This window comes from Nycticebus coucang, chromosome 9 (assembly GCF_027406575.1).
Source record: "Nycticebus coucang isolate mNycCou1 chromosome 9, mNycCou1.pri, whole genome shotgun sequence".
In the NCBI taxonomy this organism is placed as follows: domain Eukaryota; kingdom Metazoa; phylum Chordata; class Mammalia; order Primates; family Lorisidae; genus Nycticebus; species Nycticebus coucang.
Genome location: NC_069788.1, coordinates 99,042,226 through 99,186,404, shown reverse-complemented (window position 1 = coordinate 99,186,404; position 144,179 = coordinate 99,042,226). Strand labels below are relative to the sequence as shown.

Sequence of the window (144,179 nt, the reverse complement as noted above, 5' to 3'; positions counted from 1 at the left end):
CTTCCTTGCCAAATGCTACATGTTCTCCTCAGTGACTCAGTTGGTGAAGAGCCAGCATAAAGCCCAGGTGGGAGCAGGTGTGCCAGAAAGGCAATACTACCCTCATAGAAACCATAGACGTAAAATCCCAAGAATTCTCTATTAAATTTGGGATGAGTAGAATTGTCTTTTTTTTATTATTCTTAATGTGTTTTAATTTTTTTACTTAATTTTTATTAAATCATAACTGTATGCATTTATGGGGTACAATGTGATGATTTGATATACAATGTGGAATGCTTAAATCAAACCAATTAACATAACCGTCACCTCACTTACTCATTTCTGTGGTGCGACATTTATAATATACTCTTAGTTGTTTTGAAATGTATCCTTGCATTGTGCACATTAGGTGAGATCCCACCAAATACCTCCCTCCCTTCATCCTCCCTCTCTCTCCTCTCTATCTTAATTATCAGCATGCCCATAATCTGATATGTCAATTATAAACATTTACTCCATTTTTGGTGTGTCTCTGACACCGCATTTGACTTTACGTCAGTCACCCAAAGGAAGCATAAGGCATCTGTTTGCGAGTCCTGAATAAACTTTAAAACAAGATCACCCCTAATGAGAATACAGCATGCACCAAATAAACCTTGAGATGTGTAGCGTTATTGTATGAATCACTGGAGGAATACACAGATATTCCAGTCTATGATTTAGACTGGCAAAATGTGATGTCATATGTAAGGACTTAGTTGCCATTGTATCTCCAAGGTCAGCCAGGTACTGTGCACTGGCTTACAACAGGAGAGAACAGTCTGAGGCCAGGACTAGAGCCTGAGAAGAGCCTGGAGGGGCCTGCCCTTCTCATCTCCCTCTAACTTCAGAATGTATGTGGTAGGCACTTTACTAAGGCTTTTACATAGACTAGCCTGTGTGGTCTTCACAAGCACATTACAAGTAGAGTCTAGCTTCATTTTACCCCTGTGATAATTAAGGCATACCTCATCAGAGTTTCCATAGCCAGGAAAATGAACAGCCAAAATGCCATCCTGGGCAGATCTGGCTCCAGAGGCTACAGCTTTGATCCATGTGTCATTCTATTTAGGGGACTGTTCTCCTTTATTCTGTGCTAGCACGGTGTTTGACTCTGGGAAGACAGAGTTCAAGGCTACTGTGCCACTGTGGTAGCCAGTGTTTCCAAAAGTGGTTACAACGGCATCTCTCATCGCACATGGTCTGATACATTGTGGTCTTACCAGACTCCCATCACTGGCTGGGATCACTTTTTTCCCCTTGTATCTGGATGGGCTTTGTATCTGCTCTGACCAAAAGCATTCAGCAGATGTCCTGGGACTTCTAAGATCAAGTCTTAAATATAACTAAGAGCTGCTGCCTGAGCTTCTTAGAGTGCTCACTCATGGGGCAATATGTGCCCCAAGATCCCTGCTGCCATGCTGACAGAAGCCCAGACCACATGGACAGAACAAGTGTAGGTGCTCTGCAGATAGGCCCAGCTGAGCTCATGGCCACCAGCAAGCACCAACTACCAATGGTGGAACAAGTTGCTTCTCCCTCTGGCCCAGTCCAGCATCAAGATGCCTCCAGTCCCAGCTGCCATCTTACCACGTTTAAATGATACACAACAAATATTTTGTGCTTGGCCACACTTCAGTCAGGCTCCTAAACCTTTCCATGAGCCCATCTGTGCACTTTCTCATAAAATCCAGTTTTACCAAACAACCCTGTGAAGTTAACAAGAACCCTACCACCACCTTGATATCTACCTGATCACCCTCAGTATCTAGTTAAGTTCCTCATTCTCTACCCACAGTCCCTCCCCAGGTGATTTATCTTTCTTATCCCTGATGTTTCCTCTTAGTAATTTCCTACCCACTGGCCACCACCTTGCTCTTTGGCTATAAATTCTCATTTTCCCATGCTGTATTCAAGTTGAGCCTAATCTCTCTCCCACCCTGTGAGACCCCACCGCGGTGATCCTATACCTAATACAATGGTCCTGAATAAAACCTTCCTTACCATGCTTTAACAAGTACCATTGAATAATTTTTCTTAATAGAACCCAAGTAAGACTCTTCCAGCAGTTAATCCACCAAATCATGAGAGATAACCACAATGGCTTATTTTAAGACATTGAATTTGGAGTGATTTGTTATAGGGCCATATTTAACTAAAATATCCATCCACAAGAAGCTCTATTGAGAGGTAATCAAGTGGTAATCAAATATAAATTAGAAACACCAGGGAAGTTATGGTCAAAACAAACATGGAAATTCTGGGAGCACAAAGCAATAATAGCCTCAGACTTGGGGATGGGAAAGGCTTCTTAGAAGCACCAACAGCTGAGACAAAGAAAGGCAAAGGAGGAAGGGAAGGTGTTTTGTGGGCAGTGGGAGAGACAGAGAGAGAGAAAGTGTCAGGAAAAGGTAAGGGGAGAAAAAGTATAGGGGAGAAGGAGGGGAAAGGAGAAGCTATTGCAAAGGTGAATAAAGGAGAAGAAACGGCTTAGTCAGGGAGAAGTGAGTAGACTGGCTTGTCTAAAAAAGAAAGAGTTTACTGATGGTGAGCATGTGGAGAGGGTGGTAGTTGGTAAGTGAGAAGGAGGTTAAGTTAAAGCAGGCTTCAGTACTTGAGTGGCATTTTGAGAACTTTAGACTTTATACTGAGGCAAAGGAAAGCTCTTGAAAATTGGCAAAAGTAATAGCTACCTGAGTACATTTGCAGCTTGGGAAGGTTCAGTCTATTTGGAAACAGCACACAATGGCTAACAGGAAAAGGTAGCCACATGGAAGGCGGGAGATTCTGTCAGGAGGTGGTTCCAGAAATAACACAACAGAAAAAGGAGTGAAACTGAAGCTGCAGTTGTCAGGGTGAAGAGGGTGTGACACTGAAACAAACTACGGAGCTAGAACCCACGCTACCTGGAGACGGCTCTGATGGAAGGATAACACGAGAGAGGACACAGTCCGAAACCAGCCCCAGGCTCAGACTTGGGCATTTACCGCCTCGTGCTGCTTCTGCTCATCAAGATAAGAAACAGAGACAAAGGAGCAGAAGTGAGGGGAAAGATAAGGATAAAATTCTGAACATGCTAAGGCTGGTGCGTCTTCATGATATCCACGTAGAGACCAAACAGCTTGATCAACACAATTCTCTGAAGTTCAATAAACAGGTTGTCCCAAACTTACAGAGCTGGGAGTCAGCGATATTCAGGTGACTATTAAATTGTAGGAGTGATTTACAACTGTTAGAGCAAGTATGTGCAGCACCCTCCCCTCAGGAAAAAAAGTGGTAAGGAGTGGTTATAAGAAAAACATAGTAATTCAAGGATTCCAAAGATCTATACTTTTTTTTGACATTTTAAAATATTCAAAATAAGAATGCCTCTTAAAATTAATGGAAGATCGTAGTTTAGTTGACAATGTTTCTTTCTAGTGTTAGAAAAAAAATAAGAGGTTCTTAACAGTCAATGACATTTTCAATTCATAAAATAAGATAGCACATCAAAGCATCCTGGATCTAGTAATTACTGAGGAGAAGATTTACCTTTATTTAAGTAAAAGAAAAATTTTGTGAAAAATATATTAAGAAAATGGTAGTGCAGGTGGTATGCTAGTGGGAAAGAGAAGACTTGACTCAGATGGCAAATGGGAAAACACTGTTCTGAACAGCTTTCATAAGAGCAACAGCAGTAATAGTGACAATTTATTGAAGCTAAAGTGCACTGACAGTAAAGGTGAGCCACTGAGTATTTATGTGTATTAATTTCACCCTCATATTGATCCCATGGCATAAATGCTGTGATGTTCCTCATTTCACAAGTGAGGAAATGCAGGCAGTATGATACAGCCTCAAGTCTTAGACCTACCAAAGAACACAACAGGAGCAGGAATGATGTGATGGAGCCCAAGATTGGAACACCACAACAAAGAAATTTTGGAAAGTCAGTACTAAGTGAAGGTGCGATGGCCTGCAGGAGGAGGCAGGAATTCTCTGAGGGAATGGGAGAATTCCAACACACATCACAATTCATGAATAAACAAGATGCAAATACTCTGGAAAGGAAACTTCAAGAACAAAGCAAGATTCATTTCCAAGACGAGAACGGGGCATAAGGAACAGGACCAAGGTAGACAGCCTGGTATAATATAACAGATGTAACTAACGTCCTTTGGGGAAATGCTTTGAGCATAGTGAAAAAAATAATTGCTTGAGATACCCCATACCCTGTGTCAAAAAGTAGCTTAGGACCTGATTCAAACTTCAACTTCAGATTCAAATTAATCCTGGAAATAAGGGAAAGACTAGCTAATAGAAGAGAATGAAGAAGTCGAAGATGTGATTTTTTTTTTTTCTTGAAATCAGCAAGAAAGATGTTTAGGGATTTCTTGATTATTTGATGTTATCAGTTAGTTGGGTAAGACTCAGTACCAAAGAAAACAACTTTTGCTCTTCCCAAATAATAATGATGAGGAGACAGACTCATCAATAAGTTTCAAATAGCCAGAATATTTGGCCTTCCAAGTTATGGGTCAAAAGTGATGAAGTAATTAAGGATGGAAATTTTGTTTAAAAAAATCTATTCTGATTTAGCCAGAGCTGTCTATAGATTAAAAGCAAAAAATAAAAATATTCATAAGAATACTGTTAGTATTAATAACTAAATATAATATGTGCTTCTGACATGCCACATGCTATACATTTTATATCCACTATCTCAACTCTACTAATAAGATAATGAAGAAGGCCTATTAGTTCATCTCTTATTACCCATAAGGAGACTGAGGGTCACTAATATGATGCAATTTGCTCAAATAGGTATGAGAGAAAGACAACAATCAAACTCAGGTCATTCCTTGACTTGAAGATCATAGTGAAGACCCTTTCACTACATTATTTTTTTCCAGTGAATTTTAAACTCTTAGATGGGAATATATAAAAAGCTATTCAGTTCAAAACGCAATGGTTAAGGAGACTAACCTTCTCAGCAGATTTTTGTTCAAATGAAGAAGGACTTCAGAACTGCTAAGGTTTTGCTATACAGAAACACCAATAAATAACTAAGCCTCCCTTCTTTCAGAATGAGAAACAAACCTATGCGTCAAGGAGTTCCAGTTTTTATGCAACTTAGATGTAAAGAGGGAAGAAAACCCTGGAATCATGAGAATCCGTGGTGATCTGAGTTCAGACTATGAGTTGGACAATGACAAAATCCCGGAAATACTCTGACTCGGATGCAGACAAATGACAGCCCTGGTCCAAATCCTGTCAAATGCCTATTTTTTCGTACAACATGTGAACCAAGAATAATTTTTACAGTTTTAACTATTTAGAATAAAAAACAAACACACACAAAATAGAATACTTCATGGCAGATGGAAATTATATAAAATTCAAAATTCGGTGTCCACAAGAGAAGTTTATTGAAACACTGCTACATTCATTCATTTGCATCTCGCCTAGGACTGAGTTTGCACTACAGCAGAGTAGAACAGTTGTAACAGAAACCACAAAGTCTTACTATCTCACACTTGATAGAAAAAACTTGCTGACTCCTGCTCTGAATGAAAAAGGGAAAAGCATCTCTTTCAAGCCAATCATTCATAAGTCCAGAAAGGTAGACCCTACTAGTAAAGGGAAAAATTCCAGCTTTAAGATTGGTGGGGAAAGTCCCTCTTGTTTCATATCCCTTTCCTCTTTTGTAACCCACATTCTCAATCCTGGTTACACATTATTTTTGGAATCTAGATCATGATGTCCCTCTATTTTGAGTTTGTTTATGCTGTTGCCTGCCTGGAACATTTTCCCCTTCCCTCCCTGTACCAATAGTCATTATTCATTGCTCAATCCTATAAAAAATGTAGAAAAATTGAAATTTATTTTAAAATTTCCTATAACTATAAATCTATAAATATTATGTGATTTTTCTTCTAAACTGAAATGTCATTGCAATTGTTAATTAATAATGTTCAATTTGACCAGATTATGGCATTACAAATTTCATTACAATTATTAAACATAAAAAGGGAAATTATATTGGAGAAGCATCCTTAAACAGATGAACTGAGATTTGGTTGTTTTATTTTTATTTATTTATTTTTTTTGAGACAGAGTCTCACTCTGTCACCCAGGCTAGAGTAGAGTGCCAGGACCTCAGCTGTGCTCAGAGAAACCTCAAACTCCTGTTCTCAGCCTTCCAGATAGGGAGGACTACAAGTCTCACCCACTACCACACCAGGCGAATTTTTCTGTTTTTAGTAGAAACGGGATCTTGCTTTGCTTAAACTGGTCTCAAACTCATATGATCAAGTGATCTGGCCACCTCAACATTCCAGAATGCCAGGAGCAAAGGCCTGAGCCACTGTGTCTGGCTGGCCTAGGATTTTTAAATCTCTCATTTCCCTAAGTTTATATGCCAAGAATGAAAATAACTGTTAATAATTTAAATCTCTCATTTCCCTAGGTTCATGTGCCAAGAATGAATATAAATGAGTAGAATAATAGAGGACTTGGCATCAAGGATTTTCTTCCCATTTTTCACTACTGTCTTTGCTTTTAGAGGTAGTGTTTACTGTAAATAAGTAGTTGGGAATGGAAGAGTGTTAGGATATTCAATTCATAGACCCACATTTTGAGTTTCACACTAAAAATTACTTTATGATCTGGCATCTAAAAATATTTCTTATGATTTGTTAATCTTCCACTATATCAAGTTCCCATTCTTTTTACAAATTTATTTAAGCAAATAAATGGAAACCACCAGACTCTCAAAGGAATGTGTTACACCGTTCTCAGTGATTCATTTTCTTATCATTATTGTTCTGTACCTGAAAAGTTCACACCCCTCTGGGTAGAACCCCAGAGACAAACCTTTCTTTTGTAATTGAAAGAAGAGTTCCCATGAAAGGAAGCTGGCAAAGTTCCATCTCAGGTAGATTAATTTTAGGAACTTGTAAGGATGAAGTTGACTGTCTAGACACTGATGTCAATAGAATTCTTTGGCCTCTCTTACCTACCTTGGAAGTCTATACAAGTCTCCAAGGTACATGTAGCCAAGTGTGAAAATCATTGCTGTAATAGATGTCTTTATATTCATTGCATTGGCAATATTCACTACTGTATCCCGAAACGGATAGTGCAAAATGTGTTCAGTCGTATTCAATACATTAAGCTTGGATGAATTACCGGTCTAATTACATCATAAGATTCTAATTCTCATCAAAACGTGGCACTTTCTTTCCTTGTCATTCAGTAACTTCTAGATTTCAAATTTCTTAGGTTGCAAGGACACAGTTTTTCTCTAACAAAACCCTATAAAGAAATACAAGGCAATGCTTCTAATTTCTTTCTGAGAAAAGGTGAACAAAGAGCTTTGGGCTATGTATGACAATGCACTAACATTACTTTGAAAATGTACGGCTATTGAAAGAACAGATTAATTAACACTCTTGAGCTAGGTTATAGTCACAAGGTAGAGAACTCAGTCAAGATGACTTCTGGCCAAAATAAGAATGTTATGTTACTAATTAGCTTAGCCTATTATTTCTAGGAAGACATTTATTTTGTATATGAAAATAAAGTATATATTAGGGCTACCTAAATTATTAAGAAACTTGATACATTGCAACTAGCTAAAAATAATGATGGAATAATAGAACCACCAGAAGGCTTGCATTTTCCAAAAGAATGTCAATTTATGTTCAGCTTTTTCTCTATAGTTACCTTTTTCTGCATCCAAAAACTAAAGGAGGAATAAATCACAATACAGGAGAGTTTTCTTTGCTATATAGAGCATTTCTCCAGGTACTTTTTCTCCTGCCATGCACACCTTTGTCTATAAAACCAAAGAATAAAATTGATTCCGCTCAATTTCTCCTAAACTTGCTACTGTAGTTTTATAAGATGGGAAAACCAAGGGCAAAACCATCCAGATTTGCTGCCTGTAGTGGGAGAGTTAGCTGAAGTCTCTGGTTCACTTTATCTTTATAGATATATCATAAATTTCGGAACTGGCTTTTCTACATCTTTATTTCTTTATTGGCATCCACAGCTAAAATCTCTGACCTCATTAGATCCCCATTCCTAAAGAAAGCATTGAGCTTCCAGCTTTTCTTTTTTCTCAGTGGCAACTTCTGCCCTGTGGATTCTGGGTTTACATTCCTGTGATGATCAGTAATTCACAGGAAATCTCAAAACATACTGTAGACAAATGGATCTACAATACTAAGATTAATGTATGTAAAGTTGGTCTCATTTCATAGAAAAGTTGGCCAAAGTGTGAGCCTAAGTATAATTTCGAAGTAAATTGATAATAATGTGCAACGTTATCTCCATGTTTAAGTGCAGATCCTAGAACCAGAGTAGGTTGGCCAGGGTTGCAATGCTATTAAAACACAGATCTGGGTATGCTGACTTCAAATTCAGTATCCTTCCTAACATATCACACATCAACAGAATTTTAGCTCTGGAGAAGACCATGCATTGATAGGCAAGCACTTAGAATCAGTCAGTACCCAACGCAAGGCAAGAAATATTTTTCTTCCCTTCTTCAGAAACATCACAATACCCTGAGGCTATAGAGTTAATCAAATATCCATGACTCACTACAAAACATAAATGAATACTTACTATCTGAGCTCCTAAATATAGGGCAATTATTTATATTTGACTCAAGGTGACTATAATTAACAAACTGTCTACACATTTCAAAAATGTTCATCCTTTAGGATCTCCCAAGACCACCATAAAAAAGTCAAAATGAACATGTGTAGATTAATATCTTCTATGTTATATTTATATAAAATCAATTAATAAGTAGCATAATGTCTAAAAGTGACTCGCAAATAACTAAAATTTAAAATAATAAAAGGAATTATATAATCCATCGAGTATCTTCTGCTCACCTCCCAACTTGTATCTCAGTTTTTCTGTAGTTTCCCTGTAGTTTCCAGCATCTCTATTGGTCACTCCAAGGTCAATACTCCAAGATCAGCACTCCAAGGTCAATACAAAAGCAGAAAGTTTTCCAATGGGAAACATAACTTACCTCTGAAATAGCCAAAAATCTAGCTCTGTCTTTTTTACCTCTTAACAAAAAAAATATATAGGACTTTTCCTTCTCTTCACTTCTCTGTCTATCTGATACCTACTTTTTGCCTCACCTCAATGACAAAATTCCTCACAGTTGTTGTCTGTGTCCACTGTCTCCACATCTTACCTTCTGTTCTTGCTTGAAAGGACTCAAGTCTCTGACACACTTTTATGGCACCAAAACTACTGTTACCAAGTTCATGGACTGAATTGTGTTTCTTCCAAATTCACAAGTTGAAGCCCTAATATTCCATGTGACTTTACTTGGAGCTTGGATCTTTAAGGAGATAATTAAGATTAAACAAGGTGATATGACTGGTATCTTCATCAGAAAGAGAGAAACTAGGAATGTTCATGCACAGAGAATAGGCCATGTGAGAACACAAGAAGATGCTGTCTGAAAGCCACAGAGAGAGGCTTCGGGAGAAACAAACCTTGCCAGCAGGTGGATCTCAGATTGTCAGCCTCCTGAACTATGGGGGGGAAAAAATTCTGTTGTTTAAGCCTGCAGGCCTCAACCCTAGAGCCACAGGAGCCAGGTTGCCCAGCAGGAGGTGAGTGGCCAGCTAGCAAAGCTTCATCTGTATTTACAGCCACTCCCCATCCATTGCATCCCTGCCTGAACCCCACCTCCTATCAGATCAGTGACCTTAGATTCTCAGGGGGAGTGTGAGCCCTACTGTAAACTGTGCATGTGAGGAATCTAGGTTGTGTGCTCCTTATGAGAATCTAATGCAGTGATTTTCAACCAGTCTGTCATGACACACTGGTGTTCATTGTGCTGCAAAAAACATTTTTTTAAAGATCATTAATTAAATTATTTTTAAAAGATGTTCAAAATACAGTACATATATTCTTTTTATTTTACTTCTTTTACTTGATCAACAAAATTTAAGTGTGCCTCAGAAACTTAACTATAGGTTCAAGTGTGAGAATAAAAAAGATAAAAAAGGTTGAAAAACACTGATGTAACGCCTGATGATCTGAGGTGGAGCTGAAGTGGTGATGTTAGCACTAGGACCATCTATTTGTAGGAAAACAAGCTTAGGACTCCCACTGATTCTGCATTATGGTGAATAGTATGATTATTTCTGTATATATTACATAGTAATAATAATAGAAATAAAATCTACAATAAATGTAATATGCTAGAAACATCCTGAAATCATCTCTCCCAACCCCCGCCAGGTCCACAGAAAAATCTTCTTCCGTGAAACCAGTCCTTGGTGCCCCAGAAAATTGGAGACAGCTGGTTTAAGCCACCCAGCCATATTACTTTGTATGATAGCCCTAGAATACTAATATAACCTCCTCATTACTAATCCAATGATCATCATTTTCGCTGTCTAAATTTATTTTACCTGTCAGTAGCATTTGACCCAGTTGAATATTCTCTCAAAATATGACTCTTGAGATACCACAGGTATTCAGCCTTTCTTTCATCTTTCTACTCACTCTTTCTCATCTCCTTTTTTCCTCACTCTTTCTCATTTCTCTACTTTAAACATTGGTGCACTTCATTCAGTAAACTCATTTTCCTTTCTAACTATGTCCAGTTCCAGGCGTCCTTTATTTATCACCTGCATGCTGAAGACGACCAAATTTATATTTCCAATATGGAACTCTCCCCTGACCTCCAGACCTCAACACTTGAATGTCAAACACATATCTCAAACTTAATGTATCTCAAACTAATCTGATAATCTATCACTACCTCCAACTAGTTTATACTTCCTAGAGTTTTCTCCACCTCAGTTAATGAAAATTCAATTTTGCTCAAGCCAGAAGAATTATAATTTACTCACAATCTAAATCCTGTCCATCAGCAAATCTGTTTGCTCTGCTATCAAAATATACCATTGAATTTATTTATAAAATGGAGGTAAACTTATTTGGGAGAGACCAAATCACCAATTATTTTCACACACAGTTTAGTTTATTCATCTGCTAAATTTTAATTGTGTCTCTCAAATTTCTTGTGTTAGAAACTTAATTCCCAATAGAGTAGTGTTAGGAATTGGGGCCTAACAGGAGGAAATATGTCTTGAGGACTTAACTCTCAAGATTAGACCAGGAATGAGCCAAAATGCAAGGGCAGTGAGATGCACAATCCTTTAAACTAATCTATCATCACTGTAGCATCACACAAGAAAATGGAATGGTAGCTGAGTGTAGTAGTGGGGACCTGTCAGTCCCCAGGAGGCTGAGGAAAGAAGATTGAGCCCAAGAGTTTGAGTTTGCTGTGAGCTATGAGGCCACGCCTCTCCAACAGGGCAGCAGAGTGAGACTCTGACTCAAAAAAGAAAACAGGTGAGCCAGTAAGAGTTCTCACTTCAGCATTTGATTTTGGAAAGCTGAGGGATTGATCCACTTGGTGGGGAATGATGCAGAGTTGGCAATGAAGGTCCAGATGGACAGCAAAAATAAGGAGCAGTGGAGGCAACATTTCAATAAAGTTAGTTTATAAGGAAACGAAACTGGAGCTAGAAAAGAGCACAGAAACTGAGATAATAAAACAAGGGCTCAAGGAACGGAAGCCTTGCTTCCTAAACATATCATTGTGTCTATAAATCACTATTTTAAGGAAACTTGAATGGAATTTTTTTCCTTGCAAATAAGCTAGACTAACAAAGTCACCAGCTAAGTACACTATGAGGTTATATTTATATTCACTATATGAAAATGTATCTTACTCATGCATTTGAGCAAATGTTTGTTGAAGTCTGTTTGTTTGAGGTTGTCAATGAACAAAATTCTTCAGAATCACAGGTAAAAAATTAAATGTTTAGGCCTATTGAAGAAAACAATGTTATGCTGAATGGCATTTTCTTAAAGCAAGCACATTTAATGAACTACTTGCAAATGATTTAGTTTGTGTAAAAATCTATGGAAACTCAGAACTATGTAGCCATAATTTAAACTGAACTGACAGTAGCTGGTGTAGCAACTTTGTGGCTTTCATTTTGTTCGTAATTTTAAAATATACTAAACTAAAAATGAATCATATCAAGGAAAGATGGAGGGTGATCTTTCCTTAGGGGATAGAAGCCACATTTGATTGGTGATGCTGATTTTGTAGCATCTATTGTGTGAAAGTAACAGAGAAAAATAGACCCCAGAGACATTAATCACACAAAATCTGTCACAAAGGAAGGACACAACTAACAATTTTACCATCAAAATGCAATCAATAATCAGTAGGAAAGGGAATGCTTTACTGTGTGATTCCACTCCTGATAACTAATTAATTAGATGCCAATTGCTAAATACTGGAACCAGGGCAGACAAAGGGTCTATTTTCCCCTATTGCAACAAAGGCATTTATCAATGGACTACATTCATTTCTTCAAAAAAACTTTTTTTGTCAGTTTGAAATTTAAATGAATCATTTTAATGATTCTAAACTCTGATAATTAAAATCTTCACAGCCTTGGATATAAATTTATGAGTTAAAACATTTTTAAATGTAATCAGTAATATTTATCTTCTATATCTTTGAAACAGCACAGTGTGCTGCTTAGAGAATGCTAAACATTTGTTGTTACCTTGAGCTAAGATTTAAATCAATGTTAAACCCAGGGCAAACAGGTTTTATGTAAAGGCCAGATTGGTATGTATTTTTGCGTACATATGGTTTACATTTTCTGTTGAGAGTTAACAAAGGAAGTAAAATATAAAAGAAAAAAAAAGAAATAAAACAGTTGTCCTTGGTCTTCAGATTTCAAATCCATTAAAAAACAGGTTTTAGGGAGGTAGTTGTTTTATCTGAATTGGTTTTCTTTTATTTCTATTCCTATTCCTATCCTAGTTATTAACCAAATTAGAGCTATTACCCAAAGAATAAAGGTCTCAGAATCAAGCCCAGAGGGAATTCAAGGACATTAGCTTTTGTGTATGAATTTGTGCTATTCTCTTTAAAGAAAGCCATTCAGGCTTTCCACAACTTACTTTATTTTTATCAATGTTTTAGAAGGAACAAAAAAAATGATTAATATTGTGTGTCCATGTGGGAGGATGGGGTAGGGTGATTGGGATTTGAGTGGTCTAAAGGTAAAACTAAAAGAAGAATCGGTGGAATTTATATTCAGTGGTTTCTTAGGAATGTTAGACCCAGTGGGATGTTGCATCATCTAGTTAATAGAATTCAAAGCCATACCCTGGTAGATTTGCAAATCAGTTGTCCCTAATAATGCCCAATATTTACCCATACGTGTTCCGTGATTCCCAGTAGGAAGTAACGTGCCCATGCTCCCTGGATTTTAAGCTACATTAAAGCCTCTTCAAGCAAAAATATTAATCATTTCTAACAGATCACAAAGCAGTTCAGTCATCTTGTGGCACAAGTTGTGACATTTTTATCGAGTGTTCACCAGGTGACTGATCTATGCAGCCCACCTCCCATATTCCTGCCCTGGACGAGGCCTGGAATCTACAGACTTGCAATGGAGGCAGATCCAACACACAAGAAATAACAAGGTTGGGGGAAAGGAGGGCAGGGAATAGTATGAGTTGTAATGCTGACTTAAAAAATCAGAAGAAATTCCTTTATTATCATTCCTACAATTCTAAAATAATTCATTTAATTAGTATAGTTCATATCATTACTATGGTAGTAAAAGCCAAGCTCATCCTGGTTATGTTTATGCTACTCATTAGAAAAGATAAAATAATTTTTATTATTTAAATTTGGAAGAGGAAAAGCCTGTTTCCTAATTACTCCGTGCTGACCAGATTTTCTTGATATGCCACCTTCTGTTAATAGCTCCAATATTAGTTTAATTGTAATGATATGGTCATGACTTTGAGGGTAATTAAACTCCACCTTTGAATCTTTCCTTTTTGCTCCATTCTCGGTTTCCAAGAGGCCCGTGTATTACAAAAGGTGCCAATAAAATCTTTTCTATGTTTAAGCAACTATTTGATTAAAAATATCTTTTTCTTCTCGATATAATACATGGTGGCATATTTTAATAGTTTTTTTAAGGTATACCTTTATCATCTTTATGTGTCAAAACAAGGCAGTTTTAAATTATTTTTATGGTGTTTTATGTAAATTTTGCACTTGCATACAGAAACATCATTTGCATTTTAAAATGTATGCAGACAGCATTTAGGTATATTATACAGTTTTTTAATAGACTACTATAGCATTCATACTTCTGATATCAGTAGGCCCTGCAAAATATTGTACAAAATGGCCATTTTTTCAAGATGTTTTTAATACATTTATTCATTTCCACAAAATGTTAAAAGCAGTGTTCTGTGCTAGGAATCAGGAGTCCTAAATCTTACTTTCTGCTAAATTGCTAAGCTATATTGTGACATTGGGCAAATCACATCAAAACCTCCAAGGATTTCCCATTTCCTAGTAATAATAGCAAAAATCACAATAAAAGTTAACATGTACTGAATGTCTATCACACAACAGGTAGAACATGTCTTAATATATTTACTCTTCACTATACTCCAGTGATCTTGGCACCAATATAATCCCCATTCACCAGTGAGGAAAGAACCACAGAGAAACCCAGGGTCACCCGGCTAATAAATGACAGAGACAGGATAGGGACAATCGCACTCCTGAATTCACTCTACTCCCGAATCATAAACTCCCTAACATGCCATTTACTTCTTGCCACCACACGCTTTATCCTTATTCTCCAACAGACTTCTTCAGATATCTTTTGTTCTAAACAAATCATTCATAAACTCTCTTTTCCATTCCCATATATCTTCTCATCTTCACAGGCTATGAGTTTGCACTTAGGTTTGTTTCTGTGGAATGTTCTTTGCTCATCTTCATCTTTCAAAGTCCTACCCAATCCTTAAGAACCAGTATACTGGTGATAAGCAAGGAGAAAATAAAATATTCTTCATAACATAACAAAAACATTAAGCAAACAAAAGCCAACTAAACTAAGAAGAAGATATTTAAGTGAACATTTGAATGAATAGCATAATAAACCATTTATGTGGTGGGGGAAATATGTCATAATGTTATACATCCCAATTGCTCTACAAATTCAAAACAACCACAATACAAATACTAATTAAAGTTTCAGAAAATTAATAAAACTCCTCATAAATTTAATATAGAATAATAATGATCTACAAGTATTTATGCAGGTTTTGAGAAAGGAGAACTAAGGTTGAGTTAGGCAGAATTACCTGACCACATATTAAGATATATTACATATTCATAACAAAATGAAAAAAATATATAGCATAGGGCGGTGCCTGTGGCTCAGTCGGTAAGGTGCCGGCCCCATATACCGAGGGTGGTGGGTTCAAACCCGGCCCCAGCCAAACTGCAACCAAAAAATAGCTGGGTGTTGTGGCTGGCACCTGTAGTCCCAACTACTCGGGAGTCTGAGGCAAGAGAATCGCCTAAGCCCAGGAGTTGGAGGTCGCTCTGAGCTGTGTGAGGCCATGGCACTCTACCGAGGGCCATAAAGTGAGACTCTGTCTCTACAAAAAAAAAAAAAAAAACCGTTAAAAAAAAAATGTATAGCATAGGTAGAGAACAAAAATGTCAGTGAAACAGAATGTATAGTTTATAAATAGATGTATTTAAACCAAGAGAAACTTTATTTTATACCAAAGTATATGGTAAAGATGGTACTTCAAAGCAAAGAGGATAGGATGGATTGTTCTATAGATGGTGTTGGGAAAACAGGCTCCTTCTACAGAGAAAAAATTAAATTGGTTCACTAAACTACACAAAATGCAAAGATAGCCACTATAAAAATTACAAAAAACAACACAAATTAATTCTATTAAGCTAATAAAATAAAATGCTTAGGAATACTTCTGTGACTTATAAAAGAAAATAAAATTGTTTTAAAAAATAAATTTTATCTAATAAAGGATAATATAGACAAAGTTGACATATAGATAACAGACTGGAGATATATACTTTAATTGACTAAAATAAAGACATTATTACATTCTTTAATACAAAATACTTTACATTTTTTGAAAAAGAAAGAAATCTCAATTTTTTTCAACTGCAAAAATATTTCAAAAGCAAATGATAGAAAGAAAAATTCACATATCAAATCTATGGAAAGAGGTGCAAATTCATTAAGTAAATTAAGTAAATTCATATTATAATGATGCTTTTTTATATTCACTAGGATGCAAAGGCTAATTTTTTGTGAGATCTATTGAAGGTGTAAACCAGCAGTTAATCTGGAAAGCCAGTTTTTTAATCACTTGGTGAAATAAACTGAGCACATGCTCTGTGACTCAGGCACCCTGCTCCTGGAGGTCCATAAGGGTCTAGGTATACAAACATTTTTCTTGGCATTGTTTGAGATAAGGAGCTGGGATATCTAGCTAAGAAGATGGATAACAAAATGTCAAGAGTGCACACTATAGGATACTATATGTCAGAAGGAAAAAATACACATATTTCAAAAGCACGACACTTAAGTACCAAAAGAGAGCAGAATAATATTTATAGTGCAATACTATTCTGTCAATTTAACACGCACACATACACACCACCCCAACAGAACTACATTTGAAAAAAAAAATGTTTTTAAAGACATAGCAAACATGTGACAGTAAATGTCTATAGGGTGAAAACTTTGGGAGGGAGGCTGGGCATGAAGGGAGAAAACTAAAGGTAAGTAAAGGAAGAGAGATACTTTGCTTGAACTCACAACAATAATGTGGCACAAATGGAGAAATATGATTATCTAACATTTCTGCACCCAAAGGTTAAGAAAAAAATCCAAAAAAAGTGTGTTTTAAATTCAAATGGATAGGTCTAGAATGTGCATTGAGATACCTCTGAGAGGGTCCTGGGGGTGCTGATGGGTCTCAGAAGGGAGCAGGAAAATGGGGAGGCGCTTTGTCTATTTTATTTACTATTGTTCCAGGTTCTCACCTTCACTCTATTGTGATGATTTTGTCGGAAAAGACGTCCTTACTTGGAAAAGTAGTTAAACTAAGGTATCTTTGAAGTGCATTGAGGAGTCATAGAAAAAATGGCTGTTTTGGCCTCAGAGGAAAGCTCTGCCCAGCCCTAGACAGGCCATATGTCTTTGGGTCAGTTATTAATTTATTTCTGTTTTATAAGCCTGGTTAATAGAAATAATAACACTTAAAGTACAGAGTTGTTACCATGAGCTAATTTATCATTTTATTCTACAAATATTTGTTGAATCTCTTAAACTCCACTATTCTTGGGGCTGGGATACAACAGTGAGCAAAACAAGTTTCAAAAAAAAGTCTAGGCTCTGCGCCTGTAGCTCAGCAGCTAGGGTGCCAGCTACATATACCAGAGCTGGCAGGTTCAAACCCATCCCAGGCCTGCCAAACAACAATGACAACTACAGCAAAAAAAATAGCCAGGTGTTGTGGCGGGCACCTGTAGTCCCAGCTGCTTGGGAGGCTGAGACAAGAGAATAGCTCAAGCCCAAGAATTTGAGGTTACTGTGAGCTGTGACAGCACAGCACTGTGCAGAGGGCAACATAGTGAGACAAAGAAAGAAAGAAAGAAAGAAAGAAAGAAAGAAAGAAAGAAAGAAAGAAAGAAAGAAAGAAAGAAAGAAAGAAAGAAAGAAAGAAAGAAAGAAAGAAAGAAAGAAAGGGAGAGAAAGGTCTAGCCCTTATGGATTATAGCTGAGAGAAGGGACTATAATAAATAAAATAAGTAAAATGTCTAGAGTGGTAGAGGGTGATAAATTTAGGAGAATCAGATAAAGAAGGAAAGAGGGTGGGAAATGGCAGAAGCAGTGCAATTCCATTTTAAATAGAATTGTTGGGAAAACCTATGCTCAGAGTTTTAAATAAAAATCTGGAGAAAATAAGGGAAAAAGCCGGGCAGACAACCAGGAGAAGGGCAATCCATCTTGGTGACCATAAGGCAGAAGCTAGACTGACAACCCTGAGGAGCTGGGCTTCAGTTTGAGTGGTGAGCTGGGAGCCAGGAGAGTGGTGGGATGAGCTCTTGTGAAGAGCAGATGCCCTGAAGGGACCTGAACCTGGTGGCTGTGTTGAGATTGACTTCAGTTGGGCAAGATGGAAGCAAGAAACCAGCCAGCAGGCATGTGGAGGGATCTCAGCAAGAGATGAGGGTGGCTGGCCTGGACTTGTGGAATGAAGCTAGCGAGAGATTCAGATTCCAGATCTGTTTTGAATTCAGATGGAGAGTGTAAAAGAAAGAAAGGTATTCAGATTAATGTATACATAGTTACCTAGTACAACACTTAGAATCTAGAATTTACTTTCTAAGCCAGTTACCTCTATAAATGTTGGTTTATACCGGAACTCTCTGAAAGCGCCCAGTGAGAATGCAGTCCTAAATAATCCAAAATATTTCTTTCAGTCTAATTTAGTTAACCAGAATATGACTCTAAATATCATAATTACTCTTGTATCATTCAAAATGAGAATTATTCAGACATGACCATATAACTCGATTTCACTGGATTAGATGCTTCAGAAATTTACAAAAATACTTATAGTTGGAGCTGTGTCAAGGTAGCCTATAAATTTAAGTATGAAGACAAATGCAAATTATAAGCATAGTCCAAGTATGATTGCCCAGTGCTTAATTTGCAACATCATTGATATGACATCATACCACACAGTTCAAGAACACCTTTCATATACTACAATTTAACTTTAAAATGAAGTCTATGTAGCTGAAGTAAATGACAAAACTTGGGAGAAACAATTATACTCTCACTTATGCAATAAATAGGTTTCTGACATATCACACACAATTTCTCTGTAAATCGGGTAATATTTTCTACCTGTGCTCAGAGATTGTCATTCAGTACACACAGGATGAGCCTTATCAGGAGTCTGCATTTTTGACAGGCATGTTAGGTGATTCTGGTACAGTCTAAAAGACCACCCCTCAAGAAGCACTCCTCTTTGTAGAGGGTTTGATGTTTTTAAAACTTAACGCATTCTTGCAAGAAATGCCATTAAACTTCAAAAAAAAAAAAGTCAGTGAAAATCTTGAGGCAAATATCGCATTTTAATTCCAAGAAAGAGAAAACTGGACTGTAGATAATATTAATTTCTATGTGTAAGAAGTATAGAGACAAGTGGTAAGTGACTACAGTTAATGCCTTCCAGTGAATATGAAAACCAAGACAAGTGCAGAGAACACCTGTGAAGATCCTGTCTTTATACATGGGATGAATGAACAATATAAAAATTGACATAAAAGTAGAACCTAGGGGAAAGGGCCTCTCTCTATGCCAATTCTTTTGCCATTATTTTGTGCTGAGATTAAAATTAAATATCTGTACCTCCGCTGGGGCAAAATCAGATGAAATGAAAAGTGTCTACCCCTGATCGTTAAACCTCAACCTGAACTTTGAAGAGTCAAGTTGAAGGAGTACACATTTTTAAGTCTTTTTTTTCTTTTCAACAGGGATTATTATCTTTCTCTTAATGTCTTTTGACCAGGGTTTCTACATTTGCAGATTAAAGGTACTCAAATGGAGCCTAAATTAAGATTCTTTCTGACTCTAAAATAACATGTCAGGCTAAGCAAAGCCAACTGACAAAGCGTCAATTGCAATTTTAATTAAATATCAAAGGCTCGGAGACAGAAGTTCCCTATATATGCAAATGCTCCCTAACTTAGCTGGTTTTCTTAAAAGCAGGAAGCCTGGAGAGAAATCCTGTTCTCTGATTTTAGTTCAGTATTTGAGAAGTGAGATTCAGGAAGTCCAGATCATTTAGATAAGGTTCAGACAAAGATCCTAACATTTAGATGTGTTTGAACTTTTTAAATTCATCCCCGGCTTCTAAGTCAGAGTTGAATGTTTGTGAATAAAGCTTAGACATTGCTGGTACAGATGGAGTATTTAGACAAACATCAAAGTTGATGGCAAACAGTACCTTTCAGTAATTTTTATAAAAAAATAAAAGTACAAATAGCATCATTATTTTGGCTTGGGGACAGTTAGAAGATTATAAACAACCTTGTTATACAGCCTGGAAAATTAAAGGCAGGGAGTGCCAAAAGTAGCTTATACTAACTGACAACTCATCAGAGATTGGTAAGCAACCAGGCGAAATACAGCACGAATGCAGAAAGACCAGGCTCAGACGCTTATGGATGACAGACGATTCAATGTGGACAAATGAAATGTAATTATGACGTCAATGAGTCTTCACACCACAAGATTATGCTTTGTAAGAAATAAAATGTGAGGTTTTTTTTTTTTTTTTCCTCTGAAAAGATGAAACAAAGTCTCCGGAGACAAATGGCTATGTGTCATTAATGAAAGAGAAACAGAAAGGAAAAGATCAATCAAGGCAGCTAACAAGTCTTAATGGCTCAATTGTGTATTCACTTCACCAAATCGGAACACTTGAGAGAGCACAAAACAAAAGACGACTTTGGAATGACAAAATCCTAGAAATGAATAATCCTAAGAAATGACTTGGAAGGTCCCAGAATCTTTGCAAGGGGAGGATCTGTCCTGCATCCTCTCAGATTTGCCTTTGATAAATGTAAAATCAGAAAATGCCTCATAGTATTTCCCAAATGACAGTATTTTAGAATATGTTGTTTCCTCCCTCCGTCTTTTCTTTTCTTTCCTTTTTTTCCCCCCTTGTCAACTACAACCAACCCTTGAGGGGCAGATAATACCAATAATTCTGAATTCAGTGAATATTTGGTGAGCATGGGACCAAAGCCAGGAAGATTGGAAGATTCATGTGGAATAATGATTTTTGACCTCCAAGCAGTTTTGCTCCTCAAGAGACCTTTTACAATATTTACAGGCATTTTTGATTATCATGACTGATTAAGGTATCACTGGCATCTTGTGAGTAGATGCCCGGGGTGGGAGTGGGAGATGTTAAAACTCTTACAAAATAATGGAGAAAGTTCCCCATGTAAAGAGTCATCCAGCCCAAAATGTCAATAGCACAGAGGCAGAGTGAGACTGGACTAAACCTTTAAGGGTTTCTAGTCTATATACTTGGAGCCAAACAGGTAGAGAAGGGCATTAAGACAATAATGGGAACATATCTGAGGGAGTGATCAGTTTCTTCAGGGATGTGGAGAAGGAGGAATGAAGAGGATTCAGAGGCTCTATCGGGAATCAAAGAGATTACATGAATCTAGTGATACTTTCAATAGAAATAAGGAAAATGATAAGCGGTACCCATGTCATACATTTGTTACTTACAGACCAGAGGAAGCCAACTCAAGGTAGTTTCTGTGGTGGTTTTAAACACTTGCAGCTCATGAACATTTTCTTCAAAAGAAACCTCACCTAGAAATGTAAACAAAACAGATAAAAGTGAAACTGTCTATGTAATGTCTAGCCTACAAACCCCACCCACTCTATTCTTTCTCCCCACTGAGTCACTACTCAAGATAGCTTCTGGAGTTAATTAACTGGTTCATAAAGATAAGGCTATCAAATACTAAGGGAAGCTAGATAGGATGACACAAACATTTCTGCCTTATCAGGGGAAATGCTTCCCTTTTTCTTTTATTTTCTACACTTAGTTCACATTTGTTCTTTATTAATGTTCACTTAAGATTTGGGGAACTTCCAGAATAATTCAGTTTTTCCAATAGACAATTAAGGGGACAGCTTTTTGATTCACATGTGGACCGTAAAGTAAGATTGGCTTTTACCCCCGAATGGCTCAGTGGATGCCGGGGAGTAGATCAGCTGCAGGAATTCAACGTGGGAAAACCCAAGGAGAAGGAAAAATCTGTGGCCAGCAGAGTCAGCAGTCTCTTCTCTCCCTGGCAACAACTCTTGCAGAACCTGAAAGGTCTTGAGAAGATATTTACCCAAGAAGCATTTCTTTCCAGCCCAAGATTGTTAATGGTTTGTCCTGTAAACTCACAATGAACAATAAAGTGCAGGAACACCATATTTTAAAATCATATTTTGTCTTGGAATCAACAGAGAAGTACTACAAGGATCACTGTCTCTTTGACAAGATTCAAAGATAGCTTATGAAATTGGCAGGCACTGGTTCTTTTTTAATTGAAAAGACTGTATCTAGAACAAAAGCAAACTGATAATTTGGAGATGGACAATAATCCATGAATTTTATCTACTATATACAAACCATTATTTTCAACTAAAGTAACCTAAGATTACCCTCCAGTTGCAACCAAACTCTGAAGGTTCACAGCTAGGACACACACACACACACACACACACACACACACACACACACACACACACACACACACACACACACGCTTTAAATAAACAGCCTTTAGCAATTTGGTTTTCTATCTCCACTGCCTAGCAGTGTCCAGCACATGTGGAATAGGTTCTCAAGTACCATTTGCTGATGTAAATTTATTGTTTTCTGAGTGTCTAGAGCCAGGCATCCTCAAACTTTTTATTTTATTTTTATTTATTTTTATTGTTAAATCATAGCTGTGTACATTAGTGCAATCAAGGGGTACAATGTGCTGGTTTCATATACAATCTAAAATATTCTCATCAAACTGTTCAACGTAGCCTTCATAGCATTTTCTTAGTTATTGTATGTAGACATTTGTATTCTGCATTCAGTAAGTTTCACCTGTACCCATTCTAAGATGCACCCTAGATGTGACCACACCAATTACCCTCCCTCCACCCCAACCTCCCCACTCCCTTCTCTTCCCCTTCCTTGGCCCTTTCCCCATATTCTTGTGCTATAGTTGGGATATATCTTTCATGTGAAAGCTATAAATTAGCTTCATAGTAGGGCTGAGTACATTGGATACTTTTTCTTCCATTCTTGAGATACTTTGCTAAGAAGCATATGTTCCAGCTCCATCCATGTAAGTATGAAAGAGGTAAAGTCCCCATCTTTCTTTAAGGCTACATAATATTCCATGGTTTACATGTACCACAATTTGCTAGTCCATTCATGGGTCAATGGGCACTTGGGCTTCTTCCATGACTTAGCAATTATGAATTGGGCTGCAATAAACATTCCGGTACAAATGTCTTTCTTATATTGTGATTTTTGGTCTTCAGGGTATAAATCTGGTAAAGGAATTATAGGATGGAATGGCAGGTCTATTTTTAGATCTCTAAGTATTCTCCAAACATCCTTCCAGAAGGAACGTATTAGTGTGCATTCCCACCAGCAGTGTAGAAGTGTGCCCTTTTCTCTGCATCCACGCCAACATCTCTGGTTTTGGGATTTTGTTATGTGGGCTACTCTTACTGGGGTTAGGTGCAAATCTTAACTATATCTCAAAGTAGTTAAGATTTGCATTTCATTGATGATTAAGGATGATGAGCTTTTTTTCATGTGTCTGTAGATCGTGCATCTGTCTTCTTTAGAGAAGTTTCTCTTCAAGTCCCTTGCCCACCCTGAGATGGGATCACTTGTTCTTTTCTTGCTAATATGCTTGAGTTCTCTGTGGATTCTGGTTATTAAACCTTTATCAAGGTATAAGCTGCAAATATTTTCTCCCATGCTGAGGGCTGTCTGCTTGCTTTACTTACTATTAAAAACTTACTATTAGAAACTTTCTAGTTTGATCAGTTCCTAGTAGTGTATTTTTGATACTGCTTCAATTGCCTGGGGAGTCCTCCTCATAAAATATTCACCCAGGCCGATTCCTTCAAGAGTTTTCCCTGCACTTCAAGTATTTTTATAGTTTTGTGTCTTAAGTTTAAATCTTTAATCCAGTGAGAATCTATCTTATTTAATGCTGAAAGGTGTGGGTCCAGTTTCAGTCTTTTACAGATCGCCAGCCAGTTCACCCAGCACCATTTCTTAAATAGGGAATCTTTTCCCCACTGAATGTTTTTAATTGGCTTGTCAAAGATCAAATAATGGTTAAGTAGCTGGATCCATCTCTTGGTTCTCTATTCAGGTCCAGACATCTACTTCTCTGTTTTTGTGCCAGTACCATGCTGTTTTGATCACTATGGATTTATAGTACAATCTTAGGTCTGGTAGTGTGATTCCACGTGCTTTGTTTTTATTGCTGAGTAATGTTTTGGCTATTCGAGGTTTCTTCTGATTCCATATAAAATGAAGTATTATTTTTTCAAGATCTTTAAAATATAACAATGGAGATTTAATAGGAATTGCATTAAAATTATATAATGCTTTGGGTAGTATACACATTTTAACAATGTTGATTCACCCAGCCATGAGCATGGTATGTTTTACCATTTGTTAACATATTCAGCCATTTCTTTTATTAATGTTTCATAGTTCTCTTTGTAGAGATCTTTCACATCCTTTGTTAGATATACTCCCAAATGTTTCATCTTCTTTGGCACTACTGTGAAAGGAATAGAGTCCTTGACTTTTTTCGGCTTGGTTATTGTTGGTATATATAAAGGCTACAGATTTATGGGTATTGATTTTGTAGCCTGAGACATTGCTGTATTCCTTGATCATTTTTAAAAGTTTTGTAGTAGAATCCCTAGTGTTTTCCAGATATACGATCATATCATCTGCGAAGAGTGAAAGTTTGATCTCTTCTGGCCCTATGTGGATACCCTTGATCACCTTTTCTTCCCTAATTGCAATGCCTAAAACTTCCATTACAATGTTAAAGAGCAATGGAGACAATGGGCAACCTTGCCTGGTTCCTGATTTAAGTGGAAATGATTTCAATGTAACTCCATTCAATTCGATATTGGCTGTGTGTTTGCTGTAGATGGCCTCTATTAGTTTAAGAAATGTCCCTTGTATACCAATTTTCTTAAGTGTTCTGATCATGGACGGATGCTGGATATTATCAAAAGCTTTTTCTGCATCAATTGAGAGAATCATATGGTCTTTACTTTTTAGTTTGTTTACGTGCCAAATTACAATTATATATTTACATATATTAAACCAGCTTGAGAACCTGGGATAAATCCCACTTGGTCATGGTGTAGAATTTTTTTGATGTGTTTTTGGATTCTGTTTGTTAGGATCTTATTGAGTATTTTTGCATCAATATTCATTAGTAATATTCATCTATAATTTTCTTTTCTTATTGGGTCTTTCCCTGGTTTAGGGATCAAGGTGGTGTTTGCTTCGTAGAATGTGTAGGGTAATATTCCTTCTTTTTCTATAAGAAGAAATTTAGTAGTATAGGTACTAGTTCTTCTTTAAAGGTTTGGTAGAATTCTGATGTAAAGACATCTGGTCCTGGTCTTTTTTTTTAGGGAGATATTGTATAGTTGATGCTATTTCAGAACTTGATATAGGCCTGTTCAACATTTCCACTTCGTTCTGGCTAAGTCTTGGCAGGTGGCATACTTCCAGGTATTGGTCGATTTCTTTCAGATTTTCATATTTCTGACAGTAGAGTTTCTTGTAGTATTCATTAAGGATTTTTTGAATTTCTGAGTGGGTATGTTGTTATTTCATCGTTACCATTTCTGATTGATGAAATTAGAGATTTTACTCTATTTTTCCTGGTTAGGTTGGCCAAAGTTTTATCTATTTTACTGATCTTTTCAAAAAACCATCTTTTGGATTTATTGATCTGTTGTATAATTCTTTTGTTTTCAATTTCACTTAATTCTGCTCTGATTTTGGTTATTTCTTTTCTTCTGCTGGGTTTGGGGTTGGAATGTTCTTCTTTCTCCAGTTGCTTGAGATGTCCCATTAGGTTATTAACTTCCCCTCTTTCCGTTTTCTTGAGTAATGCTTGCAGTGCTATAAATTTCTCTCTTAGGACTGCCTTTGCAGTATCCCAGAGGTTCTGATAATTTGTGTTTTCTTTGTTTTTTTGTTCCAAAAATTGGGCGATTTCCTTCTTAATGTCATCTATAACCCATCTATCCTTCAGCATAAGGTTGTTTAGCTTCCATGTTTTTGTATGGGTATGCAGATTCCTGTTGTTTTTGAGTTCAACTTTTATTCCATGATGGTCTGAGAAGATGCAAGGAATAAATTCTATTTTTTTTTAAATTTGCTGAGGTTAGATTTGTGGCCTAGGATGTGGTCGATTTTGGAGTATGTTCCGTGGGCTGATGAGAAGAATGTGTATTCACTTTGCTGGGATGAAATGTTCTGTCGATTTCTGTTATGTCCATGTGTTAAATGGTTAAGTTTAAATCTAAAATTTCTTTGCTTAGCTTCTTTTTGGAGGATCTATCCAGCACTACTAAAGGGGTGTTAAAATCTCCAACTACTATGGAACTGGAGGAAATCACGTTGCTCGTGTGTGTTAGAGTTTCTCTTATAAATTGAGGTGCATTCTGGTTGGGTGCATAAATAATTGAAATCTCATCATATTGAGTATTATCTTTAACAAATATGAAATGTCCGTCCTTATCCTTCCTTATTTTGGTTGGTTTAAAGCCTACTGCATCTGCAAATAGAATTGCAACACCTGCTTTTTTCTGCTTTCCATTTGACTGGAGTATACATGACCCTCCCTTCACATTGAGTCTATATTTGTCTTTTAATGTAAGATGAGATTCTTGTATGCAGCAGATATCTGGCTTGAGTTTTTGCATCCAGTCAGCCAACCTGTGCCTCTTTAGATGACAATTTAAACCATTCACATTAATTGATAATATTGATAAGCCTTTCGAGAGTCCGTTGGACAATTTTAATCTTTTTGCGACTGTGGAAGTTGGAATTTGATCAAAATTTTCTGGGTGAGTTTACTTTTGTGGTGGAGGATTATGCTGGTCTTCATGGAGGATAGGTCTGAGAATATCCTGGAGAGCTGGTTTAGGTATGGCAAATTTCTTCAACATGTGAATGTCATTAAAGTATTTAATTTCTCCGTCATAAATGAAACTCAGTTTAGTTGGGTACAGGATCCTTGGTTGAAAGTTATTTTGTTTTAGGAGATTAAAAGTCGATGACCATCCTCTTCTAGCTTGAAAGGTTTCAGCAGAGAGATCTGCAGTTATTCTAATACTCTTGCCCTTGTAGGTGATGGTTTTCTTTCATCTGGCTACTTTCAGAATTTTCTCTTTCATATTAACTTTAGTGAAATTGATTATGATGTGTCTGGGGGATGTCTTATTCCAGTTGAGTCATGATGGAGTTCTGAAACTGTCTGCTATCTGAATTTCAGAATCTCTTGGCATGTCTGGAAAGTTGTCCTTCATATTCTCATGGAGAAGAGACTCTGTGCCTTGTGAAGCCACTTTGTCACTTTCAGGGATCCCTATAAGATGAATATTGATTTTCTTCAAATTATCCCAGAGCTCTCTGAGAGAGTGATCTGTTTTTGCCCTCCATTTCTCTTCCTCTGAGAGTTTGGGAGTGTTCGAAAGCTTTGTCTTCAATGTCAAAAATCCTTTCTTATGCTTCGTCCATTCTGTTACTGAGGAATTCTACTGTGCTTCTCAGATCTTTGAGGGCTGCAACTTCTTGTCTCAATGTGTCAAAATCTTTGGTCATTTGGTCTTTGAATTCGTTGAATTCTTGAGATATCTTTTGGGTTACTGCTTGGAATTCTAATTTCATCTTATTTGCTATCCAGATTCTGAATTTGATTTCTGACCTCTCAGCTATTTTTTTGTGCATGAGATCTTGTGCTGTGTCTGCCCCATTGATCTTTGGAGGAGTTGATCTACTCTGATTATTCATATTGCCAGAGTTTTTCTGTTGATTTCACATCATCATTGTTTTTCACCATTGCCTCTGGCTGTCCTCAGAGTTGGGGATGTGTTTCTCCAAGATTAGACCCCAGTGGGATCACTCTATTGTTGCTGGATCTTTGTAGGGAGTGACCCTGTGTGGTTCCTCTGGGGCTGGCCCAGCCAGGGAGTTCTGGTTGTGAAAGCAGCTCTGGAGTGTGACACACTCGGATCCAGCAACAGGACGGGGGGTGGTGCACACAGTTCACAGAGTGCCCAAGCCTCCAGTAGTCTCTGGCCAGGTGAAGGGCTCCACACAGTGTGGGAGGGCTCCAGAGGGCATGCAGCTACCAGAGTCCCTGGCCAGATGAGCGGGCCAGTGTGGCAGCAGTGATGGTACAGGAGGAAGAATGTGGGGTTGCCTGGCTCCCACAGTTCCTGGTCAGGGTGTGCAGAGGCCCAGCGGCCGTGGGTTGTGGGTCAGGGATTGCAGCGCAGCTCTTACCGAGGTCCAGGCGGGCGCCAATCACGGTCAGGCGCAGCTGTTACGGAGGTCTGGGTGGTTGCCTATCGCAGTCGCGGGGCAGCTCTTATGGAGGTTCAGGCGGTGCAGCTCCTGTGGAGGTCCAGGCAGGTGCCTATCCTGAACTAGAATATATCCCTTATGCAAGTTAGAAGGGTCCGGAAGTGAGAGGAGGTCCTGGGTTTTGGCACCACAGGTTAGGTCTGTTGGAGTATTCCCTGATTCTCTGGTTCCTCGGCATCAAGAATGAGTGTTGATAACCAAGCTGAGCTGATGACCGAGTAGAACGAAACTCTGCAAAGTGAAAGCAAACAAGGAAGCTTCTCAAAGTGACACAAACTGAAAATACATTCCAAAGACAGAGGAACGGGTTTGTCTTCACCAGCGAAGAAAGCCCAGGAAGGTCCTCAAACTTTTTAAACAGGGGACCGATTCACTGTTCCTCTTACCTTTGGAGGGCTGGATTATAGTTTAAAAAAAAAAAAACTTTGAATAAATTCCTATGCACACAGCACATATTTTATTTTGAAGTAAAAAAAACAAAACAGGAACAAATATAATCACACTGCCTCATGTGGCCCATGGGGCATAGTTTGAGGACCCCTGGTCTAGACCATGAGCAATAGCAACAGCTATCTTACCTCTGAGAGAATTGAACAAGGTGGCTGAGAGACTCTGGTCTTCTTTTCGGAAGCCTTGCAGATATCTGTGAGGGCATAAAATCTATGCTCAGATTGACCCAAAATCCTGGATGCATGCAGACTATGCTATCTGATAGTTTTTAAGCAACGGGGCCAGGGGTTAACAGGAATGCATTTCTATACACACATTGGTATAATTTGCAAAGTTGATACAGATAGGGTCACTTTTTGCTGCATTACAAATTCCAGACTATTGTAAGTCAGGCTAATAAGCATATGTTAAGCATTGAATCTCTGAACATTCTCCAATTGACTTGGCTAGTTATTTGCCCAGATATGACTTTTTTAAATGTTATTTTCTCCCCTAATCAATTTGTCTTGTGTTTTGAATGATCTAAAATGTACTCTATCTACTCTGGCCATGAAATTTTAGAGAGTTACAAACTTGATCATTTACTCTGGATTTGTTTCAGCCAAAGCAATAAGTTTTTTTAACTAATTGTAAAATCACCGTTCTGTGGTTTTAATGAGCCTAGTAAAGAGATATGGTAATTTACCTGCTCTATATAAATACTTAGTCATGAGAAAAGTAAATTACGATTAAGCTATATTATCCCTTATTACTTAGAACAAAGATATATTTGTATAATTTAAGTCAATAAAACAATGTTATATAGGAATCTTTCAAATTTTGGAAAATAACATGTCATATTCTTTACAGTTATTTTTAGATAAAATTATTCTTTATACTTTGAATATGGTCACCTACCCACAGGGGCACTTGAGGTGTAGCCTAGATCGACCCAGCCTCATTCTAATGATGTACATGGTAGAAAGCTTGCGCTTTCTCTTTCCTTTTATGTTTTTAATATGCACCCTATTTTATTAAAGTAAACCGTGTCATTAGAAAGAAAACAAAAACCTTGAGATTATGTTGTTCAACTGTGTCTTTGTTTTTGCATGACAGGATAACTAAAAGGATCTTTTGAAGTTGATGAAAGTATTTTTATAAAGTAGTGAGCCCAAGGACCTGCACTTTGGAACATAAGTGACACCCTGATTTTACTTTCTCAACAATGGAATTTTTTCCTCAGAAAATGTAAATCACTATATGTTTGTAAATATATACATATATGCAAAAATCCATATATGTGTGCATGTATACAGTAAACCACTACATACACACACACACACAGAGGCTTTAAATAAACAGCCTTCGATTCTAAGCCTCCACCTTCTGTTCTGAGCACGCTAAATGAAACCTTATCCACATGCATCTGGACACACTCAGGGATTGTCATGTTGGAATTAAGAACTTGGGCTGGCATTGACTCTGCTGTCATTAGTTTTTGACATTTATATCAGCTGCCTTCCCTTAAAATAGGAGCATTTGGACAGTTCTTAGAGGGGATCTTAAGATCTAAAGCACATGGACATGACTTGATGTATATGAAGAGGAAATGTTTCATTGTTTGGTGGTGGTTTCCATTGCCATGGGTTTCCAGATGCTGAGGATACTGACACCAAGTTTTCAGAGAATAAGGGTTGGTGGAGTGGCAGGGACTAGAGGTATGGGCAAAATCACTGGATGTTGGCTGCTGAAACCAATGGAATATTGAAGTTCCAAGTTATATTTGCCAAGAATTTGAAAGCTGCATCTCCTCCCATTAATGGGCTGCAATGGTCTAAGAGAGAAGTGTGCCAAGAAGGAGGGGCAAAGGATTTCCTTTACTTGTAGCCTATAATATCTCCCAAATGTCTTGCAGAACCCAGTAATTAGGAGTTGCCAGAGCATTTTAACATCATGGTTGGCACATTATGGAGCAAACTGACTGACTCCATGTTTATCTGTGGAATATGAAGGATAGAAGCAAAACTGGAGATGAAGAGAATGGGAAAAACACAGCATGAGTGTATCAGATCATTCAAGTGGCAGCAGTGATATTATCTGAGAACTTGGTAAAATTCCAACCTTGCATAAAAATAAATCAGAGGCAAAACCACTCAAATAGAAAATATAAGGTATGCAACATTTTCAGGACAAAGGCAGATTCCTCACTCATCTTATCTCTTAAGAATGAGATATTGCACCATCTGCTCCCCAAACCACTATTTCATTTCACTCTGGATTTTCTCCTTGGTATCCTCCCTGTGTTTCTCTGAATTTTGGGGTTGGCTCTCTTCCTGTGAGTCACATCCTTTCTTTAAATGTTTCCATATTTCCTTCCCTCCCTCTGCAGCTTATGTGTGACTCTTTGTTAAGCATTTCAAAATATTACACGTTACTGTGTTGTAATACTTTGCATACATCTAACACCTTTTATTTTTAGAACTTGGTGGTGTTCAAATAAATACTATCTTTCCAACTACCAGGCTAAAATAATGATTATTCATTTCCAAGGTGTAACATTATGTCATAATTTTTAAAATGGTAAGATGGCCCACTCATACTCTGATTCTACAGTGCTTAATCTGATTTAGTGGTTTTGTAGGGCCAATCCAAGATATTCTTCAAATTATAATCACTTTTTAATTGTGTCATTGCCTTTTTCTATAATACTCGACATGGTATATTAACATGCTTGCCTTGGAATTGCCTGTTGGTAATTATCTGCTACACATTGACTAAACTAGAATCTTAATCTCTCCATCTTCTTTATGTTTGCCCAGTGAGCAATTTTACCCTATCAGCAGCTTTCTATGTTTTGTAAACTATGAGCTGTCAGCCAATTCCAGTTACCCATTTGGTTTGTAAATAAAGGTTCATTGCAACACTCCCACATTCATTTGTTTACATATTGTCTACAGCAGAGTCTAATGGCAAAAGCACAGATTGGAGCTTATCATTATCCTATTTCGAAACTGTCAATGACTTCCCATTTCCCTCAGTATAAAGCTCATCTTTCTACCTTCAACCTGAAAGCCCTATTACTACCTCTGCCTTCCCTTTCCCCCTTTCCTTTTCACAAGAGATATTTCGGGCAAAGTCTGAACAACTTCAAATAAATTAAGGCAATATTCCATGCTGCCCCCAGGGGACTGACCCCAGAAGACTACGTTCGTTAGCTGTCTCTTCTTCATTCTCCCATGGAACCCTCTGTTTTTGCTAATCTGGCCCTTAACTACTATTGCATTGTAATTTCACTTATTTGTAAGAATTGTTTGCAATAACCTGCTTCAGAACTAGTATTCTTATCACCACGTGTAATAGCACCAAACACAGCACCTGGTGCATAGTAAGATTTCAGACATATTTAACGATATAAGTAATCAAATGTAGATATCATTCCCATTTTAAAAAAGAAAAAAAAATCCATCATATCAAGATGAAATTTAAAGTGTTAAAAGAACAACAGTCGGAAGTGGACAAGACCCAGGAGTGGTGGAAAGAATATGGATTTTTTCCTTTGGCATCAGCTAAATTTGAGTAAGTAAAATAATATAGCTATGAGATATGATGTTGTTATAACTAGACATATCTACTAGATTATGATATGCAAGGACCAGTAAAGAATTCTGTAGCCATATTTGCTCAGTCCTTCATTATAAGAAGGTCAACATTTCCAAATCTGCATTACCTTGTTGTTAATGATTCTAACTTATTCATTGCAATTATTTAGGTATGCCTTTTATTAATTATTATTATTAACAAGAATCACTTAGTTTGAATCTCATTACACATACTTCAAAACATGTAAAAAGCGCCAGTTGGCATGAAAGTAGTCAAAGTTAAAAAGGTAGAAGAAGAGAAATGACGGTCTCTGTTCAGTCTGGAAAACGTTGCTATTATAGGCATAGGAAATGCAGGCTTTATTTTCTATAAACAGATGTTATTTATTGTGACCCACTGTCACCATACCCTGCATCATAACTTGTTTATTAGGTGGTTATAGGTTGTCTCAGATCCAGCTGTCTTATTAGACGAATCTCTAATCCCCTAAGTCATGTGTCTACCTGGAGTAAAATGGCGTCAAAGACAAGAAAAGCAGCCAGGAAATTATATTCAATTTAGTGTCTCTGGACTCCTCCACCCAAACAATTTGAAAATTGGGGCTTAATATACTTTTCATCAACTTAATCATAAATTTTTATTTATGTATTTATTTTTAAGATACAGGGTCTTACTTTGTCATCCAGACTAAAGTACAATAGTGCTATCATAGCTCATTGCAACCTCCAACTCCTGGGCTCAGGCAATCCTCCTGCCTCAGCCTCTTGAGTAGCTGGAGATGACACATGTGTCACTTCATCTAATTTTTAAAAACTTTTCTACAGATGGGATCTCACTTATATGGCCCAGAAAAGTCTTGAACTCCTGGTCTGAAGCGATCCTCCTACCTCAGCCTCCCAAACTGCTGAAATTATAAGCATAAGCCACCATGCCTGGCTCCTAAATTGCAAAATTAATAATATTGAAATGTACATTCATATGTTTACACAGTTATTTATATGGTCTTGATAGCATTAATTCTGTTGAGATCTTTGTTATTATAACTAAGGAACAAAACTACGTTCCGACGAATAGGTGGACTTTAAAATATTTCCAGGAAAGAAAGTATTAATACAATATTAGTTAATAAATAATTAAATGTTTACAAATGAGAGAATTTTAGAGGCTTTGGAAGCTAAGTCTAACCAAAATATAAAGAGGAACCTTATGCGGCCAATTCCTAGTGAATATCAAGTGTACTTTTACCCATTGAGCCCAAGGTGGCCTGGCTTCTTGTCAAAGTAGCCCCTTTCTACATAAAAGGCTTTGCCAATAGAATTTATGAATTGGTCAGAATTAACACTCACCTTTTAATCTTGCCCAAAATATCCACAGGAACGACTATCAGCATTCTTTTTCTGACCATAGCTTTATAGCGTTAGTTTCCAAAGGCATAGAGATATGGAATATTAAGTGATTCACATAAATGACTTGACTTATCCAGAGAAAGGAAAGCTCCCCTACTGTTCTTAATGGCTATGTGATGGGGACAAACCATGTTTGAACTGTTTGAATACATATCCCCTTACTTCTGCCTGTGGGATTCATACTCACCCACGAGGCAGGGTTAACTAATGACTGAAATGAAATCCAGTCATTCAAAGAAATCTCAAAGGCTTCCTGGAGTTAGGTTGGAAAGATGTCACTGAGAGAAAAGCTGTACTTTATGCTTTTGCAATGTTTACAGAACCTGTAACACAATGGAGCATGATTAATGAGGCTCTTCAAACTCTAGCCCAAGTATCGGACTTTGTACTTGTCATGTTTAAAGATCAGCCTTTATCGCCCCCATAACATAAGAAATGTAAACTTGAAGCTAATCCTTTCCTAGAGGAGTTATCTCGACTTTCAGCCTCAAGTAAACTAAGAGGTTAAAGTGGAGATAGTCTCATTTTTTAATAAGAATGACACCTTTGCTTTGGGAAATACTTTTCCTTTAACCATTTACAGGGTGTATTATTTTATCCTCTACTTACAAAACGATATAAGAAAGGCACGTTTGCTAAAAATGATCACCACCTGTGACAATGAGACATCTGTGGCATAAGGAAATTAAGTTACGTTCCTAAATACCCAGCTAGTCCAAAACATATCTGATACCAAAACAGCCTGATTCCATTCCAATGAGACTGCAATATCCTGTTATATTTAAACACATCAACATATTAGCAGAAGAACCTAGCCAATCAGCAAATTTGCTCAGTATCTTCAAATCAAGTTTCTAATCTTTTCATAAAGGCAGAGAGTAGCATAAAAAATTTTAAAAGATGTGATTGATATCCACAAAAAATTATTTTTCATTCTGTTAATTCAAGCAATTGATCTCAAAACCTTCAGAATTGTGTTTCTCTATCCACTCAAAGCTCACACCTCATTAAATGTGCTCACCCTCATCTCTCCTCCATCTGGGGTACTGTTGTGAATGGGTGATGGATGACTAACAGGTTCAGTAGACGAGTCACAATTCTAACCTCCTTCATTCCATCAGCAGTTTCCTGAGGCCTGACAAACAAGATCTTCCTGGCTGTAAAAAGGCCATTAAAGAACATACAAACTGGATTTTACATCTAGTGGGAAAACTTCTGTTCGAGAAAAATGAATATAGAATACCAACCAGGGTCCATTTTCAACTAAAAAGCAACTATGTCAGTAGTCTGGAATCTCCTCATGTGAGGATCATAAATCTGGGCTTTGGATCCTTTTATATCATTGAAGGAGATGTAGATTATTCTTCCTGGACATTTTCATCAGCGACATTCAGAAAATTTATCCAATTTATCCATCCAGCAATTTATCCACGTGTAATAGTTGTGGCATGCTCTTATTCAATTTTCATCTTTTCTCTTTTTCTGTTTCAGTTGATTTGTTTCAGGTAATCCTCCTAACAAAATGACATGTTTATCTGTTCCAGACATTACGGTGGAAACCATGGAGAAACACCTTTGATGGTTTTGCTTATTTATTTTCTGGTTGCTCACAGCTCTGGAGCTGTCATCATTTGAGAAAAGAAAGCCTTGATCTGTGCTCCTTGATGGACAAGATGTTGTCTTTATTTCCCCCCCTTTGACAATTGATACTGTGTCTGAGTTTCATCTTAACTAGTCTGTCTTAGTCTTTCTTTTATTGCCTAAAAATAAAAATTACATTCTCACAAAATATTATTTATATTGCCCTTACCAGAGTCAAAAATAAGGTATTTGATTGATGAATACCTGAAATAATTAAACTGTTTTCTGAATATATTAAAATACTTCATTAGTAAAGATAGGTTTTTATTAATATGCAGCCATGTTATCTTGAGCTGTGGTAAACAAATATACCAGGCTTTGTGAACATAGGAGAATCTTTTGGCAGAGCACAGATCTTAATACAAATACAGAACATTTGTTTCCCCTTTGTGATTGATAGGCCTTTTTAAACATGTTACCTTTTTTTTTTAATATGAGAATAGGATGGAAAGGACATGTCACCTTGTATTTTGTTTATTTTGCTTCTGAATTTTATAGATTACATAGATGACTTTATACAGACTGGAAATCACTTGCTCTTTTAAAGAACTGGGGAGCTACAAGAGAAAATGTTTACACTTGTGTGTTAGTTTACTTTTTCTAATTCTCAGAACATTCTTTATTTACTGCTCTTAAGATAACTCAACTCTTATTTATTGGTGATATAAGAGAACCTAACAAGAATTTTATCAAGATTAAATGATCAAAGGTGTTGACATCTTTGTTAGCTTAAAAAAACAATTTTATTTATAATTTCTGTATCTTATAATTAATTCTTTTCAGCGTATGCTCAATAATTTTTTAAGGAAATGTTTCCAGTTATGCACTCATATTCACAAATCTATTTTAGAACATTGTCCTACAGCATTATGAATCTTCATGAACATTTATTATTCCCTCTTCCCTCCATTCCCTCCTTCCTCCCCAAGATTCTATCTCATGAACATTTATTATTCCTTCTTCCCCTCATTCCCTCTTCCTTCCCAAGACTCTATCCCTCAGCAAACAGTAAACTGATTTCCACCTTCATGGCTTTGCCTTTTCTGTATATTTCTATAAATTACATCATACACCATGTGGTCTTTTCTGAACAGCTTTTTTCCCTGAACACGTTTTTGAGGTTCTTTCATGTCATTTCATATATTTATAATTTATTCCTTTTTATTGCAAAATAGTATTCCATTGCATGAATATGCTATATTTTATCTATCAGATTACCAAATGAAAAATTATCTCATTTCTAATTTTTTTTTAGAGACAGAATCTTATTTTACCATCCGTGGTAGAGTACCATGGTGTAACAGCTCACAGCAATCTCCAGCTCTTGGGCTTAGGTGATTCTTTTGCCTCAGCCTCCTGAGTAGCTGGGACTACAGGCACCCACCACAATGCCTATTTTTTCTTTTTGCAATTTGGCCAGGGCTGGGTTTGAACCTGCCACCCTAGGTATATGGGGCCTGTGTCCTACTCACTGAGCCACTTTTACTATTATGAATAATGCTAAGAAAATTTGTGTGAAAGTGTTTGTGTGGAAATGTTTTTATTTCTCTTGAATAGACACCTAGGAGTGCCATTGCCAGATCATATAGTAAATTTATACACAAATTTTTAAGTAACCATTATGTCAAACTCTTTTTAAAATGGCTTCACTAGTTTGCATTCCTATCTGTAATATCTGAGGGCTTCAATTTCTCAACTTTCTTGTCAAATTTTGCTATTTTTTTTTTATTTTAGGCATTCTAGTGGGTATGAAGGGGTTTCTCATTATGGTTTTGATATACATTTCTCTAATGAATTTTAAAGCCATCTGCTTAAGATGGCCCTCTAAAGAAGATGTGGTGTCTTTAGGGGAATTTGGTATTTCATTCAGAGTTATTTAGAAAGTCTTGGAAGTACTTTTGGTTTTATCCACAATGACAAGAACAAATCTTCTGCTGATGAGAGAATAAAATAATATAGCAGAGCAATGGGCTAAACTCTGGACAGGCTTTTAAAGACCTGGCATTTATTACTGTCTGCCCCTCTGGTTCTGTGACCTTAGCTATGTAGCTTATCGTTAACTCTTTATGGTATGTCATGGTAGGTGTGGGGAACTCTCAGATAAAATAGTTCATTTACTTTAAGGGATAAAAGTTCTACAAATGGAGGTATGTTAATGACAACTGCTTGACACTCTATCAACTCTGATCTATGTTCTTGTATCTGCTGCCCTTAAATATAATCTAACACTACTATGTATTTGCAAACCATTACATGAAAAGACAGGAGACAACCCATTATATAAATGTGAAAATATAGCAAAATCCCCAGAAAGAAAAAATAAATAATTCAAAACCAGAGCAATTCCGTGGTTTGGTATTGTGTTTGGGATTAAATTGACATCACATTAAAACACCAAAGAAAATAGGAAGAACTCTCAAAATCAAGCTCTTAATGACTTCTTCAGAAAAACAGAGTCCATAGGCCATTGTCAACTTACAAAACAGGCTGGTGACTCAGACCAGCTCATCAGCATTTAGGAAGGGGGAGATTTAACTCCTGCCCTGCACTATTAATAAAGAGCAAATATCTAATACTAATAAGCACTCATGTTCATGGAAAATTATTTCCTAACCTGTTTACAAGACATTATACTAATTGAATATTTTCAAATGTTTCTATTAGGCAGAGATGGAGAAACACACTTTTTTTTTTTTTTTTTGTAGAGACAGAGTCTCACGTTATGGCCCTGTGTAGAGTGCCGTGGCCTCACACAGCTCACAGCAACCTCCAACTCCTGGGCTTAAGCGATTCTCTTGCCTCAGCCTCCCGAGCAGCTGGGACTATAGGCGCCCGCCACAACGCCCGGCTATTTTTTGGTTGCAGTTTGGCCGGGGCTGGGTTTGAACCCGCTACCCTCAGTATGTGGGGCCGGTGCCCTACCGACTGAGCCACAGGCGCCGCCCCGAGAAACACACATTTATCTCGGAGAAATGATTTCTCAAAAGTTACTCTCAAGTTTTAGTGTTAATTTTACTTTTCACAAATGTTTTATATGGAAAAAGAGGAAACATGAAATCCAAGTTGTTCCAACTGAGTAAGTAAATGAGACAACTAAATCCTAAAAACTCAAGCACTCAAATAATTCAGGAATAAAATTAAAAAGCAAAATAAAGGAACCACTTGAAAAACTTGACAGTTACCTCTATTAGCTAAGAAAAGGAAGTGTGAAAGAAAACTGGCCAAGCAGTTTATATGAATTCTTTAATGATATAGTGAAAAGGTATACTCAGAATTCTCTGGGCTGAGGAAATTTATTTCTTGGGTAGGTGAAAACTTGGTAACCTAGGGTGGTAGTCAAAGTCATTAAGCAGCTGTATACTTCTGAAGTTCTCAGAAGCTGTGTGGAACAAGGTTACCAGCAAAGCGGATAGTTGCAACACAAGTAAAACTCCATGGAGTGGCTAAGGTTATACAGAGTAAAATATACCTCATGTTAAACTGTGTTCTGCGAGGCACAATAATTATCTGAATAGTGGCAGTTTACCCTTATTTTGAGCTTTGTACTACCACGCTTCACTTGATTTTTATGTAACTACCCTGGACTACAGTCTTGACTTTCCTTTTCTTATTTGATAGAAAGGAGACTGGAAGCTCAAAGTAGGTAAGTGATTTCCCTGATAAGGTAATGGAGACTTGAAGTAAAATATTCCAAGTCCAAGCTCAGAGCTCTTTGTAGTTGCACAAACCTTGAGTGGAGATAATCATTCTTATAATCAAAATCAGTCTTGAAAACTTGTCTCTGCCCCTCCAAAGAATGTAATTTCATTTTTCTAATATTTAAGACATATGGGAGAAAATGCTTATTATCATTTGTAATTCAGAAACTTATATGCACATTTAACTGTGTTTTCTCAGATTAAAAAGTCACTTTCCTCCTCATCCGAACTACAGTTAGAGATAGGTAGGCTCAGTAATATTTTCTACAATGGTAGCATCTATGTTAGAATAAAGCCCTGGGTAGATCTTTTATTTCTTTATATACTTTTTTTAGAAAGGCGTTTCCTTTACTTATTCCTCCCAGCACAGTTGGAGAATGTTTGTATCAAGTTTATGCCAGCTTCCCTTCAAAACAGAGAGCAACCGCTTAACAAATGGCAGGTTTATGTAAGAGGAAATCTCCATGGTTTAACGTGCTTTTGTTTTCTGTCAGTATCTACGTTCTGTTTTTGTTCACGCACAATCATCTTGTAACCTGCACAGAAAGGCAAAGACACCAAGGCTTGGGGAAACGGATATCCAAGCAATTACTTCCACACTGACTTTCCAGTTCTTAGCCCAAAGGGATTGCCATGAGACAAAGGACTCCCATAACTGGGGCTGCTGTGTGCAGAAAGCTAGATATAAAGTAATGCCACAAAGTCCCCTGTAAAATCAGTACATTGTCAAAAGACCCTCATCATCACTTGAATGAAGCCTTCTCTCTAGATCCATTTCAGGGGTACTAAAGTATTTGGCACTTACCTAAGTTGTTGTATTTCCCCAGTGAACACATATTTATTTGTCTGTGTGTCTCCATAAGACTGCGAGTTTTGACAGATTAGGGACTGACTATTCACCAGGGGCCTACACCTGTTTTATATTTTCTACAATGTTTGTTGAATGAAAAGATGAATCATATATTCTAGTGTGGGAAGTTTTGACTACAGAGATGTAGCAGTCGGATTGATAAAGAAGGGGGCATTTCAAAAATGAAAAACACAGTTAAGATTTGCTGAATGTGTAGGTTTATAATGTACAGATTAGTTGAAAATTGGTTTAAAAAATACGTAGCCAGGGAAGATCATTGAGCATTTTAGGAAATAGGGAAAGACTTTCTTAAATTATGTGTAAGAGGAATTTTGTAAGAGATTATTCCTGAGTAGGTGGTGTTTGGGATGTTCACAGTTCCCACTAAATGCTTATTTCACTCCTTTTAAAATCCTAAATTCATGAGTGCTGGGCTGAAATTACTAACTCACGTTCAGAGAACAAAGTATGGATAGGGCAAATAATTGGTTAGTAGAAAAAACGGTAGAGAGTGCTAATGTCATCAATGACATCATGCTGGTACCACAGTCCACCTGATATTATGTGACTAGTAAGGTATTCCTCCTTTGCGATTTTTTTCTTAGGACCCGTAACTACAGTCTAATCATGAGAAAAGCATCAGAAAACCCCAAAGTGATAGACATTTTATGAAATACCTGACTGACCATTAGTTCCTAAAGCTCTCAGACTCACAAAAACACAGGAAAGACTGACGAACTATACCAAACATTGGTTATCCATCGATTAAAGGCAATATGTTATACTACATGGGATCCTGAAACATGAAAAGAGTATTAGTGGAAAAACTGATGAAACATGAATAAAGTCTGGAGTTTAGTTAATAATGAAGTAGCAATGTTGGTTTCTTCCTTTTGATAAATATTCCAAGGTAATGTGAGTTGGTAACAGGTGACAGTGTTTACATCCATGTAATGATACAATTTGCCTTCAAAAGGCTGGGACCCTGTAATGTAATGTTAATATCATCAACAATAACAAGTCAAATTTGTAAAGCACTTCCACATATGCTGACTCATGGTGGGACAATGTCATAAGACTGGTAGAACACAGATTTTTTTTTTTTTTAATGTCCGTTTTACAAATGAAGAAGCAGTGACTCAAAGATGAACTTACCCAGCCTCAAAATTGTCAGTGCTCTGAGGCTGAATCATGGTCTTATGATCCAGACACTGTATCACTTTTACCTTCACCAAGTACTAGTAAGGCCAAAATGAATATGTGTGTGTCTTGTTGGAGCATGATGTAAGAAACATGGGGATGGTTAAATAATTTGGATAACAATAATACTTCAGTTGAAATGAAAACTCTATTGAGAATTGAAGTCTGAAGAGTAAGAATTGGCCCACCTTTTCTTTGAAGCTGGCAAATTAGCTTTTTGTTTCTCTTTGGCCTACCTCTCTACCCTTAGTTAAAATAAAGTAATCTAATTACCACAGTTTTGTAAATTTGCAGATTATTGCAATGTGGGGCCTACATTTCTAAAGCTAGTCATATGGGTCAGAAATTTGTTACAACAATTCTGCTCGCACATTCTGAGTGGTATTTTTCCTTATTTAATTTCCCTTGTCCCAATTACCATAACTGCACCACTAGCCCCTAAAAGGAACACGTATTTACAGTTTAGAAACAGCGATAATTTAAAATATGACGTCTGTACTTCTGCAACCAGAACCCTTTTCAATCTCATTCCTTCTCTAGCAACGTAAATTAGAAAGTAAAACCTGTACAGGGTTGCATTTTACCTCTTTAAAAAAACATGTGTTCTTAAAGATGAAACGATAACGCTGCTGTTTCAGACCAAGGTTTCAAAGGAAGAGCCTCCTGCAAATACTTATATGCACTTACATACGAAAATGGGTGTTTAAAAGCAGGTAGATGAGTATTTGTCCAAAAATGTGATCTTCCTTGTTGACTGTGGAGCCTGAGGAGCTATCCCTGTGCTTTGCTGCCACCTTGGCAATCCAGAAGGATTTACAACGGGGTTCTGCTCACGGAGGGCTGGAAGCGGCGTTCCCGCTGCCTCTGTGGCTGACATAACTCAGAGATGCATTCGAAATGGCTATTACTGATCCCCACTGGCTGGGGTATGCTGCAAAGAGAATTTAGAACGTCTGTCTGGTGGAAGAACACTTTCTCTTTTTTAAATAACTCAGTTTCAGCAAGATCCCCGTGCTATCTTCTGAATGCTTTATAAAGGCTTGAGTATTTCTTTTCTTTTTTTTCTTTAGTCCGAATGGAGACGAAGGATGAAGGAATCGGTCGGTCGAAGATGTCGGTGTGTGGATCTGAGTTTGCGCTGAGCGATGTCTTAGTTCCTTTGGGTGTGACGGTGACAGCAGAGACACTCTGCTGACAGCTTTCTCTTGTGTAAGCTTCCATTCCGGGTCCAGGGAATGACTCGTCTCCAACTGCAGTTAACTTCTTGGGAGTCCAGAGCATTAGTCAAAGCTGTTTGCAAAATGCAAAGATTTGGGCAGCCAAGGCAGAGAGGCTCCTGAATTCTCTCTTACACCACCCTCAAAGGATATGAGAAAATATCGAGGATCCAAATGTAGGCGCTTAAAGCTGACCCGCCACTGCTTTCAATGTTGGGACTTGGATTTTTTTTTTTGTTTTTCTGCATTGTAATTCTTGTTTGTGTTTCTCCCGTTTATTCCTCTCTAAGGCTGACACCCATTCCTCCCCTCCCCATTTCCCACTCACATTCCCACCCAGTATCCGGTGTGGTGTCTTAGTCTTAATTATTTGAATATGTGTCATTAGGCTTACTCGGGCACTTGATGGGTGGGTGGCAGGCAGCTTTTCTTGTGGTTTCATTTACATGTAGCATGGGTGGGTGGGTGCCCTCCACAATTTGTCTCCAACTCTCAAACACTAGTTAAAAAGCTAGCTAGAAAAAGCTATGAGTTCGAAATCTTCAAAGCGCAGCTAGGAAGGAAAATAATAGGAGGGGCGGAGGGTTGAGGAGGAAAGGAATAAAAACCAAATTCACTGGCAACTTCAATAAATCCGGCAACTGAAGGTAAAAAATAGATTCCGAGGGCTGTGTCTGTTCCGGATGAAACAAACGCTAGGGCTCCTTCCCATCCCTGAGTCTGACGCTGGAAGCCCGCCACTGGCGTCCTGCCACGCGAGTGCCCCTAGACAGCAGCACACCCACTGGAAACGCACGTGAACAAAGCGCTCCTCTCGCAGCCGCAGCCTGCGGTTTCCCAGCGGATTCCAGCTTCTCGGCGGAGGGTAGGGCGTACACAGGGTTAAGTTAGTTCCCTCCCTAGTAGGAGGGAGAGGAGGGGGAGGGGAAAAGCTGCATACTCTCTCAAGCTGGGTACTTTGTAGTCAGTTGTACGTTCCAAATCTGTTGCCGTCACTTGCGAGTTTGGTATCATCCATTGTCACCGCCGAGGAACCAGGGCTGGGAGATAACACCAGTGCTCGCAAACTCCGCGCCAAGGCGCCGGGCCGCTCCCGCGGAAGCGTGCTCTGGTCCTCACTCCCAGGGGTCCAGCAGTGGCGAGGCGGCACCTCCACGCCCGCCGCTGTGTTCACCGAGCCCCGGGACCAGGGTGGCAGTTCTCAACGATGGGCAGGAAGGACCTCGACGGCGACCCCTAAAACAATACCATGCCCCGGGAGCCCCGTTCCTGCCGCGCCAGCTTCTTCCCTTTCCACCTCCCCGACCCTGTCGGATTCGGATGAGCCATTGACGAGAAGACACGGCGGTCAGGTAAAGGGGCTGCTGTGCCTGGCGAAGTTTCCGGTAAGCGCCGGAGCTACAGCTGCGCGGGCACCACGGTCTCTTTAGGGGAAGATTGTTTTTATTTTTTTTTTTGAACCAGCGTGGGATGGTCATCAGGGTGGGGTCTTTCTAGGCTTTGTCTTTCACCTAGAAAGAAAATAGGCAGCTTAGCTTTTTCTCTGACTTTAGAGATGCCTGTCTGCAGGTCAAATCCATCTTCTTTGGGAGTTTCGTGACTGAGCTCTGTGTTAAAATGCAAATTTGCTTGCCTACTACAAGCATAATCTTAAATCGGGGGCTTCAGCACCCCTAACTTTGTCAGAGTCCGGTTTCTCACTTCCCTAGAATGAATCTCAACTTCCACGAGTAACGCCCCCCTCCTCATCAGCTGTTAATGTCACCGGAGTTATTATTAAGGTGGTATCTAAAGGCACCAGCTACTTCTCAAGCCGCAGCTAAACAGATGAGGTGGGTAGGAGGGTGCTTATTTTTCAAAACTATGTCTATTTCCAACCTTGTTAGTCCTCCTGGAGCTGGCGGGCACTGATCTAGGGCCAACGCGCCTTCCTAGAGCCCCTGCGAGGGTGGCGAAGACGCTTGGAGTATACAGGGATGAACCTGTATTGCGTTCCCTTATCTGCGTGTTTGGACGCAACCGAGAGGCGGAGAACTCCCCTACCGGCTGAATGCAGGGGCAAGGAGACCACCAGGGTGACTGGAACAGGGCTTTGCCAGATACCTTCAGGTTTTCGCGAGACCTCTAGAACTCCGCGGAAGATCCCTCCGCGGAGCTGACCAGAATGGGGCTCGCCCCGGAGCTTCTAGTGCAGGCGCGGTCACTCCTCATTGGTAATCGAGCCTAAGATCAAGGTTGCTGAGTTGCTGCCCGAACTCTAATCAGGGAGGGGAACCTTAAGGGAGAGTGACTGAGGCAGGCTGGACCCACACTGGACCCCTTGAGAAATTCCTGGAGTTTAGCGGGCTCTGGCCCACTGCAGTTGCAGGTCCAGGCTAAGGCCAGCGCTACTGTAGTCGTTGGCGCTTTGCTCCGGAACCTCCCAGCAAGATGGCACTCATAGTTCCCTCCAATTAGCGCCTCCAGCCGCGCTCTCTCTTCCCCGGGATATAGATTAGTCACACACTGTGTTTGGAGAGAAGATAGGCCATGTGTATCTAAGTCAACGTGTTTTCCCAGCTACCTTTACACAATGTGGTAAGAACAGTGACCAGCGTGCGCTAATCGGCTACTCCTCTGTGCGTAGTGTGGTTGTGTGTGTGTGTGTGTGTGTGTGTGTGTGAGAGAGAGAGAGAGAGAGAGAGCGCGAGCGCGCCAGAGTGCCAGCGTGCGTCCCCGCGAGGGCGTGCGTCTGGGTGGAACCGTGCGTGGCTCGGGAGGCAAACCCGTCGTTTCTCCAAGTGGTCTTAACATTCGTTTGGGCGACGCTCAAACACAAGTCGGCTGTAGACATACAGAGATGCAAAGGAAATAAAAACAATTGAGGAAGTGTGGCCAAGTGACTCAGGTTTTGACTGAGGACCCAAGTGCGGTCGCGCCTGGGGTGCATCCGGAAATCATCCCCAGCGGGTCTCCGTACGGCTCCAGCCCAATTCTTCGGCCCCAAGAGCTGAGGGCATCCATGGGGAGTTAGTCTTGGTCAAGTTTTCAACTCGCTGGTTGCAGGTCGCGGACCCCGGCGGCTGCGTGTCTCAGAGTAGCTCAGCGCTCGGCGCGGGCTCGTTGGCGCGGGCTGGTTCTCCCTCTTCTGTTCAGATTCAGCCTCTCTCCGGACTTGTTAAAACAGGACAGCAACTTACTGAGGCAGGAGGAGCAGCAATGAAAAGGGATGAGAAAACCCGAATATTCCTCCAGCCCCCAGAAAGAGAGGAGCACCTGGTTTTCTGACGTTACTCTTAAACTTCTGCAAAGACATTGCGAAGCAGAAACGTTGACTGTATACAAATTAGGCTTCTTTAGCTGTCAGCCCTGTTTTTAAATCTTTGAGGCTGAATCTCTGCTTGGGCACTGTAATTGATGAGGAAATTAAACAAGACTCTTTTTTAGCAGCAGCCAGGGTGAAGGGAGAAGATAGGGATGTTTAAAACAATCATATTCAACTTTAGATCTCCTCAATTAAAGTTATTTAAGGAAGTCCAGGACGAGGGATCTGGTGATGGAGTGGGGTGTGGGGGGCACATCACCAAGGTTGCCTGCATTTGAAATAACGTCATTTTGGTTGAGAGGCTTGTCATATTGTTACTCTTTAATCTCACGTTTCAATCATTTCTCAATGTCTTAAGTAATAGATTCTTCCCTCCCCCATCTGAAAGTACATTAGGCAGGTATGGGGAAATCGCCTTTCTGGGTTCAGTTGGTGGCATTATCCCTAAAAGATGGAGATAAGGGAGGACATGAGCAGGGTGTAGAGATGGAAGGCGCACTGGGTCAGGATGGCATTCGCGGTGTCAGCCCCGGAGATCTGCAACTCTCCTCAGAGAGGATAGGGTTAAAAGCCCTGTCTGACTTTGCCTCTTGGAAAGCTTTGGGTTGCAGCCGCGCCTCCCATGCATTCTTTAAACCAGAAAAGTGGGAGGGACTCCAGGAGGGAGGGAGAGAAAGAGGGCTCCGGGAGGAGAGCGCGCCAGTGCGCGAGGGACTGAGAGAGAGGAGGAGCGCGGGAGCTGCGGAGGCGATCCCGCGAATTCATTACTGTAAACATCTCCCGAGGGTGTCAGGAGGGGTAGGGGTGGGGGCCGCGGCGCCTACATTAGCCTGGCCGCCTCGGATTGAAGCAGCAGTGTGTCCGGAACAGCCTCCAGACCCGCACCCGGCGGCCGCAGCACTCGGAGCGAGCCCCGCGCCCGCCCCCGCGCAGCGCCGCACGCCGGGTCCGCGCAGTCAGCACACAAGCGTTGGAGCAGCGCCATCCTCGCTCTGCCGCCGACCCCCGGGGTCCTTCATCTCCAAGGAGCCCCGCCGCCGCGGGGCGGCTTTCCGCCACCGTCCCCGCTCGCCCCGCTTCTTTAGGGGTTTGTTAGCTTGGCTGAGCGGAGAGAAGGCGGGGGCCGCGGCGGCCAGAGCCGAGAGAAAGTGGTATGCCGGAGCCCTGGAGGCGGAGGTGGCGGAGGACTGGGGAAAAGGATGCCGCGGTTCCGTGGGGGAAGTAGGCGAGAGCGAGCGAGGAAACCGGGGGCCCCGGGCGTCAGCCGGCTGCGGGGAGGCGCGCACCGCTCTGAGGCTCCGGCCTCCGCACCTCGGAGCCCCGACGCTGCGGGCGACAGGGCTCGGCTCCAGCAGCCACCGCCGTCGCCACCGCCGCCACCCGGAGGACCGAGCAAAACTTTGGATCTAGGGGAGGGCGCGGCGTTGAGAGGGATTACTACCGGGCCTGTAAGGCGACCTCGGGAAGCTTCGCAGGTAACGCGTCCCCAATCCCTCTCTCTCCTCTCCTTACGCCGGGCTCCTGCTACCTCCCTGAGGTGTTCCAGGCGCTCCCGGGGTCTCGGGGAAAGTAACAGCAAGGCGAAGTTCAAGAACCCGGGAATGGGTACCAAAAGCTGGCAGATCAAAGTCATGTTAGCGGGGCAGCTGTGCGGGGAGGCGAATCCCACCGGGAGTGATTGAGAACCCTTAGCCCCAGCTGGTGCCTCGTCTTGTAGTTTTTTGGAAATTTGGAATGTGAGTTCCGGGGCTTTCTTTTAGTATTCTTCAATTCAGGGAAATGATTCATGTGTTTCGCTCACCTCCGCCTTCTCGCTCTCTCACCCTTACCCAGCATATTTTAAAAAAATGATTTGCGCTCAATGTCTGTTCGCCCGCTTCGTTTATGGGGCCCGGGAAAGTAAATTTAGGGAGGAGGGCTGAAAATTGCCAGAGAAAGGGAGAAATTATCCTTCTCCTTTTTGACATCCGTAGAGTCCTTCCCCCATCCCCAACCCATTCACCTTCGGGCGTCATAAAATAGGAACTTTAGAAGTCACATTTTCATCGAGGGGCGAGGGGCGACATGTTAGCTCTTGGTGGTGTGCATTTTCCATGATTATCCGTGTGCGTGTGTGCGCGCGCGCGCGTTTAGTGGTGTTGCAGAGGCCGAATTTTTGTCGTTGTTCTGATGCACCACCCTGGTGCCTGGGAAGTGTGTGGCCGCGTGTGCACTGAGGCGGGGGTAGCGGAGAGAAGACTATCACGTTTCCCGAACAGCAGCCTTGCTTAGGGCAAGAAAAATAGTTGCAGCTTCCTCTTAGAGCAAAAAGATTCCAGCCCCAACTCCCTGACGCCCTCTTTCCCCCAACTGAGTTTTGAGTTTCTAAGCAGCTTAGTGTTTGCTGCTATCTTTATCATGATCATTATTTATTCACCTGGAAACTCATCCTGCCTTCTCTTGTGAATGGAAATCAGCCTCCAAGAGCTTTGATTGATTTTAGTGAAGAGAATCTCTTGTAAAGCTTACGGTAAGCTAATCAAGTGCAAGGCACAAATCCGTGTAAATGCTCATGCCGAGTGCAAGGTGCTGATTAGATTTCTTTACATGCTGCATTTGCTATGCAAAGCCTCTTCTAAATGGGAGCTAGTGCTTCCTACTCAGCTGGGAGGCTCGCTCTTTAATCACGAAGGGTTTCAGAGCGCTTTGGAGCATGTCCACTCGCTCACAGGCTTATTGCAAAAAATTTATTATGTCTAACTTCTCCCAGCCAAATGAAGGCTAGCTTCCATGTCACACTGATACTGTCTGTAGACTTAACTGGCATGACCTTATTAAATCTCCCATCAAAGGATCCACCAAACATTTTGAGGTAAATGGAATTCAGGTTGCATTTATCCGGGGATCTATTTGGTGGTTACAGTGTGAAATTTAAAATTTTAGGTCAGTCCTTGAAGCATTAGAACTGGATTATTACTACATTTTAATCACTGAGCAACACAGGCCGGATATGCGTGATGGGACAGACCACCATATTAGAAGAGAATCAATCTAGATAATATACATACCATGAAAAGTTGCTTCTTTCCCCACAATATTATTGCTCCTGAAAATAGAACTTTTTTTCCTTCCCTCCTCAAAAGCCAGAAGCAGGATAGGATTAAACCATTTAAGAATTTTTAATAATCGTGGATGACAGTGCAACACCATACCATCATGTTGAGTTGCAAGTACCTGTGACTGGAAAAGGTTGGAAGATGAAATTTCAAACATTATTCCATGTCTCTGCCAGTAGGTACAAGGAATTGTAAAAAGAATTGGGCTAGTTGTACTGTAGCAGAACCTATTACATACCGAGCATAGAAGGAATGCTGTTTTTTTTTTTTTTTTTTTTTAATGCCCAGGTCTTAACAGTTCAGTAGTTTCATTGCGATTCTAAAAAATCTAGGGGACGCTTTTAACAGAAGAAAGTAGATTTCCAAATGATACCATGCTGGGCTACCCTGGGGTCCCCAAGGCACTCAGGCTTTTCCTGTATGCTTGGTTTTAGATGATGTGATCATATCCCAGTTTGACTTTGACTGGCTGGATCTAATTTGAACCTTCTCTAATGCCTGTTACATTTATATTCTGGCCTGCTGAAGAGTTTGATTTAGGATTTAGGTATATCTGCTTAAAGCAACCTTACAGTTTCCCAGTTTAAAGCTGAGGTTTCAAGAAAGGCTCAAGTATGTGTAAGTCCAGGAGCCTTGTTCTGCACAGACCCAACGTGAGCATCTGATCTTATTTGACTGTTCAGCTTTGGACTTTACAAGGAAGAATTGCTGCTTCTGTGATCATCAGTATTCGGGGTGGGGGGGTCTCAAGTTAAAAAAAAATAACAAAAAACAGCAAGGGTTCTGTGGGCCTTTGGTTTTGCCCTCTATTCAGAAGATTCAAAAAAAGGTCAAGGTGATATAATGTTTATGTTCAGGTCAGAAGATAATCATGTTTTGATATCTTTATTTTAATTTCAATTCAAGTTCATTTTCACTAGATTACTTTAATAACTTTGTGGTTTCTGCCACAGTGATTCAAATTCAGTCCATTAGTGACCTCTATCTGTGAGAAGTGAATACTCATTGTTTTTCTTCTCCTTAGACTCTGCAGATTATGTTGGGGGAAGGGACCCCACCACCGCTTTCATTCTCTCTGGATATTTCAATTTTTCTAATTTGATTTTTCTGATACAGAGTTCAGCATGGATAATGATATTTAATAACAGTAATAAAAATATTATGAGCCAGTAGAGAAGTTACTAAATGGTTGTTCCATATAGCATTGATAATGTGATCAAAATAAATAAAACACTAGAACTGTCCACTGCCAATGAAAGGACTGTACAGTCAGGTAGTGTATTGTTTTAGAACCCACAGTGCTGCTGAATGTAAGTGAACCTTTATTGCTCCTAAGTGCTTACATAACAAGAGAAACTTGAGACCAGCTCAGAATATATATGTGGTAACTAGACTTCATGGTAGCAGTGTGTATGTCTTTAAATTCAGCTGTGGTTGGACTGTGAACTTATGGCACAGATCAAAGAGTGTGAGAAGAGTGTTTATAAACAGATGGTCCTTTTAAGGAGACATTTAAAATTTGATTCCTAATCCAGGTTTGTCTTCTGAAGGTTTTCTAATAGAAATATCAATTTTAGTTGTTCATTCTAAATGCTAATTGAAGACAAAGTTTACTGAATTTCTTTGGTGAGCAGTTACCATTATCTGACATTTTCCAGATGGTTTTTGATGTAGTGGTATTTGGGGAGATGGAATTTTTAGGAGGTTTTCTTTCTTTTCCCTTGGGCAAGTTTTACGCAAAAGACTTTTTTAAGACTAGGTATTATTATTATTAAAGTTAAACAACCATTATAATACTTCAGGCAACTTTCTTGCCTTTTCTAGCCTCCAAATTTCTTTGCATTTGTGCAGTTGTGTTTTTCTTCTAAAACTACATGTTGAGATTAGAACTGTTTTTTCTTACTCTTTTCAGTAATACACTCCTTTCGATTAAGTAGCTGATTATAAGAGCATACACACATGCACACACACACTGAGAACCATTTTAAGACAGAGATTCTTTTCAAGGCTTTAAACGTGTTCCTTTTTTAAGGGCTATGACACAAATATTGCAATAAAAATATCCTGTATTCTGATGAATACAGAGACTTATTTCAGTTGCATGGAACAGTAAAACACTGTATTAGCAAAATAATCAGTGGTATTTTGAGTACATGTTCAAAATCTGTTAGAACCTTCATGTTTTTTTTTTTCCCCCCTTGGTGAATTTCGCATCTACTGGTCTTTTTGGTTTTCTTTGATTTCTTCTACTGTAGCTCTTTGAAGTGATTCAAAATTAAACAGTAGCTACTTTTTTAGGCAAATTCATCATGTTATGTTCAGGATTCCAGAAGAGTTAATGATGCAGAAAAAGTCCTGTAAAACATCTTTCTAAAAGAAGTCCTTCTCTTGCAGGCTTCCCAGTTACTGGCCTCCTGTACTATTTGCAGTGAATTGGAACTCCATTATTTATTTATTTTTCAAATACCACCTCTAACTTAATTTAATGTGGGATGTGTTTCTGCAGAAGCAGGCAGCTCCATGTGTCCTGAGTCGCCTGAACAAAGCAGTGTCCTTGTTACAGATCTGTAACAAGGGAAGGTCAAAGGAAATATTCTTGTAGAATTTGGAAAGGCAAAAGGCCACATTCATGATTCTCAAACACTGGTCAGTTATTCTGCCAATACTTAATAAGGACATACTTTTTTTCTGGCAGTTTAATAGTTAAAGACCTCAGCCATTTTTTTGAAGCACTCACGGAATAAATCTTTGGCACTGCTAACCATTAGGTGCTTATTAGAACTGAGTATATTTTACCCCACTTTCTTCCCAGGTTGCTTTTAAGGGCATGTGCAAGAAACTTGGAAAAAGGTCTTCTGTTCCCCTCAGTTCACAGGTCATATTGTTATATTTCAGTTCTCTTTTTTAGAGCTTTCAAGGTATGGCTAAAAAGAATCTTCCATCTGAACCCTTTAAGACCCTGAGAGCTTTTGGATTTAAACCTGCTGAAAAATGCTGGGTCTCAAAGTTCACAGATGCTATTAGGCCTCAGAACATTGAAACCACCTTCAGCAGGGAGTAAAAGAACAGTGGTTCCTAAAATCGGTTCACAAATACACTGTCCATTGAAGTCAACAGAGGTCATGTGGCTGAATGGAGAACATTAGACGCATATCAGTCCTGAAATAGGTTCACATGCTGGTGTCACTCTTAGCCCCAGCTGCCTGTGGGTGTCACTTTCATCAGAATCCAGTCTCCGTAATCATTCTCTCTCTCACTTTGCTCTCAAACTTGGACTGAAATACTTAGAAGAAGGAAATAATGCAAGAATTGTAATATTCATCATACATTTTAGATAGAGAAGAACTGAGAGGTTAGTGGAATAGTGGGGATGAATATTGATCACAGAGGTTCCAGGGAGCTTTTTTAAAGATTGACTTTAAAATGCATTTGTAACCACTGTAATTACCCCTGGCCCTTATGTTTTCGGTCCCTCACTTATAGGAGGATTTCATTTATTCTTCACAACTGTTTCTGTGAGTTGGTACAAGAAAGCCCTACCTGTTTAGCTTCTGACTCGGTAAACTGAGTCATAAATCAGAGCTAGTTAAGGCTGCACATTTTATGTTTTATCAAATAGATATAGGATTCTCCCACTACAGATGAGGAGTTTTATTTTAGACGAACCCACCCCAAATGATCAGAGTTGGCTTTTAAAATTAAAATAGTAAAAAATGGTGGAGTCATACAAAGATTTCAATTTGAAATAATGGCATTTCACTCTCTCTAACATTATATTAGATCACAAATTTGCCTTCTCTGAATGAGTATAATTTTATGACGTAGGCATGTGGCACCTTATCTGCAGTGAGGAGTGAGAAATCGAGGAAAGAAAAGAAAACTGCATTCTTGTGTGGGCACACTCCATTCTACATGTGACCTTGTACGAATTACTTAATCTCTTGGAGACTTCATTTCCTCTCTGCAGAGTTCAGCAGAGTTGTTGAGGGGTCAAATAAGATTAATGTGTGTGAAAATACCTTCGTAACAATACGGTGTTATATTCCCGTAAAGAGGCCTTATTCAAATTGGTAACATTTATCATGGCATGAACGTCTTGGGCTAGGGTAGACTAGGTTTTATATAAATAAGGTGGTCACCAAGACAGAGTGCCCTGTCCATTAGGAGTTTTTGTTCTTGTGGGTGCTACTGCCCACCCAATAAATTGTCTGGTGGTCCCTGCCTTGTTCTTTCCATTCATTTAATGATGAGTTATCTCTGTTTCTGTATTTTCTGTTTGGACGCAAGTATCTTTTTAAAGATGAAGAATAATTAGGGTGAGTTGAATTCAGGGGTCAAACGTTCCTTTGGAAATTGAGAATTGAGGATCATTTTTGAAAAAAAAAAAAGTTAGTAATAGGCCTAGGAACCTGAAGTAAGATTGTTTTTCTTTTTGAGGGGTTTATACTTTAGTTGTCCAACTTACCTTTTGCTAAAACACTATCATTAATAAAATATACGATGATTTATTTTTTTGAAGATTTTGGTTTGCAAATAAGGCAGGCTAGTGCAAAGACTTACCTTTTTAGTGGTTGGGCAAACCTCTTTAACCCGTTACTTATGAATAAAAAGACATGATTTATATTTTAAGGTAACATATATTTCTATGTTTGGCCTTATTTTGATGCTGTTAGTGTCACTAAACCCGGTGGAACATTTCTTTACAATTTATTTGCATATTTTATTCAGCTGTAATTTTACAATTGTCAGATCTGAGGTTCTTTTAACTTTGAATATTTCAAGAGTGAGCGTGTTTATTTCACTTTGCTAATTTGATTACATTTAGTTATTTGTAAAGGGTAATTCTTAATTGTTTTATCATTGCTTACTTGACGGCCTCATAAAACACATGCGTATGTGAAGGGTGTATTTATAAAATCTAATCTACGGTTAGATTATGATTCTCGGTCAGAAGAATATTTCTGTCAGTGATTTGAAGTATGAAGTTTGTATCTTAACCATGTTCTTTCCTGTTTCTGATTTGCTGTTTGTCAGAGTTTTGACATTTGCTTTTTTTCCAAGTTGATCAGTATGGTAGTACATTGTAAATAGTTATAGTACTGCATTTTAACATGAAAGATTACTTGTATAGTTTGGCAAAATTAATATGAGTACCTTTTGTTCTGGTAGTTCTGAGAGAGATAATAATAATATTAGAAGAAAGAAAAATGTTTGCTACGACTCAGAAGAGTTCTAATAAAATAAGAAATGATCTCTAGGTGTATGCCTAGGAAGTGAGTTATGTATTTGTATATTTGCAATGCACAAAATCTCAGGTGCTCTGCACAAGGAATACTGTTATACTCTGAAGTCAGGTGGTGCTAATTTAGCCTACATGTTTCTAATATGAAGCAATGAGATGACCAAGCAATTTTTAATTAGAGATTCCCCCCCCCCCAAGTAGGTCTTAGGAAACCTGTAAGTGAAGGAAAGCACAAACTACAATCAGAAAATACATTTTTGTGTCCGTGGCCTGGTCCTTATGAAGGAGATATTTTTGTAGAGGCTGCAGGTATACAACAGATGGTAAAGATGGCTTATTCATTGATTCAGGAGATAATTTTTAGCCGTAACCATGTACGAGGCATGGAGTTAAGACTGGACCCGCGAAAGCTAGGTAAGGCAAGATCCCTCCTCTGGAGGCTACCCAGGCTGGTGAGGAGAGAAGGAGACACAAAACGTAATTGCATTGCAGTTTGATACGTGACTGGAAATGTACGGTCAAGGCTAAGTGTGTCAGGAATGTGCAGTGTTAGTGAAGAGTGCTCTGCATTTGGAGAGAGATAATCTTGGGTTCCAGTGCTGACTTTGCCACTGGTTAATTTTGTAAAGTTGGCCACATTTTCAAATATCTTCTAGTCTTTGTCTCCTCAGATAGCAAATGGGGGAAAATACTTTCTATTCACTAGTTATTTCTCTGAGGATTGAGATGACTGTCTTAAATGTCTAACTGTTCTGGCACATAGTAGGCGCTTAATAAATACTGACTGTCGATCTGCCTGTCTCGGAAACTGTAATGATTCCGTTGTATTACCCTTACTTTCTTTTTTTTTGTAGAGACAGAGTCCTACTTTATCACCCTCGGTAGAGTGCCATGGCATCACACAACTCACAGCAACCTCCAACTCCTGGGCTTAAGCGATTCTCTTGCCTCAGCCTCCCGAGTAGCGAGTAGCGGGACTACAGGCGCCCGCCACAACGCCCAGCTATTTTTTGGTTTGCAGTTCAGCCGGGGCCGGGTTTGAACCCGCCACCCTCGGTATATGGGGCCGGCGCCCTACCGACTGAGCCACAGGCGCCGCCCATTTTTTTTTTTTTTTAAGCACACAACTCATTTATTTTCATCAGGGTGTGAATGAGCATTATCCTCCAAGGATACTTGCATTTTAAAAGAGGAATTTGATAAAACAAATAAGGCTTAGTAAGTGGGAAGCTTGGGAGTTTGGTATCTTCTCCAGCTGGCTGGAAGGACTGGGGCCAGCTTGGCATTTTCTGCAAGACGCTGTGGTATTCTAGCCGGCTGTCCCTGCGCCCTCACTCAAGTACTTTCTACCAATAATTTTGCCATTTCCCTGGAATCCCAAAGGCATTTTGATTGAATATGATCTTCTGAAAAAGAAAATTGTATTATTTGTGCATGTAACAAGCATGAAAAGCACAACCAAAGAAGTTAGTATTTCACACAGGGGCTAAATGAACTACGGCTAGTGGTCTGTAGTATAGGATGATGGTATAGGAGAAAGCCTAGGGAAGGGAAGAGAGGCTAGAAATTAGAACATGTCTCCCGTTTGGGGAATCAGACAGTGATGTCATCTGGGTCCTGCCTAACTTGGACGTTTTTTGTTCATTGAAAGCATAGCCTTTGCGGCAATGGAGAAGTTTGTCCTTATGTGTCCCAACTTCTGGCCATATAGAATTCTACCGATGATCAATGCCTGCAGTTTGCAAGGAGTCCTGGGTCTAGAACGTGATACCAAGCACAGTGAGTTGTGGTTTTTACGTCTCTGCTATTGAACACTTACTTCACGTAAATCATTTCACAGATAACTCTTGACAGAGTCCTGAAAATGTTTTATTGTAGAAGATTAGCACGTAAATTATTGGTATGCTTACATAATGCTTATTCTGTCTTTACAGAATGATTATACCTTGCTTGCATAATGGTACACACTGATGTTAGAGTGATGCTTTGAGAGTGATGCTTTGGGGGTATCAGCTCAGTGTGGAAATACTATTTCAGAAGGTAATTTTCAGTTAGTAAAGGAACTTCTCATTGCTTCTGCTACAGATGCTTCCAAACAAATACAGTGCTCAGGTGTCCTAGTCAGAACATAGGATATTGGAGTTATTTTTCATTTATCATTATAACTGCATATATACATAGTATAATTTCTATATTTTACTCAACAGTTGAGGTTTGTTGTTTTTTTTCTCTCCCTAAATATTTATGAACCCAGAAATTTATTGATGTAAGAAAGTTATATTTAACAAGACGTTAGGCATGTCCCGCAGCCCAGACCTCCATACTGGGTAACATACAAGTTTTTCCTGTTAAGATCACATAATATATAATGTAATATATACACATATAATTAATCAAATTGGAGCAGTTAGAAGCAAGCACTAGAGCTGTTAACATCTTAGTAAGTACCTTCTGAACCAACGTTCAACCCAACATAAAACAATAAAACTTTGTTTTGCTACTTTAGGAAATGTAAGAGAGATTAAAATTCCTTGGGAAATGGTTTAAAAAAGTATTTTGTTATCCAAATAGGTAAAGAACAAGTCCAATAGTGCTGACAGCAATGGAATTTAAAACTCGATTCTAATAAACTCTGAGCCCCCAAGGAATACCAGGCTGTTATCCGTTGGAGTCAGGAGCTTGTGACTGAGGATTTAACAAAGATTGAGTCCTTACTGGGTGCCAGGCACCATGCTATGTTTTGTGGTAGGCATTTGGTATATATTTTTTCAAATAAGACCTCATCCCTGCTCTTAGAGAAGTTTGATGGGTTAGCCTGTAGAGTCACCCTTTTTTGAAACTTGACTCATCTATCTGAATTAACTGGAAGAGCTGGTTAAAAAGACAGCTGGGTTCTAGGCCCTAATCCTTTGTGAATTTCTAAGTGTACTTTTTGTGTGTTTATCACCATGTAGGCAATACTGCTCAGTTTAACCCTGATCTTGGAGGAAAGGATCTTCAGACGGGCCAGACACCAGGGCTGGCCTCCCTCCAGCTAGGCAGTCTCCTGTATCTTCTCCCTACCATCAGTGTGTGCTAAGCCATTGTACTGTTTTTGATGTCCCTGGAGTTAGTTTCCTAAAAATAAAATTATGTCATGTCCTGTAGTGGTCACCCACCTCTTGGATCCTCACCTGGTCTGGGTGAAGCCCATTGAAACTTGTCATGTCAAGCTAGTGGATGATGCCCCATGATCATATCAATGTACACAGCTATGATTTAATAAAAAAAGAAAGAAAGAAAGAAAGTAAATAAATATAAAAAGAAAAAAAAAAAAAGAAACTTGTCATGTCATGTGAGATCCGGGACAGTCTGGATCACAAACCACCGCTCAGACCTCATTCTCCAGCACCCATTTCCTACAGCCTTGTTCCAAATGTGGAAAGGCGCGGCTCCCTTGGTGCTTTGCCTTTCCCGTGTTGTTTACCCTTTACAAGACAGTGTGTCCTGCTCACTCTCCATTTGGCAAAGTCTTTTCCTTTAAGACCCACATAGATGTAACTTTTCCTCCCAATCAAAACTAATCACCTCTCTCTCTGGGTTTCTACAGTGTTTGGTTTGAGTCTTTATTGGTTTCCTGTTTGTGTTGCATTGTAAGATGTTTGTGTTTACATGTCTGTTTAGACCCCAGGAACTTTGGCCCATTCATTCTGCCTCCTTAGTGGTAACAGTGGTGCCCAGAGCATCAGGTTCTACATAAATGGAACTGAGTAAATAAAAGTGTAATTACACTGAGCAATCCCGGAAGATAAAAAGATCTTCATAAGGCAGTGAGAGAGACTGCTTCCTTTTGAAGTACTTTTTCATTCCCATAGATTGGTTGCTCACTGATGGAAAAGTATAACCACTACCTTTCTGCCTTCCTCTAAACTTGTCAAGGCAGAGGACTGCTGGTTAACCCAACCTCATCGGCATCAAGCTCTCTAAACCACACATGAGGCAATTCAGGATAGATCTGTTTAAAGAAGAAATAATTCTGCTTCGTGATATGCCTGTCTTGGTATTGAGCAAAACTGTTGTAAAGGAGATGTTCACACAGATGTGGTTTTCCACAGATGAGAAATTGAACTCATAGCACTTACTTCGTGTATCTGCCTTGGCATAATTAAAGAGAGCAAAGCAAAGAACTTGTGAAACTTCGTGCACTTGTTCTCTATTTTATATTCTGCTCTTTTTAAACAAGTTTGTGTGTTTTTATCCTAGGCACATTATTACCTGATAGAGATCTCTGAGGAGCCAGAGCTTTCCAGAGGGGAGAGAAATATTAACAATATTTCTCAATAACAAGAAATATTAACAATTCCTTAATGACACTATTTTCACAAAACAGGATCCACTGTAGACTTCATGATTTGCATATTGAAAGCAGCAAAGAGCATGGGAAGGTTACAGTACATTCTAAACTTGCATGATTCAATGTGATCATGACGGTTATAGCAGGTGGACTTTCAGTCCTTCACGTTGGCCAAAGGATGATTCTAACAAGACTTTGATAATTCTGTGATGGATTATGAACTGATGGACAGAGAGGATGTGTATGCAAGTGATGTATGTGTGAGCACCCATTAAGCACACTCTAATTTCTCGCTCCCCTTTTTTTAAGCAAAAATTTCAGTGGTTGAACACGTTGAAGAGTATGGATTGTATTTTGATATATCCTTTCCTTGGCCCTTTGTTCCCATTGGGCTATCTATATGCTGATGATACTACTTTCCATGCAAGTAGGGAACATGTGGTGTAACACCTGAGACGATTTTGATAAACCACTAACGCTTTAGATCCAGCTGTTTACACCACCACTCCAGATTTTTAAATACTAATTTATGAGACTATTGAGAAATAATCTCCTTTCCTGAATCTTGAATCACATTGAGTATTTGCAAGGCCATATTCTCTACCAGCCAGGATCAGTAATATGAAAACAACAATAGCAATAATTACATCGATGGTAGATAAGGTTTATTTAGAGTGTTGCTTATGCAGTCGTGTATGTTATCACATTTAAATCTTTGCAGGAATCCTGTAAAGCAGGTTCTGTTATTACAATTGGACATTGCTTACTGATGGGTGTAAGTGATGAGCTGCTAACCCCTACTTTCCCTATTTGAATTTTCTAATGGGTAACTCTAAGAAATCATAATTTCACCTTTACTATTTTTGAATGAAAGAGATTCTCAAGTCTTTAGATATATTTCTGTAACATGGAAATATCGAAGAATGACTAATTTGAAAACAAAGCATAGCAACTTCTAGCACATTTTCAGTACTAAGGGGAGTGTGTGGATAAGTACCTAATGATTTTAGGCTGCCTTTATTGTAGAGAACACTCTTCCATTTCTTCCCCTTTTACCAGCACTGCTAATAAATAGTTAAATGGATTGATTCCAGATTCACCTCTTTTTCCCTGTGGAGATGATAATGGGCAGTGGAATGACCAAAGGGCAGGTAATAGCGTGAAGTATGTAGCCTCTGAGAGAGCCTGGAAATAATGGAGAATTGACTGTGTTAAAAATAGGTCAGATTCACTCCTTTTCTAAATCTATGTAATTGTTCAGGCGGTCGACTTCTATGGGGTTAAAAAAAAAAAAATGACCAGAGATGGACTAGGAAAGACTTGTTCTCCATCGATAATTTGAAAATAAGTCCAGTATGTGCTGGCAAGTCTTCACCTTGTCCAGTTGGGTTTTTAATCGTCCCTCCCTTTCTGTACTTTTGCTGATGTACTTACCTCTGCATATTAAAAAGTTTGTTTTTTTGAATTCTGAGATTGTAATTGAGTCCCTTATTTGTCCAGGACATTTCCATATAATATTATTACTACTGTCTGGCTTAAGTGATTCATTCATTAATTCCTTCCCTTCCTTTCTGTTCTTTCTATTTTCTTTTGTTACCATATCCTTATTATCGTTCCTGAAGGTGACTATATTCCTTCTGACCTGGGTCAGGTGAAGTGGGCTCGTCCAGGGGGTTGTTTATGAAATCAGGTACTGTGTAGGTGTGGGAACATTTTGGTGACTGGCTCCACAACCAGCCAGCCCATTACCACATGAAAGCCCCAGCTGTGTTTGGCTGTCTGGTGAATTCTGCCACATTTCTATCTATGAACGTGCAAATCTAGCTGAATGGGGTAGAATCAAAACATTTGCTCCCTGTAATTAGCAACCAAAAAATGATCAAGCCCTGTATAATAAACCAGAAAAGAAACCTGAACATACCACCATTGACTGGACATGGCTGCCTGGCTCATCTGGACCCCATGTATCAGTAAATGGTGTCCCTCCTCCCAGGCCACTCTGAGCATTGAACTCGATTGGATTTTCTGCCTGACTTCAATGTCAGTATGTCTTAGAATGAGCTAATCATTCTCAATAAAGTCCTACTCATGCTTAATTCACATTTCTTTATTAAACAAGGTATGCTGCCAGGAACGGTACTTCAAGTCATCTTTAATAACTCCCTTTCGGTTATTTTCATCTCTTCCATCACTAGTTTTACATATTTAAAAAAAAATTCTGTCCTTCTTGCCCTTTTTTTTTGTAGAGACAGAGTTTCACTTTATTGCCCTCGGTAGTGTGCCGTGGCCTCACACAGCTCACAGCAACCTCCAACTCCTGGGCTTAGGCAATTCTCCTGCCTCAGCCTCCCAAGTAGCTGGGACTACAGGCGCCCGCCACAACGCCCGGCTATTTTTTTGTTGCAGTTTGGCCGGGGCTGGGTTTGAACCCGCCACCCTCGGCATATGGGGCCGGCGCCCAACTCACTGAGCCACAGGCGCCGCCCCCTTCTTGCCCTTTTACTTCTGCTCTCCTGTGACCATCGTAGGTAAGCCCATGTGTGCCCCTTCGTCTTTCTTTCCCTGACCTATACACCAGCTATATGACTCTTCCCCATTCCTGTGCTGATATCACTCCCCCTCATTTACAGGGTCATGTCTAATCTGAGTCTGACATTCAAGGTCCTTCTTTCTGAAATTTTCTCTGATCTTTCCAAAGAGTTAATTTCCCCCTCTTTTCAGTGAAATTTAGGGTATGCCCTTCATTTTATCTTTACAGTAGTCTCAGTAAGGCATCAAATGTCATCAAACACTTTGTCTTCACCATCTGATGGTGTGCTCAGTTAGGGTAAAGGCCATGTTGCCAAAGGAAGGAGCGTTCAAGAAACTGAGTTGAACTTAGGTGTCTGGCCCCAAGCTACTTTTATAAAACTTTCCTGCAACAGCAGCCTATTGACCCCATGTGTGTTACTTCCCATCAGATTTAAATGTTGAACAAATTGATGTTTACAAAGTTTGCTTAAGTAAGTCTGGTGTATATGAATGTTCCATTTATCTAATAGAAGAAGCTTCCTTTGTTCTCTCCATGGAATGCGTTTTCAAAGCAGTACAGCTTCTTGCTTTGAAAACAGGAAGGTAGAACATTCCAACAGCATCATGAGCCCTCTGTTAGTATTTGTGAAACCTGTACTCTTTCCAGGCCTCTAGGCAAGAACAAATAGAAATAATCAGAGGCATTAGAACTTGATTACGTTGAATTGGATTCTTATAACTGGGGCTTGATAGCTAAAATTAATGGTGTAATAGTTTATACTGAAAAAGATACTTGTAATATTGCAAAACCATGGTCTCCAGCTTGCTGGAATCTTTGAAGACATCTGGATGTTTTGAAAAATACGATAATCACATGCTTCTTTTTATCTCCATAACTGTATTCTTTTTAAAAGGGAGCTGTATAAATGTAGGGTGAGGGGTAGAGGGAAGGCATGGAGTTTGGATTCAGATAGACTGGATTTGAATCTCTGTTCTGCCTGAAGCAGCTGGGATGACTTCAGCATCTTTCTTCATCTTTGTACGTACTTCCTCAATTTTTGACCAGAGAAAAATCAATGCTCAGAGGATCACTGTGATGAACACATCATGTGATGTCTGCCACAGCTCCAGGACTGGTGTACGTTTAGCTCCCTTCCCCTTTGCCCTCCAACTTGAAATAAGACAAATGCTGTGGCTTATAGATTGCTTTTTTTTTTTTTTTGTCTGTGTAGATAAGGCTGTTCTATGAGATCATGTTACCATTTCCCCAAAGGATCTCTCTCTGGAGCAATAGTACATCTTGCCAAATTTCTTTATAACAATATTTCTAGGGTCCAGAATAGGATAAGATGACCTAGATGTAGTCACAGTTCTCTCACAGGGAACTCATTGCTGAAGAACTCTTAAAAAGTACATCTCTTCCTGGAAAAAAAAAGAACTCCTTCCAGCAGTTGCATTACCTCAGAAACAGTGGGTATGATGGATTATTAGAAAGGGATTACCCAAAGCAAGAGCTCTTTTAAACACCCCCCAGTAGAGGTGGTTGGCTTATCAACAGGCAAAAAATGAATTTTTCTACTAAATTTCAGCTTGTCACTGTAAATGAGAAAATAGCAACATTCACAATGTATTCTGTGGGGATGGTGCTGCCAGTGTCTCCGCTAGGTGGAATTCTCAAGTAAGAGCTTCTAAGACTGAACATTTACTCTTACAGAACTCTGGGGAATGTCTGTTAGGAAACAGGTAAATAACAAAATGAGAGCCGTTGCAGACAGGGAAGCGAAAAAGGCAAATCAAGTAAATAACTTTTCTGTAGACAACATTATGGAAAATATTGTGTGAATTTCATTTAGCATGAATGTCTGATGTAGTTATAATCAGATAATGAATATTTTTTCTTTTTCTGAATAATAATATTATTCAAAGCTGTGAAGGTGTTTTTCATATCAAAATCCTATAGTCCTGTAGAATTTTGTAGACTTCTTTTCTGGAGCTTGGATAGTAGTTAGTGTTGTTTTAGCCTTTACTTAGATTTTGGTGTAAAGGCTTGTCCACCATCTGGAAACTCAATGTTAAAAGTTAAAGGATAGATTTTTTTCTTCTATAACAAATGAATATTAGAGCTTATACTTGATGGTATTTTTCTTTGCATGGGTGGATTTAATCTCCTGTATAATACGCTTGGAAAACTGGAAAGGGTTTCATGGGGGAAATTGTAGCATTTCCTTCATTAAAGATTCTTAAAATAAAAATAACTGATCAGAAGGTTTAGCTTAAATTTAGTCTTCTTATGACAGGTGTGCAAGTAAGTTGGCCTGTCATGACCCCTTCCATTCTATGAGTCTGTATTAGTAAATCATTAATGGAGATTCCATGAAAATATCTAACAAATAGATTTCTGAAAAAAATTATATTCAGATTATACTTTATCCTTAAATGACAGAAAGACTTGTAGATAATGCAATCTAGTGAGAAATCCCTAATTTCATTTAACTGGTATAGTTTAGATATGATTCTGACTTCACCTTTTCAGCAGAACTCCTAAAGAAGATGAAGGGGTTTAAACTTCAAATCTCATTTCCTTTTCTATTTGGAATTAAAGCACATTGCTGATGGAGGATTAGTACTTGGTATCTATACAAGGTGGTAAACAGAACCTTTTGAGCATAATTATAGTACTATAAGGAATAGGATTGTCTGGGACAGATTAGCAAATGAGGGTGGGGTGGGGGAGTAACTTGAAAAAGGCATAGGCATTGCTCCTGGCAGAAATAACCCTCTAGTATCTTATTTTCCGTGTATAGTAGTTCTTACCCTTCTCTAAGGGACATTTAATGAAAATTCTTAAAAATATGAAATACTGGGTGGTGCCTGTGGCTCAAAGGAGTAGGGCGCCAGCCCCATATACCAGAGGTGGTGGGTTCAAACCCAGCCCCAGCCAAAAACTGCAAAAAAAAAAAAAAAATATATATATATATATATATATAATATATACATATATGAAATACTTGTTATCTTTGTGTCACTGCAGATTTCTGTCTTTAAAGCTCTATTGTCACCTGCATTTGTTGTTTTCAGTCGATGGAGGTGTGAGAAGTGGTATCTGTGGCCCCTGGCACATCCAAACATGGCTCTAGGCAGGTGGGACCTCTGAGCACAACAGAGCTGATCAGCACCAGGATTAAGTGGGCCTCACTTTGAATCCCGGTTCTACCACTCTCTGACTGTGAAATCTTGGGCAAATTAAGATTTTATCGAAGACTCTTCTCTGAAATTAACATATTAATACATGGTAGAGTTCTTATAAGATTAAATGAAATCAGCTATGCAAAATATTATGCATAGTAGGATCGTAGGATATTACTGTTGGCATTTTATGTGTTTGGCGATTTTACCACTGTATCCTAAGTTCTTTAATAAACGGGTAGATGTGTTGCATGCACAGATGGGTACAGGCAAGAGATAGATAATGTGTGTCGGGGTTCTGCACTGAAATGCCTTAAAGATTTATTTTAAGATTATAATGGTACCAACTAAGAGAACTGAAGATTTAATTGAGTTATCGTTAGTGAGAAAGTGTAGCTATGCAGGGAGCAACTTGAAGGTGAGAAGTTCTTCAGAATTCTTTTCTGTGTTTGCAATTCCTATTTCCCTTATTTCTTAAACTTTTCATTTTGGTTATTCTTTTCCTTCCTTATGTCCTATAGTAGGGCATGTGCAAATATCCCTATTATTAGGTATTCCCAACGAGGAAAATGAACCGCTGAGGGTCATGTCTTTTCTGTTTTGTTTATGCCAGATGGGCATTTTATCAATGACTGATGTCATTAATTGATCGTACAAGCTGTGTGGGGTACTCACAAGATAAGTAGCACGCTGGACAGCAGCAGCGGCTTCTGGTTTCGTACTGCCTCTATGGTATCTTTGACTTCTAATTGTTTGAATCTTGGGCCTCAGATTGTTCATCTGTACAAGGCCAGCCAGTTCTAGTAATTCTCTGATTCTTAGAATCTAGGGAGTTGGTATTAGTGATTAGGAGCTTGGCCCTGGATTTAGTCTACATAAGTTTGTAGCTGCCTTCACTCTTCAAGCTCTGTCATCTTGGTGAGGCACTTAACCTGTATACGCCTCACTTTTCTCATCTGCAAGGTGGGGATAGCAATAACAAAACACCTCTAAGGAGTTGCCTTGAAGATTAATAATCTAGTAATGCCTGTCTAATGGAGATAAGAATCCTTCTAATAATATAGTTTCGATCTTTAAAGACTTGGTACGTAAGTTAAAAATTTGATTTTAGTATTTGTGTAAAAGCGATCTTTAATGGAAGAGAGGGAGGGAAAGTCTAAGGTTGTAACACATTGAAGGTTATTTTTTCACTCCAAATATCACAGTAGATTCAGATCATGACCTACAGAGCCAAAGGAGGTTAGCAGTCCTGATAATCTTGCTGTACATTTGGAAATGAACTAGAACTAGTGAGTTCCTCAGAAAATATCTGGATCCTAGAAGATGTTACAGTTCATTGGTATAACTTACTTCTTCCATACCTGGAATCTTAATATGAATCTGGTAGGAAAGAAGAAAATTGAAAGAAAGCCTACTGTTAAAAACTAGAAAACATTTTTTAAGAGTAGAGCGGGAAAAAAATCAACATTAAGATACATACATATTTCTATTCTCTAGCAATGAGATGTTAATAATAATATGAATTGAAGGCATATATTAAGAAATTTACCAGTTACTTGATAAATACTATCTGATGAACGTGCATGTTTTATGTTTACATAAAAATCAGGCAGAGTACACAGGTGATTCTCTTTAGATTAAATTAAAGCAATAATCATAAGCAGTGCCTTTTGGATATTTACATTTCTTTAAAAAATTTGGTATCCTAGTGACAACTGTCAAGATTTTGGCTGTAATAGTTGCCCTTCTGAGATGCCCACTGGGTTGTTGGAAAATAAGCTTGCACAGGAGTATATGAATGGTGCAGCAATTTCATTGTGGGAGCTTTTTAAAAGATTTTTTTTGTTTGCCTTTTGATGGGCTTTATCCTACATCTCAAAAGCCCCTCTTTTTCCCCCTAAATTTCACATGTGAGTGGTGATCTGTTAATGCTTTTTTTTATGGTAAAATTCTGTTGTTAAAGATGTTTTAACTTTAAGAGTAGAATTCTAGCCTGAAGTTGGTCTGGGGAGGACACAGGTTCCTTTGACCCAGTAACACTGCACAGGCTCTACCCTGCAGGGCGCACCTGTCCGGAGAGGCAGATTGTAGAAAATGGTTTATCTTGGGCCAAACTTTGTGCCTTCAAAATTTCATCTCTTCTGTGTACTGGGTTATCATAGACAAATTACTTGTGTTTCTATGCCTTACTTTTCTTATTTAGAGCATGAAAATAACAGTAAGGCCCCCTTATAAAGTTGTTGAGAGAATTAAAGGAGTTCGTACATAGAATGTTCTCAGAACAGTGAGGTGGGTGTGGTGGCTTATGCCTGTAATCCTAGCACTCTGCGAGGCCGAGATGGGTAGATCTCCTGAGCTCAGGATTCTGAGACCAGCCTGAGCAAGAGCAAGGCTTCATCTATACTGAAAAAAAATGGAAAGTTTGGCCAGGTGTTGTAGCGGGCACCTGTAGTCCCAGCTACTCAGGAGGCTGATTGCTTGAACCTCAGAGTTTATAGTTGTTGTGAGCTGTGACACCACAGCTCAAAAATAATAATGACAATAAAATAAAAAATAGTGCTTGGCACGTGGTATATGCACAAGCATTAACTCTTACTAGTGGGTATAAACAACGCCTTACTAGCACAAATTCTGTACCATTTATTGATCTGGTTAAGAATGTTACGAATAAAATTGCAAGACACAGAGCCTCTCTTACTAGCGACCCACCTTACTAGGCTGTAAGGTGGATGCTTACAACCATGACTAATTTCCTGTGTTCATTTTTAAAGCATTTTTTATTAGGTAGCTATGATCCTAGTTTGCAAATGTCTTAAAAGCAAGGTTCATATCATATTTCTTTTGTAATACCTCTGCAGCACCTTAGTATTGAAATGATGAATAAATAAATCTTCTCGAATTCCTTCTTTCCAAAGTTTACATTGTTAGTATAAGCCATGTGAATAGGGGCACCTAGATATCCAAAAAGAAGATAGACTAGGTGACATCCCTACACAGGCCTCAATATTTTATAAATATATTTTATAAAACAAACAAAACCCTTCTCATAGCCACTTTGCTTATACCACTAGTTCTTATTAAGAAAATGGTGATTGCAGAAGTAGTCAACCTGGGACTATTTTCAGGAAACGAAGCACGTAATGGACTTCTTTTGGAAGCATCTCTTATGATGCTTTAAGAACTGTAGGATAACCATGCTTCCGTGTGTTCTGTTTGCCCTTAGAATACATGTACATGTGCCTATGTGTGTATATATGTTTATGTGCATTGTATGTGTGTGTGTGTGTGTGTGTTTATTTTTAATTGGGTTATACTGACAATTTTATTTTGTAAGTAGAACAAGAGGCAAAGGGCTCTCATTTGCCCCCTGAGTTACATTCAGGATTTTCAGGGAATTTGTGTTTTCACCAAGCAGTGTTTATCCTTGTGTAAAAATAAATTAAAATAAAGTAAATGAGGATAAATAGGGGAAAATTGGCAGATGGGGGGAGGGAAGCCTCAGAGTCATGGGAGTGGCAGGTGCTTAGCTGATTTAAAATGAGAAGTAGAGCAAGGACTGATGTTCCTGGGTAAATGTCGATATGCGTTATTAAATGAAACAGCGGTAAAATACAGACTGTCAGAAGCAGTTTTCTTCTATAGAGACATGGGGAGAATTGAAATGTAGTTTCAAAGGGGAAGTCTCTTTTGGTGTTTCTTCCATCATTTTCTGTTTGAAGCTTTAATTACAGTGCTCCCTGCTACCTAATGCTTTCAGTTTAAAATTGCACCACAAAAGACAGGGACAGAAGCAATTGTTCAGATGAAGAGCAGGCATCCAAGGCGCATTGAGGTGTTTATTCACCTGGGAGTTCCTGCTACATGATTCCTTTCCAGATCAACTTTTTGTTTTTGGAATGTTTTTGGATCATGCATATTTGACGCAGTGTTTCTTGAGCGTGATTGCTGTGATACTGCTATTGCCAGAGCAGATAATAACCTTTGGGAAATATGTATTCTGAAATAAAGAAGCTGGTTATTTGCATAACCTTCTCTGGATTAGATAATGTGTACAGGGTGGCTAGTAGCTTCCTTAAGTATCCTAATCAAAGAACCCTATCTTTAAAATACATTTACGTGGACAGAGAAAAATACACGTAGAGGCATATGCATACACATCAATGTGTACACATGTGTATCCTGCATGTACATGTACATGTTAACCGTCATAGTTCTGCATGCAGAGTTTTGTTATTCAGCCCCATTAACATGTATTTTTTTTGAGAATGTCATCTGCAGAGGGGTGCATTCTACAGAGGATGCAGCCCCTGTTCTCAAGTCCTTCTGTGGTCTGGTGGGGAACAGATGTGGGAGCCAGGATCATATGCTGTGATGGGGGGAGTGTACACAGCAGCCTGAGAGCAGAGAGGGAGAGGAGGCTTTTTCCTGTGCTGGCCCCTAGGTAGTCTTCAGAAGGTGATGATCCTTGACCCCATCCTTAATGACGGAACAGTAAGGATTAACTGTGCAAAAACCATCATATGCTGGATGCAGTAAGTAATTTTGAGACTAAATTTAAGGAAGCTAAACCATAGTTGTTAGTAGTAAAGTTTATGTATAACGTGTGTGTGTGTCTGCACATCACATGTGCATACTTACGTACAATGTCGTACGTCACGTGTTCACTTGTGGATATATGTGATCTATGTGTTCTTATTTATAAAGCCCTTTCACACTTTGTTTTTCTTTTTACTTCATAGCAGCTCAGCAAATCACGTTGATACGATCATTATTTTCCAGGTAAGGAAAGGGAGGCTTACAGAGATAGTGTCACTTTTGCAGTGTCCCGTGGCTCAGGTTCCCTCCGGGGATGTTCAGGGACTCACTGCTTTTTCTTTGGTGTGTGCCGCCTGTTGCCACCCTAAGGTTCGCTCGCAGGTTGCAGGTTAGATCTCTGGCCCCGGAGTCCCTTGGTGGTATCAGCATCACTTCCTTGGGCCTGCCTGGGTCACTCTCACTTCATGTCACATGATCCCGATCAGGAAGCTCATAGAATTTGAGGAAAAATGTTGACATCCTGGCAACTTTTCAGGTCTTCCTCTTTTCCCATCACCAGGAATTACAATAAATCTCTTAATGTTGCTTTGTTATTTCTGCCAGACATACCTTGTCGGTCCCTGGCTCTTTGGGGACCAGGGGGTTTATTGATTTCTTATTTGAATCTTCCTTGATTCCATGTGGATTCTTATCCAATTGGTTGAAACGGTTTGGTTTTCCTAACGTTTACAGGTAAGAAGATGTGAACATACAGTTAATTGATACTAATTTCAGAATCAGGAAGTGCAAAGGAGAAACACATGTGAAGTTATCAGAATTAAAAATGATAGCACGAAAAAGGTCCAAGTCTTTACAAAGCCGATTTTCACATCTAGAATCTATGCTCTTTGACCAGGATTTTGTAGCAATTAAAAAATGCTAGCTCATAAGAAAAAATATTGAAAGGAGCCACATGGCTCAACTACCTTCTTCAGGGTGCTGTAATGCTGTTGGGAAACTAAAAAAATACATATGAAGAATATTCATTTCTCTTCTTTTTTCCAACAATTAGATCTTCTTGACTAAGAAAAAATGCAGAAGAGCAATTACTCTGTTACTTTAATTACTCTCCTAATTATAACGATAACCTTGTCACATTATCATAATTCCCCAGACAGAAAATGCAAGCTCCAAATTGCACCAATATTTGGTAATTCTACCTTGTTAACAGCTTGCTGTCAGTGGGTAGAGCACTAAATTTTTTTCCCATTACCTTTTTGCTGCACAATGTATATTTCTTTGCTTCAGCAAATGATAATACATTCTGTCCAGCGTGTTTGTGTTGCATAACCCCGTGATTTGAATGCAGCTTTCTAACATCTCCTCACAGTTTCAGAAGCTATCTCCTGAGCAGTGTGTAATTCTCTCCTGGCTGTTTGATGGTAATGGGAATTGTACATGTATCTGGAGAGACGAGGGTGCAGCCCGGTGTAAGAAAGTAGCTATTTATCAAGGTATCTTACAATCTCAGTTTATGTTGTTGTAAAACGTTACAGTGCATGTTCGGTGAGATTATACTCACCGGAAATTTGTAAGCCATTGTCAATGTACTATAAAGGATGTGTATTCTTCTAGTCCACTTAATTTTATTCTGTATTTCTTTGCCCTTATTTTCAAAGAGACTGACTACCAGGGACACTTGCTTAATGGTGACGTCTGTTAGATTATGAATTGTACAGATGAGCACTGGAAATATACTAGAATGCTCCCAAAACCCTCGCAGGGAAATGACAAGGTCTCCCAATGTGTGGATCTTGCCATCTTGGAAACTCTCCCTTCATTATTACAGCAGACGAGATTATTGTCAACCAATAAATTACTGTTAGGAATGAGATGAAATAGAATCATACCAGAAGCCCTTCCAAATAGAACGGCAGATTGCCCTCATCTTAAAACGTATCATAATGTGGCCTGAAAAATCATTAGTTCTTTAGACATCCCCAGCCTTTGATAAAATTATGACATTTTTTCTGTTGTTATTATCTGTTGTATTTTATTATCGTCGCTGTTGTTGTTGCTGTTTGGCATTAGTGTCCCTAAAATTCTGGACCTCCCCATCCTTATGTCTGTGGGACACATTTTTTACCATATTTCTTTTCTTTTTATAAGCTTTCTAATCATGAAACTGGGCTCAGGATGAATTGGAGGCTCATTCCCGCTACAGTGAATATAACCAACACCAATGCTAAATGTTAGTTTTCTCAAAGTTTTTATCCTTCAAAACTATGACTAAAGCTTTGGACTAAATGCAGGTGTCTGATGAAGTGCAAAGTTTGGCACCTTCTAAAAAAGTAGGTGAAAAATGTTCATGGGAGGAAGGAAAGATATCCCTTGCTTCTGAAAGTTCACCCACATACCTGGTCAGCTTTTTGAGTCCGTGGGATTCACTCGTGTTTTCAAAGGGACATTTACATTTCACTGACAGATACAGACATTTCTGAAATTCAGACTCAAAGTAGTTCGAATGTTATGCAGACATTGAACATTGCTTTATACATTTCCCGTGGAGTTGTGGCAATTGGCATCAAGAAGACTCAAATTTGGAGGTAATCTCAACTACATTTTGGCTGTGAGGACCTAATGTAGGCTACTTGACTTTCTGGAAACTCAAGTGTCCACCTCTGAAAGTTAAAATTAGTACTACCAATTCATGAACTTGTTCTAAGTATGAGATGAGATGATGGAAACACCAGAAAGAGTAAATGGGTTATATATTTATAATATTAGCATCTTGGAGCTAGTTACTGAACCTTCTTCTCTAATCCCATCTCTCCCGCTATCCCGCCTTTTGGAATCCAGAGTCAAAATCTCTGATTTATTTTATTATCATCTTAAAGACTGTGATGCCTCTGGGCATCAGTTGTTTTCCTGTACTTCAGGGCAGTCTTCATGCCCCACAGTTCAATAACAGGAAGGAATGCCATCTCATGATTACATCATGCTCTTCAAAATGAAATCTATTGCTGGTTCAACAGTATAAACAACAAAGAACATAATTGGTCCAAATGGCCTAGGGGAAATAGCCCAGTGAAATTAAGCAAAGGAAATTTTATACTGTGAGGAAAAATCAATGGATTGTAACCTAACCTTGCAAGAAGAGATACAGCTCTTAAGTCCGGCAGACCTGGAAGTGATTGAGGAGTGTGGACCAGAGACTGGGCTTTGTGCTCTGCGTTTTCAGTGCTGTTTCTATGGTGTTAAATATTTTTTCTTTCCCTAAAGTTAGATATCCAGAAGCATCTATAGGACATCTACTCCTTACAAGGAACACATAGTATTTTTGAAAATCATGATTTCTGTTGCCTTACTCAATTGATTTATGATAGAAACCTGGTGAAGTATGGAATGTCACAGTTGTTCCCAGGTAATAGCACAGCAGTTACGCCTGTCACTAGGTCCACACAACAGGCAGTGGGGGTGGGTTAGAAGGGGACTAGATGCACCTGACTGCATTTCACAAACGCCAGATGCCTTGAGTCTCCCGCTCTCCTTTTGGGACTGGCATCACTCAGATCTTCTCTTAAGGAAAAACTAAAAAAAGATAGACTTCTTTCTTAAAAAATGAAAAACCTTGTATCTATCACCTCCTAAGCAGAGACCATGGACATATCTGTGACTTGTACATAACTCTGTGGGTGAGAGTTGACTTAATCCCTATGAACATACTGGAGTTTAAAGGGAGCTGGCGTTTGACACCTGTAAAAAGTCCTACCATGAAAAAGCTCTTATAAAAAAGATAGTCCGACATTTGACACCTGAATGGACAGCCAGAAGACAGGGCACTTGTCCTCCTCCTACATAAGGTGACCTTAATAAGGAAAGGATAGAGTAGGCAGAGTTTTGTTTTGTTTTTTTTTTGAGTGGCTCTATTTTCAGTGTTCATATGGCAGACAACCAAACTGGCCCTTGGCTATCTTCTCTTCTCTGCTTGTATATGGAGAGTATCACAGCCAAATGACATTTTTTTTTAGCATATCCCATGAATTGATTTGGCCAGAGACTATGTATCACTTGACTGTGTGTTGCTTGGATTGGCTTGAATTGCCTCTATCAGTTTAGAAGCTTTAACAATGTTTAATCCATATGTCGAGTAACAGTTTGGGAGTGTCCACAGAAACACTGGCTTCCCTCATTTTAACACACATAAATTTTCATAGAGGAATAGAAAATAATCAAAAATTAAATCAGCAAATACAATCACTAGCAACATGAGTTAGATGTACATTTAGGTAATTAAAAGTCTAAGTCATCATGTCTACATTGGACCAACCAAGACCATTCCAGTTGCATCAGTGCAGGATCTGTTCAAAAATATGTTGACATTGGCAATAAGGTCCAGTGTTCTGGTGTGCCTTAAGACTCTCACATAAAATTAAAAGAAAACATTTGAAAGTATGATTCTGTCATACACACCATTTTCTGTCTTTTGTAGATATAGGGTACAGAAAAGTACTACTGTACCTGTCGTGATTGAAACACATGATATGTCATTTAATGGAATAGTTCATAAAGGGCACAGCTTTGTATCTCTACAAATCAGCTCCTTCATCTGTGCAATGAGCAGTATGATAGCACTGATCTCAAAGGTTTCTGTGTAGTGAGGCAAGTTGAGTTATTTATCGTGTGATCTCGTTTTCTCAAGTGGAGGAGATAAGATGTGTATCATTCGATCACTAGTTTTATCTTGGCTCTCTGTATCTTACCAATTCTGTGACAAGAAAAGAGTATTGAGGCCGGGCTTGAGGCTCATGCTGCTAATTCTAGCACTGTGGGAGGCCGAGGCAGGTGGACTGCTTGCGTTCAGGAGTTAGAGACCAGCCTGAGCAAGAGAAAGACCTCTATCTCTACTAAAAATAGAAAAAAACTAGCTGGTGTCATGGTGGGAACCTGTAGTCCCAGCTACTAGGGAGGCCGAGGCATGGGGATTACTTGAGCCCAAGAGTTTGAGGTTGCTGTGAGCTGTGATGCCACGGCACTCTACCCAGGGTGACAGAGACTCTGTCTCAAAAAAAAAAAAGTAAGAGTAGTGGAGTTATGAACTCTGTCAGTCTTAGGTATGGAATTTGTAAAATACTAAATACTAAGATTTCTATGGTAGAAAGCCATAGAAATCTTAAAGTCTTATTTTAAACTAGACTTTCATTTTTGTTATCTCCATTCCTTTCAGAGATCCAAAGAGTATGAATTACTTTACTTTAAAATCTTTTTCTTTCTTTTTTTTCTGAATGATGGTAATGAAAAACTTCTTGACCCAAATGGCATGCAGCCTAGAGTGTCATAGATTGTTTTTGCATAGGAGTGATATTAATAACCTCATTATATATGGAGTCACAAAAATAGCTTTTGTCATAACATTACGCGTATGCTGTTATTTTTCTTGTAAGAAATCTGTCACATTCATTTTCAGTTAAAGTGTGGATATGACACAAGTAGATCCTGCAGTTGTTTTAATGGGCTTACTGTAGAAATAATGACCTTGATGTAGCTATTAAGAGTATTATGTAGCCTCTGGAACCCCAATAATTTATCATTATTGTTAGGAGAAACACTATTTATTATCATTTCTCCTTTACACACATGGTTAGTGACCACCTTTATTTATTTATTTTTTAAACATTCAAATGATTTTAGAAGCCAAATACATGGAGATGCATTCAGATGTATATGCGTCTTAAGCTCCAGTTATTGGTTTTAAAAACACAGGCTGTTAGCTTTTAAAATAAAAGTTGCTATTTCAGGTTGCCATGCTTGAAAGACACTTGGAAATAGCATACAAAGACTCCTGGGGGCTATTGAAAGGGCTATTATAAGTCATGAGGGAAAGTGTGCTTGATGTGACACTGATGTCTTTGTACCAGTTGAATCCATGGAGCTTTGGGACCTATAATGGAATTTATTACAAAATATCTAACAACAGACCTTAACCTTAAGGGAGAAAAGACATTGTTTTGTAGTCCCCCAGATAGAACCTTCACTGCTTGGGAGTGATTTCAGTGTTTCAGTAGAAGATGACTAAGTAAAATGGAACAATTTTTGTAAACCATCCCTGTCACTAGAGTAAGAAAGGGCGGCCTTTGCCTCTTGCCAAATCTAGGACATGCTAACAGATAGCCAATGGAAGAAAGGGCAAATTTAGGGAAAGTGGCAAACGTACTGTGATAGCAGTGGTTTCTTTGCCATGAAGTAACTGGATGATCCCTATATTGGACAACCAGGCGATAAGTTAATGACACTGGGATAGAGATCCATTTTCTTTTTTCTTTTTTTTATTAAATCATAGCTTTGTACATTGATATAATCATGGGGCATCATTCACTAGCTTCACAGACTACCAAGTTTCACATGTACCCTTATAAGATGCACCGCTGGTGTAATCCCACCAATCCCCTTCTCTCTACCCACCTCCCCCCTCCCTCCCCTCCCTTTCCCCCTTCCCCCTATTCTTAGGTTGTAACTGGGTTATAGCTTTCATGTGAAAACCCTAAATTAGTTTCATGGTACGGCTGAGTACATTGGGTACTTTTTCTTCCATTCTTGAGATACTTTACTAAGAAGAATATGTTCCAGCTCCATCCATGTAAACTTGAAAGAGGTAAAGTCTCCATCTTTCTTTAAGGCTGCATAATATTCCATGGTGTACATATACCACAATTTATTAATCCATTCGTGAATCAATGGGCACGACTTCCATGACTTAGCAATTATGAATTGGGCTGCAATAAACATTCTGGTACAAATATCTTTGTTATGATGTGATTTTTGGTCTTCTGGGTATATGCCCAGTAGAGGGATTACAGGATTGAATGGCAGATCTATTTTTAGATCTCTAAGTGTTCTCCATATCTCTTTCCAAAAGGAATGTATTAATTTGCATTCCCACCAGCAGTGCAGAAGTGTTCCCTTTTCTCCACATCCACGCCAACATCTCTGGTCTTGGGATTTTGTGATATAGGCTAGTCTCACCGGAGTTAGATGATATCTCAAAGTAGTTTTGATTTGCATTTCTCTGATGATTAAAGATGATGAGCATTTTTTCATATGTCTGAAGGCCGCGCGCCTGTCTTCTTCAGAGAAGTTTCTCTTCAAATCCCTTGCCCAGCCTGCGATGGGATCCCTTGTTCTTTTCTTGCTAATGTGTTTGAGTTCTCTGTGGATTCTGGTTATTAAACCTTTGTCGGAGACATAACCTGCAAATATCTTCTCCCATTCTGATGGCTGTTTGCTTGCTTTACTTACTGTGTTCTTGGCTGTGCAGAAGCTTTTTAGTTTGATCAAGTCCCAGTAGTGTATTTTTGAAGCTGTTTCAATTGCCCGGGGGGTCCTCCTCATAAAATACTCGCCCAAACTGATTTCTTCAAGGGTTTTCCCTGCACTCTCCTTTAGTATTTTTATAGTTTCATGTCTTACATTTAAATCTTTGATCCAGTGAGAGTCTATCTTAGTTAATGGTGAAAGGTGTGGGTCCAGTTTCAGTCTTCTGCAGGTTGCCAGCCAGTTCACCCAGCACCATTTGTTAAATAGGGAATCTTTTCCCCACTGAATGTTTTTAAATGTAATCCAGCACATAAACAAATTAAAAAACGAAGACCATATGATTCTCTCAATCGATGCAGAAAAAGCTTTTGATAATATCCAGCATCCCTTCATGATCAGAACACTTAAGAAAATCGGTATAGAAGGGACATTTCTTAAAGTGATAGAGACCATCTACAGCAAACTCACAGCCAATATCATATTGAATGGAGTTAAATTGGAATCATTTCCACTCAGATCAGGAACCAGACAAGGCTGCCCATTGTCTCCATTGCTTTTTAACATTGTAATGGAAGTTTTAGCCACCGCATTTAGGGAAGAAAAGGCGATCAAGGGTATCCATATAAGGTCAGAAGAGATCAAACTTTTGCTCTTCGCAGATGATATGATAGTATATCTGGAAAACACTAGGGACTCTACTACAAAACTCTTAGAAGTGATCAAGGAAAACAGTAGCGTCTCAGGTTACAAAATCAACGTTCATAAATCGGTAGCCTTTATATATACCAACAATAGTCAAGTTTAAAAAACAGTTATGGACTCTATCCCATTCACAGTAGTGCCAAAGAAGATGAAATATTTGGGAATTTATCTAACAAAGGACGTGAAAGATCTCTATAAAGAGAACTATGAAACTCTAAGAAAAGAAATAGCTGAAAATATTAATAAATGGAAAAACCATGCTCATGGCTGGGAAGAATCAACATTGTTAAAATGTCCATACTACCCAAAGCAATATATAATTTCAATGCAATCCCTATTAAAGCTCCACTGTCAAACTTTAAAGATCTTGAAAAAACAATACTTCGTTTTATATGGAATCAGAAAAAACCTCGAATAGCCAAGACATTACTCAGAAATAAAAACAAAGCAGGAGGAATTACACTACCAGACCTCAGACTATACTACAAATCAATAGTGATCAAAACAGCATTGGCACAAAAACAGAGAAGTAGATGTCTGGAACAGAATAGAGAACCAAGAGATGAATCCAGCTACTTACCGTTATTTAATCTTCGACAAGAGATCCACTTTCATAATGGTTCTTCGCCCAATTCATTCTGGTGGAGGGCCTTAAAGAGTACGCATATTCACTACTGTAGAATAAACAGTAGTGTCCTGATACGTTGGGGAAAAAAAGTCAAAATGTTGTAACCTGATAACCCAGGTATCTGTGGGTCAGGGAAGGTGGTATTTACAGATGAGTGTGAAGTGAAACTTTCCCATTACATCTCATTAAGACTTACAAGGGGCAGTTTCATTAAGAAGAAATGCAGACACAACAAATTATTATTCTACTGAAGACTGAAATCAGAGACTGGTTTCTGAGCATAAAATGACTTCATAAAAGAATCAAGAAAATCATCTTGGTTTTTCAGCCCATAAGGCACCACTAGGTGAATTCTCAAGTCTAATCCTAAAGAAACTTGCCTCCTCATTCCATGGTGGTTGTTGCTCTGGGTGTGTATGTGTGTGCATCTAAGATGGAAATGTCTGCTGTTACTTTGGTGAAAATACTTTGGAAAATGTTGTATATAGTATTGTTCTGTATTTGATCCAAATATATGTGGTAAAATATACAAGGTTTATATTCCTAGCCTAGTTGCAGGGAAAGCAAATGTCATCTTGTGCCTGAAAAATAGTCTCTGTATTGGGTACTATCATATCTTTGGCAGGAAGAAGGGAGCATATTCTTTATATGTATCCACTTCCCAGGAATGAAGCGAGCATAAATATTTTTCAGTTTGGTCATTTGTGAATTAGTCAGGATGAAAAAGCAGTCAATTCCTGCCAGATGAAGGGTAATACAGCACAGAACGTTCAAAGAATATTAATATTTGTGTCGTGACTGAAAAGCAGTGAAAATAGTTTCCATGGGTCACACAAAATTTCTCATGATTCAGACAGTGTTGTTGAAAGTTGGAGGAAGAATACATGTTAGAACCCATTTAAATGAAAAATGTGTTGATGCTTACACTAAGTGGCAAGTTTTCTCAGGGGGCTGGAGTTGGAAAAAGTTTATGCAAACATGGGTAGAAGTTGGGAGTAGGACAGTAGTTTTTAGCTTTATAGAAGGGGCTGAAACCGTCCCAGTTTTAGCTGTCACACTTGACACGTCCTCCCATAATCTTTTGTCCCTTGGACAGCGTCTTGAAAAATGTAGTAGCCCCATCTCTGGTGGGTTGTCAGAACATCATATCACAGACGCACCAAAGGTTTTTGGAACCTCTAAAGCTCCTTCTTCTTTTTCTTTCTTTCTTTTTTTTTTTCCCCCAATTTCAGATTAATGGATATGTCAAGTACACTAAGCTGATCATGATATACTGCATGTCAAAACATTACTATGTCTCCCCCCCCCCTTTTTTTTAATTTTAGGTTAATGGGAGGGTACAGACAGCTAGGTTATAATTTTGCATTTGTTATGTAGAGTCCGTCTTATAGTCGTGTCCTGCCCCCAAGAGGTGCCACGTACCCTTTCCTTGTGCCCATTAAGTGGGAGTGCACCCATTCCCTTCATTCCCCCCCTTTACCCCCTGTCCCCAACTTGAATTGAGTTTTTCTCTTGTGTGGGCATGTATTAGATCAGCTGTGGGCTTCATACTAGTATTGAGTACATTGGATACTTGCTTTTCCGTACTTGTGATGCTTTACTAAAGAGGACTGAAGCTCTAAGCTTCTTTCAGCATGCTTCCTTTGTTACTCCAAGATGGAGCTTTGCAGGAAAACACACTGAACATGCAGTGTGTGTGTTTGCCCTGTTGCTGTAGTGCATTGATTAAGAGCTTAGATTCTAGAACTAGATATCCTTGGCTTATATTTCAGCTCTTCACTGATTTTAGGAGTTTGGGCAAGTTTCTTTATCGTCTTGCCTCAGTTATCTTTCTCTGTACGATGTAGATAGTACAGTTATCTGTTGGGACTATTAAATGAGTTAATATCTGTAAAAAGCTTACAGGAGGGCCTCGTAAATCTTTTTTTTTTTTCTTTTTTTCTGCTATGGAGATCAGGGGAGCTTTAATTCTCCTGTCCACACCATGACTTCCCTCTTCTCAGAAGAGGAGTTGTGGCAGGCCTGTGCAGAGCCACTAGAGAGGTGCCCAACTCTTTATTTGCATTTAAGCATTTCTGTTCTCCTGGTGGTGGGTTCTGTGAGAATTTGTCACCTTCCCTGTTTCATAGAGACCTATAGGGAAGGGTGGCAGGTGCTGCATCTGTTTGTAAAGCCGTGCTGATCTGTGGGAGGGAGGTTGCTGGGAGAGCACCCCGGGATTCTGAGCCAGAGCAAATGGTGTGCTGTGGTTCTGCTCTGGGTGAGCGGCTGGGCTTCTCACCCGTCAGGCACTGTATTCCCTCCCTGCTTGGGGAATTGCAAGGCTTATTGTGAAGAGAATTAACACAGAGATCATAAAATGATTAGACAGACTCAAGGACTATGTGTAAGGTGTTAGTATCTTGGCTTCTGCAAAGATATTCCCTTGTTCCTTTGCCAACTTTGCATCGAGTAATAAAGGTGAAAGACCTTGGTGTTCTTACAGGTTTCAGATTTCAACTCCACAAGACTGTGGTCATTGCTATGCCTCCTTTTGAATGCAGTTAATCTTCCTTCTGACGTGTGGAGCAGATGGGGATTCTCCTTGAAAACGTGCTTACATCTCTGAAGCCTGGACCAGGTCTAGACCAAAGAGCACAAGAGAGGTGGCCTGTGAGCTGCTCACTCAGCTTACCTGCTGTTTCTTCTGTTTTTTCCTCTGTTTCCATGACCTTCCTTAGGCACTCAGTGTCTTGATCCCGCACCTGTTTCCCCCTAAATTAATGAGGACACGTCTCTGGACCCTCCCACTGTGGCTTCTTTGTCCTGCTGTTCCTGGAATTTTAGCCTTTCTCCTTGCACTTTGTCAACTGTTTGAAATCCAGTCTCACTGTCTGTAGATGGAGACACTGTTGCTGGCTTCAGAGGTCCAGGGACTAGTGCAGTGCCCGGCGAGTGTTAGCTGCCTCTCTGCCTCTCATTCCTTCTGTCTCCCCTTTTTCCTGATCTCCTATTCTCTTAAGCATTGGCAAGCCAATCTGTCCTTTATTTTAGAAATCCCAGCTATGCTACGAATTGATCAGTAAACCTTTTCTTGAAAAGTTAGTAACATTTTAATAGCAGTTTTCCAGGGACTGCAACCCTTCCCTGAAACGAGGGGCTGCTTAACGGTGGACTTCTGTAGGATTGCGACAGCCCAGTGAGGGTTCTATCCGGGAAGAGGAGGGCCCTTCAGCCACTCCAGATCATGGCCATTTTGCCTTCAGCAAAAATCTTCCTTATATTTCTCCCAGAAAGAAAAAAGGAAATGTGTCATGTCTGCTCAAAGCAGCTCTGCCAGTCCCCCAGCACCCTTGGCAGCTGAATGTGAAATGTCAAGGCTACCACAGGTGATGCAGGCTTTCTTTTGCCAGCCTGGCATAGAGTGAGGGAAGCTGGTTTCCTCAGCTCATCAGGAAGTGGTGCCAGGGCAAGGAGGAGGGTGGAGTCTGGTGCAGCGTCCTCTGTGCTGGGACTGTGGAACAAGGACAGGACATGGGCAGCAGGAACAGACATCCTTTCATATAGTCAGTCACCACCCATCGTGGATCCATTCAATCTGGGGCTTAGAGGTATACTCGTCAGAGACCAGATACCCTTAGCAACGAGGACATTGTAAGTGCACTCTAGAGTTCTAATAAAAGTCCGCGGATAGTCACAGTGAGAAGTGTGGTTTAAGATTGATTTTGTCCTCTAGACCTTTGGTTATCATGGTTTGTTTTAGTTGCATCTGAGCTACTAAAAACACATTTATCTTGCCTCACAGTGATGACACAATGGCGGAACACCAAACCTGAAATAATGTTATTAAAAGCATTCTCCCGCCCCCCACTTTTGGAGGGATTTTGTACTCACCATAAAATGAATCACAAGCATTGTCATGATCAAACTGTTGTCTTTTAAAAGATTTGGCCAGATTGAATTTTCAGATGACCTAATTGGATGCGACAGTGAGTCTTCGTGGTATTTATAAGATAGTGGTGCAGCCATTTTGTCTACCACAGTATTCTTTAAACAGCCTTTCTCCTCCAAATGGGCGTATCATCTTTCAACCGTAGAGAAATCAAGAACAGAAAGTGACGAGCTTTCACACCAAATGAGACTGTATATCTCCACCGTCTCATTCTCTAGCTTCCGGTATTGACAGTCACCACCCAAGAGGGTAGGTAGACTTGTCATTTTGACACATAAATCATACCCTGGCTCCTGCAAAGATATTCCCTTGTTCCTTTGCCAAATTTGCATTGAGTAATAAAGGTGAAAGACCTTGGTTCTTACAGGTTTCGGATTTCAACTCCAGATGAGAATCTGAGGATATTGTAAGTAACTCAGTCAATACCTATGAAAATTGAACATGTAATAATTCAACCCCTTTTTCATTTTAGGTATTAAAATTCATACTCTCACTTTCTTACCTCACCCTGAATACAGTATTGGAAGCAGCCAAATGACTTACAATCATTTTTTTTTTTAAATCATTGCCTAGGTGAGCTTTTAATCTGTACAGTTAAGGAACAAAGAGTGAAGTGTGCAGTTTAAGAAAAATTCTTTATGTTGCTGTTTTCCTTTGAATTCTCCCTATTTCTTTGAAAACAGCTCTGGTAGCTTACTAGATTCTATTACACTTCTCATTGCACTCTTTACTGAGTCAAGAGTTCAGATTTTAAAACATTTGTGGCTTCAAGTGTCTCAATGCTAAGAAAATAAACCGTTTATGGTTTTCAGTGGTGATTAGGTGATAACAGTGGTTCTTGGGCCCTCGTGATACCTTAAGAATTTGGAATCCAGGACTTTTCTTTGTCTATTTTGCTCAAGATTGCAGTGATTTAAAATAGGTATACTTTTTTTCCAGCACAGGACACTGTCTTCTCATGTGTTTCTGTAAAGAGTTTATCACTTTCAGAATGCCATGATGTTTACTTGGAGTCTGCTATCATGTGTTTATATTTTAGAATGTCTTTCAAAATGGAAATGTCACATTTTTATATGTTAGTTTCAGAAACTTTACCAAACTATCAAGTAGTGATGTGGGGGGGTGACATTGGATTATTAGGGGAACAACTAAAGCATAATGTATGATATTTTCACTTAACTGTTCATCATTGGCACAAAGAGTGTCACTCAATGAATGAGGTGATTGATGGAAGGGAGAAAGGGTTTGTTTAATCTCTAATCTTGTCTCTTCTGTTGGCGGGCCCAAAAGCAGTTAAACCAAAGATGGATTCCAAAAAATAAAAGAAAAATATAATCCTTGCTCATCTGATATTGAATGTTTCCTTGGCTTTCTTACCACGGTGGGATGGGAGGAACTGTACCAACGTGGGCTGGGCAGGGTCAGCACAGGGCCAGAGCTGTAGAGGGGCTGTCCCTTTCTGACTCCTTAGGCTTTTGATATCTGAAGAATCTAGGCACCTTCTTTCTTTATCAAATGTCTTTTGATCTGGCATGCCGAGACTTTTGGTGGCTCTTGTTTATTTGAGCAGCTACATAAACTGTGTGTCCCGAGACGCTGTTGTCTGGGCCTAGACAGCAGTGGTCCATTTCCTGAGCCTGGCATGTAATGCTGTAAACAGTGTGAATCCTGTACTGTGTATCTTTAAGGCATCACTCAGCCCTGCACTTTCTCATTTCTGTAGCTTTACTTGTATCCTAAACCTAGGATTTCCTCTTCCCTACTTATCCTAATCCTACTTCTCTTTCAAGGCCAATCTCAAGAGGCTTATCTTCCATGAAGAATTCCCAGACTGTTTTGCTCATGGTAGCTCTCTTTGTCCTCTGAATTCATAGTTTTATCAGTTATCCCACTTTGGGCTATTCACCAGGACCTGCCCTGTGTACTTTTATGTCATTCTTTTCTAGTTGTTATTTAACTGTCATTGCTGATATTTGTAGCTCGCAGATGACTGAGGGGCACGGAGAGTTTGGGTAATCTGCTCAAGGTCTCATGCCAGTCAGGTAGGACTTGGGTTTGAACATGGTTCTCAGTAACTCAGGAGAGACCTTTTATCACACACTGCTTCAATTTTTGCTTTCTAGTTCCTAACCATTCTTATCTCTGATGAACCACTATTTTTGTGGAAATATCTTTCCTTGTCTGAGTAATCACTTTGGACATTTGTAACTCCTATTAGCAACACAGAATTGTCAACCACAGTCTCTTGCAGTCTCTGTGGGAGGGAAGTTCTTATCAGTGTAAATGGAAGGGTAGGTGGGGAGTTATTTTAAAGAGCCAGTATCTCCAGAAGAAATTTTTGCTTATGTAATAAAAGAAGACACTCCCTCCCCTACCCTGCAGCCTCCCACACATATCACACACATATGCACACTTTTTGCTTGGAAGCAAAAAGTAATTGACTTTTATTTGTAGTGTAGTGCTTAGATTTTTATTTACTCACTTTTAATTTATTTTATTGTGTGCTACTAATTATTTTTATTATTAAGTGCTACAGTTCTAAGCTGCTACCTTTTTTAATGTTTTGGTTTCTTTTTTTAAATTTCAGATTAATAGGGTACAAATGGGGTTACATTTTTTGCGTTTCTTAGGTAGAGTTCACCTTGTAGTTGAGCCCTTCACTGAGGGGGCGTGCTATAAACCCTTACATGGTGCTCACTTTTAATGCTGTGTTAGCATTGACTGATAAAGGGGAGAGGCAGTTTACAGTCTGTTTCGGTAATTCCTGATTCTCATAGGCACTTCTTCTTCATGTTATGTTGTAATTGGACAGTTGCTTTGGGCGAAGGAGTTTGCGTTTAGCTAAGATTAGAAAAATGTCTCAGCTCCTTCTGTTGGGTGTGTCTGCTCTCTCAGCTGTTTCAGAAGCAGGATGTAAGGAGGAATTCTTCAGCAGTGACAGCATGGGGGGAATTCTGGCATCAGGTGGCAGAGACTATTCTTGGTTGTGCTTCTGGATTGCTAATTTAAGGTGAGGGTGATTTTTCCCCTGCAGAGTCCTCCTTTGATTAATAAAGAAGTGGTCCAGGACATATTTTCTCAGCTGATACATTAGTTTATTTTATCTCCCTTAGACACGTCCAAGTTCACACTGCCTTAAGATTTAAGACTTCCAAATCATCTCTCAAAGCCTGATGGTGTGATTGAGCCATCAGAAAAATCTTGCTTTGTCTTCTTCAGTTCATTTTATTAGTCTAGGTGACCAGGTCTTCTTTAAATGGCTGTGTCACCACTTACCTGAGATTTTTGTCAATGTAACGGTGCTTGGCTAGCGGAGACTTGATCCACAGGGGAAGGTGCCAGTCCCTAGGATTGACACAGTGCTTCCCAGAAAGTCCTGAAACACGAGTGATTAAGGGCCTCGGGGTTGTACCATTAACTGACTCGAAACTAATTTATTCAGAATTTACCCTTGACTACTTTATTGTTCTGTTGTCAGGGTAGATAGAATTAATAAATAAAAAATATAAAATGCCAAGTTATATTTAAATTTATTATACATATATTTCATGCAGTTTTTGTATTTTATTTCATTTTGCCTGGCAACTCTGTATGCTGTAGAGCGAGGAAAATCTAGTTTCTTTCATGAGCATCAATGCTGCAAGGGCACAGAGAGTCTTAAGACACAGGGATTTGTGGAGGCTTTGTTCATTAGCATGTATCCTGAGTCCTTTTGAGAACTATTACATTAGAAATTTGGAGGTGCTTTCTTATTTTTTTCCATTTTCTTTTCTTTATGCTGCATTTTGCCAATGCAACATTCGCTTTTATTAAGGATATTGATTTTTTTTTTTAGAATGTGGAGGAATTTACCATCACTTCCTATGGAAATTTGTTCCAACTTTTCTCCTATGGGTACAGCTACCTTCTAAATTGTAACACTTTATTTTGATGTGAGGCTTATAAGACATCTAAGACCCCCTCATTGGCCAATTTGTTGTCTTCTCAAATAGTCATCTTCCAAATAGAATGTTTTCCACGCTAGTTGAATTGTACCTCTTCAGACTTCTTTGGAAAAAATTTACCCAGGGCATATTCAGCAAGGTAGGAAGCAGAGGCATTGGCCATGGTCAAGAGCAAACCAGGTCAGCCCCAGTGACACCTGGATTCCTTTCCACTTGAATTGATCTCTGGGCACTGCTCACACTTAATTACAAACTGACTTCGGCAGAAAAGTACTGTGGTCGTTACATAAGCAAATATTTTCACTTTGGCTTTTATTTAGTAAGTTATCAAATGTGATTTTCCAACCCCTTAATGGGCACATTTGTCCTATGAAAATGGCAATCCTAGCACAGAGCTTGTAATAGGGGTTATGACTGCCAGGGTTATTTATTTATTTATTTATTTATTTTTTGTAGAGACAGAGTTTCACTTTATTGCCCTCAGTAGAGTGCCCGTGGTATCACATGGCTCACAGGAACCTCCAACTCCTTGGCTTAGGCGATTCTCCTGCCTCAGCCTCCCGAGTAGCCGGGACTACAGGCGCCCACCACAACGGCCGGCTATTTTTTTGTTGCAGTTTGGCCGGGGCTGGGTTTGAACCTGCCACCCTCAGCATATGGGGCCGGCGCCCTGCTCACTGAGCCACAGGCGCCGCCACTGACTGCCAGGGTTATTGTTCCCCTGACTGGGCCTAACCTCACCATTGGTCTGAGGTTATTTATTCCCAACTCTTAACCGTGACTTTTACCAACTCCCTGAGATGATGAAATCTAGAACCAGATCATCCTTATGCAACAATCCTTATGTCTAAAACAGGCCCAGTGTTCTTTTGGTTGTAAATGTTGAATGTGCATATCTGCTACGTCTGGGTATTTTGAGAGGGAATGTGGGTGGGTGGACTTAGGGCCTCTGGAACTGAGAACCCCATTTCTTACTTTGTAGGGTGATAACAGCTTTATTAACTCTTATTATATATTTTTTCAAACTAAAAAAATGCCAGTACTTTGTCTTCCCCTATAAAATATTATTTCAGAACAAATTAGGGGATTGTTGCAGCTCAGAAAAGAAAAATGTCCCCAAGTATACTCACCTTTTTAGTTAGTACAAGTTAGGTTGGAAATGGAGAAACAAAACAGTTCTCGGCTCTGGCACAGGCCCATCAGCCTCGCGGGTGATGATCCCCGGCAAAGGGTGGTTAACCGCAGTCACGAGAGATGGACAGTTTGCATGCTTGAGGCCCCAGACCATTGGTTATCTACAGCAAGCATTGAGCACCTTCCCCTCCACTGTACTGTTCCCCACAGGGGGAATGGATTAATGAATAAAGAACTTTATAGGACAATTTAAAACATCTCTGTAAGAGCGCCAGAGATGGGAGAGTTTAGAAAGGAAGGCCGAAAGGGCCTAGCTTTGCTGCCCCTGGGCCACCTTCTAGCCATCATCTACAGCTCTGCCTTCCCGTCTGAATGTCAAATGTTCATCTGTGAAGATGTGATAATGCTACTTACTGGGCTGAGCTATGGAGAAGATTAAAGCAAGCAGTATATTTTAAGTGCCTTAGCAAGATGCCCCGGAAGGGTATCGCTTTTCAGGAGTTCAGTAAACCTTAATTCCCTCTTGTCATTAAACTGCATTGGTGAGGGCAAGTTCTAGAATTGGAAAGGGTGCTACCGTGCTCACTCCTTACGAGATTATTCATGGGCTTGTTTATTTACATGCTGTGTTTCCTCTGATTAATGACCTACCATGGTGCTCACCAGGACCAATTAGGAGGTAAAATGATCTTTTACTCACAGTCTGTGCTGTATTTGAAATTCTGGCTGATATGGGCAGCTTCAGAAATCCACAACCTCAGTTATCCAGGTTTCTTTCAAATTTGGTGCTGTTTTAATTATATGTATTTACTTATTTTCCTCTTAGGACAAAGAGCTGTCATCACAGTTATCTTCTGATGCTGCAAAGTGAATTTGACTGTTTTCCTTTATTTAGGCATAGAGACGGAAACATTATGATTTGTCGAAAAGTATTTGCTGTCTCTAAACAGTAGACAGTGTGGCTTACATTTATAACCTGCTCAAACGTTACCATTGTTCTCTGTTTGGTGTTTGCAAATTGGAAACTTTACATGTTATTAGAAGCTTTCAACACTTTCTTTTCCTCCTTTGAAAAATAATCAGCATATTGCTTGCCTCTAGCATTCTTTTAAAGAAAGCCCCTGCTAGTGTTTTTTAGTTTCTGAAAATCTAATCCTGAATGCAGTAGTGGTGCAAACTTGCTTGTGCCTTTTGGGGGCAGGTTAACAAGCTATTTGTCCTATTTGTTTTCAGATTCCTTTCAGGTTTGCAGCTCTCCTTATTACAGCTAATTGCTTTGCTTGATGGTGGAAGTGTTTTATTGCATTGGAGAAAAGGCACTGTGGACACACCTTGAAAGTATTCCAAATATGACTTCAAGAGCACCAACATAATCGCCATCAGGGGGGAGCAGAAATTCTGCTGGCAGACCCAAATCTTTGACGTGAAATTCACATAACACACACATGTTTCCTATTTCTATTTAGAAAAAGTGGAAAGCTGGCTCTGCTCATGTTTGCTCCTGATCTTAAATACTGTTATTTTCCTAAATGTAGTTCAGGACATTTGTTAGCTAACTGTAAAGCTATTGTTAAAAATAAAATGGAAATTCAAACCTCAATAAGAAACAGAGAGTGATTTGTAACGCATTGCCACTTGCATTTTTCATTTTGGGTTGGTGAATCTGAGGCCTGTGGAATTCCACTGTGGATGACCCCATTTAAATAATTACAAAGGCTTTCTAATCTTATAATTCTGATGGCTACTTTTGCTGTTTGAGTAGAAAGCTACACAGTGGAATCGATTTTTTTAAAAATGTATTTTTGTATTTTGTCGATACATATAAAAACGAAGGAGAGGAAGTGCAATGATTTATTTCAGATGACATATGAATCCATTTTTCCCCTGCAGTGCTGTTACGAAATTCCTATTGACATTAAAGTTGAGTACAGCCATGAAGAGGAGAATTCTAGTCGCAAGCTCCACTGCTACTGTTTCCAAAAGGAGATGCCTGGATTTTTATTAATTCCTGGCAGCCACACTCTCTTTCTGTATTCTGTTTTCCAGGCCGTATACTCTCTTTTAGTCTGTTCATTAGCCTCTGAGGACCATGACCTTGCTTCAGTGTGTGTTGAACATTTTTTACTGTCAATAGGTTGCGAGTGAGAAGGTTGAGGACAAACTTTGGTCTCTGTTCTGCAGATGACTATAAGTAGCCTTAGAGAGTCTGTCAAATTGTGAGTGGATCAGAAAAGAGCCATGCATGTTGCATCCCGTGTCACCTTTTTGTTGTCATCTGTGCACAAAAGGACACCCAGTTTGTTGTTTTAAAAAATACAATAGCACCTGTTGTTCCCCCCCCCCACCCGCAGGTTTGCTGGTAGCTATTATTCAGAGAGCTGCTAACCATTGTACTGCGGCAGCCTTTTTTGTGGCTTGTGTTAGAACAAAAATTACTAGGCTTGCTACGTTAACTAGGCAGTGTGAAAAGCATATTGCAAACATTATTATCAGAAGGGAACATCTTTATAAGTCTATAATCATTTTGAATAATAATGGCGGCAGTAACAGTGATAACCGATGCATGATAAACTGAGAATGGATGGCTAAGTGGCTGTCTGGAAGAAGTCAGCTTGTAAATCAGAGGCAGAGCAGAGGAAGGAGGCATCCTTCTGACATCCAGGCAGAGACAACAGGCACCGTAGCAATGTGGGGGTACTGTGGGAGTTGAGGACTATCACAAATCTAGTTTACAGAACTTTCTAGTTATTTTACATACTTACTTTATGAAGCTTAATCCAGGGGTGTTCTTTTACAAGAGGAATATTGCTCTGAATTATAGTAATGTGCAAATTTCAGGCGGCTTTATGGGAGGGTTGTCATAAGAAAGGTTAATTGAGTCTAATTGACACTGGAATGGTTGTTCCTGTTCATCAAACCCAGACTGGCACTCCAAAACCCAGAGCTGTCTTGCAAACCTAAGAAATAAATATCTGAGCAGCGGAAACCCATCTTTCTCAGTTGAAAGCTTCTGTCTTCTAATCTGTCCCCGGAATCTTTGTTAGAAATCAGCTTTGGGAAAACACTTTGAATTCCTGTTTTGAGGTGACCGGCATCTACAGTGACTCTCTGTTCCTCTCCCTCACTCGCCTCGGGAGAGGGTCCTCCTTTCTGTGGGCCCTGCTGGACCTCATTGTACCTCCTCCCCCAGGAGCTGTCTTTGAAGTCGGTGGGAGCTGAGCAGTGGGCTGGGGGGAGCAGGGAAATTGGAGGGGCCGTCTGCAATCCATGCTGCTCCATGGGATCCCAGGTCTCTATGTATTTATTTTATATATTCTATATATTTATCCCTGGTTTTTATATATTTATTTTGAAATGTGTATCTTCTCTTGGCTAAAATACCGACTGAGGGAACTGGTCTGGCTTTAAGACCCCTCCAGAGCCAGCTTGTTCATGTATACAGGCTTGAATGTGACAAGCAGCTGCTACCAGAGACCCCTAGCCAGGATTTGGAAGCTGGAGATGTATCCATTTCATTTAGATTAGGGTTATCTCAGAGGAGGAGGAGTGGGAGAGGGCCAGGAAGTGTCACAAAATTTATAAGTGAGTCCTGATGCCCTCCATTTCTTGGTATCTCATTTTTCTGCAATTTGGAGCAAACCAATGTAGCTCTTCAAACCCCAGTTTTCCTTTTCTGTAAAATGGCAGTAAAACTCTCTGCTCATAGGGTTGTTATGAAGATCACGGGATGTGATATTCTTCAGCACTTTAGTTTGGGGTTCATTAGCACTGCACAATAACGTGAACCCTTTGCCATTATCAGGACTGTATTTATGGGATGGCAAGTTTTTATTGAAAATGCATTAGGGTTTAAAAAGCAAAAATGACAGCGTTTTCTTTAAAAACAGTGTCATGGGACAACAGTGCATACTTTGGGAATATATATACCAAAACTCCAGATTGACGGGGAGATGATCACTCCATTTATAGGTTATTGAGATTTCCTAAAATATGTGATTATCCCAAAGGGATGCCTGGGCCATTTGTGGATTTGTCCTTGAACATTCACCAGTCTGATTTAGGTTGTCTCAATTTTGTCACTCAGATTTGCATCTTGTTTTTCTTTCTGTTTTTAGTTGTTTGGATTTCTCCCAGAGTATTTGTGGCTGAAATTCCTTTTGGACTCTGAGCTGCCTTTTTTACATAAGCTTTGAATTGGAATCAATAGAATGTCAAGATGCCAGGCACATTCAGCCTAATAGCAGGTGGGTGTCTGCTGGACAGTGTGTCTGATTTGCCTGACAGTAGCAAATTTAGGCCAGAATGAAGGAGCCAGAGAAGGTAGTGTTGGTGATGCAGGACTTGTGTAGGGTTTTTCAGAAGCAATTTTATTTTTGCATTTTAATGGGATTATATTTGCAGGAGACATAGGAGTTTGTATGTGTATGTGTGTGTGTGCCCATTTATTAGAATACCTTTATTATGACGTTGAGCCACTTTATTCCTGGAAAATGATATTCACATATATCTAAAAAACTGGTTCATAAAATAAACCTTCCTAGAGTTTAGTTTAAAAGTTTTTCTTAGTATGTTTGACGTTCAAAGAGAACATTCAAAAGCTTAATGAATTGCTGAGGTTTTTGTTTATTTGCTATATGAAGAGTTAACATTAGAAAACGATCGGCCGGCAGAAGGCAAGTCATGTGAGCTGGCCAGTGAAGAAAATGGGGTTAGAGCCAGACACTACTGCCTTTGACTCCGGCTTCTGTCAGTTACAGGATGTTTAAAGTTGAGAAAAAAAATCGCCTCCCTTTTGACGTTTTTTTTCCTCTGGGTTTTTACTTGTATCTCAGAAAGTAACATAAAGAAAGCTTTCACTTCCTAGGTTCTTTTAAAAATTAAATGCAGAAATGCAAGCAGACTACCTGGTGTACATCACAGCCACTCCCTACCTACAGCTTTGAAGCTAAACTAATCCATGGGGATGGAAGTCCACAGTGATGATTCGGGCTTCTTCTGTGTTTGTAACGTTAGCTGGCCTTTTCGTTTTCCTTGTTCTCTGTCTTGCAACAGGCGCTCTCATATTTCACCTTTTAATTTCAGATATGAACTCAACTCTGGAACCTGTGCTTCCTAATTGTTGACTATGAATGTCCTTTAAATTTGCAGGACCTCCCTTGGTGGAATGGTATTAACAACATCTAGATTTGGGCAGGGGATGAATTAAATGGAAATGAGGCTTATGCAAATTAACTTCCATTTGTGTGGGGAAGGTCTAGGGCCGCAGCAGTCCTAGAGTATTCCAGATCCTAGAACAGAGCAAGCAGTGCTCTGAATGACAAGCTGTGGCTTCACGTGGCTCAAGACAGGCTGCGACTCACCCCAGAGAAGGCTGGCCTCTGTACTTAGTGGTCAAAGAAAGGAAAACCATAGATTGATGGTACCACTGAGTCCTAGTTCAAACAGTCTAGAAGCCTCTACCATGTCTCCACTTCTTGGAACAATATGGAAGTTGTTCCCTTTGCTTAGTCACACAGCCTAAGTCTTCACGGACTTCATAGTTGACAAGTACAATAATGTTAGTGTTTGATGTTGTAGCAGGAAAACGTCCACTTTCTTCTGGAATAAAAGGTTAAATTTTTGCTATCGCGAGCCATACATTCTTACCAACTTTGTTTTACAGTATCTGTTATTTTAAGTTTATATAATAGAAAGGGATTAATATACTATATACATTTTAGTATATATATTTATTATATATAATAAAAGAAATGAAATTATTTTTCATTATTTCATATAACGATGAAATTCATTTCATTATTTTTATTCAGGAAAGGTGTGTTTTTGTTTATGGAGCATATGAGAATGGTGCCCCGCAATTCTTTGCCCACATTTTATTTGAGGGAAACATGGTGTAACATTTTGGTTCATTTTGCAGTGTTATTTATTATGTTTCCACTCACAGGAGGTGATTCTGTGTCATCTGATTTCAACTTGGGTCATAGCCTTTGAAGGAATGAAGTTTGACTGTGGTTGTCAGCTGTGCCTGCAAACATAGATGTCGTTTGGTATTAGCTTCTGTCTTTCCATAAAGTGGGGGCATGAAACAGTGTTTGCGGGGTGCTTACTTAATAATAACTACCACTGTACACCCTGTGTGATATGTGAGGTTAAATATATATATGCAGTTCCTGCTTTTAGACCCTCCAGGTTGGTGATAAGGCAAAACAAATGGAATACTGATACCATTTTATTTAATAGCCATGGGAGCATTATTTTAATGCATATGAAATATGGCATTATGATTATATGATGTGTGTGTGTTCATGCACACAAGGTGCAGTTGTGGTTTGTTTCAATTTAGGAACCGTAATGAAATGGCAGAAAGCTCAAACGGAGGGCTTAAGAAAAAGATAGTAATTATTTTTAGTATTTTAGCTCAGTAACTCTTAGAGATAATTTTCAAGCCCAGTCATTCATTTTTATTTGTACTTAATGTTTGTTTGAGGCAGTGTAGTAAGCGGATAAGAAGTGTAGAATGAAATCAGTCTCAGTTTTAAATCCTGGCATTTATTAGCATAGGTAATGGGTTATGTTATTTATCCTGTATGCGGCGGGATCAGTTTCTTCACCTGTGTAATGGGAGTAACCTCGTGATACTTCTGCATGCATTGAATGAAGACACCTGATGTAGGGTGCCTGGCATGTAGTTAGGAATTCAATAAATTATGGCTGCTGTTGTTACAATTATTACTATGATACATATAATGAAAATAATAATTATCTTACTATCGTGTGTGGTGGTCCTTGTAGGGATTACAAGTGCTCAGTAAAACCTAGCTGTATTTATTTTTAACTCAGGATGAGAGCATCTAATTTTGAGAGCCATTAAGTAGTGGCTGTGAAAAAGGACATCATTTTACAGGGTTCTGTATATGTTAAATATATTTTAATTTTTAACCCCCTGCTTTTCTATAATTTTCTTCTCTGGTGTTTCATTTTGTAGTTAAAGCTAAGCTATCTCTCCATTCTCCCCTTTCTGCCCTTATCTAAAATAGAAAGCCATCTGAAATAGAAGAACCTAGGGAAAATTCCCATGTGAGCAATGAAATTGTCCTTGTGAAGGGTTAGGGCTCTGTGAACTATGTGCAGAAAATCATTGAAAGATAATCTCTATAGGATGCTGAAAATTACTGGCAGGGATGAACTCTGAAGGTTAGACTGTCTGTCTCTATACTTCTAATAGTAAATACTTAAGGGACATTTATTTATTTATTTATTTATAATGTCCATCTTCATTTCTTATGCTATGTCATAATTTTTAAAGAATACAGGCGATGAAAAAGAATATGTGAAATTCATTCATTTTGTTAAATCAGAAATGGAAACACTGTTATTCAAAAGCCTTGTTGCTGGTAAGCTAAAGTGGCCAGATTTCCCCTAGTTGTAGCTGTCAAGGAGTTAGTCAATCAAGCAACTAATGGGTACTCTGTCCCATGAACAGAAGTCAAATGTGGGTTAAAGCAGTGAATTTTAGGAGCAGAATACTCTTATTTTGGCAACACTTACTTGAAGACCAAGTATTCCTAGAATCAGGCAGTAGATGCCATCAAGAGATGCTCCTAGCACATCCCAGGACTCCTGCAGGATAAAGTCAGGATCAGAGCTCCAAGTTCTTTATTCTTTATTAATAAAGGATATTTATTTCTTCAAGGCATCATGCAAGGGAGGATATATAACTTACATCAGATAACATGGGTGCTTGTATGCTGATTGTCAGGTGTTAGAGACAGCAGAAATAGAAACCTCCTGAAAATTAGGCAAAAGGAAGAGAAAATGGGCCTTTCTTAAACTGATAAGAATCTGACAGTGCTGGATATTTTAAGAGTTAAGTGTCAGCCAGGCACACCAGGAATGCCAGCTACCTGGGAGGCTGAGGCAGGAAGATTGATTGAGCCCAGGGTGAGGCCAGCCTGGGCAACACAGTGAGACCCCATCTCGTAAAAAACAAAAGACTAGGTGGTGATTAGCATTTGGTATTTTGTTATTGATTGGCTCCAGTGGTGCAGTGGACTGTCTTTATCCCTACAATAGGACTTACTCATTTCTCCCTCAGGCAACATGGACTCCCACAATCTCTTACCAGAAAGCTTCTAGGCTCCTAAGGCTCTAGGATTAAATTGCTCTATTGTCTTAACCTCTCTGTGTAAGCTCTGGTGAACTAGGGCTCCTTAGCTGCTTGCCTGGCAAAGTGAACAAGTTGATTAATATTTGCACAGGGCTAGGAAATGCCTTTTCTGAATTTTCTGAATGGGATGTGCACATACCAGCCTGCATAATATTGACTCAGGATATTGTACTTATTTCCTTGTTTAAATAATTACTAAAAGAAATGATCTGGAAAAAAAATGTTGAAAGGTATAAATGAGGAAAATGTGAGGGCCCATCAACACTGTGAGAGTCCTTTCTTTAAGCTGCGTCTTAATTCTGTATTTCTGTAAAGCAGTCGAGGTTGAACGCCTAGTTGGGGTGACTTGATACAGTCAGACTTTGAGGTTTTCTTTAGACATTCTGCAGTTAGTCCTTTTTTCACTTTCTGTCTTCCAGGAGATGACAGTATTCTTCCAGGGCCGCAGAGAATAGACTTGCTTCTCTGGGCGAGTGCCAGGCAGTCCTGCCTGGGTTCGGGAGAGACTGGCTTCCTGGTGTAGTGGCAGACACCTGCTGACACCAGGTTCCCCGTGGTGCTGAAAGCTGCTTTATGAGCCTTGCAGAGGCAAGCGTGCACGTCTGCAGCTGCACATCAGCGAGAATACTGGTGGGGTCAGGCATCGCTGGTCCCACCTGAGCCAGGCCTTCCGTGTGGGAGCTCTATGATGCTTTTTGCCCTTTGGCTTGCTTTGCACTGCAAATGGATCACTTCCAAAGGCTGGGAGGGGGCATGGTCCAGACAGTGAATCAAGGTACAGGACTGGGGAAAGGCGGGAGGTAGGCAAGAGCCAGTGTGGTGTGGCAAAAGGATATTTAACTTAGTTCCAAGAGATGGGGTTGGCATCGCAACCCTGCTCCTGACCTGTTGTGTGTGCTTGAGTCTGGTTTTCTTCTTTGTGAAATGGTGGTTTAATTGTGTCCTACAGAAGCAGGGGGTGAGAATAAAGGAGGTTAAGGCATGTCCGGTCAGTCACCATGAGGTCTCAGCAATTTGTTGTGCCAACAAATGTACACACAATTTAAGAAAGGAAAAAGCTGTATTAAAATGGTAATACGCAAATCGCATTTGACTTCTGCAATTACAAGAAGTGCTCAATTGTGACTGCAGTTCATGTTTTGTTATTGTTGTATATTCAGTATTACCATTTTAATACAGTTTTCCTTGCTTAAAATATACATACTTTTTTGGGTAACCGCTGTATATAAATACATATGTAAAGTAAATATACATATATGTATGTGTGTGTATATATATCTCAAAATAAAAAGAAGAAAATGAAAACAGTTTTTGGTCTTGTTTAGCTGGGGGGGTTTTGTTTATTTGTTTTTAAGAATTGAAATTTTAATACCAGTCAGGCACATTCTCATGGCTCTAGACATGGAACCAATTAGTAATGATCTGGTCATCTGGTCATTTGTACAGTGGGGCCCTGATGTTTCTCACAGTCAGAAGAGAGAAGTTCACATCCAAATGGTGGTGACACAGGAAGATAAGCTGGTTCCAGGGGAGCTTAGGTGGAGTTGGTTTTCCTTTACAGCTTAGTATTTTCTGCTTTGACCGTAAGGAGATCAACACTCTTCTATATAACTTACATTTAACTTGATATTTGGTCCTCGACTGTATCTTAGACAAAGATGTTATAATTGCCCATTTTATCATCAAATGAGGAAGCTCACTTTTACTTTGTTTTCAAAATGATATTTGTAAAACACATACATACTTCTATTCTTTTAGTGGTTCAGGAAGTGGACACGAGGCGATTTTAGCCTTAAACTGCTTTGTCATCCAGTTTGTAGTGGGCTAAGCAATGGAAAAAAAAAAACAACAAAAACCCAACCAGATCTCATCTTGGTCACTGTAATTGGCACCAACAGCAGACACCAACGTGCCAATAGTTCCAAGGAATTCCTGCGTAAGAGCTACTTCAGCTGTCTGAGATTTTCCCTGTTTGTTTTGTTTGCGCATTTGATGTATAATCTTGTGGTTTCTGGCCCTCTTCACCACCCAAAGCAGAAGTAACGTATTCAATTCTTAGGGCGTTTTAACTGGAACTTGCTCTTCAAGTTTCAACTATGTCAACAAATTAAAGAACTTCACCGTGGAGTTATTTTTTTCTTCTTCCAAGCAAACACTTTGGTGTTACTCAAACCCCACCACAGGTTCAGCAGACACAGGCAAACAGCCTCCTCAGATGTGGTCACAGTCAACAGTTCAAAAGAACAAAATTAAAGCGCTTAAGACTTTAAATCAAAAACTCATCCTTGGAGTAGAAACTCATATTTGAAAGATGATATTGATGTGATAATAATTTTTTAACATCCTCTTTCAGCCTTGTCTTCTGATTAAGCACCTCCCACAGCGCTACATTGTCTTAATCACCCATTTAGTAAAATATCTGGAACTCTGCCATGGGGAACGAGGGGCGGGTGCTCTGGGGCCTCAGACCCGAAGCTTTTTGGCACTGAGGACTGGTTTCATGGAACACAGTTTTTCCACCAACTGGCAGGGGATGGGGAGATGCATTCGATTCTCATCAGGAGAATGCAGCCTAGATCCCTCATATGCACAGTTCACAGCAGTGTTCACGCTAGGAGAAGCTAAGGCTGCCGCTGGTGTGTTGGGAGATGGCACTCAGACAGTGATGTGGAGCGGCTATAAATACAGATGAAGCTTTACTGCTTGTCCACCACTCACGTCTTGCTGTGGGGCCCGATTCCCAGCAGGCCACAGCCTAGCACCCATCCTTGGCCCTGTGGTTTAGGAACCACAGCTATGGGGCACTGCTTTTATTTCAGCTTCTGTCCGTATTAGTGGTGATGGGAATAGATTAAAATGCTCTACAGTGAACTAAGAGTGACTGTTCAAGTGCTGAATTTTATTTTCTTAGGAAAACAAGCACTTACAGTGCTTATTTTTATGGCATTTTAATAGTTTGCTTTCCTCATGGGTTGTTAAGTCAAAGACATATGGGCATTATTATTAATAAAAATCATAATACACTTCCAGTTCAATACATGTACCAATAACTGGATGAAGTGCTTTGCTTGAATTATCTCTTGGGGTACCCTCACCTTCCCTTTAAGGTAGGTATTGTAGTATTAATGGTATTATATAGATGAGGAGACTTGGGCTTCCAGAAATTCTGTAATTGGCTCAAGGTCTCTTCACTAGTTCAGTTTTTCTTAGCTGTAACCCTGTTGACCTTCTGAGCTCTTTGTTGTGGGATGTTTTTCACCATCTGTGGTCTTTATCCAACAAGTGCCAGGAGCACCCCTGGTCGACTATAAAAAATATCTTTACAGCTCGGCGCCTGTAGCTGAGTGGCTAGGGTGCCAGCCATATACACTGGGGCTGGTGGCTTTGAACACAGGCTGGGCCTGCCAAACAACAATGACAATTACAGCAAAAAAAAAAAAAAAAACCTGGGTGTTGCAGCAGGCACCTGTAGTCCCAGCTACTTGGGAGTCTGAGGCAAGAGAATTGCTTAAGCCCAAGAGTTGGAGGTTTCTGTGAGCTGTGATACCACAGCACTCTACCCAGGTCAACTCTGTCTCAGAAAAAAAAAAATCTTCAGCATTGCCAAATTTCCTTGAGCAGGGAAGCAAAACTGCCCCCATTGATAAGTACTGAGCTGGGTATATGACAGAACCTGGGTTATCAAGCTCTGGACTAATTCCTTTCCTCTTGACTCATGTTACCTGTCCCTGTTTATAGTGTACATAGCCATAGTTGTCAGCTCTCCTTCCATCTGTTCTTTCTTCTGAATGTAGAGTTTCAGCCTTAAAAAGTGAATCCCTAATGTCTGCTTGTTCATCTTGACGATAGGCTAAGTGCATTGAGAAATATTTTCCTTTTCTTTTTGTTGATACAGTCAATTAAAACTGGTGTAGAGATCTTTGTAATGTGAAGGCAGCCTCATGTATGAAGAGGCATATACCAAGTATTTTATGCATTACCTCTCTTTCGTCACTGAACATGTGTTGGGGATTTGCAATAGTCACATGTCCACTGAGTCAGGCTTCTAATCACTGTTTCCTCTAAATTGCTGAGTTGTCTTGAGCAAGTCACTGAATCATTTGTGTTTTTTCCTTTTTGGGAAAACGAGCACTTAGGAGGGTGGTGTGGTGTTCCCTGCAAAACTTTTTGAAAAGAATTTTAAGGCATCCAGTTCATTGAAAAGTAAGTATAATTTTTGGAAAAAGAAAGCATTGTTCATTGGAATCAATTTTTGAGACAAAATGCTCCATTTTCCAACCACAAATACTTGAAATACTGTAAGAAGAAAGCCAAGAGGTAGCAACACAGCCCTTTTGCAAGCCAGAGATAGGTCGGTTTCTGTTTTCTCAGGGACCCTTGGTATCCCTGAGGATTGGGAAGACAGAATAGAAAACTGTTGTAAAAAACTGAATGAACACACATATCAGTGGTGACTTGATGTTGGTGACATCCATTCATTTCATAGAAGCTAAGGTCACATCTTAGCCTTTTCCAGTGAAGATATATTGTCCTAAGGGAATGCTTTTTCACTATTAGAAATTCTGTCTGCAATACACAAAGGTTTGATCCCTGTAGATTTGAAGACAAGCAGGGACTATACCTGTGCCTTTTGCTTGAGGAAGTTACAGAGTATGTTTTATTAAAGCACTTGAAATGTGACTTACGTGAATGCTCAGCTGATCTGGGAATCTCATGCCCCCAAACCTACAAAATAGCCATCAAATTGTTTTTGTCAATTAGAACATAAAATAGTTCTTCTGAGTAAAACAAATCCTCATATATCTAGAGCAGTAGGCAACCAAATGTTTCTTCTTAATTGCTTTTGATTTATTGAGTGACAGGTGTACATGGCTACCTAATTTATAAATGAGGTGGAGTTATGTCCAGTGAATATATAGCATTTTTATTGCTTAATAAATATTTCATGAGCTAAGCCTTGACTTTTATGGATGTGAGGAATAAAGAGGCATTATTCTTACATAGAATGTTGTATAATTTTAATATGCACTTATCTTATTGTCTTAAACACATATACAGTCAAGAAATAAATAACTGACTCCAGTAAATTGAAAATAACAAAGTAAATTACAAATTGATTTAGAAAGTGTCACCTTAAGTGTTTCTTTTCATACTAGTTGATTTCACCCTGCCTGAAATGGGTCCTTAGAATAGATGTGACATCAAGAATACAAAAATCGTTCATAAGGTTGTCTGAAAATAACACATGGTAGAACAAAGCTGGCTTTCTTACTGTGATGATAGAAAATAGATCCAATTTTCAGTGACTCCAAAGGTTCTTTTTCTACCCATTTCATCCCAATAATAGCATCCTTATTTCTTTCCCGAACTGGTAGTAATTGGGATGCGAATTGTGGGACACACGGTATATGGAAACTTTTACCCTGCCTAACTTTATCAGGTAATTAGAACTGGTAGGACTTCTGTCTGATGATAAGAACACATCGACTCTTACAATGAATAGGGTCTTCTGTATGCCAAGAAGTATTGGTAGTACTTGCTCAATTAAAAACTGGAGCCATATAAATTCTGTACTGTTCATGCAGCAAACCAGGCAGGACTGTTGGGGGAATTCAGAGGTGGAGAACATCCCGCATAGTCTGTTCCATGAGCTTTCTTTGTAGTCATTCCATAATATTTTTAAATTCCATAATTAGTTTACAATATATTTTCAAATCATTGGAAGGATTAAAAATGAAATAAATAACATCTTCATCTACTGTGCCTTAGGTCTCCATTCAGGTCTGGATATGGGCAACATTTTATTTTCTTCTGGATATGGGCAACATTTTCTTTTCTTCTTTGACTCCATAATTGCCACTGGGTTATACTTTGTTTTCCTAAGAACATTTAAGTTAACTACCAATGGAAAAAGAAAAAGGGCTTCTATATAATATTTCTAAATTAACTTTCAATATTATTGAGCATAACTGCCTTTCACGAGGTTAATCGATGAGTTTTTAGACTTTTCCTAAAACTTTCAGATTTTTCTACAATGTGCATGTGCCTTGTTCTGTGTTACTCGTGACCTTTCATGACGTTGGCTACACTTTTTTTTTTTTTCTCAGATTTCATCTTTTGGCTGCATAGCCAGTAGGTTAATTTAAGACTTGTCATGCTTTTAATATGGTGGTTCCTTAAATACCATCGAAACCCTGTTGATTTGATGAGATTGAAAACATGTGGAGCCAAAATCAGTAAGTGACCATAGGATTTTAAATTTCAGGTACTTTTTGAGGGTATGGACCAGAGGGTATTGTGGGTATTTATAGTTTACCTGGAAACTCAAGAATAATATTTTACAAATTCTGGACTCTTTACCTCATTGTTAGCCTTTAACTATTTTTTTGATTGTTCAGCATTGCTTACTAAATACTTTTCATCCTTTAATTGAAAAAAGTTTGCATTTGGCTCTGAGTATTAAAGGTACTTTGCATCTGGTTTTTTAAATGATATTTTTAAAATTCCTAGTCTTTTGTAGAGCCTAATTAGAATATTATTTAGAATATTCAAGACCTAATATTTGTAAATTTGTTTTCAAATTTACTAAAAAAGCACATGTTTAATAATAATAAATACACATTAAGCATATGATACTTAAATTGTATTATTTAAATAGCCTTAAACAAATAACAAAACTTCTGACAGTCAGTGAATAAACATCATTAGCTTTTACCTGAGCTAAAATTTATATTTTCAGTAGTAATGATGTTTTTATTCCACTTGAATTTTGGTCTTCTGAACATTTTAATGAACTGACTCTAGACTTAAGTACCTCACTCAATACAGCTATAGAAAATTTAAATTGAAGTTAGTATAGCCAAATAATTCACCAGCCATGTGAAAGAAAGACTAGGCTCTGTCTTGACAGGCCAAGATAAGCCTCCTCCTGTACTTGAGAACATAATACCTCTGCCTGGTGGTAGGAGCCCGTGCTCCCACGCTGTGCTTGGAGACAGGGTGGCTGGATGCCCTTCCCCAAATACCAGCCCCACTTTGCTGTTATCCTTCAGCCTGGCTTTTTTCCTTTGGATCCCTCCGTGTTTTCTACAAATAAAAATGCATTTTAGAATAATACGTGTTGTTTGGAATCTCCTAATACTAATGAGCTCCTAAAATAGGGCACTGTTGGCTACTGACAGAACCAGAATTGGCCCAGGAAAGGCATCTGTGGGAAGAAGAGGTAAGGCTGGGTGCAGTGGCTCACACCTGTAATCTCAGCACTTTGGAAGGCTGAGGATGGAGGATCTCATGAGGCCAGGAGTTCATGACGAGCCTGAGCAACATAGTAAGACCCCATATCTACAAAGAAATCCCCCAAATTGCCAGGTGTGGTGGTGCACATCTGTTGTCCCAGCTGCTCAGGAGGCTGAGGTGGACATAGAAAATATATGTACTATTCATTAAGTGGAAGTGGATCAACATAAAAGTCTCTATCCTTACTATCTTCATGTTGAATATGTTGAGTAGCAGGAAGAGATTAGCAGGAGTTTGAGGTTATCATGAGCTATGATTGGACCACTGCACTCCGGCCTGGGAGACAGAGTGACGTCATAATAATTTTTTAAAAAGGAAGAAGAGATAAGATGGAATAAACCATCTGATGTAAGGTAGGGGTCAAAGGAATAGGAGAAGAAATTCCACAAACAAATCTGTGCACTTCCATGGGCAAGGCCTTTGCCCTAAGGAAGGTTAAAAAGTCTGTAAAAGGACACAACTCTTATTTTTTTTCATCTATGTTGTTTTAATAATATTTACCATGTTAGAAATATGAGAAACATTAGAAACAATATTTTAGAAATTGTCATATTAGAAAAATAGTAAATATTAGAAAGTGAAGATTTAAAAATTACAAATTCATTACATGTTAACATACCTTTTATAAAAACAACTATATTGGCTCGGTACCTGTAGCTCAGTGGCGATGGCGCTGGCCACATACAAGGACACAACTCTTGAGCAGGAGATTGGAAGCGAAGGCCATGAGGGAATGACCATAGCTGGGTACAAGGTTCTTGATCAGGTCCCACCTGTATTTCAAGTTGCCTTTCCTGGAAGCAGAGTAGGAAAAGTGTGTAAGCCTTAATCACTAAAGCTGGGAAAGTCCAGGCTTGTGTTGAGTGCGGATCCTGTGTGTCTGTGTCTTTGAGTATGGTTTAGCGCCAGTGAGCAGAGCTTTACTCAGTAGCTGACAGCCAGGAGTGGGGACCTTGAGGCCTCAATGCCATATAGGGCCCTCCAGATCCCCAAGTGCAGCTCCTAGACCACATCCAAATTTCAAAAGGATTATAATCCTTTATTAAAAGGATTTGTTCTGCAAAATTTGGATTCAGTCAAGAGGCTGCATCCTCATGCCTGCAAATCTCAGCTCACATGTCCTTGGTGAAGCTTAGCTTGACTCTGGTGATTTAAAACTGCACCCACGTAGCCCTTCACTACACACCCTAAATTTCTCTTACCTCATTAGGTACTGAATAAACATTTGGGAACTTTCTCCCTGAGTCCTAAAACAACTTTGGAGTTGTCCTAATCTCCCTAATTTCCAATTGAGAAACATGCATAATTATGTTTTGTACTTCTGCCTCTAAATCCTTCTCCTGTTCCATTGTCCTATAATCCTGATAAGAATTTAAGTTTTCTTAATACAATTGACTCTTGGACAATGCTAGTGTTAGGGGTGCCAGTTCCCTGAGTGTTGAAAATCCACATATGAGTTTTGGCGTCCCTGAAACTTAACTCCTTATAGCCTACTGTTGACTGGAAGACTTACTGGTTATATAAATAGCCAGTGGTATGTTATATATGTTACATACTGTGTTCTGACAATAAAGTAAGCTAGAGAAAATAACTGATGTTATTAAGAAAATCATAAGGAAAAGAAAATATATGTACTATTCATTAAGTGGAAGTGGATCAACATAAAAGTCCCCATCCTTACTATCTTCATGTTGAATATGTTGAGTAGCAGGAAGAGAAGGGGTTGGTCTTGCCGCTCCAGGGATGGCAGAAGGTAAAGAAGTGGAGGAGGTGGAAAGGGAGGCACGGACACTTGGAGTGACTTTATTTAAAAAGAAAAACATGTGGGGCCAGGTGAAGTGGTTCATGTCTATAGTCCTGGCACTCTGGGAGGCCAAGGAGGAGGATCGCTTGAGCTCAGGAGTTCAAGACCAGCCAAGCAAAAGACTGCATCTCTACTAAAAATAGAAAAATTATCCCAGAGTTGTGTCAGGAGCCTGTGGTCCCAGCTACTCAGTAGGCTGAGGCAGGAGGATCATTTGAGCCCAGGAGTTTGAGGTTGCTGTGAGCTAGGCTAAGGTCATGGCACTCTAGTCTGGGCAACAGAGTGAGACTCTTGTCTCAAAAAAGAAAGAAAGAAAGAAAAATCCATGTGTAAATGGACCTGCACATTCATATTCATGTTGTTCAAAGGGCAACTATACTTTCATACACCCCAACAGTGATTACTTAATAGAAAATGTAGCCGGGCGTGGTGGTTTACACCTGTAATCGCAGCACTGTGGGAGGCTGAGGAGGGAGAATTGCTTGAGCTCAGGAGTTCAAGACTTGCCTGAGCTAGAGTAAGACCCCGACTCCTAAAAAAATGAAAAACCCAGCTGGGCACCACAGCAAGCGCCTGTAATCCCAGTGGCTTCCGGAGGCTGAGGCAGCAGGATGCCCATAGCCCGAGTCTGAGGTTGCAGTGAACTATGACGCCACTGCACTCTGCTCAGGGCATGGGGTGGGACTCTGTCTCAAAAAAAAAAAAAAAAAAGCAAAAAATAAAATGGATGTTATAAATTAGAAAGACCCTGGTTTGGGGTAGTTGTGTAAATCTAGGACTAGTTGCTGATCTTTATAATCTATGTGAATTTAAGTCAATTATTTTACTTTTCTTAACTTTAGTTTTAAAAATACATTCGAACTGGGTTAGTAATAAGATGGCTAAAAGTGCCTGACAAGGTGCTCGGCCTTGAGAAGGTAGCTGACAGACACCCATCTCAACTTCCCGTGTGTGTTTGTTCATTATGTATGTTATAGGCACACAACTATGAGAAAGGAAGAAAGAACCTTTTGAAGTTTATGTGAAAAGAGCTTAGGAATTAATGTCCTGCTTTTATCCAAGGTATAAGTGCCTACCATGTTCAAAGGGCATCAATAGGATTAATATTCACAATTTTCTTTGAAGTCCTAATACAGAAGAGCTTAGAAGAAAAACTCACGGCTATTTCTATAGGGGAATAACTTCTCAGTATCAAGTAATAGGCCTAGTTGGAAAACTAGGCCATTTCTATTTGCTGTGTTGTCTTACTTTCACGTATACAGTTTTTTGGTTTTGTGAAGAAGATTTGGAAGGGTTCACTTAACGTGCCAAGAAATGATAGTGTTTCTTGATCTTGGAGTGGAGCTATACAAGTCCCCCTAGGCAGGTTTGGGGTTCTTTGAGATTTCTTTTTTTTTTTTTTGCAGTTTTTGGCTGGGGCTGGGTTTGAACCCTCCACCTCCGGTATATGGGGCCGGTGCCCTACTCCTTTGAGTCACAGGCGCTGCCCTGGTCTTTGAGATTTCTGCAGTGGAATTGGGCTCACTTTCATTCCTATTCAGACAGAGTTGTGGCTGCATCTCTCAGGAAATTAGAGTTCATTTTTTGACTGTCCAGGAAGAGCTTTTAAAGATAGTGGTGACCCCCAAACAAACAGTGACTCCTTGCACGGGGCAGGGAGGCTGCAGTCTCACCCAGGAGCCAGGAAACAGGCTCCTCTGAACCTTGGCCGTTGTTTGTTTTCACATGTTATCTTCTCTTCCAGGTCTGGAGACGGACATGGAAACTGTCCTCGCAGACTTAGGTGGGGTCACTTCAGTAACCGCCAGTCCTCATCTTCACAAGATTCTTAAAGTGAATCAAACATTTCTATAAATATTAAAACAGTTGGACATACTTGTCATGTCATTTTTTTTTTTTTTTTGGAGAACCTCCAGCACTATTGTTAGCTGCTTCTTCTGTCCAGCCTTTGAGAATCATGGACCAAACCAGAGATCACGCACTGATATAAGACAGGCTTTTTTTTTTTAAGTCACTTTCTTTTTTTATGTGGAAAAGGGATTTTAATGTGAGAATTTATTTTCTGGATTTTTCCAGTACATACCTAGATGAAAGAATTTCAGATGCAGAAATTCTAAAGTAATTAAACTCATCTTTCTAAAGAAAGAATAAATTTGTAATATTTTCACTGTGTAAACTCTTTTTGCCTGTCACCATGGTAGCTGGGAGCCTTTGAATGTTTCACAGGCAAGCAGTTACCGCACAACTGCACAGATCAGAACATGCTAGCTGTGATGTGTTGACTTTCCATTGATTTTAAGCACACTTTAAATGGTAATGAGAACACTGAGCTGGGAGATAGCGTATGGCCTTAACAATTTGATTCTGAGAAAGCAAGCAAACATTTAAAAATGATGGAGTTTCATGATAGTCCCAGTCAAGGTGAAATCATTCAAGATCAGTTTGAATGGCAGATGGGAGTTCTTCTTTATTATTTTTAGCTGTGCCTTTATTATACTTTATGGTGTTGATGTGAAAAAATAAAGAAGAATATCACTGTTTGCTATCCAACTGTGGATCAAATTAAATATAACAAGGCTTTGCTCAAAAGGTATGACTACTTCTGAGACTTTTGAACTCAAATCTTCCTTTTAAGCAAAATTTAATATAAAAAAGTCAATTAAAATATGAAAAAATGTAGTACACAGAGCTGGAAAATGAAAGAAAAATGTGTCAGGGCATAAGAGAAAGATGAGGAGAAATACTAGTTAGGTAGGAACTACATTTATGAATACATATTCAGTATATAGTCTCTAATTAATAGAGAGAAATATGTGAGTAAATGAGATGGGCTGTTTTACAGATAGTTGATTTCTTTCTGGTGCCATTATAAGTTTTTTTATTTGTTTAACTAGATTTTGCTGACTGCCATTCCCAGCTACATGGAAAAAGTCTGTGAGTTTACTTATTTTACTATTAGAAACATAATTATCTGCAGTTGATAACTGAGTTGATCTCCTCAGTTTCAAACTCTTTTTTAAAAGGCTTGTCCACGCTTGTTAGTACATCAGTTGTTTCACTCCATACTATCAATCTGCTCCTTCACATAGACACAGCTTAAGCCTAAGATGAAAATAATGATTACTGTTTATCAAGCACTTACTCCATTCAGGTCATTTACTAAGTAAAAGGTTTGCATAAGTGGCTCCATTTAATCTTTATAACCATGTTGTAAGGAAATGTTGGATTAGAGAAATTAAATGATTTGATGAATATTTGCCCACAGCTCATTAATGGTGGAGGCAGTGTTCAGACACACAAGCCTGTCAGACTAAAAGAGGAAGGTGGAGTGGGAGCTTGGGGAACTGCATTTCATTCATCCTGGAATTAAGTATGTTGGTTTATTGAGTAAAGACATTGTCCTGGAATTCTAAACTTCCTTTGGTTTTTCAAGTGATTTTTGGTTGCTGTGCACTAGCGACACCAGATCCTGGAAGCCGATTCAGGAATCCGGGTCCTCTCTGTCATCCTTATCAATACTTTATGTCCCCTGGATTCATCGCAGAGTTTGGCTTCTGATAGTCACATTCTGATCCTCTGAGTTCTTCAAAAGTTGCCTAAAACATAGTGCTACTTCTTAGTTGCACTCAATGAGTGGCACTTTATACTTGGAATTATGGGACTTTTGAGTTGAAGGAGACCTTAGACCAGGCGTCCTCAAACTGCGGCCCGTGGGCCACATGAAAACGGTATGAATTGTATTTGTTCCCGTTTTGTTTTTTACTTCAAAATAAGATATGTGCAGTGTGCATAGGAATTTGTTCATAGTTTTTTTTTTTTAAACTATAGTTCTGGCCCTCCGACGGTCTGAGGGACAGTGAATTGGCCCCCCGTTTAAAAAGTTTGAGGACACCTGCCTTAGACCCTCTTCTTCCTGTTTTGGTTTTAATACTCAAACGCAGAGAAATGAAATAACCCTACATTTAGTGGCAGAACTAAGACAAAGATCCAGGTCTCTAGATTTCCAAGGGCTTTTGCTTTCTATGTGACATTATTCAGACAGCCTCTCTTTAAAAGCTGGGTTGAATGATACGAAACATTCTTTCTTTCTTTCTTTTTAGTGGGGACAGGATCTAACTCTGTTGCTGCCAGCCGTCTGCCTGCCTTAGCGTCTGGAGTAGCTGGGACTATCCTCATCACTGTGTTACCCAGGCTGGTCTTGGGTTCCTGGCCTCAAATTGTCCTCCTGTGCCCGGGGCCTTCCAAAGTGCTAGGATTATAGGCATGAGCCACTGTGCCCAGTCCACATCCAACACGTCATACAACTATGCATTGTGAGGAAATATGAGCAATGGATTGTGGGGCGTTGATTTTTGTTTTTTAAATTAAAACAACAAATGCAGCAAACAACTTTTGACCCTGTGAAATGCTTTTGACTCTGTAGGCTATAAGTATTTTCCAGGGTAGGTCGGAGATGGCCATGTTTTGGCTTCTACCTCTCCAGAGCATTCTTGAGAGTAGCCTTATAAGAACCAGGGAGTAGGTCCTTTGAAATGCTACCAAAGATAAAATGTGTTGCTGCTTTTTAATTCTTAAGGTAACCCCATAACGTAGGTATTGTTATTCCCGTTTACCAAGAGTAAAGTCAGTGAAGTTAAATGACTTTGGGTATATGATGGAGATACTCACCAGAATATTTAGGAATTGAGCTTTGGTTTCTTTTGAAGCTTACTTGTTTCCCTCCCTACTATGTTGGACTGACTGAAGAAATACTAACTTAGTAACAGTGCCACAGACAACTAGACAAGTTGCGTTTGGGTCTTTCATTTCTCTCTTTTTTCTTCTTTCCATCTGTCAGTTGATTACCAAGTGCATATATGTATTTTAGAGGTGAGGGAACCAGGTCACAGGAAGATGAAGTAATTTTCCCAAAGTCACGCAGTTGGCAGTGTTAGATTTGAGAATCAAATCCAAGTTCCAAATAAAAAGGCTGCATATAGCTGTGGAAACATTGAAATGATATTATTGTCAGCTGGCCACTGCAGCTCAGTGGTTAGTGCACTGCTTCCCCCCCACCCCCGCACACCAGGGGTGGCGAGTTTGAGCCTTGCCTGGGCCTGAGTAACAAAAAAAAAAAAGTTCAAAGAAATGATGTTATTGTCACAGGCAGTAGGAAACACATGTTTTAAATAGGATAATGATGGGCACAATGATATTTTCATAATATTAACTCTAAGTGGTTGAAGGTGATTAGAAAACAGAGATTGAAGACAAAGAAATCTGAGACAAGTGCGGTTTCCCTCATTCACGGGGGTAGCAGTAAATATTCGAAGAAGAAGAGGCATGAGAGATATTGCAAAGGAAGAATTGACCTCACTAGTGATTCATCATGTGGGGGATTAGAGAAAACAGGAGGCAACAATGACCTCTTCATCGTGGCTAACAGGATGGCAATGGCTTTGGTCAAAATGGAGATGTCATCGGAAGAACCTGACAGATTTGGTTTGAAGTTCTAGATACATATATGGCTGTCAATATCCATGGGTTTAGACATGCAGGGATATATTTCTGATCAGATATTATAATTGGGTGAAAGATTTGGGATCCAGTTTCATGAGATTAAAGCGGTAGCATTTAATCATGTGCTGGAGGGAAGCTACCTGGGCATAGAACTTTGAGGACTGTGCACATTTAGGGGCTGGGGAAAAGACGGGTGTGGTCAAAAAATGGGAAACTCTGACAGACATCAAAGAAATTGATGGAAGGGAGAGTCTGGGGAAAAGAAATATGGTCAGGAGTATCAGTCCTTAGAGAAATCCTGGTGAAGGAAAATGGAAAGAGACTGTTAGATTTTATGTTATGAAATAATACTGTCGACTTCTTAGTGGTTCCAAAGGTATTTCAGGGTAGTGTGGATAATAAACCAGATGATAAGACATAGAGACAATATAATTTACATGGAAGCAAAGCAAAAGATAGAGTGGGAGCTTGGTGAATTTTCAGGGCTGGGATATGGTCTCCAGCAGAGACCTGGTTGTCTTTTTCATCAGAGAAGACCCAGTTGGAGGTCAAGTCTATGGCTGATGCGTCCCTGCTGTGCAGAATGTCTAATCCACTCTCTGTGCTGAGTAGATGTTTATAGAATGACCAATTTAGCCCTTTATCAAGCCTTTTATATTAAAAAAAAAAAAAAAGGAATAAACAAATGGAAGCTGTGCCCTGTCCTGAAGGGCAGGAGAGGGGTTGAATGAGAAGCACAATTCAACCACAGATAGGAGAATGTTCAGCTGAGGAGCAGAGAGGGACTAAGGCATGGGAAGGCAGTGAGGATGCAGGGAAGGGAGCTGAATGCTGAAGTGGGACATTGATGGGAGGTGCAACATGAAAGAGAACAGCTGACAAGGTGCAGCCCCAGGCAGGCAGCACACTGACAGTGCAAGCCATCAGGGCCAGGTTAGGGCCAGGTTGAGTTTCCCATGAACTTGCAGACTATTGTGGAGCCATTTTGTAACCATTGCTTATAAGCTTCCTTGAATTTTAAATAAAACAGCACAATCCTAGTAAAGAGGTTGTGGAGCACAGCCGGACTTCCAGGACTAAAACTATGCCCAGCATTACCACTTCCCAGGGGAGACTGCAGGCCTCTGGGTAATGGGAGACCGCAGGCTGCCCCAGCAGCTGGTGACCAGCTAGCTGCAGTGGATTGATGGCCTGGGGAGCAGAACTCTAAAGATCTTTGTGCCCAAAGGAAAGAGCTCAACCCTGGAGTTTGATTACTTGGGTTTGAACCCCAGCTCTGTTCCCTGCTAGGAAGGCAAGCTTGAGCAAATCCCTGCTGCTCCCTGAGACTCAGTTTTGCCATTGGTAAAATGAGACAAGTAAAAATACTTGTCTCGGAGATGTGAAATGCTTCAGAGAATACTCGGTAAATTCTATGCAAATATTAACTCTTTAATAATTGTCACTATTATTGGTAAACCACAGAGATGTGGAGGGCTAAGAAAGAGTACTCATGGAAAGATTGTTCTGTATCTGACATACGCTATTCAGAAATGGAAGTTTTTTCCTTGAAGTCACCTTGGAATGTTTTGAATAAATACCACACTTTAGAAATACTTGCTCCTGGAGGTCAGGTAGAAGAGTTCATTGTCTGCAAAAAGCAATGCCTCTTGATGTGTTTGAAGAAAAGGCCCTTTGTACAATGGATATTGTTTTTAAATTATATTTAAATCTGTCGATAAAATTTGTTATTAAATATTTATAATACAGGGCAGTGAACTGTTTATATATATTGTGGCTATAAATGCATTTGCATGTATATATTATATGCACACACTCATTCACAAACCTTGAAAATGCATATATAGATATACATGTGTATAACACAAAAATACATGTATAACTACTTGATTTTCTTTGCTCTTTCCTGACACAGAAGCCTATTCAAATGATGATGTATTTATTCTCATTACTTGGAGTGACCATTTTGCTAAAACATCCTGAAAATAGTCCTTTTGCTCCAATTCGGAGTTCATGGCAGGAATTACCCCCTGATAATGCTACTGGCTCTGCTCCCTGCCCAGCTTCTCCATTGGAAGGCGAGATGGCACTTGTAGTTTCATTAAAGCTCTCTGTAGCTCAAAGAATAAATTGGAGAAATCAGGATTGATTACATTCAGTGCTCTCTCTGTCTTTGTCAGGCTTATGTTCAAAGCCAAGTTCGAGTTCTCAAAGCAAGAGTAGCTTAATTCTCTCTACACTCGGTACAGAGAATTATGATTCAGTGAAAGTTCCCATTATTATAAAGAGTGAAATGGAAAGAGTAGGTGTAACTTCGCTTTAGGACTTGGACCTTCCCGTCAGTGACTTTTTGCTCCATTAACTGAATGGATCTGGCAACTTAGTAGGAAACAAGTTGCTCAAATGTCACCAACGAATGGTGTGTCCTTCAATGCATGTGAATTACGTGTAGGGAGCTTTCATTTTAGTTAGAAGTGACACTGACAACTGTTTGGAAGATGTATTGCAGTGAAATCTTCTGTAATCCAAGAACAATGATCACTTCTGTTCTAGGGTTACTTTTTCATTGCAGGATGGAAGTATTTGGAGATTATTTTCTTCTTTGCAACTGATGAAGAGAGTGAAAAATACAAACACCACTTTCTCCCCACACCTTTCAGATACTCCCATTCAAATAGGGTTTCTCTTTCTTGCCTAGGTATAATTTTGTTGATAACTCTATTATTGACATTTATAACTATCATCTACCTTAAATTATTTATTGAGCCATCACCCTTGTCTTCCTCTCTCCTGAGTAAGGTACAGACAAGGACTTGAACTGATTTCTGAATTCCCTGAAGGTGTAGGGTATGAGCTCCTACAGGGATCACTGTCTCCCAAGTCATCTACAGGAGATGGAAGCCCCATTGATTGTTAAGGATGAAATGGAGGCTTATGTCTTAATATTTTCTAAAATAATGAGATTGACTAAATAGCTGGTGACCTAAAAACCAGCATATAAAGAATGGCCTTGTCTCACTGTTCTTTGCTGAGTGAAGCTTTCCAATGAAGACAAGATAAGGGCAGATAAATAACTTCTGCTCTAAGATGATAGGTTTTCCTCTTCATTCTTTTATTTTTTGTCACACCTTGACAGATAAAGACATAGATTAAGAATGGAGAAAAGTTAGAGATTAAAATTGTATGTATTCTGGGTAACAAAGGACTCTTCTACAACTTGAACTTTAACTTGGAATTGAGGATATTGTAACCTAAAAATGTGTACCCTCATTTTAATTTGAAATAAAAAAGTAACTATTCCATATGTCTTCATGGTGCCATTTTGACTGAGTTGAAACGTACTGTGTGGCACTTTCATGCAAGCTCATGTCCGTTACTTTTTTCAAAATGATTCCAGTGAACTGAAGAACTTCAAGAAGCTATCTTACTTAAATCAATCCCAACTGGTCTTACTAGTTTTTTTTTTTTTTTTTTTTTAAATAACATTTTTGTGGAGTGATGTTACTTTTTGGAGGTGGTATGGGTTGGAAAATTGTCACATATTTTAAAATTGGAAAGAAACATAGATCTAATTGAGTCTATCTCCTTTGATATGTCCTGGTGACATATAACGCAGGAAAGTTAAGTGATGGGAAGCTTTGAAGGGTCATTCAGCAGTAAAATCGGGGTTTCCTAACCCTTCCTCAGGTCTTCACTTACTTATACCTATTTCCTGTGTTTTTCCCTTGTTAATATATTACTTGGTAATCTCCTGTGTGTTCATTTTATTTGTCTTGACTAGGGTGTACATTTTTTTTTTTTTTTATTGTTGGGGATTCATTGAGGGTACAATAAGCCAGTTACACTGATTGCAATTGTTAGGTAAAGTCCCTCTTACAATCATGTCTTGCCCCCATAAAGTGTGACACACACTAAGGGTGTACATTTTTAAGGATTTGAATCTTATCTTCCACTTCTTTTATAGTTGAATCTTACCTTCCACTTCTTTTTTTTATTTATTTTTTTTTTTTTAGAGACGGAGTCTCACTTTGTCACCCTCGGTAGAGTGCCGTGGCGTAACACAGCTCACAGAAACCTCCAACTCCTGGGTTTAGGCGATTCTCTTGCCTCAGCCTCCTGAGTAGCTGGTACTACAGGCACCCACCACAATGCCCGGCTATTTTTTTTTGTTGCAGTTTGGCCGGGGTCGGATTTGAACCTGCCACCCTCGGTATATGGGGCGGGCGCCCTACTCACTGAACCACAGGCGCCACCCTTACCTTCCACTTCTTTTGACCCTTTACCACCTAGCCCACGTCTCTGGAACATGATTATTCACAACAGTAGTATTCGCTTTAAGGATTAATGATTAGGCGGCACCTGTGGCTCAAGGAGTAGGGTGCCAGTCCCATATGCCGGAAGTGGCGGGTTCAAACCCAGCCCCGGCCAAAAAAAAAAAAAAAAAAAGTAAAAAGGATTAATGATTGACGTGGGCAGCATTTGTTTTCGTAAATTGCTGTGCGTGAAGAAATTGAGAGTTCTCTCATCAAAAAAGAAGAAGAAGACAAAGTCAGAAGCAAGATAAATAAGCCTGGGATTGTTTTTAAAACTCAGAAGAATTTTTTGGTGTTCTTATTGTTTTTGAAATTGGACTAATGGTAGAGGGGAATGGAAGGATGCAGATAATCTAAATGGCTCTCAATAGCTGCAGTTGAGAGCAGTGCTGAAGAAATACTTTCAAAGAGAGCTTAGGAAATGAGGAAGAAATTAGTCTTTCCTGCTGCATGTGTTTGCAGAAAGGTGGAATAAGAGGATTAGAAAGGAAAATGGCTGTCAACGCTGTTAGGTGCCCCTGTGATTCTTTGGTATAGAAAGTTCAGAGTCATCATAGGTCACAAAAAAGATGCCACTAAGAATTCACAGTCCTTCAGGGCTCAAATTCAGTGAACCTTACAAATAATTCAGGAAGTAAGAAGTGCCTGGGTGTGGCACCTTTAATAACTTGGTTTCTTCTTTTCCTTTCCAGTCTTTTCTCTCTGATTCAGTTAAAACCTGCCCTTCCTCGCAGTCCCTTTGTATTGTTAGGAAATCCCATTTAGGGAACCCAGAGATTTGTTTTCTCAGCTGCATTTTGCTTTCGATAATTCACAAATATAGTTTGAAATTGGGGCATAATTTATATTTGCTCATCTCTTTTTGTTGGGTTTTTTTTGCTTCAATAAGTCATAGGTTTTATAGTCTTGGAAGCCAAGAGAATCATCATATGCATTTGAAAATTCATATAGTGTAGAAGTTTTCAAACATGAGACATAATTAGGACAGTTACTTCAGTTAAATTAAGAAAATAAAAATATTTAATAATTTATACACAAACCCCATTAAATTGGACATTAATTGGCCAGTCTTCTGAAGTATAGCTTGGATTTTGGTCTGTGTATTTCCATATCACTGATTGAATTAGTATTATTTTCTCTCCTAAATATGTCAGCTCTGATTTTCTGTTTGCTTTCTTATGTTAAGATGAAAGATTTTTCTACCTTCGCACCTCCTGCCAGCAACTTTAACTGACATGCATTCATTAATTTTTCTACACCATTCACGACATTACCATATTATGAATAACTTTTTTCTGGGCAGCTGTTTTATTGCTTTACAAGATATTTACTCCTGTTCTATAATTATGGATAGAAAGTGTAAGAGCCCTTGTGCACTTTGGACCACTTGGTAAGCACGGGGGCAGCCGTCCAGGGCAATGTGTAAAGGTGCTGGAAGAAGACCTGAGTCAAAACCGACACTGGCTGTGTCACGGGCGAGTGTATTTCAGTGAGGGCATGCGACCATAGAGTTCTATGATGAACCAGGAAACTTTCTGATACATCTCAGAATATATCCCAGCTACCTGTGATGTTGGGAGTGTTGACTTAAATTCTTGGTGCTCAGTTTCTATGTCAATAAAATGGCAATGGGATGATACTTAACTCATAAGGTGGCGGCCGTGAGGATTAAATGAGTGGGCAAGTCTCCAGCACAAGGCATGGCACATGTCACACTTCACATGGTAACTCAGCGCAGCTTAGCTGTTACTTATTTTTACTTCCATGCTTGGTAGTCTATGACCTTGTCTCTCAAACATTTTTCATTATCTCCCCTCCCTGCTCTTGAGTATAGGAGGATTTTTAGATTTCTTTGTCCTAAATGATACTCTTCCCTCATGACATTTTAATACCACAGCTATTATACTGTGTATCTGGGTATGTTCTGTCACCACTGGAGAGGCTAAAGCCATCGTCCTTTTTAAGGGTTTTTCCTCCTTTCCCCAGGAAACAATATTTATGCTCTTGAGGCTGACATCACTCTCACTGAGACGCATAGACGTGTGGTCTCTTGTGTTTGGGATGACCGTATGAAAGAGATGCCAACCCTGCACAATGTGAAGGGACTGAGCCGGTGACGACCTGGACGGCATGCTGCTTTCTCCCTTGGATGCTTCCCTCCTGAGACAGACCCTTAGATCTGGGAGCTGTCGATGGAGAGTATACAGTAAAGGATTGATGCATAGCGATGATTTTTACAGTCTACGAAAAGTAATTAGACTCAGCTGATACTGCTTTTCTTAATAACCACTTAGTAGCAGTTTTCATTGCTGTTAAAGGATTATCATTGAAGATACGGAGTCATTTATTCATTGGCCAGAAAAATAGGGGGCGAGTGGATTCTTGGAACTGCCATGGGTTAGACCACAGCCCCCGGGGGAAAGGCCTAAAAGCTGGAATGAGACTCAGCGTGCTGTCCAGGGGATGACTTGTTCTCCGTGAACAAACAAGTTTGTTTTGCAGTCCTTCTGCATGAGTCGGATAGAAGTGGGCTGTTTCTTAATCACCTCGTGTTAAGTTGGGGCTTGCCTCTCTTCTGGGTTAGGTATTTTATGTACTTTTTACAGTGTTGGAACGCAAATGTGCCTCTGTGTTACTAGCTCAGACTGCCCTTACGTAGGACCGCAGACTCGCAGACGTGGACTAGCAACAGTGATGTGTGTTCTCACAGTTCAGGGGCGTAGGAGTCCAAGGTCAGAATGTCAGCAGGATTGGTTTCTTCTGCGACCTCTCTCCTTGGATTGTAGATGGTTGTCTTCTCTCTGTGGGTGTCTGTGTCCTAATCTCTAAAATTAGCACAGCGTACCCCATAAATTCAGTAATGTACACAGTTATGATCTAATAAAAGAAAAGTTAGGGCAGGTGGCCCTCCCAGCCTTGTCTGGCTGTTAGTGCCTGTGTGATTCTTTGACATAGAAGGTTAGGAATTAACACAGGTCACACTCACGTTGATTAGACCACACCCTGTGGAACTCACCTTAAATTAATTATCTCCTTAAAGACTCTGTCTCCAAATACAGTCACATTCTGTGGCACTCAGAGTTAGGACCTTGATATATGAATTTGGGGTGATGCAGTTCAGTCCATGACAAGTCACTATTTGTCATGCAGTGGTCATTTGGTAAATGAAAGTCTATGGATTTAGCAATTCTAGCAATATTTTTGAGTTAAATAATGTTTCTTAAACATTTTGTTTCTTTCGGTCTTAAAGATATGCTTAAAAATAGCATTCCTTTGTGTTGTTTCCTTTTATTCAGAACTTGGTGTGTTTTGAAGCGGGTCCCCTCACCAGGTGAAAAAGAACCAGCACCCCCAGCTGGCCTGCCCAAGACTTTGCAGGGTCCTGTGCAAGACTAGAGAGAGGCCGGCTGTAGATACTATTAGCAAATTGTCTTAAAAGTGTGTGCACTGCTCCTGTTGTGACCAATCTGCCTTTCAGAGTGTCCTGGGAGGCCACACGGGTTTGACTTTAGAATTCTCAAATTTGACAAAGTTCAGGAAGTAGCAGTTCCAGGAGAATTGGTCCCAAGTCTCCTTCCCACTGAGGTCTCCGTGTGACCTCTAAAGAGTTTTGCACACACACCCCATCTCTGCAGTCCCCACCCCCCTTCTAAACAAACTTAGAGTTATCATAACCTCTAAGGAGGGCAGACCCAGTGGAAAGGTCCACCAAGGCCCTGGGAGAAAGAAGCCTTGGAGCCAGGAACTCTGCAATTAGGGTACCCAGGATGTAGCCTCGAAGGGTCAGTCTAGGCTTTGGACAGTCACTTCCACTTGACCTTGTGCATTTCTCGAACCAATAAGAAGGGTACAGGCTGTAGCTCTCAAGATAGTACTGGGGTCAGTTCCAGCTTTTTTAGGAACTCTTACTAGTTTTACCATTATTCCATACTCTGAATTCCCTGCAAAATGGTCAAGAGAGTTAGGAAGACAGAATATTTTAAGAAAACCCCAGGGTCAGAAGTCAGCCACGTTCAAAGATGATTAATAGAGGTGGCTGTTTCATTGGGAATTTGCTTCATTAAGTCTTGGCCCTCAATGTCTACAGTTTTTGCGCCAGTGAGTCCCCTAAAAGACCAAGTAACTGTTTGTGATGAGACCTAGTTCTAGAAGCATGTGAGCAGGCAGTTTCTGTGGGAAAGCACAGTATGAGTAGGCTATTGCACCCCTTGAATGGGGCTGGCCCTCACCTGCAGTCAGCTGGAGGAGGTACCTGGCACCACCCCTGTGTACCAGTAGGACTGCCCAGCCTCTCATGAATGAATGACTAGGGTCACTAAAAAACTGCTTTTTCAAATTATCTGAGATTTCTTTTTGCCAGGCTGTGCACAGAGCTTCAGAAGAAAGAAAAAAGCCACTGGTTCACTTCACCACATAGAATAATTTATAGGTAGTACCAATTTAGTTGCCAGGGAGCAGCGGGTGGCTTGTGCCTTCCCCAGTGGAAGGGACATTATGCTAAGCAGAATGGAAGGCTTCAGTGCTGCTGATAGAAGGCGAGAGACCCTTCTAATTAATTACATGGCTGTCTTTACCCAGCATGGGTAGCTCACTTTCTCATCAAAGTCCTTGTTTAGTCAAAGCCCTGCATTTCTTTTATTTATTTATTATTTATACTTCATCTCTTTCCAAAGAGAATTTGAGACTGCTGGGGAAAAAAAATGTGTGAGGGGGTTTGGGAGACTCTGACAGGGGACTTTGGAGAAGAGAGTTCTGACAGAAGTTTGGAGGTTACTTTTTCTCTCCAGGATCTTGTTCTTGATAAAATGTCCTGTTCTACTTCATGATTACTTGGTAAGAACTTTCAACCCTGTGCTGTCTGAATCCAGATAGCATCTTTGATCTTTACCTTCTCTCAGTGCACGTGCCCTGCAGGCTTTCCATGGTGGAGAATGAAGTTCAGATTGCTTACCAGAGCCTTAAGGCTTTTCCTGTCCCAGTGCAGTAGAACCCTTGGCCCTGTTTCGGAATTCTCTCCCTATTCCTCATATAATGTCCTGGCCACATTAGTCTTACAGTTCCTAAGAGTTCAAGCTCTCTCTTCCAGGTACCTTTGTGCCTGTTCTTACCCAGACCTAGACTATATTACTCCCTCTTCTTCCTTGTTCCATCCTGCTGCACACTGGATTCCCCTTTTCTAACAATGCCTCATTTTCTCCATGAGTGCTATGTTTAAACCCACCCCACCACTCCTCATTATCCTCTCTGACATTTATTTCCTTTATACATTGCTCATGGTTTTATCATTTCATATCTCAAATTTGTCGTTTCACTTGATTCTATTTTCTGTCTTGCTTTCTTAACATATTCCTTTAATGACCACAGGGACTCTGTCTTGCTCACCTTTGCATCACACAGCCCTCAAACTGAATCAGACACACAGGTGCAGCTGCTCGACCATTGTCTGATGAAGGAAAGGTTGAAAAATACCAGCTTAAGGAAAAGATCTGATACACTTCACTGGATTGGGAATGTCTGCCCTGGACATGTGCATCCATACAGAGAGTAGAATTCTATTCTAAAGGACTTGGTTTATTGATAAAATGTTAACCATCAAAGAACCATCACAGAAAGTTTCTTAAGGAAACGAAGGTCCATGGGGAAATCACGACATGTGAAGTTGTTGCCCACTGGTGTTTCTTTTTTCTTGTTTTGTCTCAGAGGGCAGACCTGTCTTGGAGGTAGAATACTTAATAAGATAAAACTTTATAGACCATTTAAAATACTCTCGAGAACCAGGGTCTGTATTTACTTAGGTGTGGGAGCCTAGCAAAGGAAGGAATGGGAAACCTAATCTTATTTCAAGCATAGGAGGCTCTTCTTATTCCTCTCTCTGTAGCTGCTATAGCTTCAAACTCCTGAGCTCAAAGCAATCATACTGCCTCCCTCTGCCTTCCATGTAACCATGGACTATCTGTAGACATGCACCATGCATCACCACTTCTGGCTGATTTGTATATTTTTTTGTAGAGACAGTGTCTCCCTGTGTATCCCAGGCTGGTCTCGAACTTCTGGCCTTAAGTGATCCTCTGGTCTTGATGTCCCAAAGTACCAATATGACAGGCATCAGCCACAGTGCCAGGCCTTAAATTTTCTTTATCATCCCAAACTTCACGGTACTCTCATAAGTTTGAGATTTATTTATTTACCATTGATGATTGAAGCCCTTTTCTGGATAAACATCAGATATTTGAGACAAAGACAAAAAGTCAATCCACATTATGTTCTACGTGTGTCTGTTTGTGGTGTCTGGATCACCTTTCAGCTGTGCTGTCTCCCTCTGGTGGCCGTCATGTGCACATGTGCCTGGGTGGCATGGATTAAGTCAGACTATAGCTTGCTTTTCTTACATAAAAAGTCAAAAATCATCATCTGCTCTTGAGGGTTTTTTTTTTGTTTTCCTTTTTTTTTTATTTTATGGGAGTTTTTTTAAACAAAATGAAATGGTTGAAATTAATTGGCACCATATAATTAAGAAAATACAAGTTTTTTGCCTTTGGGGTAAAGTTTAAAAGCTATAATAACCCTCAATGAAAGCAGAGCTCTGATTGTATGTAAACCCATGAAAGGATTTATTTGTATGTTTAAATGCCTCTATGTTTGGAGAACATATCTTAAAATCCATTCAAGTGAGAAAGTCCACCACTAAAGATTTTTTAAAAGATGACTTTTAGAATCCATGGCATATTTTTAATATTTTCCTTTGAATTATTCCTCACTTGTACTGTGTTGCTACAATAGATATAATACTGAGGTCACTCTTTTTTTTTTCTTGAAAATGACTTAATTTGATCTTAACCCACATCTAATCATGTACTGGAGTTGAGGGGTATGTTCTTGATAGAAGAGGGTCAAAGATGAGAAATACTAATTTTTCTTCTGTTTCTTATACTCTCTTGTTCTCTCAATCCAGAAATAGTCCCCTGAACATAGCCTGACACCTCAGCATGACAGGTGTTCTGAAGGTGAGACAGCACATTGTAAAAAACCATTTATTCAGTGAGGGAATTTTATACCATTTACATTCAGAACCATCCCTGTGATACCAAAATAGGCTTAAGCAATGAATTTTTTTCATTTTTTAGAATCAAAACCAGATAACTCACCTGGCAGTATGCAGTATGTAATGTCATTTCATGCATCTATTCAATATTGCCAACTGAAATCTGTATTCTCTTTTTGAAGGAGACAGAGATTTTCTGTTTTATTATGTGTATTACATTGGGATGCAATACTTTGGTGGGGGAAATAGGCCATGTTTATATTTTTGGATCAGTTTATTTTTTTATTAGCTTTTTTATAGCTCTCAAAGATATTGGCCTATTTTATGTTGGTGCTAACTATGTGGAATGGCTAAGCAGTAAGCAATTAAAGTTGATTGTTACATTGAATTTATGAAAATGTTTAGAAGCTGTTGATATTATATGAGTAGAAATGCATTTTTTTTTTTTTTGTATTTCCCAATTTCAAGTTGCAACCATTGTAAAACTGAAATGTTAGGTATCTTCCCATCAAAACAAGTTTGTAATCATGGTTCCATTTGACCCCATTTTAGCAGTACCATTGGTCAGTAAGAGAATACAATTTGATGTCATTTTGTAAAACAAGTATAGTGCTGTAGTCATTGCAATTATTTTCTAGTTGCATTTTACAATGGTCAAATAGTTTATGTTCGGGAACTATTCATTCATCTCTTTATCTATCCTTCAATCTCTCTCAAGAGATTAGGGAAACTTAAAACCTTTAAAAACTGTTCTGAAATGTTATCTGCGTGATTCCTCATGGGACCTCAGATTGAAGATGTTGAAGAGTTTTTACAGACTGCCTTTTCAAACAAAGTAATCATCTGAAGGTCGTCCTTTGATTTGTTCACTTATTCTGCACATAGTTCTTGAATGTCTGCCACGTGCTGCTGTAGTCGCTGGGGAAATAATGGTGAGCAAAAGCAGACCAACCTCCATCTGCCTAGAGCAGTGGTTCTCAACCTTCCTAAGGACGTGGCCCTTTAATATAGTTCCTGTAGGTCGCAACCCATGGGTTGAGAAGTGCTGGCCTAGAGCTTACAGATAGGCAGGACAGAGGCTCAGAGCATGGCTCTGGAAAAGCCCTGTACCTTGTTCTCTGATTGACTTTAATAAATGCCTCCACATACTTACAGGGTTGATGGATGTTAGCTGTGTGTGTGTCCCTGTGTGTGTGTGTGTGTGTGTCACCAAAAGAAAGAACTGTGATCAATGAATAAAGGGGACAGTTAGATTCAACTTAAACAGCTCTCTACTGAATTAGGGACAAATGCTTCCTGGCATGGAGGGGTTTGTTGTTGTTTAATGGGAATGACCAACATAATGAGTGTGTATTTTCCACATGTTGTGCAACAGTTAGAGTGATTTTCAGTGATTAATACTGTTATTTTCTCCATTTTACATGAATTAACTGAGTCACAGAGAGGTGATGTTACATGTGTCTAAGTTAACACAGCTGGTGAGTGAAAAGCTGTCAGGGCATATGTCTCCAGAGCCCACCCTTTGCTCATTACCCTTTCTCTAACTCAGGGGTCCTCAAACTTTTTAAACAGGGGGCCAGTTCACTGTCCCTCAGACCGTTGGAGGGCTGGACTATAGTTTAAAAAAATAAAAAAACTATGAACAAATTCCTATGCACGCTGCACATATCTTATTTTGAAGTAAAAAAACAAAACGGGAACAAACACAATCACATCACCTCATGTGGCCCGCGGGACGCAATTTGAGGACCCCTGCTCTAACTCTTTTACACAAATTTATGGGGTGCCTAATTTGCACTCCTTGTCACTTCACATGTTTATACCTACTCTTCCCAACAATTCCATAAGCACAAGTCATTATCCCCTTGAGATGAAAAAGGTGAGGCTCGGGGAGGTTCCGTCAGGTGCCCCTCATCATGCTGTGAGTGAGTGGATGAGTTGAGATCAAAACTAAATTCTGACTAAGTCCAAGCTTTCTGCTCTTTTCATAATACCCAGCCAACTCTGAGATATTTGTTTGACCCAGAAGACAGAAGGACCAATTTCCTGAAAGCAGTTCTAGAGGGGGTGGACTGGTCATCACACCCACCTGGGCAAAGCTGATGACAGGCACTAACCCAGCCTCCTTCGCAGATCTGTAGAACCAGAATCTGCAGCGGTGGAACCTAGAAACCCTCACTTTTCTTCACCACCATTCCCTAGTGTTTTGGGGTTGGGTCATCACTATACCAAGCAATGGGAGAAAAAAGTTCTTCTCTGAGTTCAGAATGTAAGAAATCAATTATTTTCTGTGACATAGGAGACATTTGGGATCTGTTTGAGCAAAGGAATCTGATGAATGAATTGAACTGCCTCCCTTTGAAATGGATTTAAAGTATGTAGAGATGAGCTGCAAGAGGTCCATAAAACATATAATTTTATGTTTTATTAGTACTCTCTCAATGCATTCCCCCCCCCCAAAATTCTGCTCTACAAGATGCCCTTCACTACTGGGAACCAACTGCCAAGCCAGTTGCTATCAGGAATTGCTTTCAAGGCATCAAGACAGCTGGTGAGTCTGTCTCCTGGGTCAAACCAACATGCAGGTGATGGTGTGGAAAGAGGCCGCCATTGTGCAGTCCAAGATTTTAAAGGGACCAAGGGATGATCCAAGGGTCTCCTTTGTAGGTGGAGAGCGGTGTGTGGTAGTCGTGAATATGTCCTCAAAGTTCATGCGTTTTCAGTTTATAACATTGGTTGTTTGTTCTAAACTTACCCCTATTATTTGAACCAATTGAAAACTATGTGAGAACAACTCTTGAAATGTGTTGGAGTATTTTGTGTTTGCCAGGAGAATAGCTTTATTTCTTTTGGTCTGATTTTAATGTTTTCAATTCTAGACAGACTGGAGCCAGGAAATTGTCAACTGTTTAAATCAAGTGTTCCCTTTCTTTCCTTCTCTCCCTCCCAACCTTCTTCTCTCCCTCTTCCTTCTTTTTCTCTCTTTGTCTTAGTAAAGAAAAATACTCATCTGGTAAGAAACTTTAAGGGACATGGTTGAGGTTCAGTGAATGAGGTAAAAAGAAAAAAAAATCAGTTTTAAGTTAGAGGGCAACTGGTGTTGTATTTTCCCCAAATTCCTTTGCTAATCCCCACGTCTTGGCCAGCTAACCTAGAAACTCCCCCAGTTACTGTGCGAACAATATTTATAGCCTATCTTGGGGGACGTGGAAATGCACACAGATCTATAAATTGCTTTAGTGTTTCCAGACTGTAACAAAGACATTGGTAGTGCCGTTAGGACTGTGGATTCTGCACCTGCATGTGTCTGATTTTGAGCACAAATCCTCAACTTCAGAAGCTCAAAGTCAGATTTGACCCTGGGAAACTTTTCTAGGAGAATCTCTCTTCAGTTTCGCTTATTTATACCACTTAATGCACTGCGCTGCCTTGTCACAATTCCGCTGGTGCTGCAACCATTAAGATTTTATTAGGTTTGTCATAGTGTCATTATATTATGCAATTGGCAGGGCTTATTGACAATTCTTATTTTCTGTACTATGATTTTTATGGTCTGAGTTTATTAAGCACTCCTGGAATACTGCCTCCTGGAATTAATTAAAAAAAATAAAAAATATGTATTAGGCAGCACTAGGAGAAAGATTCTTTGCAGAAAGGTTTTACATGACTTAGGTGCTTGGCGTCTCAGTTCCTATGAAAAGAGTTAAATGAAAGTAAAGTAGCGGGAATAACCACAGCTTGTTACTGTCGTCTTTAAGAGACTGGCAGGGCCAGGTTCTTGCTGTCCCCCAAAGAGCATTTTTTTGCATGTTGATTTACACTCAGGCTTTTGAAACTGTTACCTACTTTAAATGAAAATTTCCGTTTTTACCTAGCACCTTCCATTAAGCTGTTCTTCGTCATCTCTGATTTCTTGGAGAGGAAACATACTCAATATAGTATTCAAACAAATAGGGAAAAAAAATTTTTTAAAAAAATCTTTTGATCTCAGTATTTGCAGTTCATCTTGTAAAGCAATTTTCCCCCAACGTTTGCCTTAGAAATGAAATACACTTAAAGATTTTGAAACCAGAGTTTAATATCTTTTAGAACAGTGTTTTTCAACCTTTTGTGTCTCACAGCACACTTGAACCTATAGTTAAACTTCCATAGCACACTTGCATTATGTTGATCCAAAAAAAAGTAAAAAAAAAAAAAAAAATATATATATATATACACTTTCAATGCTTTGAACCTTTTTCAAAAATAATTTAATTCATGATCTTTAAAATTTTTTCCTCTCATGACACACCACTGTGCACACTGGTTGAAAATCACTCTTGTAGAAGTATAACTATCAGTGAGACTCACTCTTGTAGAAGTATAACTGTCAGTGAGACTCACACTTGTAGAAGTATAACTATCAGTGAGACGCAGACGCTGCAGTGGAGGAAAGCTCTGTGCACATTTGCGCCTTCTCTTGGCTCACCTGAGTTTCATCCTGCTTCACATCACCAGCAGCTTGTATCCGTGTGCAGAACTTCTTGAGTCTCTTCCCTGGTATGGGCCTTCTTTTCCATAAGATCTTCACAGAGGCAATCCTTTCCCCTGCAGCCTTTTCCTACTACCCCAAAGACTAGGGAAGAGTTCTTTACCCTAATGACATGATGCTCTAGTGTTAGAGCTCTGGACGGGGCACCCTAATTCCCCGCATACTCATTTCTCTCTGCAGAACTTTAATCTTCACGAGGCCAGAATCCACATCAGCTCTGCATACAGCTGTGACCTTGTTTTATTGCCCAGTAGATATTAGTTGGATAAATGAATAAAAAGCTTATTCATTCATGCTTTTCTGGTGTCCATGACAAGAAGACTTTTCAAGTTATATTTATTAGAAACTTCAATTTCCTGTAGAATATTAAAGTAATAATGCCAACTTTGTAAAGCACTTGTAAGCTGGGGTAGGTCAGCGGTTCTCAACCAGGAGTGATTTTGCTTCCCCATGGGGACATATTTATAAATGGTGACATTGGGGGACGTGTTGGATGCATATTGCAGCCTGCAGCAGAGAATCATCTAGCATAAAATGTCATGAGTGCCAAGGGTGAGAAACCCTGGAGTGCACAGAACTCAATAGGTCAAAAGCGATTCTATTTTGTTCTACATATTGGAGTTCACCTCTTTGGATATTGTTAGTCATAATTACATAGAAAGTAATATATTTATGACATTTTCTCCATGTTCCTGCACCTTACAAGCATTTCACAAATATTTCATTTAGTTCTCTTAAACATGCCGTGGCCAACTTTTAGTATTCCTCATTTTACAGATGAAGAGACTAAGCCTTGAAAAGTTAAATATATATCCAAAATTTTGCTGCTAATCAGTGACAGAAGTGGGATAAGAACACAGGCCTGAGTGTTTCACCTTTATATCATCTTGCTTTCTGGATAAGCGTAGCCTTCAGCTTAAAGTCTAAGCAGATCTCTGCTCAGTGTTCATTGGGAACCACAGCTGAAAATACAGAGGACATTTAAATTTAAAAATTTAAATAACAGTGCCTGTGGCTCAAGGGAGTAGGGCGCTGACCCCATATGCCAGAGGTGGCGGGTTCAAACCCAGCCCCTGCCAAAAAACTGCAAAAAAAAAAAAGAAATAACATCCTTCTGGCCTAGGTGTTTGTAATTTTACACTTCTCCTGGTTTGAATACAGTATACTGACTGACACACATAGGCTGTGGATAGAAGCCTCAGAACAAATCTCCTCTAATGCTGTTGTGGGATTCCCAAGAAGAGCAAAGAGAGTTTATTTTCCTCCATCATTGAACTTGTCATAGCCGATCAACACATTGTGATTTAGATGAGTCTTTTCTTCTCGTAAGTTGTATGAACAGTGACAGTTTGCCCCACGTAATCTTATTAGGAGCTTTCTTCAGGATCACATCATCTTCTTACATAATTATAAAAGAAGCACTCAGGAGTAAAATATGCCTTCAAGAGAGCAAGATAGGGGGGAGGGCTGAGGAAGCCTGTTCTTTTCTTACTGAGGACACAGGTCAGGCAAGTGGAAAATTTACAATTTGGACGCATCATAATAGTTTCTTGATCCATCCCTGAGTACTTGGTTAACTCCCAGTGATAACGTCCTTGAGGCTGTCAGCTGATGAACTTGAAGTAAGGGCTGTCATCCTCAAGTGTTGCTTTGTTTCTTGGGACCTAAACACTTGGCTTGTAAAGACAATTTAGAAGCAACTCTTACTTTTTAGACAGGAACGTAGAGACCCTCATGCTGCAGTTTTTCCCACTTAGGACATTCGGTTCATTGTGTGCCACTGTCACACCTTCAAGATTACAGAGGAATACTCAAAAACCTATTAGCTTCTATTCTTAAGTCTCGCTGTTCTGCCTCTTATGAAGAGTAAATGCTAATAGCACTAAATGATTTTTTGTTTTTTGGTTGTTGTTCTTAAATGCTTTACAAAAGTGAGCTCCTCTGATTGCAAATAACTGTGCCTTTGTATCCAGATAAACATTTTTCCTTTGAGGCGAAGTGACATATATAGTTGCTGCACACTGCTCTACCTCGCAGAAGTAATTTACGTATAAGATGTAATTTGAGACTATCTCCTGGGGACAGAAGTGATTAGTATGCCTTAGGCCTTCACTCTTCTCAAAGCAGTCATGTGACAGGCTCTTGCCTTTATTTTACAGTTAGTCAATTAAAACATGAACGATTAAATAAGATGTCAGGGAGGTGTTTAGGTGCTCAAACACCTAACTTTGGTGTGCTCACCCAGGCTCTTGCTGACATGCAGATTCTGAGGCTGTGGGGCTGTGACTCTGCCAGCCCAAGTCAGGCTCCGGCTACTAGACCAAAGCCTGTGCCTTACTAGTAGGATATTAAGGAATGTTAAAATGGCTTGACATTTGAGCTAAGGATGGCATTAAGGTGATAGAATTAAACTCATGTTTTCCAATGCTTACTTTTCATTGTATACATTATTCTTTATGCATATAGAAAGATTTCTTCCAGTGGAAATGACTCCCTTTCAGTGGCAAAACATATTTTCAAGGATTTTTTTTTAATTAAATAATCTTTGAATTTTTATAACGCATCACATCACATCTTCCTGATTTTTATTTTTTCCTGGAAAGAGATTCTCCCTCCCCTCCACCCCCTTTTTTTAAGATTCCTAAACAATAAATGAATTTTACTATTTCTGGTCATCAAAGGCATTTTTTAAATGATTTATAACCTTCAGAATTGTAAAACAAATTTACAATATCCTTGAGACTTAAATAACACTTCCACTGTTCTTTTTTTCTTCTTTTTAAATGATAACGCTGAAGATAGCTAAGGGAACACTTTCCAATAATTCCTCTATGCTTGTAGATGTAAGTTGTTTCAGTCTCTGCGTATGGGTGAGAATTGAGAGACTCGTGGCTTGCCGTGTCCAATCATGTCCGCTTATTTTGTAGGGAAATCAAATCTGGCACCTTTCAATTAACTTCTTTGCCTATTTAATCTAAAACCAGATGGAATACATTCTGGAACAAGAAGGCATGATTACTGTCTGTGGATTGCCTTGACTTCCTCAACTATGGCTTCTATCATTTCAAAATTTGCTAAAAGTCCTCTATAAAACAGGAAAGCACAGATAGGAGGAAAGTGTTGTTGAAAAATTATTTGTCCCAAGTCATGAGCTTTGCAAGTCTTAAAGCAGATTACGATGGTGTATCTCATCAGTAGAAATGTGTCATGTGCTGGAGCATGACCATTTGCCTTGGTGACTCCAGCATAACCTATTTTGGGAGAAGATAAAGAGGAGGGGAGGCAGGAAGTGGGGAAGGAAGGTGAAGTCTTCTCTCTGCCTTCAGCCTTGCTTCTCTGCATCATGTTTATATTGTGTCTTTGTAGGGGGTTCCTAGGATGCATCTTTTTTCTGAATTTTTTTTTAATGACATAGGAATGTGCTCATGACCTACCATTAGGTAACAAAAAGAAAAATAATGATTCCAATTTCATTAAGCATATTGTGTAGAAAAAGAGGTAAATAAACCAATGTGTTCAGTTAGGTCTGAGGGATAGATAATATGAATAATCTTAACCATCTTTATGTTATATTCTTTACATTTTCTAAAGTTCTGTATTAGGCATGCGTAAGCTCTTGTATCAGCTTTGTTACTTAAAAATTTTTAATTTGTTATTTAAAAATGTTTTAAATAACTTTTTTTTTATTAAAGCATAGCTGTGTACATTAATGTGATCATGGGGCATATCACATTTGCCCATTTGACACATTTTCATCACACTGGTTAACATAGCCTTCCTGGCATTTTCTTAGTTATTGTGTTAAGACATTTACATTCTACATTTAGTAAGTTTCACATATACCCTTATAAGATGCACCGGAGAATGCAACAGCTACAGCTTTTTTATAGGACAGTGTGCGGAAGATCAGATACAATATTTGGAAGCAAGGCACTAGGAATACCTTTTAAGTAAGGATGCATCTTCTTAAATGACTTTCTTGAGTCTTCATTTTGCATTTTCAAAATGTATAACCATGTGGGGTTTCACATTTTTCCCCTTATACCAGTTGCTCAGTTTTCCATGTTGAAACAAGACCATGAACAATAGGATTTGTAGGTGGTGACCATTAACTGACTCAGTGGATTCAGCACTGTGCCTGTTTAGATATGCAAGTAGATATTTCAGAGAAGGCGCTGAGTAGGATGATAAATTCTGCAGTGTGATTATTGACAGTAAGTCGGTGACAGTATGGTTTCCTGCTGAGGATAAGATGTTTTAATGATTTGTTTCTGGACTACCTGTTCAACTAAATTACTCGTATTTAAAATACCACTTAAATTACTCTTATTTAAAATACCACTCTCTCCCCCCCACTTCTCCAAATTTAGTCCTGATGGCATTGTTTTCGAAAAGGAGTTACAGTCGTGTGGGACTTTCTTCCTTTTCTACGCTTACCTGACTATTTCCTCTTTTCTTTCCTACAACAGATTGCAGACTGAGCTTAACCAGGAAGTTCATAGGCTAATCAAGGCTGGCCTGACCCAGACAAGAAGGAGAGAGGTCTGCCTGCCTACCTGGGCTTGCCGAAGCCACCGATAACTTGGCATCACCGATTGCCTGTGTGGAAAATTCTTCCTGTTGAATTATATGTTTTTTGCACATGAAGGACAACAGCAAAGAAGCCAACTCCAGGTGATAAGACCAGTGACAGCAGGAAGATTATTTTACCGGATGCCATCAGGACATTTTCTATAGCTGGAGTTCTGGACTTTAACAGGACCTCATCTAGTCATTTTGATTTTGTTACTATTTTTTTCTTTTTTATTTTCCCCGCCACATTGTATTTTATTTCCATACTTCAGAAATGGGCCTACAGACCACAAAGTGGCCCGGCCATGGGGCTTTTTTCCTGAAGTCTTGGCTTATCATTTCCCTGGGGCTGTCCTCACAGGTGACCAAACTCCTGGCCTGCCCCTCCGTGTGCCGCTGTGACAGGAACTTTGTCTACTGTAATGAGCGAAGCTTGACCTCAGTGCCTCTTGGGATCCCGGAGGGCGTAACCGTACTCTACCTCCACAACAACCAAATTAATAATGCTGGATTTCCTGCGGAGCTGCACAACGTGCAGTCGGTGCACACGGTCTACCTTTATGGCAACCAACTGGACGAATTCCCCATGAACCTTCCCAAGAACGTCAGAGTTCTCCACTTGCAGGAAAACAACATTCAGACCATTTCACGGGCTGCTCTTGCCCAGCTCTTGAAGCTCGAAGAGCTACACCTGGATGACAACTCTATATCTACAGTGGGGGTAGAGGACGGGGCCTTCCGGGAGGCCATTAGCCTCAAGTTGTTGTTTTTGTCTAAGAACCACCTGAGCAGTGTGCCCGTCGGGCTTCCTGTGGACTTGCAAGAACTGAGAGTGGACGAGAATCGCATTGCTGTCATATCAGACATGGCCTTTCAGAATCTCACGAGCTTGGAGCGTCTGATCGTGGATGGGAACCTCCTGACCAACAAGGGCATTGCTGAGGGCACCTTCAGCCATCTCACCAAGCTCAAGGAGTTTTCAATCGTACGTAATTCACTCTCCCACCCCCCTCCTGATCTGCCAGGTACGCATCTGATCAGGCTATATTTGCAGGACAACCAGATAAACCACATCCCTTTGACAGCCTTCTCCAATCTCCGGAAGCTAGAACGGCTGGATATATCTAACAACCAACTGCGAATGCTGACTCAAGGGGTCTTTGATAATCTCTCCAACCTAAAGCAGCTCACTGCTCGGAATAACCCTTGGTTTTGTGACTGCAGTATTAAGTGGGTCACGGAATGGCTCAAATATATCCCTTCATCTCTCAATGTGCGGGGTTTCATGTGCCAAGGTCCTGAACAAGTCCGAGGGATGGCTGTCAGGGAGTTGAACATGAATCTTTTATCATGTCCCACCACAACCCCCGGCCTGCCTGTCTTCACCCTGGCCCCAAGCACAGCTTCCCCGACGACTCAGCCCCCCACTCTCTCAGTTCCCAGCCCAAGCAGAGGCCATACATCTCCAACTCCTACCACCTCTAAACTCCCCATGCTTCCTGATTGGGATGGCAGAGACAGAGTGACTCCGCCTATTTCTGAACGGATCCAACTCTCCATCCACTTCGTGAATGATACTTCCATTCAAGTCAGCTGGCTCTCTCTCTTTACCGTGACAGCATACAAACTCACGTGGGTGAAAATGGGCCACAGTTTAGTAGGGGGCATTGTTCAGGAACGCATCGTCAGTGGTGAGAAGCAGCATCTGAGCCTGGTTAATTTAGAGCCCAGATCCACCTACCGGATTTGTTTAGTACCACTGGATGCTTTTAACTACCGTGCCATAGAAGACACCATCTGTTCTGAGGCCACCACCCATGCCTCCTATCTGAACAATGGCAGCAACACGGCTTCCAGCCACGAGCAGACGACTTCCGATGGCATGGGCTCCCCCTTCCTGTTGGCGGGCTTGATTGGGGGCGCGGTGATATTCGTGCTCGTGGTCTTGCTCAGCGTCTTTTGCTGGCACATGCACAAAAAGGGGCGCTACACCTCCCAGAAGTGGAAATACAACCGGGGCCGGCGGAAAGACGACTATTGCGAGGCGGGTACCAAGAAGGACAACTCCATCCTGGAGATGACAGAAACCAGTTTTCAGATCGTCTCCTTAAATAACGATCAGCTCCTTAAAGGAGATTTCAGACTGCAGCCCATTTACACCCCAAACGGGGGCATTAACTACACAGACTGCCATATTCCCAACAACATGCGATTCTGCAACAGCAGTGTGCCAGACCTGGAGCACTGCCACACGTGACGGCCGGAGGCCCAGCGCTGATCAAGGCGGAAGATAAGACTCTGGAGACCACACCCACGTGTGCACGTAGAGACACGCAAATTACATTTGATAAATGTTACACAGATGCATTTGTGCATTTGAATACTCTGTAATTTATACGGTGTACTATATAATGGGATTTAAAAAAAAAAGTGCTATCTTTTCTATTCCAAGTTAATTACAAACAGTTTTGTAACTCTTTGCTTTTTAAATCTTAAAAAAAAAAAAAAAATAGTTGCTCAAGTACTGTACAGGGTTGTACAATGAGAACCCAACGCCAAGGCAAAAGAACAAGTGATTCTTCCTTATAATGCACATTAACCACTTTGCTGTTGAAGCTGTCAGAGTAAATTCCTGGTGGTCAGATAAAAGGGCAGATTAAAATGGACTCACCAGGGTAAGATGAATCATAGCGGTGAAACAAGAAATGGCCCGTATATTTTCCTGCTGTTTCTATACCTCCTGGTCTGGAAGACGAGTAAAAAAAATTCTGTAAAAATGAATGGAGGGGTTGCCCTGATTTGACCCAGTGCAGGAAACACAGAAAGCATCAAGAGGAAGCCAGTTCCCGCAGGATAAGTTAACCCAATTTGACAGATATAAGAAAACTGAGATGAGATTTGGAAAAAAATAAAAAAAATCCTTAAAACCCAGGGGTTGGCTTTCTGACTGGGAACTTAAAAATCACCCTTCTGGCTTCCCTGGCCCTATGGGTAAAGGGTTGGAGGCTTGAGTGTGATTCAGTCATCTTCAGGGACAGGTCTGATGTCCTAGCAAGAAACTCCCTTTGAAAGTGTTACTATTCAAATCATGCGTCAGGTTGAATCACATTCAACAGAGTTATATTCTAGAATACTTTTTTTAGAAGAGGCTAATAAAATTAAAGGGAAGAATTATATTGAATGGAATTATTTTTGATAATGAGAATTATTTGGGTAGATTCACTGAGGCTATGTCAACATGATATTTAGACCAACAAGGGATCAGTGTATAAAATATACTACAATGACTTCTGTAAAAATCACGGATACTATTTAGACAAAGACAACTGGTCAGTGATTCTGTTAATCTGTATCAACTGACTTTGCTAGTATCATGTTGAAATAGCTTGAATTAATACCTTTATTCCTTCACAGATTTTTGTCTTCCAATCATCTCCCATATATTTTCATAATTAATTGTTTAAGCCACCTTTGTTTTTCCCCCTCTGCTCAGTATTTCAAAGAAAATTATGGATGCTGTTTTTGACTGCACAAAATATCCATATGTATTTAACCCATTTTAAAACGCGTACTAATTTTCACTGCTTGTAATTCTGTAAGGATACATCTAAGCTGGCCAAAATAATGCATTGTTTTTGTTTTTTTGAAAGCAATACCTAGTTTCCAGCTTGGACTGACTTTGATTCTGTTCTACTTTTGAAATTTTATTTGTTCCCTTTCAGTTGTGGATGTTCTTCTACGCTGGGAATTGTAGAGGGATAATCAATCTTATAATAGCAGGACAACAAATGAAAAATGAACAAGTCTGAGAGTGAAACTCACTCCCCTAATCCTGGCAGAGCAGGGCATAGAGCAGAGGGCACAGGAATAGAGGGATGTCTGTGCTCAATTCTAGGCATTTTTGAAGCAGAGTTCCATCTTCAGAAAACATGCATAATTTAATCCGCCCCATCCCTTAGATATAGAAGGGCTATAGATCACATAGATTTTCTAAACTACTCCCTTGGAAAATTCTCTTTGAAATCAAAGTTAGACATTTCATTCCGTGCTTCCTTTCTCCTTTACCACTGGCCATTAGTTTAGGGACCCATGAAGTAACTGTCATAATCATCTAGCTTCCCCCCACTCTCTCTCAGCAAAATGAAACTGTGATGTGTCTTCTTTGTAAAAGTTTAGGTATACAATGCTATGCAACTTTTTCTTTATAGTAAGAACTTTATTTTCTTTAATAATATACCCCCAGTTTATATGTTTTAATCTCCCTTGTCCCTCGGAATAAGCAGAAAATGTAACTGAAGCTATAATGTAGACACAAGAATTGGAACCGTGCAGTCAATGGAGCTGAACTTAGCTATGAATTAATTTAAATTAATTCTAAAGTGACTCTGGCTTCCATTTTAGTCTATTAGCTCTAGAGGGTTTGGGCTGTTTTTTTTGTTGTTGTTTGTTTGTTTTTAAGCTAGGTCCACGCAGTGAAGGAAAAAACAGTCTGTGAAAGTGATCCATGTAGCAGAAAGCCACCTATAATCAGAACAATGACATGGGACTTTGTGTACTTAGCACTGTCCTCTTACCCTTGGCTGTGTAGATAAAAGTATGTGTCAAATGATGGTACTTTGGCTTTTGAGGGTTTTTATTGCTGTTATCCACAAAATAATTGTTCTCGTTTATTTGTGTTTGTTTCACCGCCAATGAGATTTTTGACTGCTGAAACTTCTTTGCTTTGGGTCAGGAAGAACAAGGTTTATATAATGGATTATGGAATTCACAGAATTATCTGGGCTTAAGTTGTGTACAATGGAGACCCCATCACGTGAAATAATTGGGATGATCTGAAATGATCCCTCTGCTCGAAGACAATCCTAAAGGGAGAGAATCTAGTTACACGCTTTATTGTGATCTTGTGCACATGACAAAGAAGGCTAAAATTAAAATCAGTCTCTCATCTGTTATACACGGGCTATCATCTAGACTAGCAGAGAAAGCACTTCATCATAGAACGTGTGATGTCTGATGTGTCTTAGGGAAATTGCTGAACAACCATTGCTGGGGGATTATGCCTTGATTGGCATTTTTAGTCATGGGAGTAGATTTTGCTGATACATGCACTCTGCTTTTGGGGCACTCTTGCTGTCCTTACAGTGTATTTTGAGATATTAGTCAAAAGTCAAGATTGAAAGTGCAGGCCAACACCATGGAGAAAGCTATGCTCACTGGCTTATAAAGAGATTGATGCTGTCCATTGAAATGATGTGATTTCAGGTAGTATCTGAGTGGTTTCAGAGCTCAGTACAGGTAACCGTAAGAGGAGACTCCAAAGGAAACGGCACAGCTATGATCACATGCACATTTTGGCAATTACTCCTACCCAGGGTAGTTGTTAATACCTACTTGATGGAAATGTGTGTGATCGCAGAGAGACCCCAGGCTTCCCTCCAACAGGGCCAGGTGAATTAGCAGCCTCTTACATGGGACAGTCACTGAGAGACACAAGGAATGCACCCCTCTGCTAGGAAAACACTTTTCTCTATGATGCAATTTCTAATTCTCTAATTCTTTGGATGTTTATTGAAAACATATTAGACATTTTCCCTGAGGTTGAAAACAAAAAGTGTCATGTGACCAGTCTGGCGAAAAGTGTTAGTGAAGCAGCTACCATATCACAGCTCCATCTCCTACTAGGGCCAATCATGACAGGGTTAGTTGTCTCACAGCCATCTGAACTTCCTTCCCCACTGCGGAGGACAGGCTCTTCATGTCGTGAGAGAAGCATCCATTCACGACAGACACAAGGCGATAGGGTCGTAGACCACAGGGAGTGCGTGCTTTCACTTGATGGGCGAACCGCAGCTGCGGATCCGCTGCAGCTTTTAAACAGAGAAGTGGTAATTTCCATTGACGTCTTTGTTTCCAGCATTTTCCTCTAACCTATAACAAGGAGACATTACGTTTTACTTTAGAAGATGAGAGTAGCAGTTTTGCTCATGACGTACCCTTCCAGCTGTGTGAGAAAGTAAACCAGAAAACAGCATCCCGAAGGGAAAATGATAAACACACACACACAGCCCTTCTAGTTCTTGGTCTTGTCAAGCCTTGCCTGCTGTGCTTTTTACAGTCAAAACACTAATGGTAAGTAGCTTGCATCCTTCTCTAATTTCTTCAGCAGGATCTAAAGACACTTGCTGGCGATGGGGGATGCTTGTCGCTGACTGTGGAGAAAAAGTTTTCTATACATACGATGTTACAACAAAATAGATTCTTTCGTTGATAGTTTTTTCACAAGAAGAGCACAAGACAAGGCCATTGCAACAAGCATTTTCAAATTAGCATGGAACATGCGGACACGTGCATACACACACACCCACACACACATACACACGGGGGCATGTGTAAAGGGATCTGTGCGATGTAAGATTTGTAACCAATTGGAGGCACGGTGAAGACATCACCAACTGTGTGTCCTTCGTAGGACCAGTATACATTCACTGAAAGTTAATCCTGATGATCTGTTACTGTTGGAACCATCGATTGATTTCCTTCTGGTTTGTGTTTAGTGAATTCTCTCTGACAAGGGGCTGGGAGATTCTGCATCACACATCCTCTGAGACCGATCATGTCGCACACTTTGTAACAACAAACTTCACTCTATACAGTACCTTGTTGATATATTCAGTAAAGGCTTATTTTAAAACAAAACCACATTGTGTTTATCTGAGTAAGTTCATTGGTATACAGCCAATGCTTGTGTTGTTACTGTAAAAGAGAAATGGAGGCTGCTTCTGGATGAATGCAGGCTGGAAAGAGTGAAGGCGGCTATGGGAGTCTCACATCCTTTACCATGAAGACAACTTCTGTTCTCTAAGGCCGCTGGATCCTTTCTGTGGGGGAAATATTCACCTTCTTTTCTATTTCCCAACTGAATTGTGTTCCTATGAATGTCTTAAATATACACACAAGCACAGCATATTATTTTAAATTTGTGAAATCTGTGTTGTTTAGGATGTAGATAAAACCAGTGTTAAGTTATCCGATCAGAGTAGTCTTTTTCCCTATGTCATTATATAAACTTTTGGTTTTAAACATCAGTGGTTTTTCGTGGTACATCTCGACTTCAGAATGGCTTATAGTTCATTCAGTTATATTTTGAATGGGTATTTACAAAAGTATGTCTATTCACGAGCTCAAATTTGATTCTGGATTAGTCGCATATGATTTTCCAGGACCCTTTTTGCTAACTGCTCTTAGACATTTCACAAATATTGTCTTCGAGAGAGATTAAACAAGAAATAAAATTACGACATTTCAGTTAACTAGTATTATTTGTAGAATCTCTGCTGAAAAATTAACTATAAAGAAACTGGTAACAGGTGATTCATATTACATTTGTGAGATTTTATGTAAAATAATGGATATGCTACTCTTGGTTACATTTGCCAACAGTAATAGACCTTATTCTGTGGAGACTAGACCCTTAGTCAAGAAATACTACTCATTAAAAATAATTTATTAAGATCCCCCTACACTGTTCCAAGCACTAGACTGAGTTCAGAAGACTCACAGAAGGATAAAATGCAGTCTTAGCCAATTCAAGCATATCTTCTATTTCAATGTGTCCCTAAAGAAATCTCTTCATTCAATGGATTTACTTCTCATGTACTTTCTATATTACTGTGTTAGGGTCTCCTGGGGATTCAAAAGAAAAACATGGCTGTGCCATTCAGAAACTCACAGATGAAGTTATAAATGTTTTTTTCTAAAGCCTTCCAATATTTCAGAGCTCATGTAATTGCTTTACATTCTTTCACTAACTCAGCAGAGTGTCCAGGGTAACAAAAAAGATGTTCCACCCTATTGGTAAAGTTGATACATCTATCTTATATATATTGGCTAATCTGGGTTTGATGATCTTGGTATTTAATAAATGAAGCAAAGTGACCACGTATTTGCAAAATCAGAACTCCTAAGTATTCAAATTTATACCAAGTAGTTGAAAACTGAGAAATTATTAAATTTCCTTTAAAGGCAGAATGGAAATCAATGTAGAAGTCATAATGACACCTGTCAATTACCGAGCTCCTATGTTTGTGGAGAATCACATGCAAAATACTGAATACACACATTTGCATTTTGTCTTTAAAATAATCCTGTGAGGTTAATTCTCTTGATTTTTCAGATTTTAAAACTCAGTTTCAAAAGAAGTCAAATGATGGGTCCACAGTCACATATCCTATAAATGGCAGAGTCAGGAATTAACCCCAACCATCAGTCCACAGACTTTTCATTGTTTTCTTGCCTCTTAATAAATTGATGAGCCTTAAGACTGACTAGCCTTCAGGACGGATGCTTAGTTATGTTTGAGGATTTTTAATTACGAAGCTACTGTAAACTTCTCTCAGTAGATAACGTTTATTATTGTTTATAGCAAAGCAAGAGAACATTTTTTCTTTATTCAATATCAACTTTTATTGTAGTTTCCCCATAAGCAATTTTGAGAATATAAATATAGTCATCTCTCCATATCCTCAGGAGATTGATTCCAGGGAGCCTGTGGATATCAAAAGCCGGATGCTCAAGTCCTTGATATAAAATGGTACCATATTTGCATATAACCTCTGCCCATCTTCCCACTTTATTTTTATTATTATTATTTAATTATTAGCTTTTTTTTATTGTTGGAGATTCATTGAAGGTACAATAAGCCAGGTTACGCTGATTGCATTTTTTAGGTAAAGTCTTTCTTGCAATCCTGTCTTGCCCCAGAAGGTGTGGCACACACCAAGGCCCCCTCCTCCTTCCCTCTCTCTGCTCTTCTTTTCCCCACCCAGGAAGAGAACATTTTTAAAACTTCGAAATAGCTATGTCTTTTGAAGCCCTTGGTCATCCATTCCTACTTTTTATAGAAAGTCAGGTTTTGTGATTATTTGATGACCGCACATTTATCTGATTTGAAAGTTTCAGATGGAATCAAGATACATCTATACCCATAGGGTGAGCTGAAAGAACTGTTAAAAAGACTGTGGTTGGGTTATTTTTAGTAATGAATTTGTTTCATACTTGAGAGGTTGCTCTGAGTATTTTGTAGATCCTGCTGAAGATGCACATATGTCAGAATCTATTAGGGCTTCTGGATTTATGCTTTTTTCCTTTTTTCATAGCACAAATAAAGAACGTGTGCTTTAGGGGATATTATGTAAGCTTTATTTTCATTAGTTTACTGAAAGTTACAGATTCGGGATTTTTAATGGTATGCCCCAAACCATATGTCATTTTAGCACACACGCCAAGTGATGATCCCATTGGTTGGTTTTCCTGTTACGAAGTCTAAAATAGAAGAAAGTTTCAGTACATCCTTGGGATTCTTACCATTTCAGTGACATAATAAACCTTCCTATTAAATTAATCTTTTACCAAATGTCAAATTGTGCTGTCTCAGAGTCTTTTACAGCTCTCTAGTTTAGATAGTAAGGGCCTTTGTTGATTTAGTTGTTTTCATTCTGCAAATACTTTCTGAGGCCTGGTAAGTTCTGCTAAATAAGACCATTTTCCAGGAGAGTTAAGCTGTGTTTCATCAAGGGTCTTTCCTGGATGCTTCTGGTCTTCAACACCTGCCCTGGGCTGTTCCTGTCTCTTTGCTTTCCTGAAGCTCTCACACCCCTACATTTAAATAATCATCCAAGGATCCCACTATTTACCGCATCTGCATAGGCTTTAGAATGTGTTTTCTCTTCCCAGTCCCCTGACTCTGATGTGCTTACGATCCTTCCTTAGTCTTTCCCTGTTTCAGCTTTTCCTACACACCCAGAGACAAATACTAATCTATAAAAATAAAAAAAAGAAAGTCTGTGTCACAGTCTTGCTTTCAAAAATTCCGTTGCCATTACCGACAAGGTAGATAGAATTTGAACTCCTTGTGTGACATACACGTCCTATCACACGTTGCTCACTACCCATCCTTACTAGTGTTACTGCCTCCTTCCCTATGTGCTCTAGATTAGATATGTATTTAACATAAACAAATAAAAAGCTCTCAGTTTATCTTCTAGGCACGTCAGGCTCCCTTATGCTGCTGTACTTTTGCTCAAGGTATTTCATCCTGTGATCTCTGCCTTTGCCTGGCAATATGTTCATCCTGGAAGACGAGGTCCTCAACCTCTGAGCTGTGGATTGGTCCTGGTCTGTGGCCTATCAATAACCGGGCTGCACAGCATAGCAGTCATCAGCATTTACAGCAGTTCCTATCACTTGCCTGAGCGCCTTCTCCGGTCACATGGGCAGCTGCAGTATCTTCTCATGGGATTGCAGACCCTATGTAAACCATGCATGCAGGGGGTCTAGGTTGTGAGCTCCTTCTGAGAGCCTAATACCTGGTGATCTGAGGTGCAGCTGAGGCAATGATGCCAGCACAGGGGAGCAGCTGCAAACACAGCATCATAAGCAGAGAAGCACAGCATTATGCAAAAAACATAATTGCAGACTCCTATCAAAGTCACCACCTCCCATCCATGGAAAAATTGTCTTCTATGAAACCAGTCCCTGGTGCCAAAAAAGGTTGGGACTGCTGTCTGTTACAAGTTAAATGCCCTTCTTGGAAAGCTACTTGAATCACATTTGCCAATTATCTGCCCCCTCTGTGTAGTTAATATCACTTTTAAATGCTTTTATTTTTAGCACCTGTATATTGTAATTTGTTTTGAATCTATTTTCATGATTATACTCTGGGCCCTCTGGAGGGAGAGAGAACATATTCTCTTATTTGTTGCACCACATTGATTGCTAAGTTGGAACTTAGCCCTCGATATTGACCACCTGGGAGAAGGGCCATCTTGTCAGTTTCTTATGGCTGAATGACTTATGAAACAGCCTCTAAAGGAGCTGTGGAATTCTGAATCCTGTGGAATTAGCCTTGCTCAAACACCACACCATTCCATTCAACATTGGAATGAACACACATATTTTCATAAAAAGCCTCTTGATTATCCCTTCCACCTTTTTTTTAACAGAAATTTTGTTTCTGTGATTATTCAGTGACCGTGCATTTATTTGATTAGAGAACATTAGATAGAATCAGGAGATGTCTACACCCAAAAGGTGTGCTGAGAGGACCATTAAAATGAGTTGAGGGACATCCTTTTTATACATTTCTGATGACCTCAAAACTCTGAGCCAGCTTGCAGAAAAGCACATAAAGAGATGTCTTTAAAAACGTCACCTTGCGACAAAATGTCACCATTGTGAAAAGTCCACAAAGCACAGGTACACACAAAGTCAAACATTTTGACAGTTTGTTAGTCAAAGGAAATTCCTCATATGTAAAAAGCAGAGATAAGTTTTCTTTTTTTCATTGCCATCAGTAAAAATGAAAGAGACAGTCATTATTCACTATGTCACATTCTATATAAAAGAGTACAGCATGTATCATTTAAGTCTCACATTGTTTTATCTTGATTATGTCTCCACAGTAGAGACTGCCTTCTTTGTGGACATATCATTTCTATTTGCTAGTTATTAAGAACTGAGATTTGAAATCAGACTGACTTACTCTGGAAACCTGCCTCAACCACTAACCTGCCAACTGGCCTTGGTAATAACTTACAATTTATAGTCATCAGTTCCTTTTTCCTAAAAAAAGGGATGATGTCTAACGTATTGTGGTTGTCAGAATTAAAGATATGTAGAGTGGTTGGCACAGTATCTGGTTCTGAGTGTGTATTGAATAAATGGCACCAAGCACCACATTTTATTCGTGCAAACTTAGCTCACACACACGGTGATGAACTACCACTCTTTTTTTTTTTTTTTTTTTTTTTTTGCAGTTTTGGCTGGGGCCAGGCTTGAACCTGCCATCCCTGGTATATGGGGCCGGCACCCTACTCCTTGAGCCACAGGTGCTGCCCTGAACTACCACTCTTTTATGGGGAAAATCAAAGTTCTTTCTTTAAATCAGAATTATACACAGGGATTATCTATTTAAAGTTAACTAGCATCCAAAATTCCACTTGACCGTACACAGCTGTTATCCCTACAAGTCAGACACGGAGTTTTCCATTTTCTCTATTCTTTTTTGGCGGGGAGGAATTTGGGGAGAGTGAGCTGCTGTGGGATAACACAGAACTATAGTAGGTCCTTTGTCTGATGGTGAGTGGGATTGTTGAACAGAAGGAAAACACTTCTTTTTGATATTGCATATGTCCTCTCTGGTCTGCAGAGAACATGTAGGTGTAGTTATTTCTGAAAATTAATTCAGAAAATGTGAGTATCAAATGGAGAATAAGGATTCAGACAACATTGGAATTGAAACATTAAAAAAAAAAACCAAGGTAATAAATTTCTCTTTCAAAAATTTATAATTTTAAATGACGTAGTTCTCTATCTTTCTACATCACCAACCATCACATCCTAAACCCACACTTGATTTTGCAGGTAGTGGGGGTGGCAGCGAACAACAGAGACGGCTTCTAATGGCTCTGCAGTGCAGATGCAATACTCCCCCGCCCGGCATGCAGTGACTTTTTGCAATCAATACCATTCCTAATTTTGTAATCTGGCTGTAATTAAGAGGCATACATCCTCTTCAGCTGGGTCATTGGTTTTTTTTTTTTTCTGTACAATTTCTGTGTGTAGTAGTTAAAATAGTCTCTACGTAGCTGCCTCACAGTGATCTATTTTAGCATCCCTTTCCACTCTTTTCTTGTCTGTCTTCGCTGAATAAATGCAGAAAGTCAGATATTTGGATGCTGGGGGAAAACACTTTCTTTTGTGGTCATTCACAGCATGGTTTCATCTGTTTTAGGACAGTTATTCAGCAAGTATAAGTGGGTGGTGTCATCACTGTGGTCTATGTTCAGTCTCTATTCCGTTTGGATCGATGTCTGTTGTGATTGCTTGTCCCTCAGCTTTTTTCTATTGTTAAATATTTTACATACCAGCTCTCATTTGTTGGCAGACAGCGTGCTCCACTAGTGTATCTGAAGTGAGGAGGAACGAAGAGGTTAGTTGCTTTGTCATTTCTGACAGAGCAGCAGGTGTTTGTTCTGCTGTAGGCTGCAGGACACAGCTGATTGGGTGGGAAGTTACATGGGGTGTTCATAAAGTTTGTGCGCAATTTAAAATCATTTAATATTGTTAAACTAGTTTAATATTTTAAATTGCACATGAACTTTGTGGACACTTATGGATACTCTGTATTATTTTAAAATAATGGGTGTTTTTAACTCTGAGTTAGTTCAAAGCTGTCTAGGGCTAGACTCAAATCCCTGTTCCAACTCATCCTAACCTTGAGCTTTGGGCACGTTTATGGTTCAGTTTTGTCATCTGCACATGGGTAATAAGGGTACTCACCTCAGTACAGCACAGTGCCCAACACACACAAAGTGCTCAATACATGTCAGCCACTTTGTGAAAATATATGGAATTAGTATACCAAAAATTGGGCCTCAGAGCTCAGGATTCCTTGGATCTTTGATAAGACCTTTTATCACTCTGGTGTCTTTTAATTGAAAGCATACATGTTTGGTTGATCTCCTAAGGTTTGGGGACTTTAAATGCTGTTTCCATAAAGTTTAGCTTCAGGTAAGTAGGGAAACTTATATCCTGTGTTCTTATACAATTCAGGAAAATATATATGGGATAGCTACAGTAAATATTCAAACAATTTCATTGGCTTTTTCATAAAGAGTAACGTATTTTCCATTAGTTATGACAACCTTAAACAGAATATGCTTGGAAGATAACCTGCATGATCATTGAAAGAGAGCTATAGAATCACAGAGAGCTGTGGCTTTGTGTCTGTGTGACACTGCTTCATGTTCCGGAGCTTCAGTTTCCTCATCTCCAAAATGAGGTATTAATACTTGGGAAGATTCAATGAGATAATTCACATCAAGTCTTCAGTTCAGGGACTGGCATTTACTCAAATGCATTCCAGCTGCAAAATTGCAAATGAAAAGAAAGAGAAGCAAGAGGAAACAGAACTCATTAATTCAATCACCATTTCCCCCAAACAGGGAAATGCAGCCTACATCATTAAATAGGCATTATATGAAATACTTTATTTCAGTAAAATGTATCAAAGCTAGATTTCCATACGATAAAACTTGTATAAAAGTTACTTCTTAAGATATTAAATACACCTTCTTTCTTTGAGGGACTTTTACATAATAGCTATTAAGTTCTAATATTCAATAGGAAAGGAACTATGAGAAAAATATGCAGAAAAATATTAAATGATAAATTTAGTTTATTTTTGATAGAATAGATTTTAACACTGACTCTGCCACTTTTCTCTGTACCTTGAATAAATGCACAGAATTTAAAAAACAGAAGATTTTTTTTTTGAGGTAAGTTTTTAGAATAATAACATTTTTTCTCTTTCCAGAAACTTTATAAAATCACTGCTTAACAGATGACAGTGGGGAGTTTCAAAATGTTTAGCCATTAAAGTGAGCTCCTAAGAACACTTAGCAATGAACACTAGCTTCATCTGACCATCTGACTATCTTCATCAGATGAAGCTAGCTACACTGAAATGTAATAATAAAACATTGTTTTATTAAAGATGTTTATATAATTATGTTATATAATTTATATAATGAAGCTAGCTACACCTAAATATAATAATAAAACATTGTTTTATTAAATATGTTTATATAATTCATACCTTGCAATAATTCATAATGGCCTAATAATGGATATTTTAAATTAGCGGTTGGTAATTGTGTAACTGGAAAGTGAACCTTGGGGTTCAGATTGAGATATCATTATCTATTCTTTTACTGACTGTTATTTATATTCCTCATTCATTAGCTCTTTATTATGAAATCTTTCAAAGTTCTCTAATTATGTAAAAGGGAATTTAATAAAATGTAACCACATTAATTTT

At 39.4% G+C, this 144,179-nt stretch overlaps 1 protein-coding gene across 2 annotated transcripts; it reads left to right on the top strand.

Moving 5' to 3' along the window:
* The first annotated feature begins 43,204 nt into the window (after positions 1-43,204).
* FLRT2 (fibronectin leucine rich transmembrane protein 2) lies at positions 43,205-131,778 on the top strand. Of its 2 annotated transcripts, none has more exons than XM_053603022.1 (2): positions 43,205-43,590; positions 129,199-131,778. In XM_053603022.1, the coding sequence occupies exon 2, from the start codon at positions 129,576-129,578 to the stop codon at positions 131,556-131,558; it is 1,983 nt and encodes a 660-aa protein (XP_053458997.1). In that variant the 5' UTR covers positions 43,205-43,590; positions 129,199-129,575; the 3' UTR covers positions 131,559-131,778. The 2 variants fall into 2 exon arrangements, with proteins under 2 accessions (XP_053458997.1, XP_053458995.1); XM_053603020.1 differs by lacking the exon at positions 43,205-43,590 and adding an exon at positions 46,278-47,017.
* Positions 131,779-144,179: the final 12,401 nt, after the last annotated feature.

What these genes read in the sequence shown, in the direction of transcription:
- FLRT2 (XM_053603022.1), top strand. Translation starts at nt 129,576, where the DNA reads ATGGGCCTACAGACCACAAAGTGGCCCGGCCATGGGGCTTTTTTCCTG.